This window comes from Telopea speciosissima, chromosome 5 (genome assembly GCF_018873765.1).
Source record: "Telopea speciosissima isolate NSW1024214 ecotype Mountain lineage chromosome 5, Tspe_v1, whole genome shotgun sequence".
NCBI lineage: Eukaryota > Viridiplantae > Streptophyta > Magnoliopsida > Proteales > Proteaceae > Telopea > Telopea speciosissima.
This window is the reverse complement of record NC_057920.1, coordinates 55,212,890-55,357,068: the sequence shown is the minus strand read 5'-3', so window position 1 is coordinate 55,357,068 and position 144,179 is coordinate 55,212,890. Positions and strand designations below refer to the sequence as shown.

The window sequence follows — 144,179 nt, the reverse complement described above, 5'->3', positions numbered from 1 at the left end:
TTTTTATAAGTTTTACTTAATTGTCATAGATAATTTGAAAATTTTAAATGATTGAATGAACATGTCCCAAATGTAACTTAATTACCAATCATTTGAGAATAGCATAAATGTAAGAGCCCCGGTTCCTCTGCACGCACGTGCACGTACATGTGTAGTTATATACAAAGATTACAAAAGATCATTAGAGAAAATCTCTCCAAGATAAAATATATCTTCCTATAATGGGGAAGGGATAAGAGGAAAGAACAAAAAATATGATTTACAGAATTACAGTTACATGAATCAAGGGAGAGGAGATTAAGGAGAGGATAAGGATAAGAAGGAAAGTGCATAAGCTGATAAACTGGATGAGCTGGACGTGCCTGCACTTATACGTTAATACTCCCCCTCAAGTTGGAGAATGGAGATTAGAGATGCCCAACTTGGACTGTAGATATTGAAATTGCTCACGGCCAAGAGACTTGGTGAATAAATCGGCCAACTGATCATGACTTGAGATCTTGGCCGGACGAAGAAAACCCTACTAGATTTTGTCACAAACCACATGACAGTCTATTTCTATATGCCTTGTGCACTCGTGAAAGACCGGATTGGCGACGATGTGAAGGGCCACCGTATTATCACAATAAAGAGGGATTGGTGCTTGGGTAGAATGCCCAAATCATGTAAACAGTAGGAGAGCCATGTAAGTTCACAAGTCGCCACAGCCATGGCTCGATATTCAGCTTCAGCCGAGGATCTAGAAACTGTGGTTTGTTTCTTGGTCTTCTATGAGATGGGGCTAGAACCAATGAAAATACAGTAGCCAGTAGTGGACCTGCGGGTCATCGGGCAACCTGCCCAATCAGAGTCACAACAAGCCCATAAAGAAAGGTCTGATTGGCGAGGGAATAAAATGCCTTGCCTTGGAGTTGCTTTGAGGTAGCAAAGTAACTGTATGCCAGCATCAAAGTGACATTGGCGAGGTTGATGCATAAACTGACTCAAAATGTTGACTGTGTGCACAATATCGGGTCGGATAACTGTGAGATAAATCAAACGACCGACCATCCGTCGATAAACAAATGGGTCTGAGAGAGCCTCACCCTCGGAATCAGATAACTTCAGATTCTGTTCCATAGGGAAATCTATAGGCCGAGCTCCAGTGAGGCCAGAGTCCGTAAGAATATCCAAAGCATATTTGCGTTGGAAAATATAGAGGCCTGATCTAGAATGAGCAACTTCAAGATCGAGAAAATACTTGAGTATTCCAAGGTCTTTGGTTTTGAATGTCTGACAAATGAAATTCTTGATAGTGGTGATAGAAGATACGGTTATGACGATGTCATCAACATACACAAGGACAAATACAGATGTTCCATGTTGATGAAGAAAAAATAGAGAATGGTCAGCCTGAGACTGTGTAAAACCGGATTGCAGTAAGACCTTGGAAAACTTGGAAAACCAATTGCGAGAGGCCTGTTTAAGATCGTACAAAGACTTTTACAAGTGACAAACGAGGTGCTCCCCCTTGCGCCGATAACCCAGGGGGGGAGTCATGTATACCTCCTCATCAAGATCCACGTGTAAAAAAGCATTATTTACATCTAATTGATGTAAAATCCAACCACGACCAGCAGCAATGGCAAGAAGGGCACGAACGATAACTAACTTTGCAACAGGGGCAAAAGTGTCGTGGTAATCAACCCCTTCAATTTGTGTATACCCTTTGGCCACGAGACGGGCCTTATAATGTTCACTGGAATCGTCAGAATGACGTTTCATTTTATAGACCCATTTTGAGTCGATGGCCCATTTGCCAGGGGGTAAAGAGACCATGGTCTAGGTATTGTTCTTCTCAAATGCCACAATTTCAGCATACATAGCATCCCGCCATTCTTGTAACCGCATAGCTTCTGTAAAATTTGCAGGTTCACTAGTGACAGATAGAGAACTGAGAAATGAAAAGTGACCGGTTGGGTGGGGTTCGGTGGAGGAACCAGTTGGGTGGGGTAGTTGGTGTCAGTAAGGATGGGTGCAGGTTACATGGCAAGTTCAGTGGGTGTATGAGGGTGTGGGGAATTGGCAATTATGGGTTCAGGGGGCAAGGGGTGTTCTGTGGGCGCAGTAGGGTGTGGGTGGGTGGGTGGTGAAAAATCAAGGTCATAGGTGGTGGGGGGTAAAGGTAGAACAGGAGATGGAGAGGTGGGTGTGAGCATGTTGTAAGGAAAAATTGATTCATGGAAGAGGACATCAAGCGAAACATAGATTTTGTTAGTAGATAAATCAAAAATGCGATAGCCCTTCTAACCATAGGGATACCAAACAAATATATCAGGGGATGCACGTTGATCAAACTTATGTTTAACAGTGGGGTTGTGGGCAAAACAAAGACAGCCAAACACACGAAGTGTAGATAAAATGGGTTTTTTTTATGAAAAAGAACCAGATAGGGTGTTTGATGTTTGAGCATCGGAGTGGGCAAGCGATTGATGAGGAAAGCAGCGGTGAGAACGCATTCTCCCCAAAAAGATAAGGGTAGATTAGCCTGAAATTGCAAAGCACGGGCAATGGAAAGTAAATGACGATGTTTAGTTGTCTTTGTTTAGGCCACAACCATTTTGCTGTGGAGTGTGAACACAACTGGATTGGTGTATCATCCCCAATGAGTGAAAAAAATCAAAATTTTGATGATTAAAAAATCCCAGGCATTGTCAGAACGTATTTTATGAACTTGGACATTGAATTGGGTATTAACCATAACCATAAAATAACGAAGAAGTGTAGAAACATCAGATTTGTAATTCACCAAATAGACCCAAGTACTTGTACAAAAGTCATCAACCACAATTAAGAAATAGCGTGCACTAGTATGAGATGGTATGTGAAAAGGTGCCCAAACATCGACATGAATCAATTCAAAACAAAATGTAGTATTAATAGTGCTGAAAGGAAATGGTAGGGCTGCAACAGGGTCGGGTTAGGCCGGGCTTTATAGAATCCTAGTCCAACCCTAAGTCCCCTTAGCTGGGCCTAGGCTCGACCCGATCCTGACTCAGGGCCAGAAAAATCCAATCCTAACTCGCCCTCAGGGTCGGGCTGGGCTGACCCTGATTGGCCCTGATCATGGGGAGGGGGAAAGAAATGCATGGGCTGAAATGGGCCGGGGAGTACATTATCAATTTTACATAAAATAACACTATTATAAAATGTATTCTATCACTTATGGTCTTCATATATAATATATTATATTAAAAAATGTGGGTGATGTTTAAAGTTAGTAATATATATATTATATCAATATATATTTTATAGTATAACTTAAAACAGGGTCGGGCCAGGCCGGGCTAGGCTTAGCCCGAGGCCTCAACCCTAGCCCGACCTGACCCGACCCTGACTCAGGGCCAGGAATTTCCAACCCTGACCCGCCCTCAAGGCCAAATATCTCAGCCCAGGCCTTGTTCAGGCTCTGGGCGGGCCAAGGCGGGTTCGGGCCGACAGGGCCAAACTTGCACCCCTAGGAAATGGTAGGCGAATGTGCTTCGCTAAGGGGTAAACGGTGTAGGGACACTTGTTGGAAAAAAAATATTATCATCTAAAGTTTTCAAAGTGGGAAATAAAGAAGAAGCGGGGTGGCCAATACGCCAATGCCAGAGGTCAAAATGAGATCCTGGTACAGTAGCAGCAGTGAAAGCAGGCGGTGTTTCCAAGAGGTAGACGCCACCATGTTTCCTACCCGTCGCAAAAATCTTCATCGTCTGTTGGTCCTGAAAAACACAGGAGGTGTTAGAAAAAATAACATGAAGATTAGAATCGGTAGTGACTTGGCTGAGAGACAACAAATTATATTTAAAATGGGGAACATGTAAAACATTATGAAGAATGAGATGGGGAAAAATTTGGACACTGCCAACATGGGCTATAAGAGTGTTAGCACCAATGGGCGGCAGGCCAATACAAAAATTAGGACGTGCTTTAGTATAGGTGGAAAAAATAGACAAATAAAAAATCATGTGATTGGTGGCACCACTATCAATTATCCAATAGTGTTGCGAATGGGTGGAGAAATAGTAGTAGTTACCTACAAAGTTAGCCAAGCCATGCGGATTACCAGAAGGGAGTAGAGCCAAGAGTTGTTGCACCTATTCGGGTGTGAAGGACGTGGAACCACTGGGTTGACCAACAGCAGCGTCACCCAAAGGAGAAGTGGCTAGGTTAGCACGATGGGATGACTGTGAAGATCGAGTGTGAGAACCAGAGCCTCGACCACCATTGGTAGATCCACCACAGTTTGATGAGGAGCCATTGTGGGAAAAGCGGGGGGATACCCGTGTAATTTAAAACAGTGGGAATCGGAATGACCATCAATGTTGCAATGAGAGCAATGATACTTTGGGCGTGTGGTGCTGCTGTTTGATTTGGAGGATTTTGAGTTGCTTGGGTTGTCATGGCGGCATGTTCTGGTTGAGGATGCCGAGAATCGGTTAAGGAGCGTTGATTCTCTTCTTGAAGAAGAAGAGAAAAAGCTTTGTTTATGGATGGAAGAGGATCCATCAACAACAATTGGATGCGGACAGCGGCATATGAGTCAAAAGGGTATTGAGAGGTGCAAGAGCAGTGCAAGTGCAAGTCAGCAATGTACGGTAAGAGGCGAGTTCATCATGTAAAGCCTTGAGATTGGTATAATAGATGGAGATGGAGCCAGTGTCTTAGCTAAGAGTAGCGATGGCACGACGGATCTCGAAGATGCATGGAGCATTCCTTTGAGAAAAATGATCAAGGAGGTCCTTCCAAATCTCAGCGACATTAGTGCTCCAGAGGAGGCTATTGGCAATGACTGGAATTGTAGAATGGATGAGCCAAGAGATCACCATACTGTTGCAGCGAAGCCAGGCAGAGAGGGTTGGTTCTATAGAAGGCTTGGTGATAGTGCCATTGATGAAACCGATTTTATTTTTAGCCTGGAGAGCCACTGTAACAGCACGGCTCCATGTAGGATAATTATCACCGGTGAGAAGCTAGGTAACCAGTGGACTGCCAGGTTGATCTGATGAATGGAGGTGTAAGTACCGCGGTCCTTTGGGACGAAGGTCATCCTCGGCCCTTTTGTTGGCGTATTGGTGACATAGGGTTTTGGGAGATACATGTGTGTGTGTATGGATGTGGATAACATTGTCAATGTATGATAAATAGGGGTTTGGGATCATGCATTGAAATATGTTAACATAATGAGAAGTCGCCACCTAGGGTTAGGGCCTAGGACCCATTAAGTGTAGCCCTACCCGTGGTGAGTGGAATCGGGCTACGTGACTCCATATGATCTAACCAAAGGTTCGGGTAAGGGGTCAGGTTACGAGTGTGGGAAGGTGTTAGGCACCCACCTCGCCCGGCCGAAGCCGGTCTCTCTATGTTAGATGCTACATAAGGACGAATGTTGTTTCTCTCTTATTACGGGGATGGGGGATATTATGAACTACATTCAGATGCTATGAATTGAACTAAAGTATAATAAACTACATTATATATGTGAAAAATGCGGACTAAAATGGTAAAATATGAAAGGACTACATTGGATCAACAAAAATGCAATAATTATACCTGTATGGTTGTATGCCCCTGGCTCAGGGGAGATGGACTTATGGATCGACGCTGCTTCTTTCTCAGCAGAGTAACGGCTCTTTCGAGTGATTTGGAAAAGAGTAACCAGACAGAATAACGTCTGTAGTAAAGGAGTTTCGATGGTTATCCGTGCATGGACGGGATACCAAAGCCAAGGAGCCAAAACGCTCTATACTCAGAGGGACAATCAAAGGATCTGTCTGCCACAAGAAAACTTCAAGCACTCACACACTCATGAGAGAAGGAAGGGAAATGAGGGTGAAAAAGGGGGAAAAGATGCTAGGAATCACTTGGGGAGGGTCTCTCCACCCAAAATTCCTTGGGAAATGTGGGAGGGGACCCTCCTATTTATAGGGAGGGACCTTTTCTCTCTCCTGGCCGAAAAAGTCCTCCACGGCGCCGTGGGTGACGTCAGCAGGCTGATGTCACACCCCCTCATGGCGCCGTGGAAATCCGGTACACATCCCCACAGTGCCGTGGGAAGGTGCCCACGGTGCCGTGGGAAGGCGTCCACGGCGCCGTGGGAAGAGTCCACGGCGCCGTGGGCGCGCAGTGCTATTTTTCCTTTTTTTTTTTTTTGCCTAAAACGGATCATTTTGTGCTCAGCATGGTTCTTGGTCCCATGGGTCAGGTATCTTTGGATCTGAAAAGAGGGAGGGTGCGTCATCCATCGTCCATGTCCTGTTGTCATCATCGCCAATTAGGGGGTGACAAAAAATCAGCGTCTATAGTTTGCACCTCTTTGGCCGAGGCCTGTGCCAACAGCCGAAGGGTAAAGACAAAAGACCAACTAATTTTGTCACCAAGAGCATGTACTGCTGACGCTTTGCTCAAAGGCGGCAGAGTTGCTAAAAACAGGTGGTTAATCACGATGAAATCTTTCGATAATCCTCAAAAGAAAAACTAGGAAGAACCAAATCTTTATCTTGTGAGCATTGCTCAAACAATTTTTGAGGGTGATAAGGCACCACTCGACCAAAAGTCAAACTTGGAGGGTTATAAGGTTCTACTCGACCGAAACCATCAAGTTTGGAGGGTGATAAGGCACCACTCGACCGAAGATCTAGATAAGGCACCACTCGGCCCGAAGATCCAATTTGAGGGTGATAAGGCACCACTCAACCAAAAGTCAGACTTGGATGGTTATAAGGTTCCACTTGACCGAAACCATCAAGTCTGGAGGGTGATAAGGCACCACTCGACCGAAGATCTAGATAAGGCACCACTCGGCCCGAAGATCCAATTTGAGGGTGATAAGGCACCACTCGATCGAAGATCTAGATAAGGCACCACTCGGCCCGAAGATCCAATCTGAGGGTGATAAGGCACCACTCAACCAAAAATCAAACTTGGGTGGTTATAAGGTGCCACTCGACCGAAACCATCAAGTTTGGAGGGTGATAAGGCACCACTCGATCGAAGATCTAGATAAGGCACCACTCGGCCCGAAGATCCAATCTGAGGGTGATAAGGCACCACTCAACCAAAAATCAAACTTGGGTGGTTATAAGGTGCCACTCGACCGAAACCATAAAGTTTGGAGGGTGATAAGGCACCACTTGACCGAAAGTTAGTATTGAGGGATTTCACTGGGGTTTTTTTTTTTTTTTTTGGTCCACGCCGTCGTGTGCGGGTCCGCACGGCCCTGTGTATGGGCGGCACCATGCTTGCACGGCCCCGTGTGCACGGCTCCGTGCCAGACCTCACGGCTCCGTGGGCAATCCTCCACGACGCCGTGAGCCGTTGTTCCACGGGACCGTGGAGAATTCCACGGCGCCGTGGGCGCGCCAGAGAATTTATAAATAGAGGGCTCCCTCCCTCATTCCTTCACTCTCATTTCTGCTGCGAAGCTCTGCTGTTTTTTATTTTTAACTTCAAACCCTTTTTATTTGCTCACGCCATGTCTTTTCGCCGATGAGGACGCCAATCTCATCGGGAGCCACTACTCGGTACCACTGCTCGCGATGCACGGGCTGCATGGTATCTTTCAGGGGTCACCCTGGTCGACACGGCCCGCCATGGTTGCCGCTCCATATGGGGCCAAGTCAGTATTCTTACTCTTTCCCTTTCAATTTATGCATTTATTTATATTAGCTTCATACCTCACCACATAGATTAGAGGTAATGCCCCTAGATTCTGTCCCAAGCTCCTAATGGCACGCAAATGTAGGTAATGCCCCCAGATATCATCCTAGGCACCTAGTAGCACACAAATTTAAGCGAGGCCATCAGACAATACCCTAAGTGTCTTTTGGCATGCAAATCTAGGTAATGCCTCTAGATACCCTCCTAGGCACCCAGTGGCACGCAAATCAAAGCGAGGCCATCAGACACCACCTTAAGTGTCCTTTGGCACGCAAGTCTAGGTAACGCCTCTAGATACCCTCCTAGGCACCTAGTGGCACACAAATCAAAGCGAGGCCATCAGACACTACCCTAAGTGTCTTTTGGCACGTGAATCTAGGTAACGCCTCTAGATAGCCTCCTAGGCACCTAGTGGCACGCAAATCAAAGCGAGGCCATCAGACACCACCTTAAGTGTCCTTTGGCATGCAAATCAAGGTAACGCCTCTAGATACCCTCCTAGGCACCTAGTGGCACGCAAATCAAAGCGAGGCCATCAGACACCACCTTAAGTGTCCTTTGGCACACAAATCAAGGTAACGCCTCTAGATACCCTCCTAGGCACCTAGTGGCATGCAAATCAAAGCGAGACCATCAGACACTACCCTAAGTGTCTTTTGGCACGCGAATCTAGATAACGCCTCTAGATACCCTCTTAGGCACTTAGTGGCACGCAAATCAAAGCGAGGCCATCAGACACCACCTTAAGTGTCCTTTGGCACACAAATCAAGGTAACACCTTTAGATACCCTCCTAGGCACCTAGTGGCACGCAAATCACAGTGAGGCCATCAGATACTTCCCTAAGTATCTTTTGTCATGCAAATCTAGGTAACGCCCCCTTTTACAGCCTCTCCCTCTTTCTCTCTTTTTTTTTTCCTCTTTTTTTTTTTTATTTTTTTATTATTTGTTTAATTGTTGTCCTCATTATCTCGGCTAACCATTTGCCTTATTTTTCTTTGCAGGGCAGCTCCCTTCCTTCGCCCAAGAAATATTGTGGGCTGGAGGCAGTTTCAAAGTGGTACCGCACACTTTGCCCAGCAGTACAGTCGCGGGTCGTTCGGACCGGGCTGGGGCACATCGCCTCGTCCCTGGCTCGTGAGTTGGACAGTCCGACTGCGAGGGCTCTGATAGAGAGGTGGTGGCCGAGCACCCATACATTTCACCTTCCCTTTGGTGAGGCGACGGTCACCCCCTTAGATTTCTATATGATCACGGGACTGCCCTTTGGTGGATTACCCGTGACACTGACTCCGGAGGAGAGTATTATAGCCTCGGCAGAGCCATCAGAGCGCCTGGAGTACTACATGCAGCAGTTGGGGATTGCCATTACTAGGAGAGAGATCCCCGCATCGGTCCGAGGGGTAGGCTGGGATGAGAGGGTCGTTCGCACTGGCCGATGTCCGTCCGTCCTTCAGATCGCAGGCTCGATGCTTCCTCCTATTCTTGCTGGCGGAGGTGATCTTCAGCGATATGATGGGTACGGTGACAGCCGACGCCTCATATGTTCGCTTCTTTGAGCATTTTGACGTGGCCGCAGGCTATGATTGGGGGGGGCTCGGTGTACGCCTACTTCCTGGGTATGTTAGATTATTTGGTTGTGGGGTCACCGAACCTGATCGGATGCTGCTATGTCTTATGGGTGAGTTCTCTCAACTTTGCCTTTTTCTCTTTCCTTTTTTTATTTTTATTTTATTCTTACTTTTTTGAGCTCATTTATGATTGCCAATTGCAAATGTGGAGCTATGAGATCCTTCGGTTTTGGGTCCCTACTTTCAGACCTGGGGATGACCCCGGAACCACCTTTCCTCGGACTACGCGATGGCGTAAGTCCCGCTTGCTCAGGAGCGGTCGCCATAAGGACCTTGGGTCCATTCGCGGCCTCCTGAACGAGCTGCAACCGACCGAGGTAAATTTAAAGTGGTTGTTTATCTTATTTTCTCTTTTCTTCTCTTCCTTTTTATTTTTGCATTGATCTTGACTCTTTCTTGACAGGCTTCTCTCCGTCCTTATTTGGGGGAGGTGATTTTAGAGCCGGACATGTTTGACAGGGCCTCAGCTCTCTCCACTCGCAGGGTCCTTTTTGAGGGCCCATGGGGGTTTGCTTTTTACTTGGGAGAGCGAGTGTCCCTGCAGTGGTCTGAGGCTCGCTTGGTGCCCTGCCCTCCTCCTGCTCGGGTCCATCAGCCAGCCTTAATGGATCGGGATGAAATCAGGCACTGGAGGGTTGGTGAGCCCGCGATTGGGCTGGTGCTAGCCGAGACGGACTATACCGACTTCCTTCTCCAGAGACAGTCGCGTCCCCCTCACCCGTGAGGGTCCTCGAAGATTTCCTCCATTTTCCCCTCTTCTCCTCGTTTGTTAATCTATCTTTTATTCGATGTGTTTCTCCTCTTGACAGTTTCGGTCGCCCCATGATTTCGGGGTCTATGGTGGTGGGAGTTCTTCTCGCGCCCCGAGTAGGGGAGGTGGAGTCGGTGTTGGGCCTTCTGGAGAGGTTCCAGCCCTGCGGATTGCTGGTCCAGACGACCACATCCCAGGGTATCATTCGTGGTTCATTCACCACCACGAGCCTGGGATGGTTGAGGTCATCTTACCACCCCCTCGGGCTGCAGATACGGACTTAGGCCTCCCTCTTCCTTATGACGGGGTAAGCACATCCGACTTTCCTAACTTCATCCATTATTTTTCAAAATCTTGACATCTTGGGTGGTTATCATGTTTAGGTGGATGCGAGCCGATACGCCGATATGAGGCGCATGATGGCGAGCATGGATGAGATGATCATCTTGCGTGTGGATGCGGGCCATAGTATGGTAATGCTTCTTCTCTTCCCCCCCCCCCTTTCTTCTTTCTTTTTTTTTTCTTTTTTTTTTTGATTTCAATTTTTATTATTGTTATTTCTTGCTTATCTTTTTATTTTCCTCTCTCTCTCTTTCTCTCTCCTTTTTTAGAGGGTTGAGCTCGACCATTGTCGGAGAGAGATTGAGAGACTCAAGCTTGCAAATGATCAGCTGCAGTTCAACCTTACGCGGGCTGAGGTCGAGAGGGATGCCTTGATAGCGTCCCAAAGCGGAGAGGGGGGAGGCTTGGATGTTGACGATTACCCCCCTGAGTCATGACCGCTCCTCTTTTTTTTTTTTCTTTTTTTTTATTTGGAAATATTGTTACACTTATGTATATTTATTTTCCTTCCCTTCTCTTTTTTGTTTATACACTTTGGTATGGATACTGGTGCAATTTTTATGTACACGTTTCTTCTTCTTCTTTTTTTTTTGTACACAAACGAATTGTCTATGAATTCATTGGATATTTCTTTCTTTGAAATGCACATGAGACTCCATCCCTTTCCTTAGAAGCACAAATTCCATTGGTAAATGGTTCCATTACATGAGCAAGGACAGAGAAATTGAGAAAAGAAAGACAAACAAGTAAAGATAGGAACATCCAATTGATATCACTTATTTGTAACATTTTTCGGATAATAGCATCACCACTTCTTGTGTCACATCTCTGAGGTTCTGAAATTTTCCATCTTAGGTTGTTCCTGCCTCGGAGATACTAAGGAAGTGATATAAAAACTGATGTGAGTTAAACCCATGAATCTCACATAATTGTTCCCTGATGTTTCTGATTTTTCTCTCTCGGCCTTCATCCAAGGGCAGTTCCACTGGATTTCTTGGACATCTCTCTCCTCCAAATATTTCTTCCAGTCTTGGACCTTGTGGAATTCTGACTTTTCCCTTTGTATTTGATAATGCATAGGCCGGAGGTGAGGACACGGAATTGGTGTGACCAGTTTTAGTTTTTCCATCAACCACATTTGGAATACCGCCGGAGATCCATGAAGGAAATCTGTACCGTATTTCTGAGACTGACTCATGGTATCAAACCCTTTGAATGTTTCTGCTAAAATGGTAGGAGCGATGTCGCATCCTTCTTCAATTTGCCTCACCACTTCTACAATTATTGGGGATATGCCTTTTCCTGGAGATGCTAACAAGTACCTCCCAATCATACAGAATAAGTATGCCCACCTTCTGCGTCGGATCTGTCTTTCTTCTTCAAATCCATTGTTGTTGAAGATCTTCACAACTTTCAACGCATCCACCTTGTCATAATTGAGAACTTTCTTTAACTCCTTCTTATTCATGGCAAAGAAATCTCCTAAATTTTTGAAGAGCTGTTCTTTCTTCATAGTTGGGAGGAACGACTTTCCTCGAGGGAGTGACATCATGCAAGCCCAGAATTCTTCAATGGTCGGAGCCAGCCAGACTTTTCCGAAGTGAAACGCGTGCAATTGGGGGTTCCATCACTTCGACACTTCCCTTAGTAAATCATGATGGAGCTTGAAACAACCGATCCTTCCCAATACTATCAGATGGTGATCCTCTAAGAGTGTAGGCTCGTCCACATTCATTCGGAGAGTCCACTGACGCAACTGTTCGTCGAGTCCTTCTTTCTTTAATCCTCTCATGCTACCTGTACCAAGAATTGGGTTAGCATTTTACGACACAGAATGAATAAATCCTTTGTTAATAACCAGCTCTAGATGACTTTCACTTATAAGCTAGGTTAAGGAATGGAAGGCCAAATGGCGAGATTTACCCATATGTGCAAGGGACGCCGGCTGGCGGAATTTATGGGAGGAAACCGATACAATGCCTTCTCTTTTTTTTTTTTGAGACCGTACCCGAATACATCGAGTTGCCTACGTATCCCTTCGGAGGAATCAGGTCGAACGTAGTTCAAATTGCTTCACATATCTCAGACAAAATACTTCTTTAGCTGGTCCATATTGACCGGACCCAAAGATCTTCTCCGTCAAGATCGAGAGAGTTGGACCGCTTGTCCCGCAATATGGTCTTGACTTTGTAGGGTCCACTCCAATTGGGTCGAATTTTCCTCTTGGGTCGTGAATTGGAGCTCGTTTGCTCTCTCTAAGGACCAAATCTCCTTCCTCAATGCTCCGAGTGCGGACACCTTTATTGAATGCCCTAGCCATTCTTTGCTGATATTTCTTGAGATTATCCATGGCCTTCATCCTTTTCTCATCCAGGAGATTGAGCTCTTCGTACCTGGCCCTTACCCATTCTCCTTCTGGCAATTGACTATCGAGTAAGACTCGAAGAGAAGGGATCTGAATTTCTACCGGTAATACGGCTTCCATCCCATATACCAGAGAATATGGGGTAGCTCCGGTAGAGGTTCGGATAGATGTCCTATATGCCCATAAAGCTAGTGGAAGTTTCTCTGCCCAGTCATTATGTGTATCTGCCATCTTTTGCAATATGACCTTCATATTCTTGTTGGTCGCTTCTCTTGCTCCATTAGTCGTGGCGGTAAGTAGTAGACTTATGCCTCTTAATGCCAAATTGGTTGCAGAGTTCTTTCACTTTTCCCCAGAAATGCAGGCCTTGATCTGAAATCAACTGTTGCGGCACATCGTATCTGCAGATGAGATTCTCTTTTATGAACTTTGCCACCTTGGCGAAAGTTAGGACTGCATAAGATTGAGCCTCTACCCATTTTATGAAATAGTCGATGGCGACTAACACGAATTGATGACCATTTGAAGCCTTTGGAGTTATTTTTCCAACTACATCAATTCCCCAGGTAGAAAATGGCCAAGGGGCATTTAATGAGTGCAACTCTGTCGGAGGAATATGAATGATGTTGGCAAATATCTGGCATTTATGACATCGCCTTACGAAGGTGGCACACTCAGCTTCCGTAGTGGCCCAATAGTATCCCATCCTAAGAATTTTCTTGGCCAGCATCCTTGCATTCATGTGTGGTCCACATATTCCTTGATGGATTTCTTTCATAATGATTTGAGCCTGATCCTCATCCACACATAATAGTTGGACACCATCATAAGACCTCTTATACAACAAGTTTCCTTGGAGGATGAATTGAGTGGCATATTTTCGTAAATGCCTCTTCTCTCTTTCTGAAAACTCTTCAGGATATCTCCTTTCCTTGATGTAGTCGACCACTGGAGCATACCAAGGTCTTCCATCCTCGGTGAGCATATTGACTGGTTCTCCATATGTTAGGCAAGTCCTTCTTTCTATTAGGAAGGGCTGGATCTTGTCTCGAGTATCACATTCTACCATGGACACCAAAGTGGCTAAAGCATCGGCGAACCGATTGCTATCTTTGGGCAGATACTCAAAAGAAACTTCCTTGAAGCATTGCGTAAGTTATTCCAGATAGACTTGGTAGGGCTTCAACTTCTCATCCTTAGTCTTCCACTTTCCCTGTGTTTGACAGATCACCACAAAGGAATCTCCATAAACTTTAATTTTGTCAACTCCTACAGACAGAGCCATTTCTAACCCAATAGCACAAGCTTCATACTCTACTATGTTATTGGTACAACTAAATTCCAATCTGAAGGCCATTGGCAAGTAAAAGTCCTCTGGGGTTATCAATTACACCCCTGCGCCAAATCCTTTTTGATTGGCGGCTCCATCAAAGTACAGTTGCCACCCCTTAGTTGGTCCGGCTTCTATGGAGTGCAAATCTTCATCTGGGAAGAGGTCCTCTGTCACTCGGGAATCATCCTCAGTGGGAAATGCTGCTAGATGGTCAGAGATTGCTCGCCCTTTCAGAGACTTTTGACTGACATAAGTTATGTCGAATTCTGATAATAGCAACAACCACCTAGCCATCCTCCCTGTCAATGCTGGTTTCTCAAAGAGGTACTTGATTGGATCCATACGAGAGATCAACTTGACGGGATGTGACACCATGTAGTGCCTCAGGCGCTTAGTTACCCAAATCAGAGATGTACATGTCTTTTCTACTGGGGCATATCGAGTTTCGTACTCGATGAATTTCCTGCTCACATAGTAGATTGCATGCTCTTCTCCATCCGCCTTGCCAACTTGGGCCATCATTGATCCGACCACTGTTTCTCCTACTAACAAATATAGGAGTAAATGTTCACTAGACACTGGAGGGACAAGTATGGGAGGAGAAAGTAGATACTTTTTTATCTTCATAAAGGCATCTTGACATTTCTCGTTCCATTCTTTCGGCTCTTTCTTCCTTAGGAGTTTGAAGATAGGTTCACAAGTGGATGTCAACCGAGATATGAATCTGCTGATGTATTGGATGCGTCCCAAAAACCCTCATACCTCTTTTTCTGTCCGAGGTGGTGGCATTTCCGTGATGGCTTTTATTTTGTCAGGGTCCACTTCTATCCCTCTTTCGCTGACAAGAAATCCCAGTAATTTTCCTGCTTTGGCCCCAAACACACACTTCTGAGGGTTCAGCCTTAGCTTGTATTCTTTGATTCTTTCAAAAAACTTTCTAAGAGCTGCAAAATGGCCTTGTCGGTCAATAGATTTGACTATCATATTATCAACATATACTTCTACTTCTTTGTGTATCATGTCGTGTAGGATAGCCGTGGCCGCTCTTTGATATGTTGCCCCAACATTTTTCAACCCAAAAGGCATTACTTTGTAACAAAAAGTGCCCCAGGGTGTGGTGAAGGCAGTTTTCTCCCTGTCCCCCGGGCACATACTAATTTGGTTATATCCTGAGAAACCGTCCATGAAGGACAGTAGAGCGTGGCCTACAGTGTTGTCTACCAAAATGTCAATGTGGGGTAACGAAAAATCATCCTTCGGGCTGACCCTGTTTAGGTCACGAAAATCCACACACATTCTGACCTTCCCATCTTTCTTAGGGACTAGGACAATATTGGACAACCATTGAGGGTACTGGGTTACTTGAAGAAATCATGCATTCCATTGCTTGATTACTTCTTCCCTGATCTTCTCACTCCATTCCGGCCGCATCCTTCTTAACTTCTGCTTGACTGGGCGAGCCTCTGGATATGTTGGTAATTCATGTTACACAATCTTTGGATCGATGCCGGGCATATCCTTGTAGGACCAGGCGAAGACTTCCTCAAATTCCTTGAGGAGAGAGATCATTTGGGATGTTTCGTTATTGTTGAGAGAAGCACCAATTTTGATTATTCGAGGGCATTGATCGGTCCCTATATTTATGGGGTAGGTATCCTGTCGGACGGGTTGAGCTCTTCTTTGCTCCAATTGTTCTAACAGATTACGATGTTCTAAGACATTATCATCATCAAAAGAATAGGAAGAAGAAGAAGAAACATACTCAGAATCAGTAATTTTATTCATGATAAGGGGAAGAGTACAGACAGACCCAATGGACTGGACATTTCCACCGGACTCAGATACAGACTCAGATACAGACTTAGACAGGACTATGCTAGAGCTGGTTACAACTTCAGATTCATCAATATGGAAATCCTCCATCATTCTTGCCCAATTCGCTACGGATCCTTGGAGAGGTTGTATGAGAAGATGTGGTGCCGGTCCTCCTTCTTCTTCTTCAATGATCACTGCCACTTCAAATAGTTTGCCGATCCCTTGATTCCCTATGACTTCCTTCTTGCTGGCTTGATCCAATTCCATGGCTATCCAGTCTACTTCGTTCTTAAAGAATATTTCAAGTCCTGGTAGACGTTCGCCCTGTTCTTGATCAAACCATGGTTCTGGATTTCCACAGTAAGGGAAGCCTTCTCCCTCTTTCACGAAGTACCCGTTCAGGGTCTTGAAATATGGCTCACCATTTGCCGTACTATTCGTCTGTCCTGTGACTTTCTTCCTTGGGTTCTTCAGGTTAAACCCTAATCCACAATGGTTGGCATTCGCTGGTATCCCCGGGAACGCCGGTACCCCCTGTTGGTTTTTACCCAATCCTAATCCAGGGAAATATTTCATCTTTCTCATAATCTTTACAGAGGCCTCGCTCCACATTGTCAGGAATTTCCCTAGACTCTGGTCTTCTTCACTTGCAGAGGTAGTACAAATGTGGCCGATTTCAAACCCACCCAGCTGCACTTCTTGCGAGGATGAACCGCCTACTTCAATGTTGGCCAAAGTGTGTACCATTTCTGGGTCTCCAAAAATGGTAATCACTTTCTGATCATATATGAACTTCAGCTTTTGATGAAGACTTGATGCTAGGGCTCCCATTGAATGTAACCATGGTCTTCCAAGCAACATATTAAAGGATGTTTGAATGTCGATGACTTGGAAGTCTATGGTAAAGCAGGCTGGTCCAATCTTGACACTGGTGGTAAGAATCCCAATCACCTCCCTTCTGGAATTGTCGTATGCCCTGATGGTTTGACTGGACGACTTCATTTTGTCTAGAGATAAACCCATGCATCTGGCTGCTTTGAGGGGCATCACATTGAGGGCGGACCCATTGTCTATCAGAACCTGGGGGACCTGATTCTTGTTACATTCCACCGTAATGTAAAGTGCCCAGTTGTGATTCTTTCCTCCTAGGAGTAAATTCTCTTCTGAGAAAAAGAGTGACTGAATGGCATAAGTGGCCCCCACTATGTGAGATAATTCCTCAGGCCCCATTTCTATGGGCACTTGAACCTTGGTAAGAGCTTTCAAAATAGCTTCTCGGTGGGTTAGTGATGCCATTAATAAACCCCAGATTGAGATGTTGGCTTGGGCTTTCTTCAATTGGTCTAGTACTCAGTTTTCTGGTTCAACAACTACCGTGGACTGGCTAGACCGATATTTTTCCACTGTCAACTCTTTATTCTTGAAGTTTCGGCCACTCCTGGTTTTCGCCACCTCTGACTCTCTTTCTTTAATGACCAACCGGACTGGGCAAAAGTCCCCATCTTCTTCGTCACTATCAGTGATGATAAGAGGACCCTTGGGACAAATTCGGGTTTTACCTCCTTCATTAGACAAGGCCACGATAGACTTCCGGGCTTGATTTAGGATTCCTGACAGGGTTTCTCGCTTTTTAGCAACCTGCTGGACTGTATGGGGTTCTTCTGGTATCAATTGGCCAATGGCATGAAAGGCTTCCGAAGCCGCTTGGTACATCTTCCTTGCTTCCGCCAATGACTTATAGAAGCTGCGATCCTTCTTTTCTCCTTGAGAAACTAAACTTTCAGACCTCTTTTCTGGGGTTGAAATAACTGGGTGGATATTCCCTGTTGGGTCATTTACTGCTTCTCCCTCATTGACATAACACATATAGAAATCATCATGTGCTCTTGCCCATGCACGGTATTCTCTGTCACCCTGATACGGAGACGAGGGAGGAGTCCCACATAGGTCTTGTGTCAAGGCCAAAGTTAGCTTTACAGAGTTTTCCAAATGGCGAATTGCTTGAGGGAGCGCCCACTGTTCTCTAACAGATTCCAGCTGTTGAAGCTCCTCCTGGTACTTATCATCCAAGACCACCATCCTCATGAGTGTTTCCTGGATTTTATCTACATCCCGGTGGATCTTGTTCACCCGGAATGATAATTCCCATGGTGCGGGTCCGTAAATGTTCTCGTACTTCTCCAGACGTGTCCTTGGTTGCCAAGGTTCCTCATCCTCCATTTCTTCTTCCCCTTCAGACACTTCAACATTGGATTCCTCTGATGCAGATTCTTGCTCACTTTCATCTTCTTCAGATGATTGTTCTTCTTCCAACGGCTCTTCCCCTTCATCATCGATGTCCATAGGAAAGATACCTCTGGTGGGGTCAATCTGAAATTCCCCGAGGCTGATATCATTGATCCATGCGTCCTATGTTTCACTTCTTTGGGGTGGATCTGGATAGGAGAATGAATCTGAATACAAGACCAGGTCTTCTGGAGGAGTTCCGAACAGATCACAAGCCAAAGCATTGACTAACCAAGTCATATTTTTCAGCTCATGGAGGGTTCGAGCGAGCTCATCGCTCTCATTTGGCATCACCAAGCTCTCACAACGTGCTGCGAAGTTACTACACACCAGATCTGGAAATAGAGAAGTAGCCTTGTACAGGATCTCTTGAGTATGGGTGGAAACATCGAGTATATCTACGACCTGATAGAAGGCGCTCATGTTCCAACGCTCGAAATCTTCTCTGGACACCGTCCAATCACCTCTGGGAACCTCTGGAGATGATATCTCCTCATCATCTCTGCTTTCATACTCATCTGATGATACGGGTTGAATAAGGCTGGTAGGGTCATTATCATCATCGCTTCCGATGTTATTTACCCAATCCATCGCTTCTACTCCTTCGTCCTCCATCATTGGACTTTGCTCGGCATACTCTATCCATCCCTCATGGATATCTTGGTCGTCTTCCTCATCTGAGCTGTTGTCAATATTTCCCCCTATATGGGCAAGAGAGACTTCTTTGGTCAGAGCTTGTCCAATAGCTAGTGCTGAGACTGCTTTAAGGAGCTGAGGTGTGACTCTGGTGATTTCAGTCCCTTCTTCTTCTTCAGGAACCAGGTGAGATATTTCAGATGATGAGAAACCATATTTGCACAATGGTGTCATTATCTCGAGACCCTCTAATCCATACTCCAAGAAATCCAACTTCCGAAGCCTGTTGATGGATGCTATACCTCTACCTTGGTCACATGGTTGCCCGCCTGTTCGGATATTCCCGTTACAGTTGGTTCAGGTGCAATAAATGCAAATCTGCATCCTTTCTGCCCGTGCCTGTCGTGACTGCTCATCTCTTCCTGAATACCACGGGAGGGGCTGGATCAATGTGGTAGGATCTTGGAATGGTGTCTCTTCCTGCAGCATGGTCACTTTTCCTGTAGACGACTCTGGGGAATAGGTCCCCTTCACCAGTGGTTGTGAGATTTTCCATGCAAGTATTTGGTATTCTACCCTTATGGCACCTTCTAACTTTGGATGATAGAAAGGGGAATCGGGCCGATCCACTTCCTGAGACACCTCTTGTCGAATCTATGGTTCTTTTTCCTCCTTAAGTTTCTTGGTCAACATTGCTATATAGACGTGTGCCTTCATTAGCTTCCTCTTCCCGATTGGATGAATCAAGGTGGTAGGATCTGCTTTCTCGGCATCCTCTTGAAGCATATTTACTCCATGGTTAGGCAGAGGATTTGTGGTGACATTTGGCGGCTGCTTCTTCTGAAGTTCAATTTTACCCTCATCAATCAAGTCCTGGATCGCATGCTTAAGAGCTAGGCATCTATCTGTATGATGGCCTTGTTGGTCGTGGTAATGACAGTACAGATTGGGCTTATACCAGGTAGTTGGATTGTTCAAATCCACAGGCTTAGGAGGAACGGAATTGATCATTCCCTGTTTCTTGAGCTTGGTGAATAACAACAAGGGCATCATTCCTTCAAAGTTGAAATTCCTCCTGGATGCTTCAGATTCAGTTTGGATCACAAGAGGGGTGGATCCTGTGGCTACCACCTGGACTTCTGCCGCCTGGCTGCTTGTTGATACAGCATTTCCTCCTTTGGCTCTTGGGCTTTTCCTTGCCGAATAGCTTCCTGATGCTTCACGGGTCATACCCTGATTCTGCCTTTCTTTAAAGATCTTATCTTCAATCTTCTTCCCGATTGTCATAAGAGCATTAAATGTTTTGATGTGCTGGTAGTATATCTTCTCACGGTACTCCCCATACAGATTTTCTAACAATATCTCAACCTGCTCCTCCTCAGTAGGGCGGTTCCACATTTTTGCGGCCTTCTCCCTGAACCGCATGATGTAGTTTGAGAACTCTTCACTTGGTTCTTGCCTCAAGGTTTCCAATTCTCTTCGAGTAATATCCATCTCAGTGTTGTATGAATATTGCTTAGTGAAGGCTTTAACCACAGAGGCCCATGACTGGGTTTGGGTGTGATCAAGCTGGGTTAACCACCTCAAAGCAGATCCAGCCAAAGAATATAAGAATGCCTGTCCCATTTGGTTTTCAGAAAGTCCCCATGATCTGGCAATGGTGGCAAAAATCTTGAGATGAGCCCTAGGATCTCCCGATCCGTCGAACTTATCCAATTTTCATTTGAAATCTTTGGGGATTTTCCCTTCAGGAAAGAACACCAGGTCTTCTTCATCTTTTTCTTTGACTTTGCCCTTGACAACCACTTCCAACTCGGCTACTTTTTCTCTCATTTTCTTCTCCCTTTCAGTCTCAGGAGGGTCCATAGGGTGGCTATCTTCCCCTTCTTCTACTGGTATGATGATTGGAGTCTTGAGGGTTGAGGGGTTAGTTTTCTGGACTTCTTGCTCTGTTGGTCCGGCTATGGATCCGCCCCTAGATAGTTCATTGACCGACTGAACTAGTTGTGCCATGAGTTGCCACATTTCGGCCATGTCTACTTGCAGCCTATCCACTCGATCTTCGACGTGACTTTCAGACAGGTGATCCTCCGGAGGATTCATGTTACTCACAAGTGATATCTCAGAAGATGAACTAGAAGAATGAGAAGGAATCAGGGATCTTGAGGAGAATGGTGGGCTGGCTCGAGTCAACCTTCCGTTGCGTCGGACCCAAATGGATAAGGACGGAATTGTGCTTCTACAAAAGAGAGAAGAATACCTAGTTTAGACCCTAAGAAGGCTAAAGAAGAATTTTATTTTATTTGTCTTTTTTTCTTTGTTTATGATTTTTTTTGTATTTTATAACATTTGTTTCATTTTATTATTTTATTTGACTCAAGTAATCGGAGTGGTCATCGAGTTTCAGAGACTCTTCGAGACCGGACTTGAATGCCGTCATTGCCTAAGCGTTTTGAACACAACAACAAAAAACAAACAAAAGAAAGATCCTAGTTACCGGGTCATTGATGATTATGTCTGGAGTCAAGATGAGATGCCTTCTTTTTTTTTCTCGAGGGACATGTAAGGTTCCATTATATGGAAGTGGACTCCCATTTTTCTTTGAGGGACCATCGTGGGACTATGGAATTCCTTATCTTTGGCGGTATCTCATATCAAAACCAGGTTAATCGTCAAATGACCCTAAACTCGGTCTTTCCTACAGCTAACAAAGGTTAGTTTGTGTCGTACCCTAATCATATGTGGTCTATTTTCCTACATGATGCATGTAATGGGTAGGCTTTCATAGGACAGAACAAGGCCACCCTTGACAGAACCGATATACCTATCGCTCGTGGTCGCAAATTGTAGGCACGTGGTTCTTTTGATATACCTGGAGAATAGGTCACACAAACTCAGAGTAATCGAGCTAGTGCCTTTTTTGAGTGGCAGAGCACTCCACAAAGACACTAGTGAATACCCTCGCCGGTGATTCTAAACTCGTCGATAAATATCAAGGGCTGTAGCTTACGCAATTACCCATGACTACTCATGGGGTCCAACGACTAACTACGGGGGTAAGAGGAGTTCCCATGCAGTGTATGTGTGCAAGAAAGTGGTATAGGAAGCGGCTATCATCCGATCTCAGAGTACTTAGCATGACGTGCCTCACCTCCCCGGGGGTAAAGGCACGACAGGGAGTACCCTCGTCGTTTGATTTCACTTCGAGCACTATGCATGATGCGGTTAGTACACACAAAGGTTAGCCAGACAAATATATTATGGTATTTATTTATTTATTTATTTATATTTTGTTTTGTATATTTTTTTTATTATATTCTTTTATTATTTTTTTTTCTTTTTTTTTTTTATAAAAGTTTAGAGAGAACATTCTGTCATTTATTGATAGCACCTATTTAGAGAGTTTGACCTCGGGTGGACGTTTGTCCACCTAGTCCCCAGTGAAGTCGCCACTGTAAGTACTGCGGTCCTTCGGGACGAAGGTCATCCTCGACCCTTTTGTTGGCGTATTGGTGACATAGGGTTTTGGGAGATACATGTGTGTGTGTATGGATGTGGATAACATTGTCAATGTATGATAAATAGGGGATTGGGATCATGCATTGAAATATGTTAACATAATGAGAAGTCACCACCTAGGGTTAGGGCCTAGGACCCATTAAGTGTAGCCCTACCCGTGGTGAGTGGAATCGGGCTACGTGACGCCATATGATCTAACCAAAGGTTCGGGTAAGGGGTCAGGTTACGAGTGTGGGAAGGTGTTAGGCACCCACCTCGCCCGGCCGAAGCCGGTCTCTCTGTGTTAGATGCTACATAAGGACGAATGTTGTTTCTCTCTTATTACGGGGATGGGGGATATTATGAACTACATTCAGATGCTATGAATTGAACTAAAGTATAATAAACTACATTATATATGTGAAAAATGCGGACTAAAATGGTAAAATATGAAAGGACTACATTGGATCAACAAAAATGCAATAATTATACCTGTATGGTTGTATGCCCCTGGCTTAGGGGAGATGGACTTATGGACCGACGCTGCTTCTTTCTTGGTAGAGTAACGGCTCTTTCGAGTGATTTGGAAAAGAGTAACCAGACAGAATAACGTCTGTAGCAAAGGAGTTTCGATGGTTATCCGTGCACGGACGGGATACCAAAGCCAAGGAGCCAAAACGCTCTATACTCAGAGGGACAATCGAAGGATGTGTCCGCCACAAGAAAACTTCAAGCACTCACACACTCATGAGAGAAGGAAGGGAAATGAGGGTGAAAAAGGGGGAAAAGATGCTAGGAATCACTTGGGGAGGGTCTCTCCACCCAAAATTCCTTGGGAAATGTGGGAGGGGACCTTTTCTCTCTCCTGGCCGAAAAAGTCCTCCACGGCACCGTGGGTGACGTCAGTAGGCTGATGTCACACCCCCTCATGGCGCCGTGAAAATCCGATACACATCCCCACAGTGCCGTGGGAAGGTGCCCACGGTGCCGTGGGAAGGCGTCCACGGCGCCATGGGCGCGCAGTGCTATTTTTCCTTTTTTTTGGCCTAAAATGGATCATTTTGTGCTCAGCATGGTTCTTGGTCCCATGGGTCAGGTATCTTTGGATCTGAAAAGAGGGAGGGTGCGTCGTCCATCGTCCATGTCCTGTTGTCATCATCGCCAATTAGGGGGTGACAAAAAATCAGCGTCTATAGGAGGAAATAGGGAGATGAAGGATCAACAGTGGGACTGACAGTGGCGGAAGCAACAACAGCTTGGTTATCGCCAGTCATGGTGGGAAAAATATAGAAAACAGAGATCGACTAGATTGATACCATGATAATGGAATAAAATTTAAGAAACGATTGAAGAAAATACTTCGTTATGTTATTCAAAGAACCGACGTGTGGGTATATACAAAGATCACAAAAGATCATTGGAGAAAAACTCTCCAAGATAAAATATATCTTCCTATAATGGGGAAAGGACAAGAGAAAAGAATAAAAGATATGATTTACATAATTACAGTTACATGAATCAAGGGAGAGGAGACTAAGGAGAGGATAAGGATAAAAGGAAAGTGGACAAGCTGATAAGCTGGATGTTTGCGCTTATACGTTAATATTTACCATTTGCAAGGAGAGGAGGGGTATTAATGGAAACAAAAAGGACAAGTGGTTACCTTTCACATGTACGTTCACAAATGATTCATTCTCTAAATGTAATATGATGGAGATTGGACACCATGGATCCCAAGATGGATCAACTGATGATCAATGGTTGATAATACACAAACTCTAACACACTTTTTTGAGATTTATTCTTACCTTGTATTCTTTTGCTCTCTTGATTTTACAATCATATCATTCACATAGACCTCCACTTTTTTGTACATTTGGTCATGGAGAATAATGGTAACAGCCCTTTGATAGGTTGTCCTTGCATTTTTTAACCCGAATGACATCACTTTATAAGAATATATATATATATTTATTTATTTAGCACTCATTGAGTGATGAAGGATGCCTATTGCATAGCTTTTAATGCCATTCTAATTTCATTATACCCTAAGAAATCGTTCATAAAGAATAAGAGGGCATGTCCGGTTCTATTAACTACGACCATGTCAATGTGAGGTACAGGGAAGTTGTCTTTAGGACTTGCCTTATTCAGATCTTTGAAGTCCACACATATCCATATTCAGCAATTTGTATTTGGTACAAGTATTATGTTGCCCAGTCATTCAGGGTATTTTGTTTCCTCTAAGAATTTGGCATTCAAATGCTTAGTAACTTTCTCTTTTATTTTTACAATGCATTCCAGCTTCATCCATCGTACTATGAGCTCACATACAACCACTAGTTAAGCCTATGAAGCTGCTGACGTATTGGATTCTTTCTCTCTGATTTCTTTTTCAGCCTTGGGGGATGGCATTTCTATGATTGTATTTATCTTGGAAGGTGTAGACACCCCCATTTTATTACCCCCAATAATGATGACAACTGGACGTAGACGGATCTTGATATCTCTCTCAGAAAGGACTCGACCCTTACGTAATTACCATAAAACCCTCACTTTCTTAATAATAATAATCTAATTTATCAGAGTCGATTTTGGCACGATAATTAAAGAATTGAGTATTAACTAATGGTGTGTAAATAACGTAAAACAGTCGTCGATCCTCCCCTCACTATCAAGAAGGCATCAACACTTATTACACCTTTTAAAGGAAACCTGGTCCAAAATAGTGCCCCACTCCCACATTATTGGATAGCATTCAGAATGAGCTTTGAAATAGAATATTGCATGGTAAAATCAAATAAACGGTTTAGAAATGGTGGGCCCAGGACCGGAGAAGCTCAGACTAGCCAGTGGAAGGCAGACAGGTCATCCATTTTCCCCTTTTTTTGGGCCTATATGTGGCTCCGCATAGAATGTCGGCCTACTCCATAGCACCATGGGATATTTTCTATGGATGTAGACCTACCATTTTGTCACTCCCGGAGTGGGCCTAGGCGATGATGAGTTCAAAATCTTTTTAAAATGTGAAGTGATCCCTTAGTTATATCTCAATGTCTCTTTGCCTTGAGCAGTATTCTTAATTCCCATGATGGTATAGGTGGTTAAAATTAAGCAAAATGACTTTTTCAAAAATATGTCTGTGGCTAATATATCGAGGGCATCCTTTCTTGTATTGTCATATGCCCTTACCCCTTGAATGGAGGACTTCAAGTCTGAGGGATCCAATCCCAAATGCTTAAGGGTTTTTAATGGGCAAACATTGAATGATGACTTGTTAACAATGATTACATGAGGGATTCTTTCCCATTACAATCTATGTGATGTGCAAGTTTTGGTGTGATTTACACCCTCGGTCGTGAAATCTTTCTCATTGAAAAAGAGTGCTTGAGGCGTAGATACCTCCTATGATCTCGAATAGTTTGTGTGGTTTGATTTCAAATGGCATATGGACTTTGTTGAGCGTTTTGAGTACTACATTATGATGGTTAGGGAAGCCATAAATAGCCCCCATATTGAGACGCTTGCTTGAGTTTTCTTTAGTTGTTTGAGTACTCATTTTTTTGCTCCAACGGATAATTGGAATTAGCGTGATTGTGTTTTTGTCTTATCAATTTGGCAAGGTTAGCCACGTTGAGTTCAGGTGGCTTGAAAACCTTCCCACTATGGGTTATAGTATTATTGCACTCCAAGCTTGAGCCAAAAACTATATTGGTGTCAAAAATAGCCGTAAGCTCTTCTATGTCAGCTTCGGTATCTGATCTTTCACTGATATATAAAATGTTGATCGAGACTTCTAAGTCAAGGAATATTCCTTGGTGGTAAAGGTCTCATGTTTCTTCTTGCAATTCCAAGGGAGATCTGATGTCCTCTAAGAACTCCAACTCCAAGAGGGTAATCCATATTTTGAAGAGCCCTTTAGTCCATTCTAACTTTTGTGGATACTCGTCAATGGGCCGGATGAGAGTGGCTGGATTGGGATAATATTGGTCTTATTCTATTGCATTAATCGTATAGTTGGATGCTCTGTGAGTCGGTAACATGTTACTCACTACATTGGGTTGTTGTTTGGTGCACACCGCAAATTGTCCCTGATTCAATAAATCTTAGATGACATGTCTAACTGTCTAAGTATGATGCAATATATGTGGCTTGTCCTTTTTGTGTGGTAGGTACAATAGAGATCCTCGCATTGCCACTTAGGGATTTGGTCGAGAATCGGCCTAGAAGGGACCGTAGAAAGTGGTTCTTCAGGCTTGAAGTTTCTTGAAGACTGTAGACACTGATTTTTGTCACCCCCTGATTGGCGATGATGACAACGGGACATGGACGATGGACGAAGCCCTCTCCCTCTTTCTAGACCCAAGATACCTGACCCATAAGACCAAGAACTATGCTGAGCACAAAATGACCCATTTTAGGCCCAAAAAAGGAAAAATGGCACTGCGCCCCCACGACACCGTGGGGATGTGTACCAGATTTCTACGGCGCCATGAGGGGGTGTGACATCAGCTTGCTGACGTCACCCACGACGCGGTGGAAAAGTCCCCCACGGCGCCGTGGACATCTCCACAGCGCCATGGAGGACTTATCTAGCCAGGAGAGAGAGGGGGTCCCTCCCTATAAATAGGAGGGTCCCCTCCCACATTTTCAAAGGAAATTTTGGGTAGAGACACCCTCCCCAAGTGATTTCCACCCTCTTTGTCTCATTTTTTTTCACCCTCTTTTCTCTCCTTTCTCTTATGAGAGTGTGAGTGAGTGAAATTTTCTTGGTTGTGGATAGATCCTTCGATTATCCCTTCGAGCATAGAGGCTCATGCTCCTAGGCGTTGTTATCCCGTCAGTGCCCGGATAACCATCAAAACCCCTTTAGTTCAGACGTTATTTTGTCTGTTTTTCTCCTCTCCAAATCATTTGAAAGAGCCGTTACTCTGCCCAGAAAGAATCGGCGTCCGTCCGTTCGTCTATCTCCCCTGAGCCAGGGGAATACAGCCATACAGGTATAATTACTGCATTCTTGTTGATTCAATGTAGTCCTTTCGTATTTCATCGTTTTAGTCCATTTTTTTTCAGATATGTAATGTAGTTTATTATGCTTTAGTTCAATTCATAGCATCTGAATGTAATTCATAATATCCCCCATCCCCGTAATAAAAGAGAGAGAACATTCGTCTTTATATAGCATCTAATACAGAGAGACCGGCTTCGGCCGGGCGAGGTGGGTGCCTAACACCTTTCCACACTCGTAACCTGACCCCTTACCCGAACCTTTGGTCAGACCATATGGAGTCATATAGCCCGATTCCGCTCACAACGGATAGGGCTACACTTAATGGGTCCTAGGCCTTAACCCTAGGTGGCGACTTCACATTATATTAGCATATTTTAATGCACGATCCCAACCCCCCATTTATCCATATTATACATTGACAATATTATCCATATACATATCCATACATCCAAACCCTTATCGCCATAAGGTGGGGAACCCACGTCTCGAGGACCACGGTACTTACAATGGCGACTTCATCGGGGATGAGTGGACAAACGTCCACTCGAGGTCAAACTTTCTAAATAGGTGCTATCAATAAATGACAGAATGTTCTCTCCAAACTTTTATGTAAATAAAATATATATATATATATATATATATAAAATAAAATAAAAAAGAGAAAAAAAAATGTACAAAACAAAAAACAAAAAATAAATACCATAATATGTTTGTCTGGCTAACCCCTGTGTGTACTAACCGCATCATGCATAGTGCTCGAAGTGAAATCAAACGGCGAGGGTACTCCCTGTCGTGCCTTTACCCCCAGGGAGGTGAGGCACGTTATACTAAGAACTCTGAGATCGGATGATAGCCGCTTCCTGTACCACTTTCTTGCACACATACACTACATGGGAACCCCTCTTACCCCCGTAGTTAGTCATTGGACCCCATGAGTAGTCATGGGTAATTCGCGGCGAAGCTACAACCCTCGATATTTACTGTACGAGTTTAGAATCACCAGCGAGGGTATTCACTAGTGTGTTGTGGAGTGCTTTGCCACTCAAAAAAGGCACTAGCTCGATTACTCTGAGTTTGTGTGACCTATTCTCTAGGTATATCAAAAGAACCACGTGCCTACAATTCGCGACCACGAGGGATAGGTATATCGGTTCTGTCAAGGGTGACTTTGTTTTGTCCTATGGAAGCCTACCCATTACATGCATCATGTAGGAAAATACGCCATATATGACTAGGGTACGACATAAACTAACCTCTGTTAGCTGTAAGAGAGAGACCGAGTTTTAGGGTCATTTGACGATTAACCTGGCTTTGATATAAAATGCCACCGAAGGTAAGGAATTCCATAGTCCTGCGATGGTCCCTCGAAGAAGAATGGAAGCTCACTTCCATATGATGGAACCTTACATGTCCCTCAAAATAAGGGCATCTCATTTTAACTCCAGACATAATTGTCAATAACCCGGTAACTAGGATCTTTCTTTTGTTTGTTTTCTTTATTGTGTTCAAACATGCTTGGGCAATGACGGCATTTGAAGCCCGCATTTAGAGAAGCCCAACCGGAACTCTGATGATGGTTTCAATTACTTGAGCTAAACAAAATAAAAAAAAAGTCATAAAAATAGAGAGAAAAAAAAATATGATGAAATACAAAAAAAATAACAAAAAAAAAAAAGAAGGGGGGAATTAAAATAAGAAAAGAAAAAAGGATTGTTGAATAAGATTTATTCCTTCTTAGGACCTGAACTAGACTATTCTTCTCTTTTTCGTAGAAGCACAATTCAGTCCTTGCCCATCTGGATCCGACGCGGTGGAAGGCTGACTCGAGCCAGCCCACCATTCTTCTCAAGATCCCTGATTCCTTCTCATTCCTCCAGTTCATCTTCTGAGATATCACTTGTGAGTAACATGAATCCTCCAGAGGATCACTTGTCTGAAAGTCACGTCGAAGATCGAGTGGATAGGCTACAAGTAGACATGGCCGAAATGAGGCAACTCATGGCACAACTAGTTCAGTCAGTCAATGAACTATCTAAGGGTGGATCCATAGCTGGTCTAGAAGAGCAGGAAGTCCAAAAAACTAACCCCGCAACCCTCAAGACTCCAATCATCATACCGGTAGAAGAAGGGGAAGATAGCCACTCTGTGGACCCTCCTGAGACTGAAAGGGAGAAGAAAATGAGAGAAAAAGTAGCCGAGTTGGAGGTGGTTGTCAAGGGCAAAGTCAAAGAAAAAGATGAAGAAGACCTGGTGTTCTTTCCCGAAGGGAAAATCCCCGAAGATTTCAAGTGGTTAAGTTCGACGGATCGGGAGATCCTAGGGCTCATCTCAAGATTTTTGCCACCATTGCCAGATCATGGGGACTTTCTGAAAACCAAATGGGACAGACATTCTTGTATTCTTTAGCCGGATCTACTTTGAGGTGGTTAACCCAACTTGATCACACTCAAACCCAGTCATGGGCCTCTGTGGTTAAAGCCTTCACTAAATAATATTCATACAACACCGAGATGGATTTTACTCGAAGAGAATTGGAAACCTTGAGGCAAGAACCAAGTGAAGAGTTCTCAAACTACATCATGAGGTTCAGGGAGAAGGCCGCAAAGATGGGGAACCGCCCTACTGAGGAGGAGCAGGTCGAGATATTGCTAGAAAATCTGTACGGGGAGTACCGTGAGAACATATACTACCAACATATCAAGACATTTGATGCTCTTATGATGATTGGGAAGAAGATTGAAGACAAGATCTTTAAAGAAAGGCAGAATCAGGGTATGACCCGTGAAGCATCAGGAAGCTATTCGGCGAGGAAAAGCCCAAGAGCCAAAGGAGGAAATACTGCAGGGACAAGCAGCCAGGCGGCAAAAGTCCAGGTGGTAGCCGCAGGATCCACCCCTCTTGTGATCCAAACTGAATCTGAAACATCCAGGAGGAATTTCAACTTTGAAGGAATGACACCCTCGTTGTTATTCACCAAGCTCAAGAAGCAGGGAATGATCAATTCAGTTCCTCCTAGGCCTCTGGATTTGAACAATCCACCTACCTGGTATAAGCGCAACCTGTATTGTCATTACCACGACCAACAAGGCCATCACACGGATAGATGCCTATCTCTTAAGCATGCGATCCAGGACTTGATTGAGGAGGGCAAAATTGAACTTCAGAAGAAGCAGCCTCCAAATGTCACCACAAATCCTCTGCCTAACCATGGAGTAAACATGCTTCAAGAGGATGCCAAGCAAGCAGATCCTACCACTTTGATTCATCCAGTCGGGAAGAGGAAGCTAATGAAGGCACACGTCTATATAGCAATGTTGACCAAGAGACTTAAGAAGGAAAAAGAACCACGATTCAACAAGAGATGTCTTAGGAAGTGGATCGCCCGATTCCCCTTTCTATTATCAAAGTCGAAGGTGCCACTGGGTAGAATACCGGATACTTGCATGGAAAATCTCGCAACCACGAAGGGGACCTATTCTCGAGTCATCTACGAGTCATAAACATGTTGCGAAGATACACCATTCCAAGATCCTACTACATTGATCCAGCCCATCCTGGTATTTAGGAAGAGATGAGCGGTCACGGCAAGCACGGGCAGAAAGGATGCAGGTTTGCATTTACTGCGCCAGAACCAACTGTGACGGGAATATCCGAACAGACGGACAACCATGTGATCAAAGCAGAGGTATAACATCTATCAACCAGCTTCGAAAGTTGGATTTCTTAGAGTATGGATTAGAAGGTCTCGAGTCAATGACGCCATTGCGCAAGTATGATTTCTCATCATCTGAAATATGTCACCTGGTCCCTGAAGAAGAAGAAGGGAATGAAATCACCAGAGTCACACCTCAGCTCCTTAAAGCAGTCTCAGCACTAGCTATTGGTCAAGCTCTGACAGAAGAAGTCTCTCTTATCCATATAGGGGGAGATACTGACGATAGCTCAGATGAGGTGGACGACCAAGAAATCCACGAGGGATGGATAGAGTATGCCGAGCAAAGTCCAACGATGGAGGACGAAGGAGTAGAAGCGATGGATTGGGTAAATAACATCGGAAGCGATGATAATAATGATCCTACCAGCCTTATTCAACCCATATCATCAGATGAGGATGAAAGCAGAGATGATGAGGAGATATCATCTCCAGAAGTCCCCAGAGGCAATTGGATGGTGTCTAGAGAAGATTTTAAGCATTGGAGCATGAGCGCCTTCTACCAGGTCGCAGATATACTCGATGTTTCCACCAATACTCAAGAGATCCTATACAAGGCTACTTCTCTATTTCCAGATCTGGTGTGTAGTAACTTCGCAGCACGTTGTGAGAGCTTGGTGATGCCAAATGAGAGCGATGTACTCGCTCGGACCCTCCATGAGTTGAAAAACATGACTTGGTTAGCCAATGCTTTGGCTCGGGACCTGTTTGGAACCCCTCCTGAAGATCTGGCCCTATATTCGGATTCATTCTCCTATCCGGACCCACCTCAAAGAAGTGAGACATGGGACGCATGGATCAATGATATCAGTCTCGGGGAATTTCAGAGTGGCCCCACCAGAGGCATCTTTCCTATGGACATCGATGATGAAAGGGAAGAGCAGTTAGAAGAAGAACAATCATCTGAAAAAGATGAAAGTGAGCAACAATCTGCATCAGAAGAATCCGATGATGAAGAATCCGAAGGGGAAGAAGAAATAGAGGATGAGGAGCCTTGGCAACCAAGGACGCGTCTGGAAAAGTATGAAAACATCTGCGGACCCGCACCATGGACTTTGTCATTCCAGGTGAACAAGATCCATCGGGATGTAGACAAGATCCAGGAAATGCTTATGAGAACGGTGGTCTTGGATGATAAGTACCAAGAAGAGCTTCAACAGCTAGAACCCATCAAAGAGCAGCGGTTACTCCCTCAAGCAATCCATCATTTAAAGAACTCTGTAAAGCTAACTTTAGCTCTGGCACAAGACCTATGTGGGACTCCTCCTTCGTCCCCAAATCAGGGCAACAGAGAATACAGTGCGTGGGCAAGAGCGCATGATGATTTCCATATGTGTCATGTCAATGAGGAAGAAACGGTTAATGACCCAACAGGAAACATCCACCTAGTTATTTCAAGCCCTGAAGAGAGTTCCAAAAGCTCAGGTTCTCAAGGGGAAAGGAAGGATCACAACTTCTACAAGTCATTGGCAGAAGCAAGAAAGATGTACCAAGCGGCTTCGGAAGCCTTTCATGCCATTAGCCAATTGATACTAGAAGATTCTCATACAATCCAGCAGGTTGTTGAAAAGCAAGAAACCCTATCAGGAATCCTAAATCAGGCCCGAAACTCTATTGTGGCCTTGTCTGATGAAGGAGGTAAAACCCGAACTTGTCCCAAGGGTCCTCTTATCATCACTGATAGTGACGAAGAAGATGGTGACTTTTGTCCAGTCTGGTTGGTCATCAAAGAAAGAGAGTCAGAGGCTGTGGAAACCAGGAGTGGCCGAAACTTCAAGAATAAGGATTTGACAGTGGAAAAATATCGGTCTAGCCAATCAACGGCGGTTGTTGAGCCAGAAAATCGAGTACTAGACCAATTGAAGAAGGCCCAAGCTAACATCTCAATCTGGGCTTTATTAATGGCGTCACCAACCCACCGAGAAGCTATTTTGAAAGCTCTTACCAAGGTTCAAGTGCCCATAGAAATGGGGCCTGAGGAATTATCTCACATAGTGGGGGCCACTTATGCCATTCAGTCACTCTTTTTCTCAGAAGAGGATTTACCCCCGGGAGGAAAGAATCACAACCGGGCACTCTACATTATGGTGGAATGTAACAAGAATCAGGTCCCCCAGGTTCTGATAGATAATGGGTCCGCCCTCAATGTAATGCCCCTCAAAGCAGCCAGATGCATGGGTTTATCTCTAGACAAGATGAAGTCATCCAGTCAAACCATCAGGGCATACGACAATTCCAGGAGGGAGGTAATTGGGATTCTTACCACCAGTGTCAAGATTGGACCAGCCTGCTTTACCATAGACTTCCAAGTCATCGACATTCAAGCATCCTTCAATATGTTGCTTGGAAGACCATGGTTGCATTCAATAGGAGCCCTAGCATCAAGTCTTCATCAAAAGTTGAAGTTCATATATGACAAGAAAGTGATTACCATCTTTGGAGACCCAGAAATGGTGCACACTTTGGCCAATATTGAAGTAGGTGGTTCATCCTCGCAGGAGGTACAGCTGGGTGGGTTTGAAATCGGCCACATTTGTACTACCTCTGCAAGTGAAGAAGATCAGAGTCTAGGGAAATTCCCGACAATGTGGAGCGAGGCCTCTGTAAAGATCATGAAAAAGATGAAATATTTCCCTGGATTGGGATTGGGAAAGAACCAACAGGGGGTACCAGCATTCCCGGAGATACCAGCCAATGCCAACCGTTGTGGATTAGGGTTTAACCTGATGGACCCAAGGAAGAAAGCCGCAGGACAGAGGGACAGTGCAGCGAATGGCACGCCATACTTCAAGACTCTGAACGGGTACTTCGTGAAAGAAGGAGAAGATTTCCCTTACTATGGAAATTAAGAACCATGGTTCAATCAAGAGCAGGGCGAACGTCTATCAGGACTTGAAATATTCTTTGAGAATGAACTGGACTGGATAGCCATGGAATTGGATCAAGCCAGCAAGAAGGAAGTCACAGGGGATCAAGGGATCGACGAGCTGTTCGAAGTGGCGATGATCATTGAAGAAGAGGAAGATGGACCGGCACCACATCTTCTCATACAACCTCTCCAAGGATCCATAGCAAATTGGGCAAGAATGATGGAAGATTTCTATATTAATGAATCTGAAGTTGTAACCAGCTCTAGCATAGTCCTGTCTAAGTCTATCTCTGAGTCTGTATCTAAGTCCTGTGGAAATGTCCAGTCCATTGGGTCTGTTTGTACTCTTCCCCTTATCATGAATGAAATTGTTGATTTTGAGTATGTTTCTACTTCTTCTTCCTATTCTTCTGATGATGATAATATCCTAGAACATCATAATTTGTTAGAATAATTGGAGCAAAGAAGAGCTCAACCCGTCCGAGAGGACACCCATCCCGAAAATATAGGGACCGATCAATGCCCTCGAATGATCAAAATTGGTTCTTCTCTCGACAATGACGAAACATCCCAAATGATCTCTCTCCTCAAGGAATTTGAGGAAGTCTTCACCTAGTCCTACAAGGATATGCCCGGCATCGATCCAAAGATTGTGCAACATGAACTACCAACATAACTGGAGGCTCACCCAGTCAAGCAGAAGTTAAGAAGGATGCGGCCAGAATGGAGTGAGAAGATCAGGGAAGAAGTCATCAAACAATGGAATGCAAGATTTCTCAAGGTAACCCAGTACCCTCAATGGTTATCCAATATTATCCCAGTCCCTAAGAAAGATGGGAAGGTCAGAATGTGTGTGGATTTTCGTGACCTAAACAGGGTCAGCCCAAAGGATGATTTTCTGTTACCCCACATTGACATTTTGGTAGACAACGCTGCAGGCCATGCTCTACTGTCCTTCATGGATGGTTTCTCAGGATATAACCAAATTAGTATGTGCCCGAAGGACAGGGAGGAGACTGCCTTCACCACACCCTGGGGCACATTTTGTTACAAAGTAATGCCTTTTGGGTTGAAAAATGCTGGGGCAACATACCAAAGAGCGGCCACGACTATCCTACACGACATGATACACAAAGAAGTAGAGGTATTTGTCGATGATATGATAGTCAAATCTATTGACCGACAAGACCATTTTACAGCCCTCAGAAAGTTTTTTGAAAGAATCAAAGAGTGCAAACTAAGACTGAACCCTCAGAAGTGTGTGTTTGGGGCCAAAGCAAGAAAATTACTGGGGTTTCTTGTCAGCGAAAGAGGGATAGAAGTGGACCCTAACAAGATAAAAGCCATCATGAAAATACCACCACCCTAGATAGAAAAAGAGGTATGAGGGTTTTTAGGTCGCATCCAGTACATCGACAGATTCATATCTCGGTTGACATCCACTTGTGAACCTATCTTCAAACTCCTAAGGAAGAAAGAGCCAAAAGAATGGAATGAGAAATGCCAAGATGCCTTTATGAAAATCAAAGAGTATCTACTTTCTCCTCCTATACTTGTCCCTCGAGTGTTCGGTGAACCTTTGCTCCTATATTTGTCAGTAGGAGAAACAGCGATCGGATCAATGATGGCCCAAGTTGGCAAGGCGGATGGAGAAGAGCACGCAATCTACTATGTATGCAGGAAATTCCTCGAGTATGAAACTCGATATGCTCCAGTAGAGAAGACATGCACATCTCTGGTTTGGGTAACTAAGCGTCTGAGGCACTACATGGTGTCACATCCCGTCAGGTTGATCTCTCGAATGGATCCAATTAAGTACCTCTTCGAGAAACCAGCATTGACAGGGAGGATGGCTAGGTGGTTATTGTTATTATCAGAATTTGACATAACTTATGTCAATCAAAAGTCTGTGAAAGGACGGGCAATCGCCGACCATCTAGTAGCATTTCCCTCAGAGGATGATTCCCGCTCAACAAAAGACCTCTTCCCAGATGAAGATTTGCACTCCATAGAAGCAGAACCAACTAAAGAGTGGCAATTGTACTTTGATGGAGCCGCCAATCAAAAAGGATTTGGCGCAGGGGTATTACTGATAACCCCAGAGGATTTTTACTTGTTGATGGCCTTCAGATTAGAATTTGGTTGCACCAATAACATAGCAGAGTATGAAGCTTGTGCTATTGGGTTAGAAATGGCTCTATCTGTAGGGGTTGACAAAATTAAAGTTTACGAAGATTCCTCCGTTGTGATCTGTCAAACATAAGGAAAGTGGAAGACTAAGGATGAGAAGCTGACGCCCTACCAAGTTTATCTGGAACAACAGACTCAATGCTTCAAGGAAGTTTCTTTTGAGTATCTACCCAGGGATAGCAATCGGTTTGCCGATGCTTTAGCCACTTTGGCGTCCATGGTAGAATGTGATACTCGGGACAAGATCCAGCCTTTCCTAATAGAAAGGAGGACCCGCCCAGCATATGGAGAGCCAGTCAATGCACTCACCGAGGATGGAAGGCCTTGGTATGCTCCAGTGATCGACTACATCAAGGAAAGGAGGTACCCTGAAGAGTTTTCAGAAAAAGAGAAGAGGCATTTGCGAAAATATGCTACTCAATTCATCCTCCAAGGAAACTTGTTGTATAAGAGGTCTTATGATGGTATCCAACTATTATGTGTAGATGAGGATCAGGCTCAAATCATTATGGAAGAAATCCATCAAGGAATATGTGGACCACACATGAATACAAGGATGTTGGCCAAGAAAATTCTCAGGATGGGATACTATTGGGTCACTATGGAAGCTGAGTGTGCTGCCTTCGTAAGGCGATGTCATAAATGCCAGATATTTGCCAACATCATTCATATTCCTCCGACAGAGTTGCACTCATTAAATGCCCCTTGGCCATTTTCTACCTGGGGAATTGATGTAGTTGGTAAAATAACTCCAAAAGCTTCAAATGGACACCAATTCGTGTTAGTCGCCATCGACTATTTCACAAAATGGGTGGAGGCTCAATCTTATGCAGTTTTAACTTCCGCCAAGGTGAAAAAATTCATAAAAGAGAATCTCATATGTAGATACGGTGTGCCGCAGCAGTTGCTTTCAGATCAAGGCTTGCATTTCAGGGGAAAAGTTGAAGAACTCTGTAACCAATTTGGCATTAAGAGGCATAAGTCTACTACTTACCGGCCACAGACTAATGGAGCGGTGGAAGCAGCCAACAAAAATATGAAGGTCATATTGCAAAAGATGGCAGATACACACAATGATTGGGCAGAGAAGCTTCCATTGGCCTTATGGGCATATCGAACGTCTATCCGAACCTCTACCGGAGCTACCCCGTATTCTCTGGTATACGGGACGGAAGCTGCATTGCTAGTAGAAATTCAAATCCCTTCTCTTCGAGTCTTACTCGATAGTCAATTGCTAGAAGGGGAATGGATAATGGCCAGATATGAAGAGCTCAATCTCCTGGATGAGAAAAGGATGAAGGCCATGGACAATCTTAAGAAATATCAGCAAAGAATGGCCAGGGCATTCAATAAGGGTGTCCGCACTCAAAGCATTGAAGAAGGAGATTTGGTCCTTAGAGAGCAGCGAGCTCCAATTCACGACCCAAGAGGAAAGTTCAGACCCAATTGGAGTGGACCCTACAAAGTTAAGACCATATTGCTAGGACAGGCGGTCTAACTCTCTGATCTTGACGGAGAAGATCTTCGGGGATTAGTCAACATGGATCAACTAAAGAAGTCTTTTGTCTGAGATATGTAAGGATTTGAACTACGTTAGACCTGATTCCTCTCAAAGGATACGTAGGCAACTCGATGTATTCGGGTACGGTCTTATAAAAAAAAAAAAGAGAGGGCATTGTGTTGGGTTCCTCCCAAAAATTTTGCTAGCTGGCGTCCCTTGCACATGGGTAAATCTCATCATTTGGCCTTCTATTCTTTGACCTAGCTTAGGAGTAGAGTCATCTAGAGCTGGTTATTAACGAAGGATTTATTCATTCTATGTCGCAAAATGCTAACCCGATCCTTGATGCAGGTAGTATGAGGGGACCAAAGAAAGAAGGACTCGACGAACAGTTGCGCCAGTGGACTCTTCGGATGAATGTGGATGAGCCTACACTTCTAGAGGATCACCATCTGACAGTATTGGGAATAATTGGTTGCTTCAAGCTCCATCATGACTTGCTAAGGGAAGTGTCGAAGTGCTGGAACCCCCAATTGCAAAAATTTTGCTTCAGAAAAGTCTGGCTGGCTCCGACCATTGAAGAATTCCGGGCTTGCATGATGTCACCCCCTCGAGGAAAGTTGTTCCTCCCAACTATGAAGAAAGAACAGCTTTTCAAAAATTTGGAAGATTTCTTTGCCATGAATAAGAAGGAGTTAAACCAAGTTCTCAATTATAACAAGGTGGATGCGTTGAAAGTTGTGAAGATCTTCAACAATAATAGATTTGAAGAAGAAAGACAGATCCGACGCAGAAAGTGGGTGTACTTATTCTGTATGATTGGGAGGTACTTGTTAGCATCTCCGGGAAAAGGCATGTCTCCAATGATTGCAGAAGTGGTTAAGCAGATTGAAGAAGGATGCAACATCGCTCCTACCATTTTGGTAGAAACATTCAAAGGGTTTGATACCATGAGTCAGTCTCAAAAATATGGAACAGACTTCCTTCATGGATCTCTGGCGGTGTTCCAAATGTGGTTGATGGAAAAACTAAAATTGGTAACACCAATTCCGTGTCCTCACCTCCGACCTATGCATTATCAAATAAAAAGGGAAAAGTCAGAATTCCACAAGGTCCAAGACTGGAAGAAATATTTGGAGGAGAGAGATGTCCAAGAAATCCAATGGAACTGCCCTTGGATGAAGGCCGAGATAGAAAAACCAGAAACACCAGGGTACAATTATGTGAGATTCATGGGTCTAACTCACACCAGTTTTTATATCCCTTCCTTAGTATCTCCGAGGCAGGAACAACCTAAGTTGGAGAATTTCAGAACTCTAGAGATGTTGACACAAGAAGTGGTGATTCTGTTATCCGAAAAATGTTGTAAATAGGTGATATCAATCGTATGTTCCTATCTTTACTTGTTTGTCTGTCCTTTCTCAAATTCTCTGTCCTTTCTCATGTAATGAAATCATTTATCAATGGAACTTGTGCTTCTAAAGAAAGGGATGGAGTCTTGTGTGCATTCCAAAGAAGAAAATATCCAATGAATTCATAAACAATTCGTTTATGTGTACAAAAAAAAAAAAAAGAGAAGAAAAGTGTACATAAAAATTGCACCAGTATCCATACAAAAAATATATAAACAAAAAAAAGGAAGGAGAGTAAATGTACATAGTTGTAACAATATTTCCAAAAAAAAAAGAGAAGAAGAGAAAGAACAAAACAAAAAAGAAGAGGAGGGGTCACGACTCAGGGGAGTAATCGTCAACATCCAAGCCTTCCCCCTCTCCGCTCTGGGACCCCATCAGGGCGTCTCCCTCGACCTCAACCCACGTGAGGTTGAGCTGCAGCTGCTCATTTGCAAGCCTCAGTCTCTCAATCTCTCTCCTGCAATGGTCAAGCTCAACCCTCTAAAAAAAAAAAGAGAGGAAAATCAAAAGATAAGCATGAATAAAAAAAAATGGAAATTAAATGAAATAAAAAAAGGGGGGGGGGGGAAAGAGACGAAGCATTACCATCCTCTGGCCCGCGTCCACACGCGAGATGATCGTCTTGTCCATGCTCACCATCATGCGCCTCATGTCGGCGTATCAGCTCGCATCCACCTAAACATGATATTCATCCAAGATGTCAAGAATTTGAAAAATAACGGATAAAGTTAGGAAAGTTGGATGTGCTTACCCCATCATAAGGAAGAGGGAGGCCTAGGTCCGTGTCTGCAGCCCGAGGAGGTGGTAAGATGACCTCAACCATCCCAGGCTCGTGGTGGCGAATAAACCACGAACGATACCCTAGAATGTGGTCATCTGGACCAGCAATCCGCAGGGCTGGAACCTCTCCAGAAGGCCCAACACCTGACTCCACCTCCCCTACTCGGGAGGCGCGAGAAGAGCTCCCACCACCATAGACCCCTGGAATCACGAGGCGACCTGAAAACTGTCAAGAAAAGAAACAAATCAAGATAAAGGCTAGTTTAACAATCTAAGGAAAAGAGGGAAAAATGGAGAAAATCTCACCTGAGGCCCCTCGCGGGTGAGGGGGACGCAGACTGTCTCTCGAAGAAGGAAGTCGGTATAGTCCATCTCGGCTAGCACCAGCCCAGTCGCGGGCTCACCAACCCTCCAGTGCTCGATCTCCTCCCGATCCATCAAGGCTGGCTGATGGACCCGAGCAGGAGGAGGGCAGGGCACCAAGCGAGCCTCAGACCACTGCAGGGACACTCGCTCTCCCAAGTAAAAGGTAAACCCCCAAGGGCCCTCAAAGAGGACCCTGTGAGTGGAGAGAGCTGAGGCCCTAGCAAACAGGTCCGGCTCTAAAATCATCTCCCCCAAGTAAGGGCGGAGAGAAGCCTGTCAAGTAAAAGTCAAGATCAATGCAAAAAAAAAAAAAAAAAAGAAGAAAAGAGAAAATAAGATAAACAATCAGTTTAGATTTACCCCGGTAGGCTGCAACTCGTTCAGGAGGCCGCGAATGGACCCAAGGTCCTTATCGCGACCGCTCCTGAGCAAATGGGACTTACGCCATCGCGTAGTCCGAGGAAAGGTGGTTCCGGGGTCATCCCCAAGTCTGAAGGTGGGGACCCAGAACCGAAGGATCTCATAGCTCCATGTCTGTAATAGATAGTCGTAAGTGAGCTCAAATAAACAAAAATAAAACAAAAAACAAAGGGAAAAGCAAAGTTGGGAAAGTTTACCCATAGGACATAACAGCATCCGATCAGGTTCGGCGACCCCACAACCAGATATTCCAACATATCTAGGAAATAGGCGTACACCGAATGCCCCCAATCATAGCCCATGGACACGTCAAAGTTCTCAAAAAAGCGAACATATGCGGCATCGGCTGTCATCGTACCCGTCATATCATTAAAAATCACCTCCGCCAACAAGAAGAGGAGGAAGCATCGAGCCTACTGATCCTGAATATCGGACGGCGACTGGTTTGTAACAACCCTCTTGTCCCAGGTACCCCTCAGGACTGACGCGGAGATCTCTCTCCCAGTAACAATGATCCCCTGCTGCTACCTGTAATACTCCAAGCGCTCTGACAACTCCGTCGAGGCTATAATCCTCTCCTCCGGAGTCAGTGTCACGGGTACCCCTCCAAAGGGAAATCCCGTGATCATGTAGAAATCTAGGGGGGTGACCATCGCCTCACCAAATGGAAGATGAAACGAATGGGTGCTCGGCCACCACCTCTCTATCAAAGCCCTCGCAGTCGGGCTGTCTAACTCACAGGCTAGGGATGAGGCGATGTGTCCCAGCCCGGTCTGAACCACCCACGATTGTACTGCCTGGCAGACTATCCGATACCACTCTGAAATAGCCTCCAACCCATAATACTTCTTGAACGAAGGAAGGGGGTTGCCCTGCAAAGAAAAATAAGGCAAATGGTTAGCCAAAATAGTTGGGACAACAGTTGAATAAATAAATAGTAATGAAAAAAAGGGGGGCATTACCTCGATTTGCATGCAAAAGATACTTAGGGTAGTGTCCGATGGCCTCGCTTTGATTTACGTGTCACTAGGTACCTGGGATGGTATCTAGAGGTGTTACCTAGATTTACGTGTCAAAAGATACTTAGGATAGTGTCTGATGTCATCGCTTTGATTTATGTGTCACTAGGTGCCTAGGATGGTATATAGAGGCGTTAGCTAAATTTACGTGCCAAAAGACAAATAGGGTAGTGTCTGATGGCATCGCTTTGATTTGCATGTCACTAGGTGCCTAGGATGGTATCTAGAGGTGTTACCTCGATTTACATGCCAAAAGACACTTAGGGTAGTGTCCAACAGCCTCGCTTTGATTTACGTGTCACTAGGTGCCTAGGATGGTATCTAGAGGCATTATCTTTATTTATGTGCCAAAAGACACTTAGGGTGGCCTGATGGCACCGCTTTAATTTGTGTGTCACTAGGTGCCTAGGATGGTATCTAGAGGCGTTACCTCGATTTGCATGCCAAAAGACACTTAGGGTAGTGTCTGATGGCACCGCTTTGATTTGTGTGTCACTAGGTGCCTAGGATGGTATCTAGAGGCGTTACCTAGATTTGCATGCCAAAAGACACTTAGGGTAGTGTCTGATGGCATCGCTTTGATTTGTGTGTCACTAGGTGCCTAGGATGGTATCTAGAGGCATTACCTAGATTTGTGTGCCAAAAGACACTTAGGGTAGTGTCTGATGGCACCGCTTTGATTTGTGTGTCACTAGGTGCCTAGGATGGTATCTAGAGGCGTTACCTAGATTTGCATGCCAAAAGACACTTAGGATAGTGTCCGATGGCCTCGCTTTGATTTACGTGTCACTAGGTGCCTAGGATGGTATCTAGAGACCTAGATCGTGTAAAGATTAGGTAGTGTCTAGATGCTGATTGTGTGTCACTATGCCTAGGATGGATCTGAGGTGTTACCTCGATTTGCATGCCAAAAGACACTTAGGTAGTGTCCGATGGCCTCGCTTTGATTTACGTGTCACTAGGTGCCTAGGATGGTATCTAGAGGCGTTACCTAGATTTACGTGCCAAAAGATACTTAAGGTAGTGTCTAATGGCATCGCTTTGATTTGTGTGTCACTAGGTGCCTAGGATGGTATCTAGAGGTGTTACCTCGATTTGCATGCTAAAAGACACTTAAGGTAGTGTCCGATGGCCTCGCTTTAATTTACGTGTCACTAGGTGCCTACGATGGTATCTAGAGGCGTTACCTAGATTTACATGCCAAAAGACACTTAGGGTAGTGTCTAATGGCATCGCTTTGATTTGTGTGTCACTAGGTGCCTAGGATGGTATCTAGAGGCGTTACCTCGATTTGCATGCCAAAAGACACTTGAGGTAGTGTCCGATGGCCTCGCTTTGATTTACGTGTCACTAGGTGTCTGGGATGGTATCTAGAGGTGTTACCTAGATTTGCGTGCCAAAAGACACTTAGGGTAGTGTCTGATGGCCTCGCTTTGATTTGTGTGTCACTAGGTGCCTAGGATGGTATCCAGAGGCGTTACCTCGATTTACGTGCCAAAAGATACTTAGGGTAATGTCTGATGACCTCGCTTTGATTTACGTGTCACTAGGTGCCTAGGATTGTATCTAGAGGCGTTACCTCGATTTACGTACCACAAGACACTTAGGATAGTGTCTGATGGCATCGCTTTGATTTGTGTGTCATTAAGTGCTTGGGGTAGAATCTAGGGGCGTTACCTCGAATCTATGCGGTGAGGTATGAAGCTAATAATATAATAAATAAAATGCATAAATTGAAAGGGAAAGAGTAAGACTACTGACCTGGCCCCATATGGAGCGGCAACCATGGCAGGCAATGTCGTCTAAGGTGACCCCTGAAGGGTACCATGCAGCTCATGCGTCACGAACAGTAGTGCTAAGCAATGGCTCCCTGTGGGACTAGCGTCCGCATCGATGGAAAGACATGATGAGAAAAGGAGGGTGAACAGAAAAAAACGGAAGTCAAAAAATCAAAAAGGCAGGGCTTCGCAGCAAAAAATGGCAATAGAGAGTAAGGTGAGGGCACTTCTATTTATAAAAAATGCTATCGCGCCCACGGCGCCATGGAAGTTCCTCCACGGAGCCGTGGGATTTGGCACGGAGCCGTGCAAGCACGGTGCCGCCCATACACAGTGTGGTGCAGACCCCCACACGGCGCCGTGGCCAAAACAATATATATATATATATATACAAAAAATAAATAAATAAAATAAGTCCGAGGATTACTCCTCGTGCAAATGGATTATCCGATTACGATGAAAGCCACTTGCAACCCGAATCATGGGGCCCCGTGTATGGTTTGGCTGAGGTTTTAATTATTTCCGCACTTATGAGCAGCTGATCCTTTCCAGAGTCATAGGTCTTCTTTACAGAGTCAATCCATTATTGAATTTTCCTGTTTGGGAGGATCGTGTCTCCAGAAAAGAACATCTGATCTACAGGTGTATGTGCAACATAATCCCCAATGAAGTTGCCAAAACCTTATTGAATGATGCCTCATCACCCACCAAGCTACACATCCCTAGTGGAGTTCTCAAAATCTGATCCTTGGTTTAGTGGTGCCCCATTACTCTTCAATCCCAATTTCTGTTCAAACAGGTGTCCCTTCACCTTCTGGAGCGGTGTTTCATCACCCTCAGAGTTATGCCTTCCTATTGGATTTGTCAAAACCTAGTTCTCGGAAGAGTAATGCCTCATCACCCTCAAAGTTATACATCCTCAGTGAAAATTTCAAACAATCCCCAGTGAAAACTTAATCTTCGGGCCGAGTGGTCCCTTATTTTGATCTTTGGGCCGAGTGATGCCTTATCTAGATCTTCGGTCGAGTGGTGCCTTATCACCCTCAAATTCGATCTTTAGGCCGAGTGGTGCCTTATCTAGATCTTCAGTCGAGCGGTGCCTTATCACCCTCGAATTTCACCTTTGGGCCAAGTGGTGCCTTATCTAGATCTTTGGTCAAGTGGTGCCTTATCACCCTCATGTTTTCAGTCGAGCGGTGCCTTATCACCCTCAAACTTGATCTTCGGGCCGAGTGGTGCCTTATCTTGATCTGTGGGCCAAGTGGTGCCTTATCTAGATCTTTGGTCGAGCGGTGCCTTATCACCTTCAAACTTGATCTTTGGGCCGAGTAGTGCCTTATCTAGATCTTTGGTTGAGTGGTGCCTTATCACCCTAAAATTCTATCCCTGAGTGGTGCCCTTATTTTCAAAATCTTTGGTCCCAGTGGTGCCTTATCTAGATCTTCGGGCCGAGTGGTGCCTTATGTAGATCTTTGGTCAAGCGGTGCCTCATCACCCTCATATTTCCGGTCGAGCGGTGCCTTATCACCCTTAAAATTTGATTGAGCAATGCTCACAAGATAGAGATTTGGTTTTTTCGAGTTTTTCTTTTGAGGATTATCGAAAGATTTCATCGTGATTAACCGTCTGTTTTTAGCAACTCTGTCGCCTTTGAGCAAAGCGTTAGCAATACATGCTCTTGGTGACAAAATTAGTCAGTCTTTTGTCTTTACCCTTCGGCTGTTGGCACAGGCCTCGGCCAAAGAGGGGCAAACTGTAGATACTGATTTTTGTCACCCCCTGATTGGCGATGATGACAACGGGACATGGACGATGGACGACGCCCTCTCCCTCTTTCTAGACCCAAGATACCTGACCCATAAGACCAAGAACCATGCTGAGCACAAAATGACCCATTTTAGGCCCAAAAAGGAAAAATGGCACTCGCGCTCCACGGCGCCGTGGGGATGTGTACCGAATTTCCACGGCCCATGAGGGTGATATCGTGTGACATCGCTGGAAAGTCCCACGTCACCCACGGCGCCATGGAGGACTTATCTAGCCAGGAGAGAGAGGGGTCCCTCCCACTTTTTCAAAGGAAATTTTGGGTAGAGAGACCCTCCCCAAGTGATTTCCACCCTCTTTGTCTCATTTTTTTTCACCCTCTTTTCTTTCCTTTCTCTTATGAGAGTGAGTGAAATTTTCTTGGTCGTAGATAGATCCTTCGATTATCCCTTCGAGCATAGAGCGCTCCTGCTCTTAGGCATTGTTATCCCATCAGTACGCGGATAACCATCAATACCCCTTTAGTTCAGAAGTTATTTTGTCTGTTTTTCTCCTCTCCAAATCATTTGAAAGAACCGTTACTCTGCCCAGAAAGAATCGGCGTCCGTCCGTTCGTCTATCTCCCCTGAGCCAGTGGAGTACAGCCATACAGGTATAATTACTGCATTCTTGTTGATTCAATGTAGTCCTTTCGTATTTCATCGTTTTAGTCCGGTTTTTTTTCAGATATGTAATGTAGTTTATTATGCTTTTGTTCAATTCATAGGATCTGAATGTAATTCATAATATCCCCCATCCCCGTAATAAAAGAGAGAGAACATTCGTCTTTATATAGCATGTAATACAGAGAGACCGGCTTCGGCCGGACAAGATGGGTGCCTAACACCTCCCCACACTCGTAACTTGACCCCTTACCCGAACCTTTGGTCAGACCATATGGAGTCATGTAGCCCGATTCTGCTCACAATGGATAGGGCTACACTTAATAGGTCCTAGGCCCTAACCCTAGGTGGCGACTTCACATTATATTAGCATATTTTAATGCACGATCCCAACCCCCCATTTATCCATATTATACATTGACAATATTATCCATATACATATCCATACATCCAAACCCTTGTCGCCATAAGGCTGGGGAACCTTTGTCTCGAGGACCACGGTACTTACAAAGACCAAACTCAAAGGCATACCCAACGGGAGGGACCAAGGGAACATGAGTTGGTAATATCTACTGTAAAGATTTTTAACCATCATTTGTACTTGTTCTTGTTCTGTAAGTTTATCCCTCATTAGGGCTGGTTTGCCCCTGAATCGTGTTAAATAGGCCAAAAACCCTTTATGAGTTACTACCTAGTAGTCTCAAGGTCTCTTGTAGTTAATTTCATCTCCGCATTGTACAAATACTGTTTCTTGAAAGCTTTGGTCAAGTCTTCCCATGTACGGGTTTGGGAACTATATAAAGACATAAACCATCTACTGGTAAAAGAGAATTGAAAGACTTGACCAAATTTTTCATGCAATATACTGTTAGAATCGTCTTTCCGAGAAACATCCAATGATGATCCATGTTTTGGTCCAAAAAAATATATTCAAAATCAAGACAAGTGTTAACATCATTTCAGTGTTGGGGGGATTTCAGTAGTCTGTTTTAAAACTGCTTCTGCACCCCTGGCTAATGTCAATTATTATACTCAAAGTCGTTTATCTGAACCATATTGGGGTCACGACAAGGAAGGCTTGGTGGTTATGGGGGTGATTCCTTGAGAGAGGTACAATGTCAATCCACGTCATGTTGTCGTCATCACCAGGGGGGTGACAAAATTTAGCGTCTACAGTAGTCAACCCAGGATTTTTCAAATGATGAAGGATTTATGGCACGACCATATCAGCCTCTTCTTGAAAGTAAGCAGTAATATAAGGTATCGACCTCCATGCCATGGGTGATCAACCCATGAGGGCATGGGTTTTGATACTTCTTATCAAACCCCTTGCTTTCCTCTTTAAGAAAAATCAGGAGATAATGTTGTCATACGATCAATAACTCGATTAAGGCAGGACTAGAATTAAACACATATTGTCACTCACACTAACTTTTTTTTACTTATTTCATTACCTCTTGTCTCCTAAAATAAGGTCCCTTTGCTTGTGTAAGGAATGATTCCACTTCAAAAATATTTCCCGCTACCCGCGTGGGCCCGTTTTGGTAATAGTTTGATCCACATTAGTCAACTAGTAAAATAAAATTCTTAAAAAATTGAAAACAAATGATAATTGAAAATACAAAAAAATGCTAATATATGATTGAATATGAGTTTAAAATTTGACATGTGAACAATCTAATAATATTTAGGATATCTAATTGTCATAATTCCTATGGCACAATTGAGTGAACTGTTAGATTTCTTTTTCATTATGCAAATATTCGATTGATAAAACACCAAGTTGAAAATGAAACCGTGGCATGCAACATGGATGTGGAAACACAAAAGTGATGATTTGGGAAACAAATTAATGAGTAGGGCCTTCCAATAATTATGAACAAAAATGAATAATTTGACTAAAGATGACTCAACTTAATTTGAAGCATCACCCTTTGCATACAATGTGAAATGACACTTATATACATGTGACAATCAATTACAATCCTGATTATTATATTTATAGAATTTTATTTAGCTTAAGTTAATTGCATCTTTTAAAATATTAGGGTGATATCTCATGCTATACGTAATGTATTAAACATAAGAGCATGATATATAATATTTTTGTTGATAAAATATGAAAATTAAATAAAATTATAATATTCTAAGATAATTTGAATTAAAACTTAAAAGAAGATAAAGTAATATTGAGTTTTAATATGATATGAGGCTGGCTTTGTTATATCTTAGTCTAGTTATCTATAAGTAAGGAGAAGTTATCTATAAGTAAGGAGAGGTCTAGGAAGGCAATTAATTTCCTCATTATTAAGATGCGGTGATGAAGTTGAGGTTCATCTATGCAGATATTAAATTTGAGAAAAAAGAAAATTTATTCAAGTTTAAAATAATAAAACTATAGGCAAGGAATAGGTATCAATTGGGTGGCGTGAGATGATTTATCAAATAAGTGAGGGAGAACTAGGAGAGAGTGTGTCATCAGAGGAAGGAGGGGGAGGAGAGGGATCGTGAGAAAGTCATTGAACAAGAAGTATATATATAATACTAGACATACTTTTATGAAGTATGGTAAGCATTAAAAAGGAATATACATATGGAAATAATTGTAATTAAAATTGATGAATGTCAAAACAAATTAAAAAACAAATATTTTTTGTAAGTATCGCGGTCCTGGATGTTGTACTAGGAAATGCTCAAGGGGCATCCTCGTCAAGGTTTCGTGGCCTTATGGCGACAAATGATCTTTGATGGATCATGGCGTATCATTTCGATACATCATCATGGGGGGATTGGTATCATGTTTCATAAAGAAAAATGGAGTCGCCATCTAGGATTAGGGCCTAGAACCCAATAGGTGTAGTCCTATCCGGGGTGAGCAGAAATAGGCTACGTAATTCCATATGGTCTGGTCAGAGAATGGGTAAGGGGTCAAGTTACAAGTACGGGAAGGTATTAGCACCCCACCTTGCCCGGTTGAACCGGTCTATCTATTGTAAATGCTAAATATCGAATATTCTCTCCTTATGACATATTCACAAAATAACTACATAGCATGCATTCTATTAGTATTTACACTATATACACTAACACAGTAAACTCCAAAAGACTACATTATGCCAACTTAAAATGTAATGATTATACCTCTATCTTGAGATTCTTGACTGTCGATAGTCCCTAGGCTCAGGTAGAGACGGATGGATGAATCGTCACTGACTCCTCGGGCAGAGTGACGGCTGTGAAGGAAACTTTTTGTTATCCATATACAGACGGCATAACAACTAGGAGCATAGGTTCAAATCAGGATTGGAGCGGCTATCCTTCAAGCGGGGTAATTGAAGGATCTACCCATGGATGACAATGATCTTTTCTCAAAATCACTCAAGAAAGGCTCAAAGAGGGAGAAAAATGCTGGAAACGAGGCAGGGGTCCTCTCATACTCTCTATTTTTTCATGTTTTGAAGGGTGGGGGACCCTCCTATTTATAGGTGTACCCCACAACCGCGGTGTCGTGGAGGCCTTCTGCGACGCCGCACTCCTAGTGCTCCTCAGCATCCAGGTTTTGGGATTTTTATGGGTCTTTTTAACAGCTTTCATGGGTTCTTAAGAGTATTTTAGGGCTTTTCAAGAGTCATGGATGTGATTCTTTCCATCCGTGTCTTGTTTGTCATCATTGCCAAGGGCAGTGGCAAAATTTCAGTGTCTACATTTTTATTAACGGAAAAGATAGGTCATAAGCAATTACAAACATAAACTTTTTTTTAACCTGAATATTATCTGGGACCTGGGGAAACCCTTAAAATTTATTGAGAAATCAATATAAAACAGAAATAAAAGGGTAGGGTGGGGGGTGGAGGGGGGCTTAACCCACCTTCCCCTATCCAAAGGAGCAAATCACTCTCTCACACAGAGTTAAAACATAAAGCCACCCAACAAGAAAAACGACTTATTAAATAACAATCTAAAAACGGATAAACCAGCTTTGTCTTCCCTCAATATCCGGAATAAATCGTGAGAAAGTTCCTGATTGGCATGAATAAGGAGTTAACTGAGGATTTACAAGCGAAGTTAACCAAAAAAGCTGCTACCCAAGTACTTTCTTTATACGTAAAATAAATGTTAACCCCCATGGAGTCAGCCACAGCAAACACTGCTTGAAACCAATATCAACAACTCCAAAGACAACAAACTCTTTGAAAAATAAATCGCACAATGGTTGTAAAGTCCGAGTTGATATGACATCCCGAAAACCCCAACGTGGCACCCAATCTCAGCCCATCAAGGAGGGCTCTCATCTCTGTAGAAACATAAAACTTCTGAATTAAATACTGAATAAGAAACATAAATTGCATTTTGAATTAAATACTGAATAAGAAAGGAAAATACTCATATCAAAACAAATATAATTGAGTGGAATGAGTGAGCACTAGAATGAAATAAAATCTAAAGCACAAGCATTACCAGATATATTCCATTTAGCGAATCCCATGTAGTTGAGTTAAGGTTTAATTAAATTTAATAGTGTTATTTAATTAGTGAAGTGAAAACAATGGTGGGAATTGACTCATAGCTCTAGGAATTTATTCTTCCAAATTAATTAACTCAACCAATTAAACCTGTTAATTATACATCCTAAGTTCTCAAGATTTTGACATGTAATTAGCCTTAAAGGATTAAACTATATATTAGGCAATAACCCGGATCAATCCAGTGTTTCTTTAATTTGTTGTGTGATCCTTATTTTAAAGGATATAGTTAAGTGATCCAAGTTAATTACTTATAGCTAATTAATACTCTCTTTTAATAAATGATATTTCTTTCAATTATAATAATTAATTATAAGATGGCGAAGGGCGAACTTTATTTACTTTCAAATTTCAAACTAGTAAAAAGATTCAATAATGGTTTGACTTACAACTTTCATCATTTTAGTGTGTGTTTCATCATTATCATATCTTAGAAACTAGAGATGAACTTGATATCTAAAATGGGTCCTAGTCAATGTAGTGAGATTTTTTGTTTTGTTTTTTTTTTTTTTCTTCCCTTTATGGGTTGCATGTCTCATCTTTCCATAGAGATTATTTTCTTTATAAAAGAAGTTAGTAGGCAACCCATTTTTTTTGTGTGTTTTTGTTGGCCAAAGACTAGGTCTAGGTTGCTTGGGTTTGGTTAAAACCAAGCCTTTAGGTTGGGAGTTCTCTTTAATATAAATATTTTCATCCTTTCATTTTTGGATTCGGCTCCACTCCAAGGATCACAGTAGCGCCAGTCAGTTGTTGGGATGTGCGCAATACAACCTAGCTATTGGATACCCCCTGAATATTCCTTGGGTGTTGGGCTCCCTGGAGAGGAGCTTGATCCTTCACTTTATTTTACATATAGATGTCGATTTAAAATTTTCTTCCTAATTTTTTCTTTTCTTCATTAGTATAATCAAACTCTAAATTAGGTTTAGATAGAGTTGTACGAATTTGAATTGTGAACCTTCTCGGTAAAACATATCAAATATTTCTGAATTGAATCTCTTTACAAAGAAGATCTTTTGTTTCTTGATAGCCCGCCTCAGAATTATATAGTTATACAATCACATCGACTAATAGGCTCATTAATTGAATCGTAATTACAATTGAAATGACCAAAAAAGAGATATGAGGTGATACATGTTCGAAAGTCAAAGATATCATTAAAAAATCCTAAACTAATATATAAATAATATGTTCCTTGGTTTTAAACCTCCCAGTTGTACCTTATACTTTTTCAAATTCAGGCTTAACTCTGCTAGTGATGCCTTCAAACCACCTTAGAGGAACAATAGCGTTTCTTATTAATTAAGTAAAGGGTAAGAGTTCTTGGTGCGGAAGCGTAACCCCTATGTGTGCACAAGGGCCAATGGGAGCATGGATGGTGGCATCAAGAAGGCGATCATTATCACCTTTTATGGAGGGCAGGCGGTCATTTTGCTCCCCCCATGTGTCTCGGCACAAGGGGCACTCCCCCACAAGAACATTTCTCCTTGAGTAAAACAGAAAACATGGAGATTTGATATTGATGAGTTGTAGTTCGACTCAACTAGTCCCCAGGCCACACGTGGAGAACCGAACAACTACCAAACTGACCAGGTCAAACAAAACTGTGCAGAAAGGCATAAATCGACGGCCCCGACACCTCCGATCGGGATAATCAACTCAGGTTGGCCTGGCGCTCCAAGAGCCTGGAACGGTTAACTAACTTAACCACAAACCCCGATCAGGTCAAAGTCACGCTTTCTACGTGACTACCAGCCTGACACATGTCAAACCTAGAGAATCCCACCTAGGACTACATGAAGCCAAGATTACCATCTATAAACATATAGTACACACACCGATCCAGTAAACCAAAACTATAAATAGACATGCCTAACTCAGGTAAAGGGGACTCTCTTAACGCGTTTTTTAGGTTCTTAACTTTGGAGAGTTATCTGTTGCAAATGTCTGACTTAGGCATCAGAGTGTATTAATTGGCTCAGGCCGGAACTCTCTTGTCTGGTGTTGTCTACCTCCGTAGATCAGCCCGACTAGGTGGACCGCAGCTCAAATTCTGCCGCAACAGATATTAAGTTGGTAAAGTCGTAAAAAGAAAAAAAAAATTCCCCAACCAAAGAAATAAAGCCATGCACTCTAGGGATTCAGATCCTCTACAGCCAAGGGGTGGCTGCCATCGCGCTGCCAAGGGCGGACGGCGCTCCATGTGTATATAAACTCATTGAACGGTTGGTTTTTAAAATATTCAAATGAGTTTGGAACAAACCGTTTTTTGGATTAAATCCAATCCAATCTAATTCTGACCCAACCCAAAACCGGTTTGCTTTTCTAATACTAAACCTCACCTGAGCATTTCATATCTTATCGCAAAATCCGCAGTCTTCTTCTCCGTCGAGCTCTTCTTCCTCCATCGCTCTCTGCCATCTCTTCCTACAAAGGGGCTTCTTCTCCGTCGGGCTCTGCAACCATCTTTTCCCATCTTGGTTGCTATTACGAAAACAAAGCTTACTGAAGTTGAAAGCACAATAATACTGGAAAATTTTTTCCGAGAAAACCCTAAGCAAGCAAACTTTGTGCTTATCTTCAGAGAAAAAGATATCATGAAGTTAATCTTCACTAGGATTCCAGGGGGATCCCTGATTTGGTGAAATCAGCTAGCACACTTGTGCTTCGGAAGATTATCTTGGTTTTTTTTTCTTTTAACTATCAATGAAATTTGTTGATTCTTATTAATTGGAGAGTCCATTAGCATACATATTCTATTGCTTTTAACTTTTGGATGAATTTATAAATTAGTATACACACTGAAAGATGTCTTAAATCACTGAATTTCACAGGCCTTGGAACTAAAGGTTGAAGTATTGGACAGAGCTTTCTCTTCTGCTACTGGACTAACTAACAAAATTCTTTAATGTTTCCATATTGAAACTATATTGCCTTGAGATTTGGAGATTTTGAACAACAAAATCAAAGCCACCAGAGAAGCATAGTTGCTTCAACTATACAATACTCACAGAAACTTATACTTGACTGAATAAGTCCAAGGTGTAGGCCAAATCCAATTTTTGGTTCCAACTTTAGTTCAGAACGATTTGAAATGGTGAGAGCTCGACGGTGAACAAGACTGGGGATTTTGGAGCGGTCGCGATGGTTGCGTGGGAGGAAGAAGACTGGGATTTGTTAGGGTTTCAATTCAAATCGATTTTGAATCTAACCATTTTAGGTTTTATGTCTGAAAACCAAACAGTTTTGGGTTGCAGAACGACGATGGAACGAGGTCTTTGAGTTACAGAGAAGGATTTGGGTTGCAAGTCGACGATGGATTTGAGTTGGAAAGAAGAGGAGAGGAAGAAAACGATGAGCTCGGTTTCAAAATGCATCTCACGACTTAGGGTTTTGTTTTGGGTTCAAGATCGGTTCGGTCCGGTCGATTTGGTTGAAAAGGAGATCCCAGGCTCCTAAAGGCACATTTGAATTTTTTATTTATGACCGTTAGATAATGGAATCTCCACGTGTCACTCCCAGGGGGCATTGCAGAGCGATGGCACCCACCCCTTAGCCGTAGAGGATCTGAATCCTGCACTGTAGGCAACTAAAAGTCACATTTTTTTCTCCATTCCCTCTTTCTTAAAACAGTTTGGCCTTATTTAACATAATACTCTTTAAATAGTAGCGGTAATGTAGTAACTGTCACGATATATGACATTAAGTGGCAGTTGTTATATACCGCTGCTAAATGTCCACCATTATTACTTATTTTATATTAAAATAATAGAAAAAAGAATGTTGATTGGTTGTGTGGCTCATGTGCCTCTACATAGGAGCGCGCAAAATTAATGCCCAATCCTTTCTTGAATAAAATATCACATCCATGTTGATGCCCATGCGCATGCTCTCATTGGTTTCCACGCTAATGTAGGGGCTATACAACCAAACAACTATTTCTTTCCTAAATAATATGTTATTTTACTTTTATGAATGGTTTCATGCATGATCATGTATGAATACGTTGAGCAATTCAGATTTAGGGTTACTAGTACTCAATATGTATCAGGCGTATCAATCACATACACCGAGTGGTATTAGCCCTACATTGGCTAAAAAAAATAAAAATTTTGATTAATAATAAAAATGAATATTTGGAAAAATATTTAAAAACATTTTTTTTTGTGTGAAATATTGCACAAAATGAAACCAAAATTATAATAAATTTATAAAAATAAAAAACGGTAGACTATAAAATTAGGATTGAGAAGAAAAAAAATAGAGATTTGTATGTTAAATATTGCATAAAATGTAATATTTCTTACACAATATATGTAAAAAATGGTGAATATCTAGAAATTCCATGAAATATAAACTAAATTTATAAAAAAAAATCCATAAATTTTTAAAAAAGTGATACGTGTCCAATCCAATCATTCGTAAGATATCTAAATATCGTTAATTGTCACATCACTTTTCCATATGCCACAACCTAATAGACCGTCAAATTTCTTTATAGAGGAAAAGAACGCTACTTGGTTACGTGGCCACTGCACCAGCGGCTGGGCCAATGGCAATGTGCATGGGCATCAATTAGCAGGAGTGGAATGATTTTTTCGTACGCCCATGTGAGAGGGCGTAGGGGCATGACCAAACAACATTCTTTCTCCCTACTATTTATTATGCAAATATTTTATCAATTAAACCCCAAATTGAAAAAGAAATCGTGGCATGCAACATTGATGTGGAAACAAATAAATGATGATCTGGGGAACAAATGACTGGGACCTTCCAATAATTGTGAACAAAAATAAATAATTTGACTCAAGATGAATAATGTGAAATGACTTATATACATGTGTCAATCAATTACAACCCTGATTTAGATTTTTATAATTTTACTTAGCTTAAATTAATTGCATATTTTTAATAGATTAGGATGGTATTCCACGCTATACGTAATGTATACAACATGAGACCTTGAATTTAAAGAAGATATGAAGTACTAAGTTTTTTAATAAGAGGAGGTTGCTTTTGTTATATCTTAGTCTAGTTATTCAAAGTAGGGAGAGGTCAAGGAAGACGATTTCCACATATAAATTTGAAAAAAATATAAATTTATTCAAAGTTAAAATAATAAAACTATGGGCAAGGAATCAGTATCAAATGGGGGAGGGGACGTGAGATTATTTGTCAAATAAGAGACGGGGAGAACGAGGAGAGAGTGTGTCAAAGAAATGAGACGGAGGAAAGAGACTGTGAGAAGGTTATACACACTGACAATATGTACATCATTTTCCCTAAAACTATAAGAAAAACTTTGAAAGTCCAAGTCATTGAACAACTATTATATATAATACAAGGTATACTTTTATGAAGCGTGTTGAGCATTCAAAAGATAATTAACATATAGAATACTATAATTGAAATTTATGATTTAATTACTTAATAAGAAAGAAATAATACATTTATCAAAGCATGGTCCGCTAGGAATCAGAACCGATCCACCCAATAGTTTATTGGTTCGGTTCTAGGTCTACTGATAAGTTCTTGGTCCGGTTTCAGATCTACCAATTTAGAATTGGTGGAATCGCAAAAATATTTTGGACTGCTTGGAACCATTTAGGAACCGAAACTGGCCCACTCATTAGTTAACGGTCCTAGATCTCAAGTTTGGAATCGATTAGTTTATTGGTTCGGTTCTGGTCTTGACTCCTTAGGGCTGAAACTGTTAAGAAACCAAATCAATTGACACCCCTAAGATTAAACAATTAGACAATAACCCATTCGAAAGATCAATCCAATTTTTCTTTAATTTGTTGTGTGATCCTTATTTATTTATTTATTTTGTCAAAATCTGTAATTTTATTATGGAACACTATCGCGGGGTAAATCTCGAACTAAAAAATTACAAGAGGTAATGAAAGGGGGGACAAGGAGAAAGCCAGAAAGAAACGAAAGGCGCCTTTAGCTTAAAGGTGGGTCTTATTAATTGACTAATCCTTAATTATTTATTGGATCTAAGTAAGTGATGCAGATTTTTAGTATGCATTGATCCTCTTATGACCAATATTTTAACAAAAAGTAATATGTTGTAGTTAATTATAGTTTGAGGAACCAAGTTAATTACTTATAGCAAATTAATACTCTCTTTTAATAAATGAAATTTCTTTTAATTATTATAATCAAATATAAGATAACCAACTTTATTATTTCCTCTCAAATTTCAAACTGGTAAAACGATTCTATAATGATTTGACTTATAACCTTCATCATTTTAGTGCGCGTTTCATCATTATCATATCTTAGAAACTAGAAATGAACTAGCTATCTAAAATGGGTCCTAGTCAATGTAATGAGAACTTCCTTCTCCCCCCCCCCCCCCTCTCCCCCACTCCCCCACTCCCCTCTTTGGGTTGTGTGGGATTAGTGTGATAATTAATATATATTTTTTCCATTGATACTAGATATGATGAGTTAAATCTCATCATTTCATAGAGATTATTTTCTTTATAAAAGAAGTTGGTAGGAAACCATTTTTTTATGTTTTTGTTGGTTAAAGGTTAGGTTTAGGTGGCGTTCGGGCAGGGGTAAGGCGGACATTGTGTGCCTCATTGTGTCTTGACAGCACTGTACGTTCTGTCGGGCAACTCGACAATAAAGGATCCAAATTAGGTTTAGGTTGCTTGGGTGTGATTAAAACCTAGCATGATCTCGGGCCCACTTAATGAAATACTTATGCCATATTTTTTTTTTTGGGTAAGGTAGATAGTTTTTTTTAATATAAATCCATTCACCCTTCCACTTGTACTTCTTCAAATTCAGGCTTAACTTGCTACTAATGCCTTCTAAGCCAGCTTAGAGGAGCAATAGCTTTTCTTATTCATTAAGTAAAACAGAAAACATGGAATATATTCGAGATGTCAAAGGAAAATTCTCAGAAGAAGTGGCTTACTTGAATCAGCTTCTCAAATGGGAGATGGTTAGGTTTGAATTATTTATTAATAAATTATTTTATTTTCAATGACCATGGGCATTCGTACCATCATTTGACTACCAGGAAGGATAGTTTTGATTTCGTCAATAAATGGGTGCAAGTGTAATAATGACCTCAAAGTTCAATCATATGGTCAGGTCACTAGTTTGGCCCATTGTACTACACAAACCCCTATATATAGAGATGTATAGTTGGAGAAATGTTAACACAAAAATTTGTGAGATTTGTTTTTGTTATTGCCTTACAGATTGATGCTCCCTTCGCCGTTAAAGGTTTAGATGGACATGTTAAGAAAACAACGCCCAGAATGGCAATTTGCAGAAAAAAACGAGAAACAGAGAAAGCATATAACCCACAATACCAGAGATTTACGTGGTTTACCCCTAAGATGGGAAGTTAGGTCCATGGCCAAGCAATAGAACAGATTTTACTATCTTTTGAAAATGTTATAAAACCTCTCATACGACCCTCTCAGAGATAAGAACATTATATAGAGAAGCCCTAACCCGAGAAAGTGCAAAAATACCCCTAGACCCGAAAATTACCAAACCGGATAGGGTTGGATCAAAACATAACATATATCCCAAAATATACCATTTCGAAGATCTCAATGATCCCAACACAACACCTTGCCTTTGGCAAAGATGTACGCCATTTTTCGATAATCCGAGATCGTTTTGAGGCCGAAATAGCCCTCCGAAGATCCCAACGACACATCTAGATTGAAAATCAGGCTTCACCAATAACAATATACCACTTGTTAGGGACTTGGGTCTCATCCTCAAAAGCTAACCGTTAAAGAGAGGGTTTCCAAGTACCCTATTAACCCACCCACATCTCCTTTCATATCCAATATGAGACTATTCTTTTTGCCTTATACGTGAATATCTCGATAGGACATGCGTGGAACCATATTATAGAGAATCTATCCCATTGATCAAGTTTCAACCTCAAACAAATATGAAAAGCGATTTAAAAAGTGAATTTAAAGAACAAAAATATTCCCCAAAAACAAACATAAGAGATTTCTCTCTTGCCATGAATTACAAGATAGCATCTCAAAAATACTAAAATTTTGAGTGATCAGACAAGATTGCATTTCATTGTAACATATCTTGTGGCACTTTAAAAATTATTGGTCATCTTCAATGTACTTTTAAGGCACTCCTCTAATTTGTTTTTGAACTAGAACTTGATGATGAGATGGGTAGGGGATGGGATGGGATGAGCTTCTAGTTCAATGGCAAGCGGCTTGACACTTATGTCTAGTGTAAGTTCCAAGCACCCCCACCCTTCTTGAAGTAGTAGGTGTGGTCAAGTGGGCCCTCTTGCTAGTTCCTTGTGGGTCCTTGTCTAGTCTCTTATAGGTTTCTTGGGTCCTTGTCTGACCTCGATATGCGGCTTAGCACAAAAAAAAGGCCAAATGTTCTCAGTGCCGGGGGTGCAGGTTGCGCCCAGACACAGGGGTGGGCAAAATTATCACCTTGCCCCCTGAATGGTAGACCCATGTGTCTGGGTGCAGATTGTGCTGCGGCACAGAGAACATCAGCCAAAAAAAAAATAGTGAAAAAGGTATCTTCAATGACAAATTTATCCACGAACCATAAGATTCATTTGGGGTGGTATCTCATGTGGGTAGAGAATCCAAACTCATTTTTTGAGTTGAAATCACTTTTTCACATGGATCTCACCATCTATGAGGTGTGGGTCATATACCATGAACATGAGATCAGATCCATGTGGGGTGATACCCCATATGAATAGAGAATCTAGACTCCTTGCAAAGGTCACCCGGGAGGAGGGGGTGGAGGCATCATTAGAAATATGGAGGGAGAAGTTGCTATTGTCTTTGCTAACTATTATGGTGAGTGTACCAACTCCATAGTTGAGCGTTGAACTTAGAGCATTGGGAGATGGGTTAAAGCTCTGTTCGAGTTTGGGGTTTAGGGAATTCCACGTCATGTGTGATTCAGCGGCTACAATTCTATACATTTCAAAAAAAAAAATGTGATTTTTGAAAGGGATGATACTGGTTTCAGGAAGTGTTGGAGCTGATTGACTTTCTTAGACCAATGATCTCTTTCACTGTTTCACATACCGTGAAGGCTGGCAATAGAGCAGCAGATTACCAGGCAAATCTAGCTTGTGAGTCAGCATCTAATTCTTTGTTTCATGGAGAATCTAGTTTACCTTAGAATCTCCGACGGATTTCTAGTGAGGATGCTAGTGATCTTCCAATATTAAGAATGTAACTGTATTTGTTTGGTTTTGAGAGTGGGTTCTTTCTTTGAGTGATCGAGTGCTTTGGTTTTTTTTATTTTTTTTATTTTTTTATTTTTTATTTTTTTTTGTCTTCGACTGGGTTTCAGATTAGTCGGGAATGTCCCTCCTTCTCTCTTGTATTCATCATTAATTTTGATTCAATTTAATAAAATCTTGGAGACTACCCCAGACTCCAGATAATATTCGATTTTAAAAAAAAAAAAATTAGTATCCAAGACTCTCATGAGCATGTGTATGAGTACAGAATCTGGACTGTTTTTCTCCTCAAATAATAAGTTGTGATAAGACCAAAGTTATGAACAAACCTGACATTTCATAGTACAAAAGTCAAAAGCTGATCCTTTTGTATAGAATTTTAGGGTTTTTGTGATCCCAAATAGTGGGCAGGGTAGTTGGGGACGGCAGGCCAGATGGTCTCCTTTAAAGCACCGCAGCCTTAACGCTACGTGGTCTAAACTGTTTAAGGTGGTGCTTCGATCGGTAATGGGGACCCTCTCTTCAAGTAATGACACCAACTGTTTTAGGTACGCTTCTCACGTTTGCAGTTTGGTTGCACGTTGTTCTTCCAAGGACGTCGTGCAAAACACACACACACACACACACACCATACCTACCTACCCACCCATGAATGGCTTTTTATTGAAAAGCTTTTTAGTTTTCACAACTTCCAAAGAGTTTTGTACATAGAAGAAGAATAACAAGACTCACACTTTTTCTTTTGAAGTGGAACAGTCAAAGAAAACGTCCTTTCCATTTCACCTTCATTTTATTTGGGTTTTCTACATGTCGGTTGAGTTTGAGAGGGAATTTAATTTCATGCCTCACACATGTTGGCAACTTTTTCCTCGAGGTTTTTTGGTTTTTGTTTCAAAGGATTCAAGAGGGACAAGAAAGGAAGGGGACCCACAGAGGGACCAGATTGAAGACCCAAGATGATCACATAGTTCTTGGAAGAATTTAGATTACATAATAGTTTTGTGACCTGTGGAAATAGTCTCTCCTATCCCTCTCAAATCCTACCATAGTGTGAGCCTCGTGCATTGAGACGTTTTTTTTTATAGTTCTGTTGAACCACTGACCAAATTCACAAGTACTCTCCTAAGTGAGCAATGCCCACCACTAGAGCAAGCTCTGATCAGCCTTTTACATAGAGTCAATGGACACATGAAAGTGTAAGAGTGTTTATGTCAAGCAGGATATGGTAAAAGAGGGCGAAACTACTTACAATGTGTAAATCATTTTTTTTTTTCTGGTTTTAGACGACTTTTAAGTTTAAGCTAAGGCCAAATAGTGAACTAAAGGCTATTAAGGGGTTGAACTTAGAGCATGTAAGCACTAAACCAGCAGAAAATTGAATTAGGAACCCTCCTCAACATGAGAGGGGGTGTATTTATAGATGTAGAGGGGTGTGTGCACTCCCAAATTTGTGTAGGGATGTTGGGTTTGATCTGGATCGTCGAAAGGAGCTATCTTTGTTTCAACGGTGGGTGTTTGGTCAAGGTAAGAACCAATCGGGTGTAGGCAAGTGGTTAGTTGCCTTAGGGGATATTTCTTGGTGCCTAAGGGAGCCAATATACACATCCAAGTTGCCAAAATTGGGCTTGATCGCGAAAGGAATCAAAATCGAAACTAAAAATGGTAAGTTTTGACTTCTCAGATTTGCACAGGTTCGACATTGAATTGGAATCAAATCGAGATCGAGGAGAGGTAAGATCGACATCGAGTGACTGTCGATGAGCAACACTCGACATCGAAGCAACTGGCTTCGCTGTTGGTGTTTAAATTCTGAATGTCGAGGTAAGTTAGACAGTAAGAATACTTTACTTGACAGTCAATTGAGATATGTCGAATGTTGATGGAAAATGTCGACTCGGGGCCTTTGAGTGTCGACCTGGGTTTCGATGTTGACAGGTTGGATTGGGGCAATGTGGGCCAGGTTTAATGCTAGGTCAGGCTTGTTCTAAGGGATCTGAGTCAGGACTAGCCTTTGTAGGGGATCTTGAAGGGTTTGGAGGCTCTGATTTGGACTCCAACAAGGGGAATTGACAATCGATAAACGGATTCAAGCAGTGCATACTGACGCTACATCCACAGATACAACGACTCTACGCCTTGGAAAGTGCTCATCATCATCATCATGAAAAACCTCCAGGGGAAGAGACAAAATGAGTTGTCTACACATTTGTCGTAGTATTGATTCAATCCGTTTAATTAGATTTTGGAATGGTGACAAAGAAGAAACTAGGAAGCTTCATCTTATTTCATGGTACAAAGTATGCTCACCCAAAAACCAAGTTGGTTTGGGGTTGAGATCCTCAACTACTCAAAATAAAGCTCTTCGTCTAAACCTAGGTTGGAGACTCATCAATGACAATCATTCTTTATGGGCAAGAACACTGTGTGCTAAATATTCCTGTAACGGATCTTTCTTTGATCAAGTCACATTAAAGAAAAGGGGGTCTTGAATTGGACTTGGATAGCATTGCATTTATATTAACTCATCTCAAACTTATGGTCACTCGAATAAATGGTTCAGGTGAAAACACATTTTTCTGGTTTGATCCTTGGGTTCCTCAAAATCTGCTATCTTCACTCCAAGAATCCTATTTTAATTTGTGCAGGACACATTAACACATGCAATTCTGAACAAATTTGGTTGGGCTTTTGGTGTTTTGGTTCAATGTAATTTTGTTTTAGTGACCTTAGACAATATTCTAACAAACAATCCTATAGAGGCAGAAGTGAGAAGTCTCTTTATTGGTTTAAGATTTGTAAATAGATTAGAACGGACTAACTTAATTTAAAGTTTGGAATGTCTCTGAATTTGCAGGATTTGCTTAAGGACTCAGGAAACAAGCGATGGTCGTGGAACTCCTTCTACATCTTTTCTTTTTTAGAATTACAATCTAAAACAATTCATTTTTGTAATGATGGGGATATTAGATTATGTAGGTTATTTAATAGTAGCCCAAAAAGCTTGTGGGATGGAATCGGTTTGTTCTATTGCAGTCTTTGTAAATACTTTATTATCATTTCTTAGTTAATGTTTATTTCTATTTTCTCATTAAAAAAAATTGTAGAATAGAAATAAGGGGCGATGTTCTGTGTGCCGCAGCGTAGGCTGCCCCTAGACACATGGGGGTGGGCGTAATGGCCATTCTGCCTTCCTGCTCAAGCTGTCCATGTGCTTGGATGCTGCTTGCGTTACAGCACAGAGAACATTCTCCCATAAAAATAATTACAACCTAAGAAACTAAAGCAGCACACTTTGGAGCAGAAGTCAACGATTTGATTCCAATTCTTCGAACCATATATTGACTTGAACTTCGTATTTTCAATGGTACTAAGGTAATGCCGATGCTTTACCACAACAAAAAAAAGCAATAGCAATGTCAATTCACTTGTAGAGAATAATGCTTTTGAAAGTGTTCTTTAAATAAATTCCATTGATTCATATTAACCTCTACCAATATATAAAAATAGGGATTACCCCAAAACATTATACACTTTAGTAGCATGTCCTCATAGTTTTAAAAGGCAATATTGGAGATCGAATAAGTGGCCACCAATGCCAATACACACATTTTTTTAGTACTTAATTACACCATTATTTTTTGTAGAAAAGTTATCTGTGTAGAAGTGTATCGTCCACGTCTAAACACAGAGAGAGGCGAAATGACAGTCCTGCCCTATGAAAGATGGAAATCCTACCCCCAAGATTCCAATGTGTCTACTCTCATTGACTACAAAATCTAAAGTCGCTTTGCCTTCTACTGTATGAAGTCGAGTCGAAGAAAATGAAAACTTATTCAAAATGGAAAAAAAATAAACTTATAATAATGAGATTTACGTAGATACAATGGAGTGAAATGGTAGAACAAGATTCATGTAACTGACCCCATTTATCTTAATTTTTTTTTTTTTACAAAAAATTTATTAAATCTCATATTATAAATCCGAATTGTTTCATCCACATACACTACCTTTTGGATTAAAAGAGAATAAAAGGATCAAATTTTCTAAAGAAAATCTCAATCTTGATTCTCAAGATTTAACTCTTTTTTTCTTTTTTAATCAAACTCTTAACTCTTAGTCAACCAATAAATATCTACATTTTTTTCATTATATGATGTTTGTGCAGTTAAGATTGGGTATCCATCATCACATCCTCTAGATAAACCCCACAAAATGGACAATCCTCTTGGGAATGAATACCTCTAGCTTGAGATCAATGCCCACTTCTTACCAAAAAAACAAAGAAATCAATGCCCACTACTTGTTTCAAAATTTCCCTCCCTTAAATAGAACAAACATTGTTCATAATATCATATAAAAATGGAAAGTGGTTTTGACATTGAATTGAGTGATGGGTTCACGTCAGGTGATCCCTTCTGAGGTGGTGGAAGATTAATATATTAATTTGGTGGTGATCAAATTTTACACACAAATAAAAGAATATTCAAAAAAAAAAAAAAAAAATACTTCAATTTCAAATTCAAATTCAAGGGCAAAGTATGTTTAGTACACACATCACAATTTTGATTTAAAAAACCTTTTGACTTAATTATTATTAGGGAGAGGGATAGGCAAATCACCCGCATGCGGCACTAATGGGGGTGCGAGATGGAATATTATACAGGAAGAGGAAGAGAAGGGGGTTATTTCAAAGAAGAAAATAGAGATAGACACTGTAAGCGCAAGTTTGTAGTATGCGGGTAGTGTGTCCAACCTTTTTAACTTATTATAATTATATTCAATAAAATAAACAAGGAAGGGGTTTCTCTGTTCGGTGTTTTATACAACCGTTAGCATGCGGTACCGATGGGGTGCGAGATGGGATATTATAATGGAAGAGAAGGGAGTCATTTCAAAGAGGGAAGAGAGAGGTAGAGAGAGTAAGTGTAAGCTTGCAGTATGCAGCCAGCCTAGTGTGTCTAGCCTTTTTCTATATTATAATCATATTTAATAAAAAGGGAGAATGTTTTCTATGCTGGGGGCACAAGCTATGCCCAGACACATGGGGATGCGCAAAATGATCACCCTGCCCCCCTGAATGGCCGGCCCATGTGTCTGGGTGCAGGCTGTGCTGCGGCACAGAGAACACCAGCCCAAAAAAATAACAACGAAAGGGGTTTTTTCAGTTAAATATTTTATACACCAAAACTAGACTGGTAAAGGATTTTGCCGTGTGTAACCATGGTAAATACATTTAGATATTGCCACTATGCTGAATAATGATCATGTGGAAGAGATAGCACCTATACCATTTTGGGGGGTCAATAAGAGTGCATGCAAGAACATTTGACTGAATGAGATTTTTTAGTTCACTAGGGGTTGAGCGGTAATTTTGCTTGATCCTGTGCTTAGACGGGAGAGACACACTACCGGTTAATGTTCTTGTTCTTTTATATATATATATATATATAGCATGGGAACATGTGACCTTCACTTATCCTTCTTATATGTGTGTAGCCTAACCTTTACGTTATCAAAAAAAAGTGTAGCCTAACCTTTATTCTCTTCATTAATTAGAGTAATTAATTATGTAAAACATATTTAATCGCATTGCTTTCTAGACCTAATCATTGGGTTTGATGAAATATATAGGGGCTCTGATTTGGGTGTCCCCAAATCTCTCCTAGGCAACCAAAGAATTTAATTAATCAAGTTTTTTGAATGCATTTGACTTAAATCCACCCAACCCCACCCCAACCCTAATTTGCCTTTTTTTTTGGGTAAACCTAATTTGGCTTTTCATTTCTATCTTATGGGAAAAAAGAAACATAGGCTGTATCCACCAGCAATGGTTTTCTTTCATCTGGATTAGTGATTTGACTGTTTTACCATTGGATAAATAATGTTGACTTTTCAACCTTTTATAAATCTTTATCGTAAACGATTTCGTATATGGTGTACGACTGTTCCTGCAACCGTTGAATGGAGATGAAGGATCGTGTATTGTATACAAAATCATGTCCATCCGACGGATTAAAGTATGACCGTACATCATGCACGGCCATATACAAAAACTCTCCAAGCTTTATTTTGATGCATGGTTATATGTTTCATATTAACATTTGGTGTCTTGGTATATAGCTACAGGTCAAAGTCAACAATATGTCAACAAAGTTTCAATTTAAATTATAGATAAGTTTCCCTCAACCCATAGAGGACGGTTCACCCACCGTCCTAGGGTTTTAGTATTAAAATTTTTTTTTTTTGGTAATAGCTAGGGTTTTAGTATGGACCACTCTACTTATGAGTCATTCTCATTAAGTGGATTCATAAAGTATGTATTTTTGGATTTGATATAGAAGAGGGTCTGCTCTGCTGGACCAAAATAACAAGCCCCATGTACTACACACCCTTCATGTCTCTAACTACCTTTTTAATGTTTGGCATTTTGCAGACATCTCTATCAAATTAATATGAACCCTAACTCATGAGATCACAAATAATTCAAATTTAATATGTAAAACATGTTCTCAACAACCAAATACATCTATATGTAAATAAGACAAACTTTGCTTGGTCCCATGACCCAACCTGTTTACCTTCTCAATTTGATTTTGAACCATGGTTGGTTTGGTTGAGAATCTCCAACCCAAATCCGTTTTCTTAAATGTCACATTTTCATATTGGTTATATCATATATGGGGGGACTGATACCCCATCAATTACAACAATGATTTGACGTGGGTTGATATAGTCTTGGTTTTTTTCACCTTATAAATTGATTTATGGGGTTAAATTCTCTCAAAGTTCGTATCAGTGGTATAAAAGCAGACAATCCTTCATCCCAACCATCGCATAGAAAAAACACATTTATGCCAAAGTGAAACCACTAGAAAAAGACAAATTGCCGTCCAACAGAAACGTAAAACATAGTGAAGCCGTTTAAAAATAGCAACACTTGTGCAAAAGTGTGACTTGATGCCAGAGTGAAGCCACTAGACACTCTGCTGCCACGCAAAAACTTAAAGCAGAGTGTAGTTGTTTAGAAATGATTATTTGATCGGGTAGTATGTCATTGTGAACTTCGATTCAAAAGCGTAATGGATCGTTATAATCTCGTATCAGTCATATGGGAGCTTATACCACATCAATTACGAAAGCGATCTGATGTGAATTGATATGATCTTATTAAGTTCCTTAAAAAAAATCCTTCACCTAATAAGCCCAACATTATATTATCTTACAAGGAAAGGGTGAGAGAGAGAGAGAGAGATTGGTGGAGAGGAGAGGAGATATTAGAAAGGATTGATTTGATGGAATCTTTAATAGGTCAAGAATTGTAAGCTGTTTAAGGGCTTGGAGGGAAGTGGGTGGGGGATGAAAAGGGCAAGTCAATGAAGGTGTGAAGGGAATAAGGAAGGACTGTACTACAGAGAGACTCACATGTGGCCCATTTGGTGGACTACTTGAGGTAAGAGAAACAATGGCCTTTCATGTTTTCTTCAATAAAGCTTTGCCATAATCACGTGGGCTCTTCCCTAATTTTGAAGGTCTTTCACTCTCTTGTAGAGGGGGGCAATGAGACCCACAATGCATGCTTGTCCCACGTGATTACACCAAGAAAGGGTTGATTTGAGAGTTGAAAATTGTCCTTTGATGGTGCGTAAGTTGAAATTGAACCTATGGACTCTGACACTTAAGGTTCAACTAATTATCTACCAAAAAAAAAAAAAGGTTCAACTAATTAAGCCATAGGCAAAAAAAAAAAAAAAAAAAACCCAAATGGGGTAGGGCCATTAAATATCTGTTAGACAAGGCAGGTGCACTCAGTGGTGCCCTATCTGAAACCCTATCTTCTAGATTCATGCATGATTATGATTAGAGTTACATTTGGTGGGGTAATCTAATGCTATGTTTGGTATGCATTCTTAGAATGTATTTTAGGTTGATTTTGTATTTTTGGGTGATAAAAATAAATTTTTTTTTATCATCTAAGAGCGTAAAATCGACTTAGAATATATTCCAAGAATGCATATCAATTACCAAACACTATCTAAGAATGTAAATGGTTAGTCAAAAATCCGTACTTAATTCATGTTTGTATTCAATTAGAAGAATTTGTATTCAAAATATTGGTTTTTGAAAAGTATTTGAATTTATTTGGAAGATAATCAGATGTGAATGCGAATAGTGTTATATCTGATTTGTATTCTATTCGTTTACATTTTTAGGCTAACCACAATTAGTTTAGAAGCTAACTGAATGTGAGGCAAAAATCCCACCTCTATTGATGTTTCGCTTACACTTCCATTGGCTCCACGCTCCATACTCTCCCCCCCCCCCCCCTCAAACACAAAAAATGGACTGCATTAGGGCTCGTGACGACAATGGGTTTGATTCAGGTTACATTGACCACCCAAGATTTAAAAGCTCAGACTTGGGTACAGGATCAGACTCCATTGATAATTGATTTCAATTCGATTAGGATCATAATTGGTTCGGAATCATATTGGAAATGGTCAAAACCCTAGAAAATGGAATAGGAAAAAAGCATATATTTTTCAAAGATCTTAAATTTTGCAGTTTTTTATTCAAAAGTCTTGTAAATGTAGTTACAAAAGGTAAGTTTCATCGATATTCAGCACTTTATCGTGTCTATAAGGAGAAATGGGGAGGGGGGGGGGGGAGGACATAAGTGTATATACATAGCCAATTCCCCCCCCCCCCGCCCCCCCAAAAAAAAAGGTTCTCAGAATTATCAGTCAATTCTAATACAAATCAGGTGATTCCACCGAATCTGATCTGCTAAAACCAAGAATGAACAGCAGATGGCAACAGCTAACACTTGAGAACCTACCTGTTTGTTGATCAGATTGAGAAATTTCAATCCTATGAGGTAAAATATGGTGGGATCCTCAATGAGAAAAGACAGGGAGTGTACTAGAGGCTGCAAGGAGCAAAAGAACAGGGATTGTTAAAGGTGGATGTGATGCTCAAGAGGTGGTGGAGTAACTCACTCATGCAAGGGAATAGTCACCGATGGCCCATGGGAGAATTTTAAGTTATCGCATGATATCTCTTGTTTAATTAAATTCTTTAGCTATCTATGTATTAAGAAAAGGACCGAATTTTCCTTCCATCATGGTGAATGGAATCCATTCACCGAGGCAACTTCAGATATGCATAGGAGTATTGAAGGATATTTTGAAAAACATACTAAAACCTAAGAGGAGTTTATAAACTATAAGATGGTGGGAATCCATCCAGTCACCGACTGGTGAAAGAAATCTTAGTCCTTAATTTTGAAATGACCAATTTAGTAATGCAAAGCTAAATCATGTAATATATTGGTAGGTTTGTCGGATTCTTTCATCACATAGGGCCCCATTTGGTTACACTATTCAAATAGGGAACAGCAAAAAGGTTTTCCAGGGTTAGAGATGTGTCTTGTCCAAAATTTTGGGGTTAACAAGGCCAAGAAAAAAAAAGGCTAAGGAACAAAAAGCTGGGAAGTGATGGTTGGTGGTGGTTAGTACGCATGGGGGGGTGTTTGACCCTAAACTTGGAATTATATGATTAAGAGATTCAAAAATGAAGAGTTGGATGTAACGTATAAAAGCATATTCTATGATTAAGTGGGAAGAGACATATGGGAGTTGGGTCCCATTGATGACAAAGAGAAGGTACTTTCTCAGCTGGAAAGTTTGATTGTTTAAGACCTCACACTCAACACTCACAACTCACAACTCACAACTCACAACTCACAACTCACCACTTACACTTACTCTTACTTCACCTTTTGCAGCCTTGAGAACATGATTCAATCTTCCAAAATTCCTCTTCTATGAAAAAGACTCTCTCTCAAGTGGTCACCACCAATTATTGGCTACTTGGACCTTCTGTTGAATAAGGAAACCAGAGCATGTGGGAAGTTTTCCTTCTGAAGCAACAGATATGAAGACAGAAGAAAATAAAAACTAATAAAAATAGCAAATCCTCCTCTAGTGAGGCAATGGCAAAACATTTAGGATGTGTTGGGTATGCATTCCATTCTAGGTCAATAATGAATTCTAAGAAACCATACCAAAAGTAGCCTTAATTTCAAAATGTCCACTATACAATTCTAAAGGGTTTCAAAGTATAGCTATATAGTTCATTCTCTTTAACCACGATTTAGAGTTGAGATCTTCAGGGAGGGGTGAGGTGCCTGAGATCCACAAAACGTTGAGGTTGAGATTTAAATAATAGTGGGCCCAAATGTTTAAGATAATGGGTGGAAAAAGACTCTGTTTGGTATGATTTCTTGAAATGCATCATAGTCCTTGATTCAATCTTCCCTGAAGATTTACGATCATGGGTGGAAACCAAGGCTGTATTTGGTATGGATTCTTGAAATGCGTCTCAATCACTCATCAATCCACTAACCTGGTTGTTGATACACATGGACCTCAGACAGCTAATAATTTCTGATCCAACACATTGAAAACTAACACTCTTGTTCTCTAGCAAGACCAAATTAATCATAAACCCTAATCATTCAAATCCTTTCAAGGTTGGCAAAGAAAGAGACCAGGACTCCTACCAATGAATTGAAAATTAGACAAGATAAGGCTAAACTTACTTTTATTAGGCAAAGGGATCAGAGATATTCCATCTCTTTTCTATTTGTATGTATGGAAAAACCTGTACAACCACTGGTAATTATGAAATCTCAGGTCTCTTATTATTGATTAAGAGGAGGATCCAAAGAAATAAGAAAAGTAATTAAAAGGTAAAAAAGGGAAAAAAGCATCATTGTTCATGCACATGGTGAGGAATTGGTTGGTTCATTTAAGGTGGAAGGTTCAAAACAGGAATATTCTTCAGTCCAGTTTCCTCCTGATCAGCCCTTTGAAAAAGTCAAAGCTGCATTCATATGAAAAGTAATATCAATGCTAATAAAGGTATTTATATTCATACTTTAACACTGTTATAGACTGCTAAAGTTGAAATAGAGAATATAAACTACAAGGAAATAAAATTGCAACACCTTAAGATCAATCTTGTAATTATAGGAGAGAAAAAAATCTTGAGTCATCTGAGAGGCTATTGACACAGAAATGACAATATAGCAGGATTCAAGACAGAACAAAACAAAGAAAATAGATAAATAAAGGGACTAGTGAACATTAGATAACATGCTAGATGAATCTGGAAGATTAAATCAAGTACACAAGTTTCCGAATCTTGATTTGCTGTGCAGACCCTTGAACAGCTTATTTTGCTATCAATCTCCTAACCCTGAATTATTAAGATAGCTAGAACCAATAACTCATCTGTTCCCCGTATATAGCTACTGACTACTGTCAGTAAATCAGTGGTACTTCCATGAATTTTTTTTTGGGTTGAGGGGGGGGGGGGGGTTGAAAAGCTGAAACAATAACATTCTGGAACTGATGTTGATTCTCTCATACATTGCCTGGTTTAGTGGCACGCTCTGCTCATGCTGAAGCAAGGATTTACAGATTGGTATTAGAATCAAAATTGTTTCTGGAACAAAAGATCAGCTGATCCGATAAAAATATCTATAAGAAAAACCTAAATACTGCAACTGATCCCAATTCCCAGCAAGGATCAGATGATCTGAACTATCTGACGCCAATCTTTAAGAACATGTGCTGAAATGCTTTTCATGAAACCTCTGTTTCATACCATGTGTAGTGTCACCATCACTACCTTATTAATGAGATAGGAAACTAAATATGCCTCAAAACCTATATGATGTTCTTTATTTATTTATTTTGGCCAAAAGGTTCTTGATCTACTTAGAAAAGCATGATTGCATCAATAATATTCACAATATCAATTACTGAAGGAAATCAAACATAGCATCAAGATATCTTTTTGCGGTGAACATTGCAACATTATAAAGATTCATATGTACTGCATAAATAATTTTCATGCCAGAATCCAGATGTTATAATTCGGGTGTGGCTTCTATACGTTCACAATTCATCCACGAGAAAAGAGGGAAAGAATAGCCGCAGGAACAAACATTACCTATTACCATCAGGATGAAGCTCATACATTTGATTGTCTTCTCCAAAGCCCAACAAATATCCCGAGGTTGTTAATCCCTGCATTTATGAAATCAAAAGTCACTCAAAACGTCACTAGTTTAACTAATTGCATTGCTTTCTCTCTGCCGCACCTGAATAGTAACCACAACATCTTCCACTTTTTGATCATCTCCCTTTTCCTGTATGACAACTCTTTGCCCACTGCATGAATGAAATAGAAGACAATCAAAAACTTATAGCCCAACACTAGAGTACAGAAGATAGTTTTTAAACTGAACCAAACAAGTTGTTGAACTAGAAAAAACTGGAACACCCCCACCCCTTTCTGTTTGCAGTTTTCCAGTTAGATTCCTGATTTTCTTTTGAAAACCACAATCAGAACAGGGAAAAATCGAAACCAGCCTCTTTCAGTTCAAGGTCTTGTTCAATTTTGAAAATAACAGATTCTATGTACATAGGTATAGCCAGAACTCAATATTAACATACTGCAAGCATTTCTTAAATACATAAAGCAACAAGGAAATTCTGAGTATTATGTATCTATGGAAAGTTGCTACTCTTTAAAAGTAAATTATTACAAGGGATTGATTATGAGTAATCCATCCTGCTTTTGCTTCAACCATCACTAACCAGTCAAGTTTGCCTGTATTTCATATGCCCACATACTGGAAAAAGAAGTAAACACCCCCATTGTGCTATTAGTCTTTAAAGTCATAAGGATTCATCACTATATACTGTGTTTCAAGTGCTTCTGTCATGCTTCCCTGCTATACAGTGAAGATCACTATCATTTGACTTGTCTTGGTTGCAGGTAGAACCAGTTCTCAGAACATATTTTCTTATAAACCTAATGCTCACTAGATAAAAGATTAACTCCTCAGAGCATAGCACAATTATTATGAACTAAGTATCTCAAGGTTCCCCCAAAAACTATAATAAGAATCATTGAAGTCTGCAGATTTTTTTTTAAAAAAAAAAAAAAGACAATAAAAAAAGTTGCTTCTTACCTATGTAACCATGACTTATAGTACAGTTCCTCGAGAGCTTGAAATCCTACAGGGGATAAAAATAAAAAGATTTACGTTCAATGACATGGGAAAAAGAAAATAGAATTACAAGAAAGAAAAAAATGTAGGTGAATATTATGAAGCTATATGAGCTTCCATGGTTAATCACCCCAGCATAAAACCTGGTTATCCAAGAAACTAATATTTCGGCTAAACAATTTGGCGTTATGCCAGAGAGATCAACCACAGAAGCTATTTATTTGCTTAGAAGACTTAATGGAGAGATTCAGAGCATATAAGAAATATCTTCATATGGTTTTAACTTTTTATTGATTTAGAAAAAGTCGTTTGAGGTGGCAATGGCCATGTTCAACGGAGGCATTTGGATGCTCTAGTAGAGTGATTTGATTCAGATTGAAAGAACTAAAAGAGCCAGGGGTAGACCTAAAAATGACCTTAGGAGAAGTGGTGAGGAAAGACATGCATAGCTTAGACCTTGTATCAAGTATGAACTCGAATAGAGCTGATTGGAAGACAAGGATCCATGTAGCCAACCCCATTTAGTTGGTATGAGGCTGAGTTGTTGTTGTATTGATTTAGAAAAAGCTTATGATAGAGTTCCTAGAGAGTTAATTTGGCATGTTTTAGAGAAGAAATGTTTCGAGTAAATACATGGACATAATTAAATATATGTATAATGACGTAGACTTGTAGTGACTAGCATAAGAACTGTGAGGGGAGAGGACAGGGTAATAAGTTCCCATAACAATTGGATTACACGAAGGTTCACCTCTAAGCCCGTATTTGTTTACACTAGTTGTGGATGAGTTGACTAGAGACATTCAAGATCAGATCCCTTGGTGTATGTTTTTTGTAGACGATATTGTTTAGTTGAATGAAACAAATGCTGGGTTAAATGCAAAGTTGGATTTATGGAAATCAAACTTAGAATCAAAAGGTTTTAAGATGAGTAGAAAGAAAACAGAGCATATGAAGTATAACTTTAGTAACAATAGAACTAAGAGTGGGATGGTGAAATTGATGATAAGGAGTTACCACAAAGTGATAACTTTAGATACCTAAGTTCGATCATGAATGAAGGAGAGAATAGAGGATGATATTATACAAAGAATTAGAATAGGAGATGAAATAGACGGGTGTATCCGGAGTGTTGTGTTCGAAGTATCCCTTTAAACTCAAAGGAAAATTTTATAGAACAGTTATACAACCAGCAATGACGTATGGGGCTGAATGTTGGGCACTAAAGAAAAAATATTTATACAAACTTCATGTGGCTGAAATGAGGATGTTGCGTTGGATGAGTGGTAAAACTAGAAAAGATAAAATAAAAAATTAACAAATTAGAGAAAACTGGGTGCTGCCCCTATTCAATGATAAGTTACGAGAAACTCGTCTGAGGTGGCATGGACATGTGCAACAGAGAACTTTGAATGTTCCAGTACAGAGAAGTGGTTTATTCCAAATTGAAGGTGCTAAAAGAGCTAGAGGTAGGCCTAAAATAACCATAGGAGATGTGAAGAAAGACATGTATAGCTTAGGACTGGAATCTTGTATGGCTTTGAATAAAGCTGATTGGAGAAATAGGATCATAGCTGACCCCATTTAGTTGGGACAAAGCTGTGTTGAGTTGAGCTGAGAGTATTATGAAGATATATGAGCACCCCACTTCCCCCCGAAGAAAAACTTTGAAGCTATATAGGAGCTCAAAAAATATTTGCCAAATATCTGAGGTCACAGACCACTGGATGGAAATTTACTGATACTGGACAGTATCAGCTATTCACTAAGATACTGAAGACACTCTATATGCTGAACATGACCATTAACCTCAGTTGTGGGGCTGTGGCAGCTCCCTCATCTCATTAGATTTGTCAGATCATAGTGCACCTCCAAGACTATCTCATTTCTGTGGAGACTTAGATCCAACAATTCCATGGGAAAGAGTAAGCAAGGAGCATAGGTGATAGAGATATCATGTTTTCTGGTTCATATGATGACTTGTACTTATTGACTCTTCGTTTGTTTGGTTTTCTCTTAGAGTTGTATTTTTCTGTTGTCCAACTGGGGGGGATCTCTTTCTAGTTATACTGGATCCTTCCTTTTACGTCTCTTCTCGGCTGGAACCATAAATGGGTTGTCTCCTCTAGGATGGGGGTTGAATTTTTATGAATTTCGTTTCGTTTTCAGCAATTGATGGAATAATGAATTGGGGAAAAAAGATATGACTGTACCAGCTACAAGAAAAGACCTTATGATAGTCAATATGGGTTCTCACCATCCATCAATGCATGGTGTTCTTCGACTCATCGTTACTTTAGATGGTGAAGATGTTAATGACTGTGAACCCGTATTGGGTTATTTACACAGAGGAATGGAAAAATTTGCAGAAAACCGAACAATTATACAATATCTGCCTTATGTAACACGTTGGGATTATTTAGCTACTATGTTCACAGAGGCAATAACAGTAAATGGACCAGAATAGTTGGATCCCATAAATCATCCAAAAAAGGAAAACAAAAAAATGACCCTCCATTTTATGGCATTCTTCTTATTTATTCACTAATAGTCCAATAGATGGGAGAGGTCCAATTCATGTTCCTCCTCTCCTCTAAAACCAGATTTTTCAACCATACAACACTTGATGTGAATCAACAAGTTGATGCATTCCCAAAAAAAGAATCAACAAGTTGATGCACTGTCCAAGAGGCAACATGGGGTTAATGTCCCTTCCAATAGAAGGGTTTCTGATTTTAACAATCCTTGGGCCAGCATAAAACTGAAAAGAGGTTTAACTATACTTAATTCTTTAAGATGGGTTAGTTTAAACTTTAAAGTAGTTTGGATTTTTATTTTATATGAGGTTGAGTGTTAATGTTACCTTCCCTCTGGTCATAAACAGATCTGCACTGTCCTGAATCTTAGCCCTCCATTTCACAACCTTGAAAATCATGTTCTTCCTCTTCTCCAGGCAAAATCGTATGAGTGTTGTGGGATCGACGTATTCCTTTAAAGCTTAAAGGAAAATTTTATACTGACAGTCGTACGACTGGCTATGATGTATGGTGCGGAATGTTGGGCAGTTAAGAAGTGTCATATTGTTAGAATGTTTGGAGTGTGTGCTTTATGGTGGTTGATTGGAGTTCTCTCTGTGCTCACTGGAGTCTACGACTACTATTCAAGACTGGTGTAGCATTTATTTTTTCTATTCTTATTGGTCCAAGCTGGAGCTTTCTTTTGATATATGTATACTCCAGCTTGAGGGGGAGTGTTGAGATATGAGTCAGTTGGGGTATGTCCAACGTGACATAGTTATTTAGTTTCCTACTTTAGTTCCTTTCCTAGTTAGACTAGAGTTCTATTTTAAGTATGTAATCTGTCCAAGGCTATTATAAAAAGGAACATTGACAGGAGCGGTAATCTATCGCACAGTCTTCTTCCATCTTCTCTTCTCTCTTTTCTCCTCTCTAAAGTTACTGGTTACAGGTCCTAGGTTCTCTACATGGTATCAGAGCTAGGCAACTAGTGACTAATTCTCTCCAAGATTGCCGATTTGAGAGTCGTTTCAAGGTTCTCCGATTTATAGAGAAACCCTAGTTCATAGAAAGAAAAGAAGAACTAGGGTTTCCTGCTCGTTTTATCCTTGTTTATTATTTATTTGGAAATTTTCGGCAGTTATGTTGCTGTTTTTTCCTTAAATGAAGGTTGGAGATCGACAGTTGATGCCTTCATGAAGACTACCGCTGCCCTGGTTTTGAGATTGAATCTGCCTGCTATTGGAGATCGAAGTTCTTCCATCTTGTTGAAGATTCGAATCTGCTACTCTGGAGATCAGTTTCTATTTGTTAATTAGGGATTGCAGCAGTTTGTTCTGCAGGTTTACACCCTGCTTATTCTAGGAAATTGATCCAAGTTTTATAGAAGGTTATTGCATCGATTTTGCCCAGATTTTTGAATCAGTTCTGATCAGCATCTGGGAGATTGTAGATCGAAGATTTTGCACACTGGTTCTTTTTTTGAAGATCGATCAAGTCTCTTCTTCTAGAAATCGCAGATTTATTCTGCCCAATTCTTGAAGATTGAAGCCTCTCTTTTATTCTAAAATGGAACGATGCTGTTGGAATATGGGTATATCGTGTGACATGGGTCGATCCATAATATAAGATCGACCCATAGGGTGTTACTTCTATTTTAGTTATTTCTATTTTAGTTATTTCCCATTCCTAGTTCCATTCTAACTCTATTTAATTAGTTGGAGTTAGAGTTATAGAGTTAGAGTCATATTTGTAATAGGAGCCCTATTTGTAATAGGTTCCAGCTTTACTATTATAAATACATATCGTGGAGGGCTATCATAGTTTCACTTATTTCTACATGGTATCAGAGCCTAAATTCTATATCTGAGAAATAATTCTGACCTCCTCCATCGTCTCCCTCCACAATTGATCTCTCCTAGATCAACTAATCCACAGTCCTAAAACCCTAAACCAACCAAGACCCTTCTTCTCTCTTCTCTTCTCTAGTTTCCTTTGTTTCATAGGGGCGGTACTTGGAAGTGATCAAACTATGATCTAGTGCCTGCCCTAGAGCCTACCTCCTTTCTTTTATCCTTTTTTTATGATCTCCATGCACAGTGAGATCCCTGTTTGAAGTTTAGAAGACCTGCAGATCTGTTTTTCGAAGCACTGCAGAATTCCTCTCGAGAACTGCAACTTCTTCTTGTTCGAAGATCTGCAGACTCCTTTTTTGTTTGAAGACCTGCAGTTTTTTTTTGTTGAAGAGATTTCTTATTGAAGACCTGCAGTTTTTTTGTTGAAAACCTGCAGCAGTTTTTTTGTGAAGACCTGCAGAAATTTTTTTTTGCAGAAGTGCAGTTGTTTTATACTTGAAGACCTGCAGATTTATTTCTGTAACTCTGCAGTTTATCCTTGTTTGAAACAAATCTGCAGTTGTTTATTTACACAACCTGCAGATTTTTATTTTTGAAGGCCTACTATTTTTTACCTACTGCAGAATTTTCTGTAACTTTCTGAATCTCTCGATTATTGAAGATCTCACAGTATGCCTGACTCAGATGCATCTACCACCACCACTGGCCAATCCTCTACACAGGGAAACCATCATGACTATCCCTCTTTTCCTGTCAGCCCGATAAAGCTCGATGGCACTAATTACTTACTTTGGTCTACACAAATGTTTCTTTCCATTGATTCAAGGGGCTATAAGGGATATATATATGGTACCACTGTCAAACCCAGTGAAGCTGGTCCATTACAAGACAAGTGGAGTTCCAGCAACTCTCTTGTTATGGCTTTTCTTCTTAGTGCAATGACTCCATCCATTGCCCGTGGCTATACACTACTTGATTCAGCCGCAAAAATTTGGAAAGCTGCTAAAGGTACCTATTCCCAGGTAGGGAATGATGCACAAGTTTATGATATTCAACGAAAGATCCATGCAACCAAACAAGGTGAACTTACTTTATCTAAATACTACTGTGAACTCCGTAGCCTGTGGCAAGAGCTTGACTATTATGATAACTTTCAGCTTTATTGTCCTTCTGATATTACCAAATTTCAGCTTAGGGAGGATAAATTCAGAGTATACACTTTTTTGACTGGCCTTAATGTGGAATATGATCAGCTTCGGTCTCAAGTTCTGAGTCGTTCACATTTTCCCACTTTGGAGCAAGCCTACTCTATGATACAATTGGAAGATACTCGTCGTTTCACCATGTTACCCCCTACACAGCCAGAGAGATCTGCTTTACTGTCTTCTAAGGGTAACTCATCTAGTACACATTCCTCATCTGAGAAGGAACCTCTTAAATGTACTCATTGTGGAAAGGAACGACATACTATGGATTTTTGCTGGAAGTTGCATGGTCGGCCATCTGACTCTTTTGGTGGTGGTGGTCGTGGTCGCAGTAGAGGCCGTGGTCGTGGTCGTGGTGGTCGTGATGGCACACAGGCCCATCTTTCTGAAGCTATTGAAACAGCCCCTACTACCACACTTTCTGCAGAGGAACTTGCGGTCTTTCGTCGTATGATGACTAACTTCACCACTTTATCTGCACCTGCCTCTGCCTCGACTGTGGTTCCTTCTTCTGAATCGAACCTTGTTCTCTCCAAATCAGGTATTTCTTTTGTTGGTCATTGTGCTTCGGCATTATCTCATCCTTGGATAATCGATTCCGGAGCCACTAACCACATAACTGGTCAGTCCAATTTATTTTTCCATTATTCTCCTTGTTCCGGCAAAGATAAAATTAAAATAGCCGATGGTTCTCTTTCCTCTGTCTCCGGGAAGCAAGCCATCCATTGTTCTCCTTCTTTATCTTTGTCCTCTGTTTTACATGTTCCTAAGTTAACTTCTAATTTGCTTTCTATCAGTAGTTTGACATCTGATCTTAATTGCAAAGCTATTTTTTATCCTTCACATTGTGTCTTTCAGGACTTGGGGACAGGGAGAACGATCGGAACTGGTAAAATGCGTGGTGGTCTTTACTTGCTTGACGATGATTTTATCTATAATACTGTCAATAAATCTGGACAGGCTCTTACTGCTACTTCCGTTGAACATCATTTATCTGAATTACACCGATGGCATCGTCGACTGGGAGTCTGGGACATCCACCTTTAGGGACCTTAGCTAAAAAATTTCCTGCTTTATTTCAGCATTGTAACCCTTACTCTTTATTATGTGAGGCTTGTGTTTTTGCAAAACAAACTCGTTTTATTTATTCTAGTTCAAATAAAAGATGTTCTAAGCCTTTTTCTATGATTCATTCTGATGTCTGGGGTCCCTCACATACCTCTTCTATTTCTGGTTTTAAGTGGTTTGTCACCTTTATTGATTGTCACACACGCACCACTTGGGTTTATTTGATGCGACATAAGAGTGAAGTTTTTTCATGTTTTAAAGTCTTCTATAGCATGGTTCAAACTCAGTTTCAAGCTACCATTCAAACTCTCAGGAGTGACAATGGTCGTGAATATTTAGATGGGGCCTTTCAATTATTTCTAGCTACTCAGGGTATTATTCATCAAACCAGTTGCGTTGATACTCCACCCCAAAATGGAGTGGCTGAACGCAAAAATAGACATCTTCTTGATGTAGCTCGCTCTATTATGTTTGAAATGCATGTTCCTTCTCATTTTTGGGGAGAGGCTGTTTTGACAGCTGCCTATCTTATCAATAGGATGCCCATGCCCTCTTGGGTACTTGACTATAAGTCCCCTCTTTATCTTTTGAAGGGGTCTTCCACCTATATTATTCCTCCAAAAAATTTTGGATATGTTTGTTTTGTTCGCAACCACTATGCCCATGGTAAACTTGATCCCCGCGGGCTCCGCTGTATTTTCATTGGCTATTCTCCCACCCAGAAAGGGTATAAATGTTACTATCCTACATCTCGTCGTGTTTTTGTTTCCATAGATGTGGTTTTTCATGAGGCGGTGGCTTTCTTTCCATCTTCGGCACCTGTTCAGGGGGAGTCCATTCCTACTTTAGAAGAAGTGTTGATTCCTATTCCTCTACATGAACCTATTGATGACTATCACGTACCTTTAGATGATGATGTTCAGGGGGAGCAGCAGGTACAGCCAGAAAAAGACTTTAGACAATAGTATTATCGAAAGAACAAAGAAGGGCAACAACAGCCCACCACTGTAGCATTACCATACCAAGAGTTATCCTCTGAACTAGGACCGAATGACACCTCCTCTGGTAATAATTCTAATCCCTTAGATGCTGCTCTTTCTCCTATTCCTTCTGATCCATCACTTGACCTACCCATTGCTCTTGGAAAGGGAAAAAGGTCTTGTACGCAACATCCAATTTCACAGGCTGTTTCGTATGAATCTTTATCCCCATCATTTCATGCTTTTGTTTCCTCTTTATCTTCTGTTTCCATACCACAGACTTGGCAGGAGGCATTTGCAGATACTAGGTGGAAGGAGGCCATGTTCGAAGAAATGCAAGCTCTAAAGAAGAGTGGTACATGGGACCTTGTCACACTTCCACCACAAAAGAAGACTGTTGGCTACAAATGGGTCTTTGTAATTAAACAAAAAGCTGATGGAACTGTTGATCGTTTTAAAGCAAGGCTGGTTGCTCGCGGATTTACTCAGACATATGGGATAGACTATTTGGAGACTTTTGCACATGTTGCCAAAATGAATACTATCAGGGTAATACTCTCTTATGCTGTGAACTTAGGATGGAGTCTACAACAACTTGATGTTAAAAATGCTTTTCTCCATGGTGAATTAGAGGAAGAGGTATATATGGATATTCCTTCTGGTTTTTCATCTGCTGCAACTCAAGGCAAGGTTTGTAAACTTAAGCGTGCTTTGTATGGTCTGAAACAATCACCACGTGCATGGTTTGGTCGCTTTCAGACGGCAATGTTGACATCTGGTTATAAACAGAGCAAAGCAGATCATACCTTATTTATCAAGACATCGGGCAGCATTATTACTCTCCTCATAGTATATGTTGATGATATCATTGTAACTGGAAATAACTCTATTGAAATTTCCAAGTTGAAGAATTATTTGGCCAAGGAATTTAAGATTAAAGATCTAGGCATACTTCGCTATTTTCTAGGGATTGAAGTGGCCCATTGTTCTCAAGGGCTGTTCTTATCTCAACGCAAGTATACTCTAGATCTTCTTTCTGAAACTGGCATGTTAGGTTGTTCTCCTGTGGATACTTCCATTGAGGCAAATGTTCGTTTTCGAGACACTGATGGTGAACCAGTGGGCAAAGGGAGATATCAGAGGCTGGTTAGGCAACTAATTTATTTATCTCACACTAGGCCTGACATTGCCTATGGTGTGAATCTTATCAGTCAATTCATGCATGATCCTCGGTCTAATCATTTGGAAGCGGTATTCAGGATTTTAAGATACTTGAAGTCAGCTCCTGGAAAAGGAGTGTTATTCTCTTGTCATGAGCATTTACAGATTGAGGCCTACACTGACTCAGATTGGGCTGGTTCCCATGATTGAAAATCCACCTCAGGTTACTATACATTTGTGGGTGAAAATTGTGTTACATAGCGCAGCAAGAAGCAAACAGTGGTGGCCCGTTCCAGTGCAGAGGCTGAATTTAGAGCTATGGCTCTTGGTATTTGTGAACTATTGTGGCTCAAAACCTTGTTACAAGATTTGAGCATTCCTATTACTCTGCCTATGCGACTCTCTCGACGATAAATCAGCAATAAGCATTGCCCATAATCCAGATCAGACATGATAGGACGAAACATATTGAAATTGATTGTCATTTTATCAAGGAGAATCTGGATAATGGGACGGTTTGTGTTCCTTATGTTCAATCTGGAGAACAGATGGCTGATGTGTTCACCAAAGGTTTAAGTGGAGAAGTTTTTCAACCTCTAGTGTGCAAGTTGGGCATGACTGATATGTACGCACCAACTTGAGGGGGAGTGTTGGAATATGGGTATATCGTGTGACATGGGTCGATCCATAATATAAGATCGACCCATGGGGTGTTACTTCTATTTTAGTTATTTCTATTTTAGTTATTTCCCATTCCTAGTTCCATTCTAACTCTATTTAATTAGTTGGAGTTAGAGTTATAGAGTTAGAGTCATATTTGTAATAGGAGTCCTATTATAAATACATATCGTGGAGGGCTATCATAGTAAGCCATTCACTTATTTCTACAGATGCGATGAATGAAGAGATGCTTGCCCTTAAGAAAAATCAGACCTAGGATTTGGTGAGTCCTCCACTAGGGAAGAAACCTGTTGGTTGTAAATGGGTCTTTGTTGTGAAGCACAAGGCTGATGGCTCAGTGGAAAGATACAAAGCAAGACTAGTAGCCAAAGGGTTTACTCAAACCCAAAGTATTGACTATCAAGAGACCTTTGCTCCTGTAGTAAAGATGAATACTGTGCGGGTTACCAGTTCTTGTGCTGTGAATCAAGGTTGGGAACTCCAATAACTTGATGTGAAGAATGCCTTCCTACATGGAGACTTGGAAGAAGATGTTTACATGTGGAGATCCTTCCTGGATTTACCTCTTAAGAGACTCAGGGAAAGGTATGTAAGTTGAAGAAGGCTCTATAAGTTGGATTCTAGGTTAAGAAAGTAAGTAGGAGAGGAGGAAGAAGTTGGAGGAGGAAGAATGAGACAAAAGAGAAGAGAAGAGAATAATTTTGGTCGAGTGACTTGTGTTGGAGAGAGACCTCTACACATCTATATTACTTCAATAATATTAAGGAAAGTATTACATCCACCTCCCTAGGGAGGTAAAAGGTAAAAAAGGATAAAGAAAGGGAAAATACATAATAAGGCAACAAGACATAAGACTAGTTCCTAAACTACCCTAATTACATAACTTCTAACACTCCCCCTCAAGCTGGAGAATAAAAATCATGCATTCCCAGAATCCCAACTTGCATAAGAGGGTACTAAACTGAAGGAAGATAAGCCCCTTGGTGAAGATGTCTGCTAGTTGATCACAAGTCTTCACGAAAGGGGTACAAATGCAGCCGGAGTCAATCTTCTCTTTGATAAAGTGTTGATCCACTTCAATATGTTTTGTTCTGTCATGTTGAACTGTATTGTGAGCAATACTAATGGCTGCTTTGTTATCACAGTAGAGTCTCATAGGCCCTTCAGTGTCCAACCCCAATTCTTGAACAAGCCTCTTCAGCCAAATAAGTTCACACACTCCATGGGCCATAGCTCTAAATTCCACTTATGCACTGGATTTGGCTACAACATGCTGTTTTTTGCTTCTCCATGTAACCAAATTGCCTCCCATAAAGGTACAATAGCTGGAGGTAGATCTCCCGTTTGTGATGGATCCAGCCCAATCAGCATTAGTGAAACCTTCCACTCTCAAGTAATCATGCTTGGCATACAACAACCCTTTTCCTGGGGAAGACTTCAGATATCTGAGAATACGATACACAGCATCTAAGTGGCCACTCTTGGGGGGCATGCATAAATTGGCTCACTACTCCCACTGTATAGGAAATATCTAGGCGTGTCATAGAAAGATAGATAAGCTTTCCCACTAACCTCTGGTACTTTCTTGCATCAACAAGAGAGGGACCACAAGCTTCCCCTAATTTGTAGTTCTGCTCAATAGGAGAGCTTGCTGGTTTGCAGCCTAACATCCCTGTCTCTGTCAAACTTCCGTTGACATATGTTGATTCCCTTCTTGGACCTTGATACTTCAATCCCCAAGAAGTACTGCAAGGGACTCAGATCTTTGATTGCAAATTGTTTAGCCAAGTAGATCTTCAGTTTATCTATCTCAGCTGTATCATCTCCAGTGACCACAATATCATCAACATAGACAATAAAAGCTGTAATGGTACCATTGCCCCGCTTGGTAAAGAGAGTATTATCAGCTTGACTCTGGGAATACCCATTCTTCAGAATGGCTTGCCGGAAGCACTCAAACCATGCCTTTGGTGACTGTTTGAGACCATATAATGTCTTCTTAAGAAGAAATACTTTCCCTTTAGCTGAAGGTATGTTGAAACCTGGTGGAGTTTGCATGTACACTTCCTCTTCCAAGTCACCATGAAGGAAGGCATTCTTGACATCTAACAAATATAATGGCCAATCTTTATTGGCAGCCACTGATAAAAGAACTCTTATAGAGTTGTGCTTAGCCACAGGAGCAAATGTCTCCTGATAGTCAATTCCATAGACTTGACTGTACCCCTTGGCCACCAACCTTGTTTTGTATCTCTCAACAGTGCCATCAGATTTATATTTGATGGTGTAGACCCATCTACATCCAACTGGGACACGTCCTCTGAGAAGATCCACCAATTGCCAAGTACCATTCTTCTCAAGGGCCATCATCTCCTCAGATATAGCTTGTCTCCATTTTGGGTCAGACATAACATCAGTAACATTCCTGGGAATAGAAGCTGTAGAGAGAGCAGCAATAAAGGCAAGACCTGTAGGAGAAAGAGCATCATAGGAAACAAACTGGGTTATAGGATTAGTACAAGTTCTTTTCCCCTTTCTAACAGCAATACGAAGGTCTAAATCAGATGGAGGAGAAGGGATATCACCTGATTGAGGAGAATGAATCTCAGGATGTGGATCTGGATCCAAAGAGGACTCTTGGCAGGTCTTCTTTACTTCATTATGCAAGCCTTCACCTCTCTTGTATTTAATGTGGTAATCCTTCTCCTTCTCATTACCAGAACCACTTTCAGCAACCAATTTTGTATTCACACCTGATTGATCAGCAGTATCAACCACATTCATAGTCCTGTGTTTTCCAATGTCAAGCATAAAAGGAGAGATAGGGAGAGGAGAATGAAAGAAATCAGTAGCCTGTTCACTTCCACAATTCTCCCCCTGAAGAGGATGCTGAGAAGGGGCAAAGAAAGGTGACATCTTTAGAGAGAAGACACCGACGAGAAGAAGGATGATAGCATTTGTAGCCTTTGGAAGTAGAAGAGTACCCAAGAAAGAGATGCTTGAGGGCTTTGGGATCAAGTTTAGTGCGATGGGGTTTATTAATATGCACATAACAAACACATCCAAAGACTTGGAGGAAGAGAAAAAGCAAAAACCTATGGAGATAAGGTTTCTAATGGAGATTTGGAACCAAGGAGTTCACTAGGCATGCGATTAATGAGAAAAGAAGCAGTGAAAAGGGCTTCAGACCAGAAGGTTTTAGGAACATGCATGCTAAAGAGAAGACTTCGAATAACCTCCAATAAATGGCGATTTTTCCTCTCAGCTACCCCATTTTGTTGGGGTGTGTCAACACACGCTAGCTGATGGATAATGCCATTATTAGTAAAGAAGATTTGGAGGCCACCAAACATGTACTTCCCCCCCCCCCCTTTATCAAACCGAACAATTTTGATTCGAGTATCAAATTGAGTAAGAATCATCTAATAAAAATTTTTAAATGCATCACAGACATCACTTTTATGCTTCATAAGAACAGTACAAGTAGCACGAGAAAAATCATCAACAAATGAAAGAAAGTAACGATAACTAAATAAAGAGGTAGTAGGGGAAGGACCCCAAACATCTGTATACACAATGTAAAAAGGAGAAACGGATCTATTACCATGATATGGATATGGTGAACGACAGTGTTTGGGAAACATACATGGTTCGCATTGAAATACATGAGAAGAGGCAATAGAAGAAAATAAGTGAGGTAATTGTTTCCTCATTACAACAAAAGATGGATGGCTAAAACGACGATGCCATAACATAACAGAATCCACAGAACTACTATCATTACGTCCACACACATAGGACTGAGCTGTGGGCAAAAAAGGTTCAAAAAGATAAAGGCCTTGCTCCTCACAACCACTGCCAATAATCCTCTTCGTCACCAAATCCTGAAACAGACAATGAGAAGGAAAAAAAGTGACACTAATTCAGAGATTGTCAAATGACTCATAGACAGAAGATTAAGGGTAAGGTTAGCGACATGAAGAACCAAAGTAAGAGAGATAGATGATGTAACAGGGATACTGCCCTTACCAGAGATGGAGGAAAGGGAGCCATCAGCCACCCGAACCTTATCCTTACCAGAACAAATGGTATAGGAATCATAATAATGGGACGTACCAGTCATGTGGTCAGTGGCACCAGAGTCCATGACCCAAAACTGGGCTGCAGTAGAAGTTGAGGTGGAGACCTGCAAAGCTAATGATGAAGAAGAACTAGTCACTGAGGGTGTAGAGGATGTGCTCAGCTATGACATGACCCTACGAAACACTGCATCTGCTAGAGTGGAGTCATCCTGGGTAGTATCAGCCTCAGTCATAACAGAGTGTGCTCCTCGAGCTCCCCCTCTGTGGCCACCACGAGCACCACCCCGTGTACCAGGAGGACGTCCATGAAGAGTCCAACACCTATCCTTGGTATGTCCAGATCTCCCACAATGATCTCATTTAAATCTGTCTCTGCCACCTCCACTAGTACCACTGATCTCAACTACTCTGTCTTCCCCAAGGTTAGGCCCCTGGCCTCCATTACCTCCACGGGTGTCCCGGAAAGAACTAGAATTGAGGGTTGACTTCTCAAAAGAAGATACTAGAGCTGATTCCATAGCAACACGTCGAGTCTCCTCACTCTGTAAATAACTACAAACCTCATAAGAGATGGAAGAGGGGACTGGCCTAAAATCTGGAGCCTAATTGGCTCATAGTCAGGGTTAAAACCACCAAGTAAAGTGAAGACACGCTCCTTTTCAAGAGTATGATACACCTTTGCTTCATCCTCTGGATTGCTCAATTGAAGATCTCTGTAGTGATCATACTCCTCTAAGAGACTAATATAAGCATTGTAGTACTCAGAAATGGTCTTGTCACCTTGCTTCATTGAATAAATTTTTTGGTAAAGCTAATAGACCTTGGCGGAGTCACCTACCCTGTCAAATGTCTGGGAGACACTGTCCCAAATTGCCTTGGCAGTTTCTTTTCTCATAAACCTTCTCCCAATTCATGGAGAAGATTAACCATGTCATGACTGTGGAATTTTTTGTCTCCCATTTCTCATAAGTAGGAGAACCAGCCTCTGGGGCTTTAATAGCGCCAGTAATATATCCAAGTTTCCCTTTACTCCTAAGAGATAACTTCACAGAATGTGACCAGTCCAAGAAATTGGTGTTATCAAGCTTCACAATGGAGATCTGAGGATGAGAGTTCTCATAAACAAATTGAGGGGCTGTTGGAGTGGGCTGTGAATCAGTCGAACCAAGCCTGAAGTCTCTGAATCAACCATCTTGTAGGGAAAATAGCACTTGACCATATACTAGGATACCAATCTAAGTGGGGAGTACACACTCAACCCAAAAAGGAACCAAATACAAGAAAAGAACAGAAACAGCCTTAGGAGTACTTTACTTTAATACTCTCCAAGAGGTAACATCAACCTTAAACAAGTCCAAAAGCTTCACAAAAGCTGTGCACAAGCATTACTCAACAAAGGAGGCAACATATTGTAGTCCAAATGCAATAGAAAAGGGAATCAGACATTCTCGGCTTTACCTGGGCAGAAAATAGGATTCCACGAAAAAGAGTTGTGTTCAGATTGAGCCTTCAAGCAGCAAGAGGAAGCACATGGCCCTTGAACAACACCCTTGGGCGATTCTAGTGACCCATTCCAATCTGCAAACCCATGCCGAGAGAGAGAGATAAAGGGACTGCACTGTAGAGCTTGCGGTAACTCTAGCAGTGGCTAGAAGACCTTCAAATCATCAATAGAGCTTCATCCAAGCTCAAACAACAGTAGCAAACACTAGAATAGGTTATTTCAAACCTATTTCATAGTTCTTTCAACAAATTCTTTACATAGGAAGCTTCTCCTTGAAATCCTTTGTGCCCTAGGATTTCAAAGAGAAGAAAAATGGGATAAGAAGTGATTCCATGTTGTCATGGTCGCCATGGCGTCCCATGCGGCATGGCAGGGCGAGGGCTGTGGCGACCGCAGCGACCTCTTTGATTTCTTCCTCGACTCTCTTTCCCTCGATTCTTCTTCTTCTTCTTGATTTCTTCTTCCCTCTTCGATTTCTTCTTTCCCTCTTCAATTTCTTTCGATTTCTTCTTCGATTTCTTCTTCCTGTCTTCTTTCCCTCTTCGATTTCTTCTTCCCTGTCTTCTTTCCCTCTTCGATTTCTTTCGATTTCTTCTTTCCCTCTTTGATTTCTTCTTGATTTCTGAATTTTCTTCTTAAAACTTGAGAAACAATAGAGAAAAATAAAACATGGCTTGAGTATACATCTATTAACACATTAAAAATAGAGAAAATAAAAAATAAAACATGGTCGACATGCTCGCCATGGCAACGCCATGGAGGGCGACATGTCGATATATCGACGTGACACCCCTCCACCGACTTGGATCGCCGTGACGCCGTGACAACTATTTTGGATTCGACTCTCAAACCCTAAAACTCGACACCAAGTTGGATTCTAGGTTAAGAAAGTAAGTAGGAGAGCAGGAAGAAGATGAGAAAGGATGAAGAATGAGACAAGAGAGAAGACAAGAGAATAATTTTGGTTAAGTGACTTGTGTTGGAGAGAGACCTCCATACATCTATATTACTTCAATAATATTAAAAAGTCCACCTCCCTAGGGAGGTAAAAGGTAAAAAAGGATAAAGAACGGAAAAATACATAATACGGCAGCTAGACATAAGACTAGTTCCTAGACTACCCTTATTACATAACTTCTAGCATTGTATGGCTTGAAACAATCACCAAGGGTTTGGTTTGGCCGATTCCATAAGGCCATGGTTGCTTATGGCTATAAGCAGAGCAATGTTGATCATACATTATTTGTCAAAAGGATGGGACATCAAATGACAATATTGACTATCTATGTTGATGACATAGTGAACACGGGCAGTGATGCACAGGAGATCCAGAAGCTAAAGACTTATTTGGGCACCGAATTTAAAGTCAAAGACTTGAGCAGATTAAGGTATTTCTTAGGGATTGAGGTTGTCTATTCAACTAAGGGCATGTCTCTCTCCCAAAGAAAATATAACCTGGATTTATTGAGTGAAACAGGGATGCTTAGGTGTAAACCAGCAGATACCCCTCTTGAGCCCAACACACATTTGAAGAGTAAGGAAGGTGATCCAGTGGATAAGGGTAGCTATCAGAGGTTGGTTGGCCGATTGATTTACCTCTCACATACCCGGCCAGATATCACATTTGCTGTGAGTGTTGTCAGTCAATACATGATGATCCACACTCTTCTCACTTGGAAGCAGCCTACAGAATACTTCGTTATCTCAAGTCCTGTTCTGGAAAGGGAGTAAGGTAGAATTGTCCTAAGGGTATATTTGTCGTTGTACTCATTCCAGAATGTTCTTTTCTTTATTATAAATAATGATGGTTGTAGTCACTATGACTCAAAGCCAGTATTCACGGAATTCAACACCTAAAAATCCCATATCAGGTCAATGGAATTCATAGATCCAAATCACCCAAATTAGAATTATAAGAATAATTGAATAAATGCTGAAAGAGATTTGGTTCACCTTCATTCAAGAAAATACCAAAAAGATTCTCAAATTTCTTGAAAAATTCCACAAGAATATCCTCCCTCCTTAGTTGGTAAGCATTAGAGCTTATTTCTCGAAGTGCTGCATTCAAACAGATGGTCGGCTCCTCGTTATCCACATTTAAACCTATTCCTGCAAACATGTCTTGTATGAGCATCAAACCAACAATAGAGTTACTTGCGAAATGAAATGCATGTAGGAAAGGGAATCCAATGAATGGCAGAGAAAAGTAAAGTTCAGCTATGAAATTAAACCTAAATATATGCAAAGTATGTCTGGTTACAAAAGAATTGCATGCTGTGCCCAGAAGGTTAGGCCCTTTTACCAGTACTGACATTGAACTTCTTTGATCTATATGTTGAAGTGCATAAGACGCCTCCAACTTTCATGCCATTTAAGTACAAATCATTGGGCCACTTTATTTTAACACCAAGATGTGGCAAACCCTGAAATTAGAATAAATTTGCAAACCATTGGTATCAACCATCTAAGTTTCAAAATGTTGGAACGTAAATAAAAAATTTCAAACATGATAGTAGAGCACAATGTTCAAAAAAACAAGGATGTGAAAAAATCCTGATCACTTAATACTGAAGAAGGATTTCATAATAACAAAGCGCATCAGCTGACAGATATGACTAGAGAACAACTGATCCTATCCAGCACACAGGCTTGAAACTCTTACTACTCAAAAGCCCATGAGGAATGCATCTTGAACTTAATTGGGCCAGCTGAGTCACACTAGGGCCAAATCCTTCTTTGAATTGATCGGAATCATGGGGGCCAATGGGCCATAAGCAAAGAATCCTTACAAGGAAGTGGACAAAAATACGGGCATCAGAAGAAGATATACATAGGCATATATAACCTCTTCAAATACAACTTCTTCAGCCAAAGAATCATCAAAGAGTTGGATGATTGAGGCCTCGAATGGAATGAGACATTCAAAGATTGGCTTAAAACCTTATTTGACAGATATGATGTGAAACCTCCATGATATAGTCTCTTAAGAATAGAGCCAGCTCATAAACATTCTTAAATAACCTTGAACAAGCAGCTGTGACCATTAAATAGAGGCTAAAATAAAGGCCGCAGATTTTAAATTAAATGAGGGATTTGAACTAAGCAATTTGGAATTTGTAACACCTACAGGGAAATAGTAATAGCAACTGTCAACTGCATTACCTTCACATTCCTGATGTAGATCGAAGCATGAAGAAGAAGCCGACAAAATTACAATTCAGGAAAAGTACTGTTCACGTGAACAGTACCACAAGTTACTGTTCATGAGGTACTGTTCACATGAGCAGTGCTGTGGGCCCATAGGGACAGCTGGAGTACAATATTAGATGCTGCCAATATCATAGTTTAGAAAGTAAATTTTATTTCATTGCAAATTGCAATAGAATCTCAGGTAGTTTCTAATTTCAGTTTGTTTTGTTCTCTAAAATAGGAGTTTCTATTAAATAAAGGAAAGAGGGCAGCCTAGCCCAATGATCTTTGAAGAAAAGAATGAAGCTTATTGCTTGCCTGAGAGATTCAGTTTGCTGAGCGGGTCAGCTGCACTGTGAGAGAGTTACAGTGAGAGGTCGTGGGTGAGAGACCATTCCCTTCCTATCCCTTCTATCTTCTTCTTCTTCCCCTTATTCTCCATTCTGTTATTTCCTTGTTTCTATTTTCATTAAACCTGCAACCTATGTTCTATTGTGAGGAATCGAGACCCTTTTGTCACTGTTGATTGCTGTTACAACCAATCAAGGCTGCTCTATTGATCCTCTAGGGAAGCTGGTGATAAAAGGCTATATATACCCAGTGGCTCCCTGGTTTTGGAGTTCTGTCAGAAATTTCAGACCTTGATATATCATCATCTGGCCAGCAATCTCAGGCCATATTTTGGTAAGATGCTACCCTTCATATTCCCTCCATTCGATACTGATTACAGCCCCATCCACTGACTGCATCTGGCTGTAACTGTAAGTTGCCATTTTCTTCCCTTAGTTTCTAGTTCTATGCGCAAGCCATTACTCTTCATCTGGCCACCCGAAGAGGCCGATAATTTTGTGGAGTTATTCCTACCAAGAAGTTTTACCCTCGACTAGAAGTTCATCCCCATCTAAGTGTCGAGTTACTAATTCTGGAAAACTTTCTAATTCTGAGATATAGCCCTCTTCAGTGTTGCTGGAATTACTGTTTAGACCTACACTAATTCCCCAAGCACACCACAAGTCCTGGCAATACATGGGCTACCAGTGGAACTACAATCAAGATGTAATTTTGTTTTTGTTTGGAGGAGACCAAGAGGGTAATCAGCAGAGCAAAAGGCTGAGATCTGATTACCTCCTCCCACGCACCCCACACCAAAAGAAGGAACCCACAGATTAATATAGTCCTAGATAGACAGGGGTCTACTAGGAGCCACTTAATTCAGGATCTCACAAATCTGCTGGCCGATTGGGGCAGAATTGGGGAATTTGATCAGAATTAGGGTTAGGTTTAGGGTAATGAGGTTGGGTTTTATTTAGTAAAGTTAGGCAGGCTTAGGGGAAGCTAACAGTGAAGGTTTGAAAGATGTTTAATTAAAAAATTAAATTCAGAAAATTAGGGTTAGGGTATTGGGTTTCGGGAAAGAGGGGAGTGAAGGATTTTAGGGTTTAGAATAAGAATTTTGGCTAGGGGTTTGGGTCGAATTTTCTTAATGGTGAGGAGAAGGTTTGAGCTAAATTTGGGCAGAAACTGATGGTTGGAATGAGCTGTGGGAAAATTTGGGGTTTTAGGGTTTGTTGGAGAGGAGGGGATAAGGGTTTTTAATGGTGGGATGGGGCTGTAACTTGGGTCGAGTGTAGAGTATGGTGAGATGAGGCTGTGATCCAATTTTGATTGGATTTTGATGGTGGGTTAAGGCCGAACAGGAAATTTAGGGTTTAATGGAGCTAGGGTAGGGCTTAGGTTGGAGGATGAGAAGAAGGTTGATTGCAGAATTTCTGTAAATTACTTACTTGTAATTGAAGATCTTCAAGGCAGCAGCTTGACGAAGAACTAGAGCAGGACCTCCCGATCTGCAAGATGCAAGGAGTCGATCGGAGTCCACCAATCCCTTCACCTTGATATTACTCACAAGGCACACTCACGTGGAGCTAAACAGCAGCAACAATGGCAGCGACAAACAAAAGAGTTTTTTATTTTTTAAATCTGAATTGTGGAGGAGCCTCCCACGGTCTATTATTTATAATAGACTAAAGGCCTCAATTCTATTCGTATTACAAAACACACCCTCTACATAAATCATGGAGGGGTGGAGTAACTTTAAATAACAGCTGAAATAAAAAAGATTCCTAAGTAACCAATGAAATTACAATAACAACAAACTCAGCCTTATCCCAACTTAATGGGGTCGGCTACATGGATCCAAACACAACAAGGAAAGCAAAATGTAAAATGATGCTAGATGTAAGATACTAAGATGGAAGAAGCCCAGCCCAACACGATAGGAGAATCTCAAATAAATGGGGTCTACAACATGGATCCTTGCCCTCCAATAGGCCCTATCCGAGGTCATACTTGGTACAAGACTTAGGCTATGCATGTCCTTCCACACCACTTCTCCTATGGTCATTTTAGGCCTGCCCCTAGCTCTTTTGGCTCCTTCAATTGGGATCATATCACTTCTCCTTACTGGGGCGTCCCTAGGCCTCCATAGAATATGACCATACCACCTTAATCGACTCTCTCGGAGCCTGTCACTGATCGGGGCAACTCCCACGTCCGCTCTAAGCAACCAATGAAATTAAATCACTTAAATTGAACCATGGTCTGAACTGGTTCAATTTATGTTTGTTGAAGTCGATAGTTATATGGGCAAATAGGTCTTTGTGTCCTTATGTTATTTCTGGGTTTTTAGTATTTCAACATACGTAAGGGCAGTTTGGTCCAATTCATATTATTTTATAAATAAACATTAAATAACCTGCGAGAGAACATTCTGTTCTCCCGTAGGTCTCCTCTTCCACGAGATTTACTCTCTTCTTCTCCTCCTCTTTCTTCTTCCCTCTTCTCTTCTACTTTCTCTAACCTGATTTTCTAACTTCTGGTGTTATAACATGGTATCAGAGCAGAATTAATCAGATTAGAGTAACCCCCCACGATCCCCTTCTGATTTCCCTTCATTGATCTGATTTGTGGTGTACAGCCACCTATAGCTGCCTCTTCTATGATGTAATTCCACTCCTTGAAGAATGAATGGAGTGATATATATTGTTAACGACTTGATCTGATGATCGATTGGAGTTCTCCCTCAACTATTCTTGAAGACTGCTGAGATCGATTCCAGGGTAAAACCCTGACAATTATCGATTTTTTTTTGGGGAAGTTTTTGCTTGATATCCTGTGGTTCCGGCCTACTTCTACATGTTACTTAGTGCTTATGGAGGTTATTGTACCATGGTTTGGATGATGATACTGCTGCTTTTAAGTTTTCTTCTCCTTCTAGGAAACCCTGAGATCGATTCTGCCTGGTTCATTGTTCTGGCTGCTTCTATCTGTGTGAGACTGCTGCTGTCTATTACCTCTGGTTTTGCTGAAGATTAGTCATCCTTTGTTATCTGCTGCTTCTGTTTATTACTTCTGTTTTTGGCTGATTCTATTGAGTGATATTGGTTGCTGCCTCTCCACCTTTATTATTTCTGAATCGATTCATCTGGGTGCTTGTTCCCATCAATTTTTGAAGTTTATACACTATGGCTGATTCGAAGACCTCCCACGATAATGTGAATGTTCAGATTACCTCCATAAAGCTGAAGGGGGGTTCCAACTACTTATTGTGGGCACAGGCTGTCCAAGTTTACATTATAGCTAAGGACAAGTTTGACTATATTACTTCTCCTCCTCCAAAACCTGACTCTAAAGAGTATAGTACTTGGAAAAGGGAGAATGCTATTATTTTGATTTGGTTGTGGAACTCCATGGGGCCAGATATTGCTGCGAATGTTATGTTCCACACCTCGGCAAAGGGAGTCTGGGATGATCTAAAGGAGACATACTCTCAAGAGAAGAGTATGACACGTATCTTCGACCTCTAAGAGAAATTATTTCAATTTCAGCAGTCGACAAGTCTCTCCAAGACTATTACAGCACCTTTAAGGGAATGGTCAAAGAACTAAATATGTTCCAGCCCCTTACCACTGACATTGAGAAGTTGAAGGCTCAAAGAAACGAATTTTTTGTGTCTAAATTTTTGGCTGGTTTAAATCCTAGCCTCAAGGCTGTTAAACGACATCTACTTGCTGGTGAATCTGTCCCTACCTTGAATGACACCTTTTCTAGATTGCAGCGTATTGCTTCTCCTAGCTCCAAGCCCGACACCAATCCAAAGGAAAATTCTGCTTTCACTACTACCAGAGGCCGTGGTTCAGGGGGAGGACGTGGATCTGGTGGTCGTAATTCTGGCAGACAGCATCTTGATAAAGCAGCCCAGTTATGTTGTTATTGTGGTAAGACAAATCACATTGTTGACACATGCTGGTCCAAGCATGGGAAACCCGAATGGGCTCAAAACTTGGCCAATCATGCAGCTGCTGAAGATGGTTCTGATTTTGCTACATCTAGCGATTCTAATGCTGGTTTGACCGTAGGAGATTCTTCTACCAACCTTCGTGATGAGATGCAACAACTCATGCATCGCATCAAGAGTCTGGAATCATCCACTTCCACTTCTGGGGCATCCACCACCGCTGCCACCTTAGCTCATGCAGGTACTCCTGCCGCTCTCCTTTTTGCTACTTCCAAACCCTGGATCATTGATTCGGGGGCTTCCGCTCATATGACTGGGAAGTCATCGGATTTTAGTTCTATCTTTTCTAACTCACACAGTCACACCCCTCCTGTTATTGTGGCCAATGGTTCCTCTACTCCTGTTACCGGACATGGTACTGTATCTCTTAATTCTACTATTTCTCTTTCTTCAGTCTTACATGTTCCTCAATTTCCTTTAAGTCTTCTTTCTGTTAGCCAACTTACTAAAAATCTAAATTGCTCGGTAACCTTCTTTCCCTCTTACTGTGTTTTTCAGGATCTTCACACAAGGAAGAAGATTAGTGGAGGGTGGTGTGAGAAAGATGGCTTATATTATTTGCATGGCGCTGCCCCGTCTGCTTCAGCTGTAGCTACTACTGTTGGTGGAGAGTCTCTGTTTTGATGGCATTGTAGGCTAGGACATTTATCTTTGTCTAGGTTAAAAGTTGTTTTTCCCCAGTTTAAGAGTTTGAATAAATTAGAGTGTAAGGGCTGCGAGTTGGGTAAGCATCATCGTGCTACCTTTCCATCTCGTCCTATGCCCCGTAGTAATTCTTTATTTTCCTTAGTGCTTTTAGATGTGTGGGGTCCTTGTCGTGCTAGCAATAGACATGGTTTTCGTTATTTTGTCATTTTCGTGGATGATTATTCCCGAACTACTTGGCTATACCTTTTAAAGGATAGATCAGAATTTTTAAATGTTTTTTAGAATTTTTGCAGTGAAATAAAAACCCAATTTAATGCTTCTATTAAAATATTTCGGTCTGATAATGCTTTGGAGTTTGTTCAAAATGAGATCTCCTCTTATTGTGCTTCTAATGGGATGATTCATCAGACTAGTTGTTCCTATACTCCTCAATAGAATGGGGTTGCGAAACGGAAAAATAGGCACTTACTTGAAGTTGCCAGGGCCCTCATGTTGCATATGCAGGTGCCCAAACCTTTTTGGTGTGATGCAGTTCTTACTTCATGTTTCTTGATTAATCGCATGCCCTCTTCTGTCCTTGGTGACAAATCACCTTTTTATATTTTATTTCCCAGTATTTCGAGCTTTAGCTTGCCTCCTCGAGTTTTTGGGTATGTTTGCTTTGTTCACAATCTCCATCTCCATGGTGATAAGTTGGACCCTCGGTCCACCAAGTGTATCTTCTTGGGTTACTCTAGGACCCAAAAGGGGTATAGATGCTATGACCCTCTCACTCGCAGACAATTTATGAGTCTGGATGTCACCTTCTTCGAGGGTATATCCTATTTTTCTGACAATCCCAATATGTCTAGTAATCTGTTAGCTATGTCTGATGCTCCTCCTATTCCTGCCATTGTTCCTATGACTACTCCACTACAGGTGTACCGGCGCAAGAGGCACTTTGGGCAGCTCCATACAGATCAGACTGGCCCATCTGCATCGCTTCTTGCACCTCCCTCAACCTCTGGTGGAGATCCCACCTTACTTGCTCTTCCTGTCTCACCAGCTGATCGAATCCTGATGACTTACCCATTGCCACTCGGAAAGGTAAAGGTTCATGTACTCAAAAGTCTTTCGTTACCTATCCTATTGAGCAATTTGTTTCTTTATCCCATCTTCCTTCTTGTCCACATAGTCTTGCTACCTCTCTATCTCTGTATACTATTCCCCGCACTCACACTGAGGCTCTTCATAACCGTGCCTAGAAACTGGCCATGGCTGTGGAAATGGATGCTTTACTGACTCGACACATATGGGAGTTGGTGGATTTACCTCCTGGTAAAGACCTAGTTAGGTGTCGGTTGGTGTACATTATTAAGTACCATTCTGATGGGTCTGTTGAGCGGCTTAAAGCCCGCCTGGTAGCTAAAGGGTATACCCAGACTTATGGTGTTGACTATTTTGAGACTGTTGAAATAGGTTGCTTACCCGATTGGGGTTAAGTAGTCCTAGTTAGATTAGGATTAGTCCTACTAGTCCTAGCTGATTAGGATTAGTCCTAGTCAAGTTAGGAGTAGTACTAGTCAGATTATGATTCTCTTCTTTTACTTTTCCCTTTGTTTTATTGTTTTTCCCTCAGTCGAGTCCTATTCTGGCATTCCTAGTTGTATTAGGAATTCCTAATAGGATTAGGACTGAGGCAACATTCCTATTTGTACTTTGATTAATTGTACTTCAATTCTATATAAATAAAGGGCCTTGGTGATCGGTTAAGATCATTCAAGCATTATTTTTCACTGCTGTTTACATGGGTATCAGAGCCACTTCTGATCTGAAGAAGCAGCCCTCTCGATTCTCTGGTTTTTTCTTCTCCAACTCTCTAAGCTACTGGTTCTCTCCTTCTCCAACAGTCTCGGTTACTAGTTCTCTTCTTCTCCACCACTCTCGGACTCTCTATCTCACTTAGGGCAGCAACTTTGAGGTGAATCCAATGAAGATATAGCTGCTGCCCTCAATGACACCTCACAGAAGATTGAAGACACTGGTGTGACCTAATTCTGCCGGCAGATTCCCTCCATCTTTAGAGATCAAGCTACTTCTTCAACTACAGTTGGACTTCTGGTTCTTTGGAGATTGGTTCCTGCCATTATTGGTCTACACCATTCCTTTATAGAAGACTGCAGCTTTGGATCAAATCTAATTCAGATTCCAAACCTGCGATATTTCTGTATTTTTCCTAAATTTTGATAAATTTAGGGTTTCTTATTAGCTCATCCGAAGGAGCTAATTTTTGGAGGACTTCTTCCCCACTACTAGAGGAGCACTCGATCAGTTTTTCAGCCTATTCTGACGGCTGAAATTGCTGCAACTTCAAAACCCATATTTCAGATTTGATTCAATTTTTTGAAGATCTGTTTTTTTCAAATTTGTGGATCGATTTCTGCCTTGCTGAACTATGGGTGATTCTGAAACAAGTACTGCTACTTCTGGAGGGGATGGTCAGCCTAGGAATGACTTCCTTCCCTATGCTGCTGCCATTAAGCTTGATGGTATGAATTATTTAATCTGGGCCAGATCACTATCCTTGACTGTGGCTGGTAGGGGATTCACTAGCCATCTTACTGGCACCACCAAACAACCTGCTGAAGAAGGTGTTGCCCGTACTAAATGGGCTGCCAATGATGCTATGGTGATGTCATTCGTCTTAAATTCTATGACCACTGATCTATCCAGTCAATATCTCCTCCTTGACACTGCTACTCAGATATGGACTGCTGTCAAGGGAACTTATGGTCGATCAGGAAGTGATGCTCAGGTTTATGAAATCAGGAAGACACTCCAAAACACTACTCAGAAGGAGATGTCTGTCACTAAATACTATGCTGCCCTCAAGTGTTTATGGCAGCAATTGGATCATTATGCTAGGTTTCAACCTACAACTACTACTGATATTACTGCCGATTATTCTTATGTTGATCAGTTTCGGGTCTATGATTTCCTAGCTGGACTCAATGATGATTATGACCCTATCCGGGTGCAAGTCCTTGGTCGGGTTCCTTTCCCCACTTTAGAGGAGACCTTTTCTTATGTTCACAGTGAAGAGACACGAAGGGCTGCCATGATGCTTACTCCCAAAGTTGAGAGATCAGCCTTACAAACTGCTGGCTTCACCCCTGTTACTTCTTCTGACAGTGTTGCTGCTACTACCACCAAAGAGCCTGTGAAGTGTGAGCATTGTCACAAACCATATCACACTAAGGCTCAATGTTGGAAATTACATGGGAAGCCAGCTGATTTTGAGGCCAAACGTGGTCGTGCTAAGTCTAAAAACAAAGCCAATCACACTGAAAGTGTAGCTCGAACTCCCACTGTTGATATCGGTTTCTCCCAAGAAGAACTCCAGGCTCTACGTCGTATGTTGAACACATCCGCTGCCTCTACTACATTTGCTGCCAATTCAGGTTCCTTCTCTGACCGTACAGGTATTTCCTTTGCTGGTCACTGTAGTTTCCACTCCATGGATCATAGACTCCGGTGCTACTGATCACATAACAGGTTCTTCCAGCCTTTTTTATGCATATTCTCCTGCTTCTGGTAAGGATAAAGTCAAAATTGCTGATGGGTCCCTCTCCTCCATATCAGGGAAAGGATCCATTGGTTGTTCTCCTTCTCTTACCCTGTCATCTGTGTTGCATATTCCCAAATTTACAACTAACCTTCTTTCCATTAGCAGTATCACTAAATCCCTGAATTGTAAAGTGACTTTTTTTCCCACTCACTGTGTCTTTCAGGAACTGGACTCGGGGAAGACGATTGGATCGGGTAAAGTGCATAGCGGATTGTACCTGTTTGATGGCGATCCTACACCTACCCAAGCTTTACCGTCGGCATCTTTCTCTTCTGAATTACATAAATGGCACTCTAGGCTAGGCCATCCCCCTTTAGGTACTTTATCAAATTTATTTCCAACATTAGTTAAAGACTGTAATAAGGAAGACTTTTTTTGTGAGCCTTGTGTCTTGGCTAAACAGACACGTTCAACTTATCCTATTTCTAATAACAGATCATCTTCCTTATTTCATGTTGTTCATACTGATGTATGGGGTCCTAGTAGGAAAGCTTCCCTGTCTGGACACCGGTGGTATGTCATTTTTATTGACTGCTATTCTAGGTTCACTTGGGTATACCTTATGCACACAAAAAATGAAGTTTTTTCGTGTTTTTAGCTTTTTCATCAGTTGGTTAAGACCCAATTTAATGCCACTCTTCAAATTTTGAGGAGTGACAATGGGAAAGAGTATATGGAAGGTCAGTTCCAAAAATACCTTGCTGCCCATGGAATCCTCCATCGAGCCACGGTTGTTGACACTCCACAAAATGGTGTGGGCGAGAGGAAAAACCGCCACCTCGAGGTGGCTAGAACTCTTATTTGCTCGCAATGTCCCTTCCCTTTATTGGGGGATGTTGTCCCTACTCGCAGCCTATTTAATTAATAGGCTGCCTAGTCGGGTTCTTCATTCCAAAACCCCTATTGAGCTATTACTTGGCTCTTCTTCCTTTATAGTCCCACCTAAGGTATTTAGCTGCATTTGTTATGCCAGGGATACAAGGTCCCTTGGTAAACTTGACCCCTGTAGTCTCCGCTGCATTTTCTTGGGTTACTCTGCTACACAGAAGGGGTACAAATGTTATTACCCTCCATCTCGCCGGACTTTTGTCAGCATGGATGTTGTCTTTCATGAAAGTGTTTCATATTATATGTCCCCACTTCTTCAGGGGGAGAGTGTTAGTGAAGATGTGCTGACTATTGACTCTCCACCTCCACTTCAGTCTGTTTACCACGAGTCTGAACCAGCTCGGCCTGCCCCTAGTACCCCCCCTGAGTCAGGGGGAGAGATTCCTATACAGGGGGAGACTATCTCTATTCCGGGGGAGCAACCTACCCCAGTCCAGACTCCTATCCAGAGGACTATTAGTGAATTTCAGAGGAGGATTGATGACAGTACTGTGAAGACCTATGCAAGGAAACATAAGCAGGTTCAATCAATTGTTGCTCCAGTTCCCATCCAATTGCCGAACCCGGATCCAGAACCTGCCTCTCCACCTGGTAATGTTCCTTATCCTGAATTACCTATTGCTTTTCGCAAAGGTGTCAAGACTTGCACTTAGCATTCCATATCTCATGTTGTTTCTTATGACTCCCTTTCCCCATCCTTTCGTGCTTTTGTTTCCTCTCTTTCTTTTGTTCGTATTCCTAGCAATTGGAAGGAAGCTCTATTAGATGGAAAGTGGAAGACAGCTATGATGGAAGAAATGGAGGCCTTGGAGAAAAATAACACATGGAGCTTGTGGTTCTTCCACTGGGAAGAAAACCGTTGGATGTAAATGGGTGTTTGTGGTGAAACGAGAAGGTGGATGACACTGTGGATAGGTATAAGGCACGACTCGTGGCCAAGGGGTTCACTCGGACATACGGCATTGATTACCAGGAAACTTTTGCACGTTGCGAAGTTAAATACTGTTCGTGTGTTATTATCTTGTGCAGTCAACCTTGGATGGGATTTGCAGCAGCTAAATGTAAAAAATGCCTTCCTAAACGGAGCACTGGATGAGGAGGTGTATATGAACATTCCACCAGGGTTCTCTTGTGACAGAAACCAAGGAAAAGTGTGTAGGCTGAAGCGTGCACTATATGGGCTGAAGCAGTCACCTCGAGCATGGTTTGGCCGGTTCCACAAGGCCATGATTTCTGTGGGCTATAAGCAGAGTAATGCTGATCACACACTCTTTATAAAGAGGGCTGGTGAAAAACTCACTGTTCTTATAGTCTACGTTGATGATATAGTGGTTACCGGCAATGATGGTGATGAGATCAAACGGTTGAAGACCTTCCTTGGACAAGAATTTGAGATTAAAGATCTAGGAAAGGTACGATACTTTCTTGGGATTGAAGTGGCCAGATCTTCTAGAGGCATTTTTCTCTCCCAGAGGAAGTATGTCCTAGACTTATTGGCTGAAACCGGGTTGTTAGGCTGCCATCCTTCAGATACTCCTATGGACCCTACTGTTCGAATCAAGGAAAAAAAGGGTGAGCCTGTTGATAAAGGCCAGTACCAAGACTTCTAGGGAAGCTGATTTATCTCTCACACACTTGTCCTGACATTACTGTCGCCGTGAGTACTGTGAGCCAGTTTATGCATGATCCCTACTCTTCTCATATGGAGGTTGTTCTTCGTATCTTGCACTATTTGAAGTCAGCTCCTGGAAAAAGAATTCTTCTATCTATGTCTGGTCATCTACGGATAGAAGCATACACTGATGCTGATTGGGCTGGTTCTGCAGATCGCAAGTCTATTTCTGGGTATTGCTCCTTTGTAGGTGGAAATCTTGTCACATGGCGTAGCAAGAAGCAAAATGTAGTTGCTCGTTCTAGTGTCGAAGCTGAGTTTCGAGCTATGGCACAAGGTATTTGTGAGTTACTCTGGCTTAAACGTTTGCTACAAGATCTTGGTGTTCTTATTCGTCTTCCTATGATGTTGTATTGCGACAACAAGGCTGCAATCAGCATAGCACACAATCCTGTACAGCATGATCGTACCAAGCTTGTTGAGGTGGATAGGCATTTCATCAAAGAGAAGTTAGAAGATGGGCTGATTTGTATTCCCTTTGTGACATCTGCGGATCAACTTGCTGATATCTTCACCAAGGGATTGTCTGAAAAATTGTTTCATCCCAATCTAGTCAAGTTGGGCATAATAGACATCTTTGCTCCAACTTGAGGGGGAGTGTTGAAATAGGTTGCTTACCCGATTAGGGTAAGTAGTCCTAGTTAGATTAGGATTAGTCCTACTAGTCCTAGCTGATTAGGATTAGTCCTAGTCAAGTTAGGAGTAGTACTAGTCAGATTATGATTCTCTTCTTTTATTTTTCCCTTTGTTTTATTGTTTTTCCCTCAGCTGAGTCCTATTCTGGCATTCCTAGTTGTATTAGGAATTCCTAATAGGATTAGGACTAAGGCAACATTCCTATTTGTACTTTGATTAATTGTACTTCAATTCTATATAAATAAAGGGCCTTGGTGATCAGTTAAGATCATTCAAGCATTATTTTTCACTGCTGTTTACAGAGACTTTTTCTCCTGTGGGTAGGCTGAATTCTGTTCGCATCATTATCTCTTTGGCTGTGAATTTTGCTTGGCTGTTGTATCAATTAGACATCAAGAATGCTTTCTTTATGGTGACCTACTTGAAGAGGTCTATATGGAGCAACCTCTGGGCTATGTTGCTAAGGGGGAGAATAGTGGTCGTATGTGTAGGCTGCACAAAGCCATTTATGGGCTGAAACAATCTCCACGTGCATGGTTTGAGAAGTTTAGTTCTGTTGTCACACAATTTGGTTTTACTCAATGCTTCTCTGACCATTCTGTGTTTGTTCGCCGCCAAGGAGAGAAATTAGTGATTCTTGTGATTTATGTTGATGACAACATTGTGTCAAGAAATGATGAAAATGGGATCCAGGAGGCAGGAGGTGAAAAGTTACTTACAGCAACATTTTCAGACCAAAGATTCGGGCCAACTTCACTACTTCCTTGGGATTGAGGTTATCCAAAGCAAGAAGGGAATCAGCCTGTCCCAAAGGAAATATGTACTAGATCTCTTGACCGAAACTGGTATGCTTGCTGCAAAACCAGTGGATACTCCTATGAACCCTAATCACAAGTTTGGTTCTGATGATGGTGAGAGTCTTAAAGATGTTCATCCCTACAGAAGCTTAATTGGGAAATTGTTCTATTTGATAGTCACTAGGCCAGATATTTCCTATGCTGTTGGGGTTCTCAGTCAGTTCATGCAGTCCCCTTGCAAGTATCATTGGGATGCAGCTATTTGTGTTCTTCGGTATTTGAAGGGAGCCCCTGGGAAGGGACTGATTTATCGTCCAAATAAACACATGGAGTTGGTTGCTTATTTTGATGCTGATTGGGCAGGTTCTGCTAGTGACCATCGATCTACTACAGGATATTGTACTTTTGTTGGGGGAAATCTGGTTACGTGGCGGAGCAAGAAACAGACCACGATTGCCAGATTCAGTGCTGAAGCTGAGTATAGAGCCATGGCCCATACCACTGCAGAGCTGATGTGGGTTAGGTCTCTCCTTCTTGAGATGGGGTTTTCTATTCCAACCCCAATGAAGATGTTTTGTGACAACCAGGCAGTCATCTATATTCCTAGTAATCCCGTCTTTCATGAGACAACTAAGCATATAGAAGTGGATTGCCACTTTGTTTGCAGTGTCGTTTTGAAGAAGCTGGTTGAGACACCTTTCGTCTCTTCATCTGACCAGATTGCTGATGTGTTCACAAAGTCCTTATCTGCTCCTACTTTTCGATCTTGTTGTAACAAGCTGAGCATGGGTGATATATATGCTCCAGCTTGAGGGGGAGTGTTGAAGTCGATAGTTATATGGGCAAATAGGTCTTTGTGTCCTTATGTTATTTCTGGGTTTTTAGTATTTCAGCATATGTAAGGGCAGTTTGGTCCAATTCATATTATTTTATAAATAAACATTAAGTAACCTGCGAGAGAACATTCTGTTCTCCCACAGGTCTCCTCTTCCACGAGATTTGCTGTCTTCTTCTCCTCCTCTTTCTTCTTCTTCCCTCTTCTCTTCTACTTTCTCTAACCTGACTTTCTAACTTCTGGTATTACAACAATGTTAACAAATAACTTAAAAAATAAACTAAATATGGAATGCAGAAATAAATTCTAAACTAAGGCTCCAAACACTAGGCCCTAATCTTAGGGATTCTTCTTCTTCTTGCGGGTGCTTGGATCTGCATCACAGATATACCATAAATGTATCAATAGTAACAGCCCAAGATGCTGCCCTTCGCTTCAGGATATTCACCACTTGAGCAGGAGATTTAAATATACTTGGGAATAATTTATTGTTTTTAATTTCTCAAATATAAAGGTTACCAAGAAGATAACTAATTTCAGAAATAGCTTCCCCCTTCTAATAAATGCAACAAAGTGTGAAAGCAGCTAAGCCTATAAAAAGTTGTAGATCTCACTAACAAAAAACCCAATTGTTTCAAAAAGCTAAAGCACACAGTCCAAAATCTTCTTTCCAAATGCACATTGGATCGGAAAATTTGGGAAAGACCTACAGCCTGCTTGATAACCTTCCCAGAAACTGTTTTTGGTGTTTTTCTGTTCTGAAACGGAAAAACACCCTAAAAACCACTGATAAACCTGTTTCCTTTTTAGTGTTTTTAGAAACATAAATTGAAATTTATGGGTCATGGAACAGATTTGACGGAACATGTCCGACATGTTTTTACGTTTCTTGGCACAAGTTGGACAAAACTGTGCCCGATATTTTCAATGTTAACATTGGCCTTCATTCTCTATCACTCTCTCGTCCTCACGAGCTCTCAAGTGAAAATGACTGCTGAATGAAAACCAGAGAAAACAGCTTCAAGCTTCTCATCGTCTTCAGCGACTATTGCAGAAACACTCAATGCTCTGAGATCCAAGTGTGTGATTCTTAAACCTTTGCAGCTGCATTTCAGCAAGACAAGCAAAGAAACTCACGCTCTAATCAGGTATACACCATATTCGATTTCAAATTTTAAACCTAATTTTCGATGCTTTGTTATGCTGATTCTTAAGTGACCTTAGATGTATTTCTAATTAGTCTTTCCTGATGGTGGTCAGATTCTGTCTCACTGACAACCATAGATTTTACAAAACAGGGCAGACCATCCAAAGCAACGCCTTGAAGAAATCTTTTGCAGATTTGATGTCGCTATTATACCCCCTGACAACCATAGATTGAACAAAGTTAGTGTAACACATATGGTTAGGTTTCATAATTTTCATCAAGGTAGATATCTCATTAGAGCCTTAGATGACAGAAGCAGCTAGAAAGAAGACTATTCCATGCTTTTTTACTGGATTCCCAAATACAGGAACAAAGCAATGCTCAACCACCCAAATGAGCAATCAGCACTCAAACCTGGCCCACTTGAACTTCCAAAATTCCAATAGAATTTTTCTATGAGCCAAGCCAAGTTTCTCAATTTGACTTCTCAACCATGGTGGAGATCAAATATCAATGAGTTGGGGCATTAGTTGTAATGGAACACCAGGAATGAATAAAAAATAACAAAGAAGCATCTTTCTGACTTACTTTGATACATGTAGTAAAATGTTTAAATAAGTAACCCACCACAATCGATTGTTTTAAAACTCAATCTGGACTGGAAAAACCAGTCAAATCATATGACCATGGAATAGGATGTTAATGGCATAATCTGTACCCAGGCTCCATGTTTGAAATTTCAAGCAACATCTGGATATCTAACATGATCTCTCCGATATGGATGTCGCTTGTAATTCATGTATACTGCATTCTAATTTCATTCTCTTTTTTTATAATCTGGTTCATGTCCTACACATGGATATTTTGTTCTGATTACTTGCTGTTAGTTTAGCTTCTTTTAATTGTTTATGCTTATGATTTTGTAGAAGCAACTCTCATTTGAGATGCCTGTTGTTCCTTATGGCACTTACCCACCCACCACACACACAATAAAAAAAAAGTTTTAACTAATTTAACTTCATCAAATTCTTGTTCATACTTATTTCTGTATTAGTAGGTTTCCCATCCCCTCTCCCCCCCCCCCCACCCCCACAAAAAAAAGGGAAAAAAAAATTAGACATTAGCTTCTTTTATTGTATGTTCCATTTGGAAAAGGGGGAAAAAAGGTTATTTTGGTAACTAGTTGATTCAGAGAGTTTTTCAACTTGAAAGTCTCCTTAATAATTGATTTATTTTTCCAGGAAAAACTTGAGCTGTACAATGATGATCCAAATACAGTAGTACCTTTTACCCCATTGGTGTTCCTTTTTTTTTTTTTTTTTTTTTTTTTTTTTTGTGGGGGTTGGGGGGGGTGTTTGAAGTGTTGATTTGTGTAAAGTTAATGTGAAATGTTTGGAAGTAATGGGTACTGCAAGGGTTGCCAAGGCTGCTACTGGATTTGTTGATGGCTTCCTTATTTTCTTCTTAATCCCATGAGTTCCACTAGTGCTTTATTTCATTGTCTGTTTTCCCAGGCAAGTGGCTTGCAATGTGGGCCCACCTACAAAACCCCAAATGCAGATCATAACTTCAAGATTGCACTCACACACACCTTGAAATGGTTGTGATCAAATTAAGTGTAATGGTCACCAAGCACTACAAGCAAGTTAAGGTGCCTTAAAACCTGTTTCCTACAACACCATGCAGCCTGATAATGAACCAACTTTTCATCTTCTTCAGGGGACCAGAGGCCCCTCTTAACCATTCTGCTGGTTGCAGCAAGAATTAAAGCCTAGTTAACATAAAAGTTAAAGCCTCCTGTCATTTTTTTTCCCTCTTCTATTTCCCTTTTTGGATGGAATTGACAAAAACCCTTTCCTAATGTGAGACCCAGAATCTTTCATATTTTTATCTGAAAGAGGAAGGTAGGGCATAGATCCTATATTAAAGAATTGAAAACTAATGTGAAACCCAAGCTACAGATTCTGGGTCTAATCTCATATTTATACCTAAAAGAGGAAGGTAGCTCCCAGACATATATCATTAAAAAATATTATTATTAATGTTGGTATATGTGTGCCAAGAACATCTGGTTACAAAAAGAAATTAGGCTCATTCAAGATCCAAGTTCCAAGTATCTACTTGCTGCATCTATCTGTGCAAGTAGATACTGACTTCCAAAGGTTGAAGTAGACTCTTTGGTGGAACAGAGGTTCCTCTCATTATTATTAGTAAATCTATGGCTAACTTCTGTAAATGAATCTCCCTGAAATGGTTGCAAAATGCACAAATAAATTCCTGGATGAGATGCATGGAAAATTGCTGCTTTCCAGTCCAAATTTGTGAGCCTTGACATGGTTTTACAGATGGGCCTGTGGTTGAGCCTCTAATGGGCTTACATCAGCCCAAACCCTGGCCCATTTAAATTCTCTAGTGCTTAGGTTTGTGTCAATGCTTCAGGGTTTCTTGTAAGTTCCAAACTCTACTTGATGGGTCTTTAGCTCAAGTTGGTAGAGCACTTGGAACATTAGCATGTTCCAAGGGATAGTGGTTCAAATCCACTAAGACCCTTTTTATCCAACCATTCAAAGCACAATCAGTTAAGGTAATTTTAGAATATGACAACTCTAGCCCTTTTTTTTGAGGTCTTAAAGCAAATTGATTGCTTTTGTAGTAGGTGCAGCCAAGGATCACCCCTGTGTCTGTATACATTATTAGAATTTAGAGATTATGTGTTATCCACTAGAAAAGGAGGAAATGGTATTAGTTCTTGTTATTGATATTCACTAGTTTCCTCTTGATTAACCATCTGTTCCAATTGCTTACAAATAGGTTTTCAAAATGCATCTAGCTCAAACCCTAATCCAACCACTTTTAATGTTGTTATTAATTTTTATTAGCTGAAGTACATTCTTAAAGACAAATGCATCATTAAATTTTAGAAATATTGATTGTAATATAAAAAACTCTGATTTTGATTTAAATAGTAGTAGGGCAATTCTGTAATTATTGGTAACACTATAAGAACCTGTTTCCGGAAACAAATTTTATCAAACACCATTGGTGTTCCAATTGTGTTCTGGAAACGTTTCCAGAACAGGTTTACCAAACGTTACAAAAGCTGTTTCTCAGCACAGAAATGGAAAAAACTGTTTTTTCTGTTTTTTAGCACAGAAACAGCAGAAAGGTTATCAAGCGGGCCCCTAGTTTGACCTTCTCCTTTGCACCATGTAAAACCAAATTCTCTCTCATGACTTTACCAAGCAAGTACCACATAATTTTCCTTTTTCTTTTTGGGAGATTGGGAGGAAAGATAATGTAGTCCTAGAATAGGAGATATTCCCACTAGGAGCCAAGTAGAATCAACCTCTGGTTAAGCCTGCTGTTTGGGGCTGATTAGGGACTGTTTTAGGGCAAAATTAGAGTTTAGGATGGGAATTTGGGAATGGGGTTTATATGGTTTGAATCTGCAGGTTTAGGGGGTCATTATGATATAAATATATCTGAAATTGGATTGGTTTCAAATTCCTGCAGAAATTAGGGTTAGGGTTTCGGGTTTTAATATTAAGGAAAATAGCCAAAACTAGGGTTTAAAGTAGGATTCAGGGGCTGGGGTTGAGGTCGAGTGTTAGTGGGATTAGGGGGAAGGTTCGGCTGCAATATGGGGAATTTCTGATGGCTGAATATGCCTAAACAGAAATTAGGGTTTCTTAGGTTTATGGTGATTAATGGGGAATTAGGGTTTAGAGTGATGGGAAGGGGCAGCAGCTGGGATCGAGTGTAGGCAGGGGTGTGAGGGGGCTGTGGCCTGAATCTGAATGAATTCAGATGAGGGATGAGTGTTCAAGATAACCTAGATGATCTAGGGTTTAAGGAAACCCGATAGGCTTCAAATAAAACAAAAGGGGAATGATGGGGAGGGAGGATGAATGAAAAACAGAAATTAAGGTTCAAACTTACAGCTTGATTGAAGAATGATGAAACCACCTTCGAATGAGAGACCCTCCCAGCCGTCACGGCATAAGGAGTAGCAGGATTCCACCCACCCTTCCACCTTGATGTACCCACAAGGATGCAAACACTCTTGAAGAGCAAGGAGCAGTAGCAACAATCGGCCAGCAGCAGAAAACAGTGTTTTAATTCAAATATCAATATGTAGGGGAGCCTCCCACGATCCAATATATTTATAATAAAGGCCTAAGCCAAATCCTAATACAAATTAAGGTCTCTTCCTTCTAAAATCGTGGAAGGAAGAGTTCTACCCTAATTTACTTACTTTAAAACAGTAAAATGTCCTAACTACCCTTATTAACTTAAATTAAGAGACTTTAACTTAAAACAACTAATTTAAAAGAAGATTCCATATTAGCCAATAGGATATAAGAACCTATTAACCAATAGGAGCTCTTCACTTAAATTAGACCCATTGAACCAATTGGATGCAACCAATTCTAAACCGGTTCAATCTAAAAAACAGAAAAATAACTAAGTATGGGAAAAATATAAATCCTAACCTACGGCTCCCTATTCAAGGGTTTCTTCTTCTTCTTCTTCCTTCTTGGAGCTGCATCAACTCTCCCCGTCTTGAAAGCATTCATCCCCGATGAATGACTGAAGATCACAGAATGGTCTTCCAAATCAAGATCGAGTTGCTTGAGTTCATCTTCAGCGGATGGTGCAATCTTGTATGCGGACAGCAGCTCTTTCGAGGATGAAGAAGGTTGCAGTTCTGGCTGGACAGCAGCCTTTTGACATACCACATGAACACCTCGTAACTCATCATCATCAAGATAATTAGCCACATCATACTCATCATCAGGAGGGAGTGGGTGAATGCAATTTACGCCTTGGTCGTCGTCTTCTCCTTGAACTTCTTCCTTTTCAGCCACATTGATGGGCTTCTTCTTATGTGGGCAGTCCCTAACAATGTGTCCTTTGTCTTGACAGTAGTAACAAGTGAAAGGGTCATTTCGGCCCATAGGACCCTTGCCCTTGTCATCCACAGGTGGGGGAACAGCAGGGCGAGCGGAGTTGCTTGTAGAGGAACCTTGTTTGGAGGTGCTATTGTTGATGTAGGCCGGCTTGGAAGTAGAACCCGGCTGTTTACATGAAGCTAATAACTCCTCTGCCTTCAAAGCCTTCTCAAAACAATCGCGAACATCTACCACGTCAACCACTCCAATTGTCCTGTTGATCTCACTTGATAGACCCAATCTGAACCTGGAAAGCATTTGGATGCCTTCCTCCCTAATGCCAGTGCGGGAAGAAAGGGCATTAAATTGCCTCATGTACTCAGTTACAGTCATGGTTCCTTGGCGGAGGGAGTTGAATTTATCCTGCATTTGAGACGTGAAGTGCCTTGGTAAGTATTGCCTGCTCAGGTCATATTTCATGTCTTCCCAAGTCCGGCAATACCATTGAAGTCCATCTCTCTTTCAGCAGTTCTCCACCACTCAAGTGCAGGTCCGACAAGCTTAGCACGAAATAACTTTATTTTTCCTTCTTCAGATAGATCATACCAGTCGAAATAGTCTTCTATTGCAGCAAGCCAATCATAAAACACCTGGGGATCAGAGTTACCATCGAATTCTTTCAACTCAAGCTTCACCTTTTGGTTGCCTGTATGTCGTCGATTAGTACCCTGGTCTCTAGTGAAGTAGGACCTCATATACTCTTCAAAAGTAGGCTGCCGACCTCTGTCTCTGTCCCGGTCTTCTCTATCTCTGTCTCTGTAGCCTCGGTGGTGATCTCTGTGTTCCCGAGAAGGTTCACGGGCATATCTAGGTCTGTCCCGACGATCTCTGTAATGATCTCTATCATCCCTGTCATCTCGGTCAGCTCTGAATCTATCCCTGTGACCTATGTGTCCATCTCTATAACCCTTGTAGTCATCTCTGGGGCTCCCATCTCTGTCATGCAGCCTCTGTACCACTGAATGGAGTTGGTACCTGTCTTCTTCTATGGGTACATTACTGTCCCCATTAAGTGTAGGCTGTCTATGTTCAATTACTTGCATCCTTTCAGCCATAGCTCTCTGTTCAGCTCTAAAGTCTTCAAACAAGGTCTTCTGGTCAGCAGTAAATTTCTGAAACATCTCTAACATTGCTGCCATAGGGTCGGGTGGTTGTGGCAACACCGGGTTGCCATGTTCATCCATGGCTCTGATACCAAGTTAATGTAGTCCTAGAATAGGAGATATTCCCACTAGGAGCCAAGTAGAATCAACCTCTGGTTAAGCCTGCTGTTTGGGGCTGATTAGGGGCTGTTTTAGGGCAAAATTAGAGTTTAGGATGGGAATTTGGGAATGGGGTTTATATGGTTTTAATCTGCAGGTTTAGGGGGTCATTATGATATAAAAATATCTGAAATTGGATAGGTTTCAAATTCCTGCAGAAATTAGGGTTAGGGTTTCAGGTTTTAATATTAAGGAAAATAGCCAAAACTAGGGTCTAAAGTAGGATTCAGGGGCTAGGGTTGAGGTCGAGTGTTAGAGGGATAAGGGGGAAGGTTCGGCTGCAATATGGGGAATTTCTGATGGCTGAATATGCCTAAACAGAAATTAGGGTTTCTTAGGTTTATGGTGATTAATGGGGAATTAGGGTTTAGAGTGATGGGAAGGGGCAGCAGCTGGGATCGAGTGTAGGCAGGGGTGTGAGGGGGCTGTGGCCTGAATCTGATTGAATTCAGATGAGGGATGAGTGTTCAAGATAACCTAGATGATCTAGGGTTTAAGGAAACCCGATAGGCTTCAAATAAAACAAAAGGGGCATGATGGGGAGGGAGGATGAATGAAAAACAGAAATTAAGGTTCAAACTTACAGCTTGATTGAAGAATGATGAAACCACCTTCGAATGAGAGACCCTCCCAGCCGTCATGGCGTAAGGAGTCGCAGGATTCCACCCACCCTTCCACCTTGATGTACCCACAAGGATGCAAACACTCTTGAAGAGCAAGGAGCAGCAGCAACAATCGGCCAGCAGCAGAAAACAGTGTTTTAATTCAAATATCAATATGTGGGGGAGCCTCCCACGATCCAATATATTTATAATAAAGGCCTAAGCCAAATCCTAATACAAATTAAGGTCTCTTCCTTCTAAAATCGTGGAAGGAAGAGTTCTACTCTAATTTACTTACTTTAAAACAGTAAAATGTTGTCACTACCCTTATTAACTTAAATTAAAAGACTTTAACTTAAAACAACTAATTTAAAAGAAGATTCCATATTAGCCAATAGGATATAAGAACCTATTAACCAATAGGAGCTCTTCACTTAAATTAAACCCATTAGACCCATTGAACCAATTGGATGCAATCAATTCTAAACCGGTTCAATCTAAAAAACAGAAAAATAACTAAGTATGGGAAAAATATAAATCCTAACCTACGGCCCCCTATTCAAACCCTAAGTTCAGGGTTTCTTCTTCTTCTTCTTCCTTCTTGGAGCTGCATCAAAAGAAGCTCTCATATCCCTTAACATTAGCAGGCTATTTTACGCATTGGATTATTCAGACATGCAGCAATGTAGGACAGAAACAAATTGTCCCACAAGTAGCATGTTCAAGTGCTAAATAGAAAGTAGAAGAGACAAAAGAGGAAGAGGAGAGAGAGATATCTAGATAAGCTACAACATCTTGGGGTCTAGTGCAAGCTGCTGCAATCACTGTAACTCAAGGGCACAAACCACAATAGCAGTAGAGCATCATTTCAGCTTTAATTCAACACCATAGCTTGGTCAGCCCTCTTCCCTACATAGGCTATAACACTTTGAAGAAATAAAAAAAAAGGAACTCCTTAAAATACTAATCCCCAAGCACATGTTGATTACCTCCTAAGAACAAAATAGAAAAGTTACTAGAAACCCAATTCCCAAGCACATGTTGATTACCTCCTAAGAACAAAATAGAAAAGTTACTGGAAACCCAAACTCTAGGAATGCATTATAATTCTGATGCCACAGCCAAGAGAAAAGGGCATAAAAGTCCTAATTGAGTGGGCCTTCCAGTAGCTTCCTGCAGCTCTTCTACAAGATTTTACTTTTCGTGTTCTGCAGCAGCTTAGTTTCTAGTTTTGATTTATTGTACAGGCTCTAGGATATACATATATATATATATAAGGAGCTTCTGTACATGTTTTGACAATTGGATACAATGGCTGCTGCTGGTTTTTATAAGAGTGGAATCACTGATCGATTTGGGTGGATTCCCTGGGGTTTAGCAGGTGGATTACTTGTTTTTGGGTTCTCCACTACCTTAGACATCTTCATCTAACTTCTACTGATAGTTAATATACCAGTTCTAATCCTTATTTTCTTCCTGTAGATGCTACTTTTCAGTACTATTTCTAGTTTGTTTGTTTTGTCCATAACCTTCAATTCCCTATTCTGCTTGTTCCCATACTCGATCTATTATTCCCTGGTATCATTCACTCCCAGATCTGTCCATAAAACCCCAGTTCCGGACCTATTTTTTCACTGTTCAGCTCATAGTTCAAGGTCTCGCCAAAATTTCGTGAAATTTTGCAAAATATTTTGGTTTTGACAGATATCATTTGTCGAAACGAAACATTATGAGATATGAAAAAAATGCTGTTTTTCGGTTGAAATTTTGCTGTTTCGGCAAAATGTATCATTTCAACTGAAATAATACATTTCTTTAGTATAAAATGTACAGTTTCAAACAAAATGGGTTGAAATTTCAACCCATTTCATTCACTTCACTGGTTTTGACTCTAAGGGTTGTGCAAACCTGGTTTTTTGTGATTTTTACCCAAATCACTCCCATACAAGTGTGGAACAGGTTGTATGGTTTATAATTTTGTCTATTCATTCCTAATGCATATTTTGGTTGTTGTAATCGAATAATGTCTATTCTAATACTAAATTTTGTGTCAAATACAGCAGCACACATTGTATACTACCAACCTAGGGTACAAAGTCAAACTACCATTTTGGTTTTTTTTTTTTTTTTTAATCTAAGGGTTCCACTATGTTTAAAGGGCCTAAAATAGGGTTTCCTAGAAGTTTCAGGCATAGTTGTCAAGTTATAGGCGTTCAGGCGGATTTTTCTGGATGGGCACCTTGATTGCCTAGGTGCCTTAATGGTGTCGTCTTAGTTTTTTACCCCGTTGAGTGCCTTGGTTTGCCTAGACACCATGACAACTATGGTTTCAGAACCTAGTTTGGCCATTTGGACCTCGAAATCCTTACTCAGACTGAAATTTCGCAGTTTCGCGAAATATTGCTGGGCTGGTTATTCAGAGCCAACAATTGGCTGCCGGATTTCGTCCCGTCCGTAGCACTTCGGGGGTCACTGTATTTTGGAACCCTGGTTCAGCTACTCTTGCCAGTTTTCATTAAGCACATAACATTATCCATTGCACCAACCCAGAGACCTTAGAAGCCTGCTCGACCCTACTCACAGCCCTTCTGATCAGCATAACCTGAGACATTAAAAATTTCCCTTTTCTGTCCTATTACTGCCGTAATCCCCGTTTTAATGTTTCTCTCTTGTTCCTGCCTATTTTATCTTAATAATACTCTGCTCTAGCACATATATTCCTGTAAATAATAAAAGGAGAAGAAGAAGAAGAGAGCAAAAGGAGAGCGATATTGAAGCAACTCTGGGGAGTCACAACCGTCAGGTCTAACTCCCCACTTCCATTCAAAATATAATAATAGGTTAAAGGGCAAAACAGGAAAACAGAAAATAAAAGAAATAACATAATAGCACCCAAGGCATATCGGGATTAGTGCTAAATAGCCTGGCGCTAATCCCTATATCCTCTATGTCCTAACACTCCTCCTAGAGATTTCGTAAACACATCTGCAAATTGTTCCCCTATGCAAACATGTTGTAGAGAAATAAGTCCTTGTTGCAGCTTCCCTCGAACAAAGTGGCAATCGACTTCAATGTGCTTCGTTCTTTCATGGAACACTGGGTTTGACACAATGTAGACAGCAGCTTGGTTATCACACTACAACTGCATAGGAGATACATCTGCAAAGTGCAAACCCAAGTTTAGTCAACAACTGCTTCACCCATATCAACTCACATGTGACATGTGTCATAGCCCGATAGTCTGCCTCTGCACTAGATCTAGCCACAACAGTCTGTTTCTTGCTCTTCCATTCTTCTATTAATGGGAGACCCAGCCCAATCGGCATCCGAAAAACCCTCAATACGTCCATGGCCATGATCAGAATACAATATATCACGGCCTGGAACCTTAGAGGCTTCAACTATTCAAATAATTATTACTCAGTTTTGTCTTCTATCAGTTGCATATTCTGATATCTGGTTGCTAACTCTTCTACTCTATTTCAGTTCCAGAATCAGGCAATTGATTATAGCAATTACTTGCTAACCTGTCTATGCATCTTGTCTTAACCTGCGGCTACTAGTTCTGCTGAGTTCTACTGCTGGTTACTATTTTTATCAGTTTCTAATTGTGTCCAGCACTGCTTTCTAAATCTGGTTACTTTCTATTTTGCCACTTGTTAGTAACCGCTAAATCTGAGTAGTTACTATATTGTGAAGTTCCTATTTTGATAGTTGCCAATTCTTGTTTCTACCTTGTTATTTTCGGTTCTGCTGCTAGTCTCTGTAGTTACTAATTCTGATTTAGCCTACTTTCTAATTCTGGGACTGATCATAAAATCAGATCTTACCATTGGATTGGGGAGATCTTTTGAGGCTGTAATCCCTACCATCTAAGTGTCCTTTAACCAGGAGTACACCCATCAGATTGTTGGTTTGTGAGATATCTCAGATCTCTAATTCAGGTACAATTATGCCCTGTGATTCTGGACATTGCTGGAATTCCTATTTCACCGTTGTGTGACCAAGGATTCCACACCAATCACAAATGGTAGGAAAACTCAGCAGGAGGGAAAGCATCCAAGTGCAACACATACTTGTCAACACCAGATTTAGCTAACTCATCTCCTAATGAATTAGCAGATCTCAATCTCCAACTAGAAGAAAAAGTGACAATTGGAGCACAGTGCTCCAGCCTTTCTGATTTTCTCCAAGGACTACCTAACTGAGATTGAAGTAATCCAATCATAAGCTTGGACTCACCTTACAGTATCAGGCCTTAATTTGGCCTAAAACCCACCAAAACTTCGCGCAAAAAAGGACAAGATTTCAGCGAAATCTCACCGAAATCTCAGTATCTCGCCAAAAACTCGGTATCTCGGTAATTTCAGTCAAGCCAAAATGGCCCTCCGAGACGAGATTTTAAACTATAAGTAAAAGTATAGATATTGATTTCCTATCTGAATTTAAGTTGGACTTATATTGTCATAGTCCTATACATCTATATGCATACAGTATTAGATGCAAAATGATAAATAACTTGATCCTAACCAACGGTTCTTACAATAGGTACTTGCCATGTCAAGTGAGGGGGGGGGGGTTAGAGAATTTCAAAAAAACATATCACAAAATCAACATAAATTCTTAAATTCACTTCCTTATTCATTAATCAAAACCCAATATAATCAAATAGAACCACGTACATTTGCATCACAAATGGCATTCAGTGCCTCCGTCATTGCAAGAGTCACCACATATTGTAAAAGAGGCACAACACGCCCATCTTCCATCTGTAAGGTAAACGAAAACATAAGACAACCCTTTGGAGACTCCCACACATTCTTCGAACGACCTGAAAAGCCATGCACATAATTGCAATTACAACTAATGCAAATTATAAAAATTCGGGAGAAACAATACGATATCATATCGAAACATCAGAGTTCAAACCTCTCCCTTTGAACTGAACATCAGCAACACAGACAGTACCGACAGGAAGCTCACTGAAATTGCTGCCCATCACTAAAATTAATTAAGAATCCAATCCCACAAAGTATTTGAAAAAATTAAACAAAGAGAAAGATAAATAAAACCAAAAAAAAAACTTACTGAGAAACGATATCGTGCGTCGAAGTCAACCGCGGAGACCAAATAAGAAATTTACCGAAACAATCAGTAGAAAGGGAACTCATGTAGTATTTTATCCGAAACGACTCTTCTTCAGTTTGTTCTTCCATCTCCGATTGCAGATGAAGCAGAAGGTCCGTGTTATCGGGAAGCTTCAAATTCTTATTGTTCTTCAAAGAATGAGCGACTTCAATCTCCACAGGTGATTTTCCGCATAAAATTAATAGAGAAGATGATGGATTCTCCATGGCTGAGGAAAGGAGATTACAAACAGATGAAGAAGAAAAAAAATATTACTACAGGAAAGACAATTTTAAACTAAACATGAATTGTAGTTGTTGGTGGACGGACCCAATACTGAGATAGAGCGTTTGTTAATCTGCGAGGGAAAAATGGGTTTTGATGAGATTGAAACCAGAAAACGGAACAAACTCGACATCAGAATTCGAAACCGCTTGTTTGAGCAAACGCGACAGCGACGCCACTGAGTTTACTGCACATTTTACGAACAGATTCGCCACAGATTGACGACGAATTCGATTGACAAATGCACCCTCTGTTTAGAAATGGTGAAGACGGCAAGCAAGGGCCTATTTGGCATGGGTTGTGAGAAACTCTTCTGCTCTTTCTCAGAAAGAGGTTGAACAACATTTTCGGGAACACACAGAGAAATGATTTGGTGGGATCGAATGTACTTGATTGAGCCTAGTAAGAGTGATTTTTTTTTTTTTTAAATTCTCTAATAAATGATCGGACAAAAAGGGAAAATTGCCTAGATCTATTAAATATAAAAAAGATTTGCAAAAACGGTAGATGTTAATTATGTTTTACAATCATAAATAGTAATGTTGAAAAGATTTTCCAAATCCCCATACGAGTAAAAGAAGCTTGAGGAATAACCTAAAATACCCCTAGCATGTTTCTTTCTTCCCTTCGAATTTTCATTTAATTTTTCTATTTTTTATTTTTTATTTTTTATTTCTTCTTCTCCTTCTTTCTCCTCCGCCACTAGTCCCACCCCCCCTTCTCCCTCCGCCGTCCCCTTCAACCCCCACCCCACCCTCCTCCCTGCAAATCGGCCCGCACTACCTCTACCACCGCCACGGCCACTTCCATCCACCCCTTCATCCCTCTCTCGCACTCAAAATCGTAATGTTCTTATGTTCTGCCTCGCCTGAGTGAACCCTTCGCCATCATCCATCAACGCATGCTTAGATTCATTGAAATTATTCTTCTAATCTAGACGTTTCCTGTCGATTTCGCATCCAATCCCCAATCTGTTCTGAATTTTCCCAATTTGCTTGGAAATATCCAAAACCCTCTCCTTATGAACTTTTAAGAAGGACTTTATTACTTCTCCAAAGTTTCTATTTATCTTTTTTTTTTTTTTTTTTTCCAGGTAGGGTAATTCAGCATTGATCAATTTATTCTATTGTTTTTCCATAGGGCATTGTGAGGGGCACATGTTGGGAAGAACTAAAGAAGGTTAGGTTAAAAATGTAGTTTTTTTTTCCGAAAAAACATGTAGGTCAATATGCAGTATTTACAGCCTATTATCTTAGACAGACTTGTACCCTCATCAGTAAGGAAGGAGAAGCATATCTCCACAAAAAGCAAGAAATGGTTTCATAGGACAGGGCGGGGTGGGGTTGCGAGGAAGAGAAGGGTCAAGAACAGGAGAGAGGGAGGAGGTGGATGGCAGTGGTGGTGCGGAGTTGTAGGGGAGGAAGGAGGGAGTGGTTACAGAAATGTTCACCGGAGGAAGGAGAAAAAGAACAAAGGGTAGGGTCAATAAAAAACTAAAAAGTATAAGATTAAATAAAGGAAAAAATTGAAAGAGAAGGATGCTAGGGGTAGTTTAAGATATTCATTTAGTTTTTCTCCTTATAAGGAAATTTGGTAAATCTTTTCAACGTTGTAACTTGTGACTGAAAAACATAATTTACATCTACCAATTTTGTAAATCTTTTTATTATCTAGTAGATCTAGGCAATTTTCCCTCGGAAAAAACTATTTGTGTTGTTCATATTAGGGCTGCAAAACTGATCGGATTCGCCTTGGATAGCGCTATATCCGCATCCGCATTCAATTAGTTAATCAACGGATTTGGATAGTGCTAAACGGATACGGATTGGATATTTTATCCGTTTACATGTAAATATAGCTTTTCGAATAGCTATAGCCTATCCGTATCCGCATCCGTTTAGTTTCCGGACGGATTCGGATAATGCTAAACGGATACAGACACGGATACGGAAACAGATTTTGGCTATTCATTTACACCCCTAGTTCATATGAAACTTGTCTCATGGTGGGTGGAGCAATTTGGATATTGGATTTGGGATCAGAATCGTTTCCAGGGAGTAGGGAACACACAGGGCGTTGCCAACGGTTGGGTTGTAGGCGGCATAGCTCAACCACTGGATGCCCCCTGGCAGCATCCTGGGCGCACGTCTCCCTGGAGATGAGCTAAATTCTTGGATTTGATCAGGGTTTTAAAAAAAATGGAATCGGTGTCTAAATCCATCAAAGCAGATTCTAATCCATATCCGCTTGGAATTGGTCAGATCCAGCTGATTCTAAGCTATTTGGATGTGAAAATTGGATTAGCTTTGAATTCGTGATTTGGCTTAAGAATCGGTCCGATTCAGGTTGAATATGAAGAAATGACTAAGAATAGGGCCAATCCGGTTCCAATTCAAGCATTAACAATTAGGATATGTCGAAATTGGGATCTATGTCAGTTGATTCCAATATGAATCGAGCTATTCACCGATCCAATTCCCGATTCTTGAAACCATGGGTTGGACCCAACCTTCTTGCCATCCTAGTTGGCTAGTTGGATGCATCTCATGGATTTCAGAATCATCTACTGATTTTTATCAGTATTTGGCGGCAATCAATACTACCACCAATACTGATTCGGATAGCGTGCCCTAAAACCCTAATGCCCTAAGGTTATGGGAGTGAGCACGAACTATTGTGTTGTTACTTGTACCTCTTATTAACATAGACATCTTAGGATTTGTTTCCATGATACTATTGTTAGTGTGTTTCCCAAAAATAGGAGAGTAGTTGTCTATCTGGGAGTGTGACCTACGCCAACACTCCCATATATTTATATCTCTCTCCTCCTCAAAACAAGAGGCTGAGGTATCTTTTCATACGAAGAGGAGAGACATAGACTCATGGGAGTGCTGGTGTAGACCACACTCCTGGAAAGAGATCTTAATTTTCTTCAAGATATTATTGACTTTTGTTAAACAATTTCCAAAGCATTGGATTTTCCCTCTTGTACTAGACTGCTAGCATTTAAGACTAGAACCCCGTGCATAAGTCCCGGCAATCCAAACCTTTTACCATTATTCTAAACAAAGGTCCCTAACTCTAACGGATTTTAAACATACCAGATAAACAAAGGGTGATTGATCCTAAAGATTAGTTATATGTCAAATTGGGTGTTCTTAAACCCAACTCAATGTAAAGCTAGCCATGTGTTGAGGAGCTTTCAACCTCCTCTTTAAAACATTATTGACTTTTAAACCACTTTCCAAACATTTATTTGGTCATGAATTTAGTTCTGAATGAACTCAAACTTACTATAAATAAAAAAAATAGAACCATGGATGACAATCCTCTAGATTAGTTACCTGTTGAATTTGGTAGTCTAACACGACAAGTCAATGTAAGGCTGGTCATATTTCATTTCTTGGTTTTTGATTCTTTAGTAGCGTTTGGTATACATTTTTGGAATGCTTTTTAGGTCGATTTTATATTCTCAAATGATAAAAATAATTGTTTTTATTATCCTAGAATGCAAAATCAACCTAGAATGCAAACCAAAGACAATCTTTCTATCCAAACCTTTTATAATTAATGTCGTTTATTGAATAGAAAGGCTGGCCATGTATGTATGATTAGTGGGAAAATAACATAAGCTTATTGTAAGGCTGACCATGGGGTAAGCTACAACATATCTCATACACTAAAAATTTCATAATATGGACTTCTCCTCGTGTCAGCTTTCTGAATTTTCAAGATATTATTGACTTGGTCATCCATGTTCAAAAGCTTTATTTCATGTCGCAACTTGAACTAACCAAATAAATGGAGGGTAATCTAGAACTGCATTCCTCAAAACTTGTACAAAATTGCTGACCTCGTAAATGATGTAGGCCTCATGAGCTTTACAAGTAAATCCTCAATAAATTAAAAAAATTAATTTTTATTTTTCTTTCCCTTATTTTCAGGTTCCCCAATGCCAAATGATCCGATTTGATATGTTGGCATTGACTTGTGAATGGCATCCTTCACATGTTATGTGAGTTTATCTATGAGATTTTCTTATTGATATTTTTAAGGTGTCAATTAATTTGTAATTTTAATATTTTGTTTTTTTTTAGTATAATACTTTTTTTTTCAATTAGGATAAATACTGTCATTTCAAATGAGTGCACCGAAAAATATACTTAACAATGATAATTTTGATAATGACATAATAATAAATTACTTTCAAATTATTTTTGAAAATTCTTTTATAACCCTAACTTAAAGAACTTTTGAGAATAAGAAAAAAGAAAATTAAAAAGTGTCAAATTCCAAATAAACCTATAGAAGTGTCATTTAGAAAGTCCATTACCTAAGCCCTATTTTTAATATCAAACCCAATTGCCACATTGTGGAAAAGCAATTAGGAAACTCTATGATTGCTTTTAATATATATCAAATTTGCGACAAAATTTGGCTTTTACGTACATGAATATCACGCGTATAATGATCTTGCTACCTCCCATGTACAATACCATTTTGTACGTCTTATCAATGAGCTCGTCTATGTCATTTGCTTAGAAAACCCTCTCCTAATAGTTATTATAAACTAAGGAAAATGTAACATACATCACCCTTATCTTATATGTAGATTCATTTATACCCTTCTCACATAATAAACAGTAGGACCCACAATGACACTTCCTCTCTTATTTTGACCACGAGAGGTTGCACGCTGGAATCTGCATTCCGGCATTGTATGCTTCTTTCACAAACTATTAATAGGTTGCATGATTAATGATAACTTGTAAAGTTTCAATACCCACGGCTTCCCACTCTTCGCAAAAGAAGGTTGGGATTTAGTTATTTGTAGATGGGGTATAGTGCTCCTGCTCTCTTTTATCCTTCAGTCCGAGTTTTCCTAACCCCGAATCCCTTCTCACTTCAGTAGTGGGATAGTTATCATTGCAAGATAGAGTTTCAAGTAGGGGGAATAAAAATATCAAAATTCATTTTCTTTTTAAATTAAATTCAATTAAATTTTCCTAACCCCGAATCCCTAGGCATGCTCCGAGATGTGTGTGGCACAGCTCAACCGCTGGATGGCCCCTGGCAGTACCCTGGGCACATGCCTCCCTTGAGCCGAGCTAAATTCCCCCCACACACACACACAAACAAATCTCACTGATAATGAACTTCTTTGAACAACATATAAAGATGAGATGGAAGATTACTGCACATCAATTAGTCAGTAGAATCTAACACAATCTAACAACACACACCTGGATGAAGCTGGACTAAAATGATCACTGGAGTGGGAGACATTCTTGATTTATGTTAGAAGATAATCCAATTTATACATGCTACTAATGCTTCCAAAAGTGACTTAAAATGACATGTCAAATGGCAACTTGATAGAAATCCTGTGCCAAACTTTCTAATTTTTTTGGGAGGAAGGATTAGATTGTATTTTATGACAAGAGTGAGACAGAAAGAAATTACAACCATATAGAACTCTGACTAGAGAAATCCCTATTTAAAAACAGTGCCAAACTATATTTTTAAGCTCCTAAATGGAGATGCCCAAACAATCATGGTAGGCCAACCCCCCCTCCCCTCTCCCCTTTTGTGGTCAATGTAGGTAACCAAAAAAATTAGGCAGGTAGATGCATTGCCCGGCATTCCAGAACCAGTAGAATCGTCCAATTGACAAACCAATTGAATCAGCTCCAATAGTCAAAATTTTCACGAAAATATAACTAATGCAAAGATCAAACCCCGAAATATAATTGATGCATAATCACATATCCAAGATTTTTAGGACATATAACAGATACGAGAAACAAACCCAAACGTTTCACCATGCGAGCCAGCTAAGCAAAACCTTAATAGTTAATAGGTACAGCCAGACTAGATTTTCGGCCCATAAGCATAAACTAGAAGAGACTAATCCAAAAGCAACTTCAGATCTGTAATTTAAAATTGGGAAAAAGAACGCTGCCCGGCAGCATCCCCTTGTGCCCTCTCACATGGGGCAGTGAACGATCACCCCACCCCTCCATTTGGATGCCCATGTACTCGATCCCATTGGCCCCCGCACAAGCACAGGGGCCACGCAACCTAGCAGCAAAGCCCGCCCTTTTATTATTTTGACAAATATATTAACTATTAGGATATGCACAACTCTGCACCCAACCCAAAAAAAAAAAAAGATAGTGGACATACTAATTTTTATAATAAAATAAAATATAAAAAAAGGGCAAAAATTAACCCATATTTGCACTTCATCTTGAACTGCTTCAAGTATGCCTTGGTTAGGGGTGTAAATGAATAGCCGAAATCCGTTTCCGTTTCCGTATCCGGGTCCGTATCTGTTTAGCACTATTCGAATCCGTTCGAAAGCTAAATGAATGCGGATACGGATAAGCTATAGCTATCCGACAAGCTATATTTACATGTAAACGGATAAAATATTCAATCCGTATCCGTGTCCGTATCTGTTTAGCACTATCCGAATCCGTCTGATAGCTAATCGGATGCAGATGCGGATATAGCATTATCCGAGCCGAATCCGATCCGTTTACAGCCCTAGCCTTGGTTGAGTTGGTTCCAACAATTAATCCGTCCCATACTTTTTCCTCTTCAACAGGATAGAATCCCTTGTAGACACCAAGAAAGCTTTCTAACGCCAATGACAAATTAAATTCTAAAACTTCTCCTTCACACTACATCTTGAATTGCTTATAATAGAATGCCGTAGTTCCAACAATTCATGCTTCTCAGGCTTTTTCCTCAGTTGGATAGAAATCAAAGACCAGAAAATCCACCATTAGACAACATAAAGTTGTCTTTCTAACACTGATTACACCTAAATTCTACAAATTTCTCACTTGCTAGTCAGCCATCTCTCGCCTTTCAGATCCTAGTGGCCTGCTCATTTATTTCCACTTTCAGGCTTCCTCTATTCCATCCCAGCGTCAGGAGGAAGATCCTTCTTTCTTCAACAATAGGAAACCCAAAAGCCCAAGATTTACCTACCTCTCTATTCACGTTCATGTTCATCTACCTTGAGGAAGCCTGAGAAAAAAAGATCTAAACAACCCCAAACCCATGTCAAAAAATTCAATTCAACTCTTTGATGGGATACCTGTTGTACTCGTCTCCACATTATTACTGAGTGACTTACATAGAGGCTTGCTGCGGGCCCAGCTCAACCTGAGGTCATATATACCCTGGACTGGCCATTCCCAGTGCAACCCAAGATTCAGTCAGTGACTTACTGGTACATTGTGTCCTTAGAGATTATAGCAGCTTTAGCTTGACTTGGTAACTGTCACAACTCACAAGGCCATTTCCCTCACTCTGCAGCAGTACAGTGCAAGGGTAGGGTGGTACCTCCGTCGTCACAAATCTTTCTCCTTTCTGCCCCTGTGCAATGCAAAGGAAAGGCTGCACCTTGGTTTTTGTCCATCTTTATTCTGTACCACTAAAAGGTTATGCACAAAACAAAAAGAAAAATATTGCTTTGGCCATTGCATCTTTGGGACTCTATCCCACTCTCAACCCAATGCATGTCTGCAGTGTGGCTGTCCATAAGTAGCTACAGGCAGCCTACAGCCCAACAACCAGTACAATAGTAGCAATAGAAAGAGAAGCCTTACCTAACCCACTGCTAAGGAGAATAGATTTCTTATGAGAATCTCAAACCATAATTTATTTCAGCCAAAATATGAATGAACACGGTACAAGTGGCTCATGCATAGACTATTTTACACTTCCTACTTCCCATAAGAGCAGAGAGGGATAAGCGAAAAGCAACTAAAACAGTTTATATTTGATTCTCAAACAAACCAATAATCCTAATTCAACTCTATCTAAAAAAATTTTGCAACTCCTGAAAGAAGTTGACACCTTTCCTAGACAAACAGACATAGCAGTTCAAAATGGACTCTTTATCAAAAGTCCCAGATATAGAAATCCTGGCACAGACTGACATCCTGTTGCTAAATTGGCCATAACTTCCCAATTAAGCTCAGAAATGGAAGATTATAGTCTTCTTATAAAGGTAACCGAATAAGCTCATTAATGGCACCAATATTATACAAAATAAACAAGTTTTGACCTTCCATAAATTGTCCGAAAGAAGACTTATGAAAATGCCCATAAAACAACATACCCTCCCCCCCCCCCCCCAAAAAAAAAAAATAAATAAATAAAACACACACCAGACAGTCTTTCTAGAGTTAATGTGGACTTTCAAAAGTAGAAATTCCCTTAACTGAAGCTAAATGTAATTCAGTGTCAACTTTGTCCAAGACTAAGGGCCACGCACAACTGCCTGCCATCTATGCGGTTCTACATCACCTATGTTAACTACAACTCTGGCACACCAAACCTTCACCAACCTCGCTGGCAGTTGGTTACCCTAAAAGCACAGTTTTTTTCAAGGACCACCCCACCAATGACCAAACTAAATTGCTGGCTCTGCAAGGTCAACATGCACAGCTGATGCTACACAAGAACCAATTGCAAGAGTTGACAGTAATCCACTTAGATTTTTTTCTTGGGTAACAGATGGCTTTTTCTTTTTCAGAACAATAACCCACTTTGTGTCTTACCATATTCTAAAAGACACAATTCTGTCCATGTATACCAACTCAGAGAATTCATTGAGGTAGAAGGGAACAAGTATCAACGAGGAACCATACACTTAACAAAAGAATCAGATGCACGCTTAGAATCACTGCATGCACAACGAGATGAAGAATTGATTTAGCAATGTTGAAGTTCTGCATCAATGACTAGAAACTAAATAGGAACATTCGTAGTGTTTTCACAGAAAAGTGCATGCCTAAAAGCTTTCAGGCAAAGGGCAAAACGGCATACAAGACCTTCACTGATGAGTGATGATTTTTGGTGGTTGGTGTGGTGTCAGGCTAGTATACTTATATTAGGGTCCCTTTGGTATCATTTTTATGTTTGTTTTTTTGGCAAGCTTTCATTTTTTCATGTGTTTGGTACTATTTGTGAAACTTGTTTTTATTTAAAATAAATGAAAAAACCACAAAAATCATAATAGACTCAAGACTCAAAGAGTGGATTATGGGCAAAAACATTTTTGCGCTCATCTTTAATTAGCACATGCCCTAACGGCTCTTTTCTGAGGCTAAAATGGTAAAACTACTTGCTTTTATCTCTCACACACAAGAACGCTCCTCGTTTCCTTCGTCTTGCAACGTTTCAGGAGGAAGACATGGTGCATTTCCCTTGACCTCCAAGGTTGATATTCCAAGGCCTCCATTCTTTTCACATTTCAGAATACAAGAGGAGTCCATAGGGACTTCAACAGTATGTAACCTCCCATTATCTTTAGAATCTTGATCATTTTTTGTCTTTTCAGTATTAAGAGTGGAGAAAATCACCTTCAGTTTCAAGTCATCTAGTTCTGGTTGTAATTTGGATGCCCTCCAAGCAGTAGTACCAATATAATCTTCAACATCCAAATCATACTCAAAATCTCCATATATATCCAATTCTGAATGAGAATCAATGTCAAACACATTATCAGGCCCTCTTTCCTGAGAGAGACCTCTTCTGTAAGGTCATTATCATCACGGTTCTTTGTCAGACAACTTGGACTGTTTGGCGGGGAATCTGATATAAGCCCTGCCATTCTCAATGCATCTTATACTGTGGGATCAGACAGAGTGACTTCAGTGTAGATTCTGTAGTTCTAGTAGTGTCTGCTGATGGAGGAGAAGATTTTGACTCTATAGCTCCACTAGCTTTCTTGTTATTTGCATGCTGTGATAGCACCTGAGAACAGAGATTTACATACACTAGTTTGCTGTTTGACCTATCAGTAACCTCCCTTTCAATGTTAACAGTTGAGTACTCTGAAACTGAATGTGTATTTTCAATGAAAAAATTGAATTCTTTTTGGGGATTCTATCCCCCTAAGATCAGAGTGGGTGGTTTGATTGTAGTTAAATGTCCATCCCTGCTTTAGTTTGGGGTTTTAGAGTACCTTACAAACTCATATCCCATAGTTGTATGTGGGAGACACTGCTGAGCCGGTTGAAAACAATTAACAATACCAATCCAATTGCAAGGGTGGGAATGGGAAGAAGAATCAGTGAGTGTCCAAGAAGGCAGAAGATCAGAATGAGTGGTTTGGTTGTGGAGGAGGCTGGCTTTCCACTTCAACAGAGCCTCTGCTTGATGTAAGTGTCCTTTAAACCCCAATCCAATCAGTCTTAAAATTGATAGGAACTGCCTTCATGCTCTTTGGAACTGTTATTAATGATGTGCTTTCAGTCTTAAAATTGATAGGACACACAATGACATTTCTCTCTCCTATTTTGACCATGTGGACCCCATGTAGACCCCATATGGATGATACCAGTTTCCAACCCCTCATTGGTTGTAGTGTGCAGATTCCTTCATACACTGCCTTTGTAGGAAACCCTCTCCCCTATTAGTAAGAATTTCAATAAAAAAATTATTCTGCACATAAGCATACCAAACCTATTTTTCATTCTACAATCTATTATGTATAATAATTACCAAATAGTTTCATTTTTTGATCAAAGATTTTTTTCAATGATGATTTTTTTTTTAAATAGGCCATAAACAAAAAAAAAAATAATGATACCAAAGAGACCCTTAATCTTCTTTCCTTACTATCACAGTAGGTAGGGCTTGTCCAATTGGACTGCATACTGCTGTAAAATATTTTTAAACAACAAACCAGTAATCAGAGCAAACTAAATGTATTTGCAGGATTGGGGCATTACTTACTTATCTATAAGCGTTCAGACAGATTAGGTAAAGAATACGATGAAAACGAAGGTTTTTGAGCAAATCCCCTTAACACCTAACAGAAATCAGTATTGTATAAATAGTTGATTCGGATGGTTTGTTAATCCAAAAAAAATAAGGAAATTAATTTAATGAAATCAAATCCCCACTTTGGTAGCACTAACTTGACTTCTCGTTTTAACATCTTCCCTTCGTCCTTTTAGCATGGTAGACATCAAGTGTAACTAGTATGCTGGGGGAATTTGGAAGTTCTTCATATATTTACTAATGGCAGAAAAAAAACAACAGAAAAGACTGCTAACAATGATATTAAAGCATTCAAATTTGAGCTAATGGGTGCCGTTCAATATTTTGTATCTTTTCATCGTCAAACCATATGATAAATACAAGAGACATTCAAATTATTGCAGCTGGTCACTTCAACAGTTAGAAACCGTATAATCTTTCTGTATCCATATCAGAAAAATTCAATACGACATGGAAAGAGTCACACTATTTGCTACCATTATGAAATACGTACTGTCAGATTCAGAGCTTATACTCTAACTTGGATGAAGAAACTGTGAATTAGAAGAAGACATCAAAACGAGCGAGTTGACATGGTGCAGCACGAGAAGGTTCTCCAGTTATTGCAATCAAGCAACCAATACATACAGCCAGGCCAAGTTAATAATGGCGCCAATCTAATCTAAAACGGAAAAATTAACCAGAAATTGTACAAAACCTTATTATTTGGCTACGGTTGAAGTCAGTAAACCCCAAGAATACGCCTTGTACTCGCCACGCTAACCTTACCACCCCCGCGATCGGAATTTGATTCATCATGAACCCAACCAACAGATCTCCTGGCCTCAAGAACGAACTGCGATATCCCTGATACAACTCGAAACAAACAGTCGATTTGAGTTCCCAGAACATTACAACTTACATTCTAGATTATTATGAAGGGAATAAAAATACAGAGAAAAGGAGAAAGAGGAGAGACCTTCTTTCACGGTTTGTCTCTTCTCTCGGATCTCGTGAATTGTTGCAGAGAGTTTCCAGTAAAGAGGACGGCCTACATAGAAGCCAACGACAAGTACAAGAATGACGAAAACTACTCTACATGAAACCTTAGCTACCGAAGACGCCATTGTTTTCTTCTCCCGTTGTTTCTCGTTCCTCTGGAGAGAGCTGACTGCGATTTCTTCAGAATGGAGAGAGAGAGAGGGAGAAGTGGAAAAGAAAAGGTCGAGCGATTTGTCCGTCGTTCATTAAGATCTGTCTGGTGGAGCTGTAAAGCAGAGTTCCAATAAGCACGCAACGTGTCGGGAGTAGCTCAGCCGTAGGATTCATAGATCTTTGATCTCCTTGTCAGATGCGATAAGAAGGAAAGGTTATGATGGTGTGTATCCCAGTATGTTACACTATGAGAGCTCATCTTCGACTGGATTGACAGTTAAATCTTAGGACATTTCACGGTGATAGCATTTCCCTTTGGATTTGGATCCTCTGTCGCCTGCGGTTGAGCGGCCATCATGCTGCGTTTAATTCACATGCGGTCATTTGGATTTCATGTCAATCCAATGGTTGATAGACGAGCTCAATTCAAAGTTCAAAATTATCGTTCAAAATTATAAAATACTAGGCTACCGTCTACCAACCATTGGATTGACATGAAATCCATGTGGCGGCCAGTGAGTTGAGCGCAGCATGATGGTCGCTCAACCCGAAGCTACAAAGGATCCAAATCCTTTCTCCATTTTATTTTGCAACCATACATTTGATCTCTAACTAATTTTGATTGTAATATTTTATTTTTCTATTATTTTATTTATATTTATTTATTTATTTTTATTTTTTTGATAAAGAGAGATTTTATTCAAAAGGGGACCGATTACACGCCAAGGTATTTAGATACACATAACTGATTTAGCCAAGGAGAGGATTGAGGCCATATTGTCCTACACCAGATGGATAGGCCTCTTCGAGCAAGGGAATCGGCAACATCGTTGATAACCCTTGGAATATGATTGAAGGAGCACTCAACCGGAGGCGCACAAATAAAGTTCATGTCCTCAATGATAGATGAGATCTCCACCGAAGTTCTGCTGTGGGGGTTTGGATTGATTGGGTCACCTCTAAGTTATCTGACTCCACCATAAAACGAAAAAGGGTAAATTACACGTCACCATCTGGTTTTCAAACGAAACTCAGATCACCCCCTCTACAGTAATGGTGTTACTCTGCTGTTAGTTATTGATGTGAAAGGGCTATTTAACCCTTGTACTAAAACATTAGAATTAAATTTACAATACATTGCTAAAGGGTAGTTTAGGGATTTAAATTTATCTAACGTTAGGGACTAATTTGTCATATTGGGGTCTAAACCAGGGGGTGATTTAAGTTTTTTCAAAAACTAGGGGGTGATCTGAGTTTCATTTAAAAATCAGGAGGTGATATGTAATTTACCCAATGAAAAAAGCGTTTTGAAATTGCATTGATAATCCCAGATCTAATTGCTTCAACTTCTCTTACTAAAATCGATGGCATAAGAACTGGTTCTGAAACTGCTTGATTCACTAAACCGTATTGGTCCCTAATGATGTACCAGACATTGACAATTGATCTCCACCTAGAGATGCTCTATACCTTCCGATCAACTTTGTAGCAAACCCTCCCTCCCTGGTTGCCAAGGCTTCCCTTTTAATAGGCGAAGAGAAGTTAGTTGGATCTGAAATGGCAACAATAGGATTGCCTGAAGCGTTTCGAATGATGAATCCCAGGCCACCTGTTGTTCCTTTAAGAGCAGCATCTGAGTTTATTTGAATGTATTAGTAGGTGGAGGGGACCAAGACTCGGATCTGGGAAGCCGCTTTGTTGTCGCCGAAAACTCAGATTTGGGATCCATGTTAAGTCTACTTCAGTGCTTTGTCAAACATATCAAATTGGTGAGCAAAGCGTTGAAGAACATCTTTAGGTGTCAAGATAAGCTCATTTCGGGTCTTCCATAAGCTCCAACAGATAACCAAAGCCAGACCAACCTTGCTTCTTCTCTTCACATATCTTGTTCCAGCTTTGAATGAACAAATGGAGTTGAGGATTTGAGATAGGGGGAAAATGATAGTGCTAATCCGAACCAAGTAGCTTTAGCAAAGCTACAATCTAGTAAGATATGATCGATTGTCTCTTCTGTGGCTCCACATCGAGGGCAAAGAGTATCAATATGAACTTGGCGACGACAAAGGTTGTCACTGGAGGCTAGAACCCCCCCCCCCCCCCCCGAACAAGCCCGCCACAAGAAATTGCGCACTTTTGAGAAAGTATAACATCCCCACACGTCTATCTTCTTGAGGGAATAGGCTCAATTTGATTTGCACTATGGCAGTAACATCCTTAGGATGAAAAGTAGCATTAAGGTCTTTCTTCCACACTCGATTGTCCTGATCTATCAAATCCGCAACTAAGAGAACCTAAGGATTTCAGTATTGTTGATGCTTGATCTTGAAATCAACATTGTGAGGGATCCAACCATCATCCTAAATACGAATCTTCTCCCCCGATCCAACCATCCATAATAGCCCTAACTAAAAAACCTTACGACCTCCAGACCCACGAGGGATTAGAAACACCTGGAGCCTCAAGAAATGTAGACCGAGGGAAATAAAGTTGCTTGCAGAATTTCGACCAATGTGACTCAGGTTCCTTCCATAATCTTCAAGCTAGCTTACCCAAGAGAGCTTTATTTGGAAGTGTAGAATTTCAGATTTATTTGTTTGCATGGGAATGGAGATTTCCTCTTTAAGTATGCTTCACTAGGCATAGTAATGGGAAGAAAACCCTAAAAAATGGAATGCATTTTGGAATTAAAGAGACTTTCACATGCTTAGAACCATTTAGGAACTAGAACTGCCCATTAATAATTGATTATGGATCATAGGTTTGGAACCAATTAGCTAAATGAGATGGTTCTAGGGATGGACCCTTTGGGACCAAAACCAATTAGGACCCATCTTGATTACCAAAATGCGAACCCTTACTTATATTACAATACCCAAAAGTCTCAATAAAATTGCATGGGATTGCTTTCACAATAAAAATAAAAATAAAAAAGGGAGAAAAAATGCCACCCTATCGTGTACACCTGTACCCAGACACAGTTGGACCCAAAATGACCGGTACACCCCTACCTTTTCATGGGGGTGGAGCAATCATTTTGTGCCCGGCTGTGTCTAGACACAAATACACCCCAAACACACGACTAGGTGGCTTTCCTTTTCCCATAAAAAAAATGCTAATTCCACAACTAGAAAGCCTAAGAGCTCTACAAGTGGTGCAATGGCTATGAAACCAGGCATCGATCTCTTGCCCTAAATAGAATTAGGGATAAAGAATGCTAACCGATCGTACGCAAAGCGTGGCGACCGCACCCAGACACAAAAAGCGCCTTGAGTGCCTGAAAATCACATCCTTACCCTTACATAAAAGTGGAATTTCCAAGCACCCAAAGTACTTTTTGTGTCTAGGCGTGATTACCACGCCTTACACACAACCGGGTAGCATTCTATTACCCATATAATTATAAGTTCGGAGACTTACCTCATACTAGTTGTGCTACATATGGGAGTTTAGTGGGCAATAATATATACATTCTAAAAATGCAAGAAAAGCTGCATATAGTAGAATCCCCTTTTTAGCACAAAAAAGAAAACCATAATTAGGGTATGGTAAGAACATTGTCTGGTGTCGAGACATAGGAGTGCATGAAATTACCACCCCATTTCCCGTGAATAAAAAATCTCATCCATATTGATGCCCTTGCATGCACTTTCATTCGCCCCACGCTGGTGCAAGGGCCACACAACAGAGCAACGATCTCTTGCCCTTAGGTTATATATGGAAAGCAATCTAACTTAATATGCATGAACCTACTTATTTTACAAATACCCCTTTATGCATGGAAAGTCATAACACATGGAATTAACAATGAAAAACAATAAAACACTAATAAATTAAACCTAAACATGCTTAAATCTCAGAATAATAAAGAAATAATTTCTATAGAATTTATAAATTTCGAAGATGGAGTTAAATTGTCAAATGACCATAATACCCCTCTTAATGCGATGGGATGCAACATGAATGAAAAATATAATGAGTGCAGAAAAATAAGATAAAATTGCAATAAATCCTATAATGTCAGAAGATGTTAGAAAACATGCTGTTATATTTTTTGGAAAACAAAACTAGGGGTAGAATGGCCAAAAGACAAAATACAGCAATTATGCAAGTAATACTATAATGCAAACAATAAATATGAAAAAGATGCATAAAAATATGGAAAATTCTAATTCCTTCTCAGAAGCAAAATTAAAATAAAAACTAAGGACACTACTTGAACCCCCTCTCAACCAGTGTTTGCAAAATCCGGAATCAAAACCCAGATTGATTACGGCCAATTCAGATCTGTATTGACCGGAGTAGATCCGGAATCAGCCAGAATTGACTTAAAAGGACCCTAACCCTAGTTTCAGTGCAGCAATTGGGCAAGCCGGATCTGCCAGAACCACAATCGACCTCAGCCGATTCTGATCCGAATTTTAAATCTATGCTCTCAATGTCACTGCGAGTTCCAACAAACTTGAGTCCATTATCAGTAGAGTTAATAAGCCCTGTTCTGACTTCTGAGAAGAATTTTTTTTCATATTCTTCTCTTGCTAAAAGTGATTACCTTTTTTTTTTTTTCCTTCGACGAGCATACAAATTCATTAACAATTAGTAAGTCACAGTTTCATGGTGCACATCCAAAGCAGGAACCCCAAAATAATAAAGGGAAGGAAATTTTCCTTTATACCTATAGTTGTGCTAGATAATGAGTTGACAGATTACCATCTCTTCAAACGTGCATTATAGACAGAAATAAAAGTACTAAATAGTTCTCTTACAGTCTTTTGATGGCCAATATACCACCTGCTTCAGTCCTTGGTGCAGTCCAACTCCACCAGAATCTGGGTCAGTCCTAGGCGATTGGAGTGTTGCAGTTCTTGTTGAACTGCTTTCCAGCCCCATTCTTTGGGCACCTCCTGCCCCTGTCTTGAAAGCCAATTGTTGCAGCCACACAAAAACCTCGATCACATATTCACATACAACCCATCCTATAGCTCCCTGCTTTGAAGAAGGAACAAAAGCACCCACCATCTGTGCTTAGCTTCCACCAACCATTCAGTGATAAGTACCATTCATAAACGTGAGTTAGATTTTGTTACACATACTAATCCAAAGCTTGGGTTCAAAAGGATTAGTTAAACATATTGAAAACCATGCAACATGTTTCAAAAATCATAGCAATGTCAAACATATGATATTTCTTTTTTAAGAACAATATTATTTCTACATTACCAAATGGTATAAATCCCAACTGCAATATATGCTAGAACTTAACCTCTCACAAAAGAACCTAATTCCTGCCCTGTTTTCTGTTTTTTCCTGCAATTGATCTACCATACCATTCCCGCCGCATTAAGATATATATATTTTGGGCTGGTTCTATCCATCAGGGCTGGGTGATTCCCTCCCTAAAGTTTCAGTCCAATAGGAAGTGTGTTGGCGAGTTCCCTCACCTGCAAAGAAGTTTTACTGCAAGTTTGAGAAACCATAAGAAGAAGACACACTTTTGGTATTTGCACATAAGGACAGCACTTTAAAATTATACAAAAGTCATCTTTATCTGAAATTGATTCTGTTTTACTCTTTCATTTTCCATAAATTCCAGTATAGCCCTTCCCTTTTAAATTTATTTTACGATTCAATCCTAGGTCCCGTTTGTTTCCCACTAGAGGTCGTAACTGTTCTAGATATTTACAAAACTGCCACTAGTCATTCAATTTGAGTTATTTGTCACTTGTGGGCCCATAGGATCAAATTTAATCCAGGGATTGCATCACTCCTACTAGACCTTTTCTACATGTTTGACTAGGTGAAGACATTACCTTTCATTGCGAGATTTAAAAAAAAAAGTACTAAAATGCATGAAATCAGAAAAAAAAAAATGTGTTTGCCGAGAAGAGAAAGGAGAACCACCTACTTCCTTTGATGCATGGAAAATAGAATTAGAATCATCTAAAAAACACCAAAGCAAATCCATACATTATGAAGTGTAGACAACTTGAGAAAAAGAAATCCCATCTTCCCTAGCTGGAGGAACATACAAGAATTTGATCCATAAAACCACATCCTTCAGTTGTCTTGCCGAATAATCTTACAATGGATAAATCATAAAACTGCTGTGAGAGAATTCAACAATAATTCACAACATCTATACACATGAGCAATAAAATTATAGGGTATATCAGGGAACTTACAGCAAAGCAATTGACTTTTCTGAAAACCTAATCTTGTATCACAAATGCACACGACATCTAGGGGCATGTTCTTTGACGTGGAGACTTAGAGCTTGCACTGCAGAGGATTGCCCCATCCCTCTTCCCAGTCCACACTATAAATTTCATGTAGTCTCCGCTGGATAAAATATGGTGGAATCAACACAGACATCAAATTAAGGATAATAAAAACACAAATTAGAATTAGCTAGGGGTTTAAGAGTGCTTAAGCAAGTCTCAGAAGTGACTCTACCCGTCTCCTTAACTAGATTCTTACTTGCTTGAACCACCTTAAATTTCTTCTTTTTGACAACATGTTTTGTTTTCAATTTATTGGTTGAAGATAGCTTTCTCAAGGTCCAGCTCCATGTGAAATCATATTGCCATCTTGGTCCTTCACCTCCTTGGTCATCTTTTTTCTCTGCTTCCCCTCACTCCTCTCCTCCTCCTCAGCCCCCACAATCTCTCTATTTGACAGCAAGAACTCCAACAGTGATCTTTTTCTGCCTTCTATGGAAAGGAAAATATTCAAGTCCCCACCCCATGGTCAACCAAAAGGATTGGATGAGGAAGTTCCTTCATTAGGCCTCATTGCAATGCGCACCACCACAGATGATGGTGAAGATAGCTACTAAAGGTTGATGGCTGAGAGGGGGAAAGGGGCTGAAAACATAGGCCAACCCAGTTAGAGTTTTTGTGGGTTCATAGATAAGATGTGAGGAGTGAAAAAAACCCAGCAAATCAGAGAGAGGATATAAGAATTTCCAACATGTGTTGAGTTACACTTGAGGATTCATATGATAGTCTGTTCACCTCAGAGGTGCAAACTCTGCAGCAGCAGCAGGAACTGCAGAGAACAAAAAACCTACTCAAACTATCTGAAGGAGCTTGCATCAAACAAGGGAACTCATGCTTCAACTGGTACTAATCAGATCTGTTGCTAATAAGATAATGGAATCTCTTCAAAACACACATTCAAGTTTTGGCAACTATTCATATTTTGTTTGTGTAGCAAGAGAAACAACTCTGAACCACATTTCAGGGAAGCTTGGGGCCAAGGCAACAAGCAGATGTATATGGATGAGGGAGTTAACCCCATCTCCCAGCAGCTTTCAGTAGAAAAGTCATGGTCTGGATGCTGTTCGTGCCGGTGATGAAGTCAGTACTAGTCAATCCATAGAAGAGTTTTAAACTTGTATCCCCTTTTCAATAAGCAATAAAAATTGAAATTCCCAAAAAAAGAAAGAAAAAGTTGGGGAAGTGTTCTTTGTCTGGGAGTGTGGCTCCTGCACGTGCACGGGGGCCAATGAAAGAGTGCATCGTGGCATCATTTGCACAATTCAAGGGGGGTGGGGCGGTCATTTCGCCCCCCCCCCCCTGTGTCTGGGCACAGGGCATACACTCCTGGACACAGTTCTTTTCCCCAAAAAGTTATTAACTCTATCCATTGCAGATCCTCCATTTGGCCAACTCGGTGGAAAAGAGCACATTCCCCAGTGAAGAAACTCAGGACCCTAGCGGAAAGAAAAATAAAAAAATAAAATGCATGTATCACGGACTAGGTCAATGATAAAAGAATAGGTTCAAGGTCAAGCATTACATTGAGGTTAGGACTTAGGATACCATCGCAAGCTTCATTGCATGATGGTTGGTAAATTCAATATGTTGTTTCAGAAGAACAATATGCAAAGACTTGGGGAGGCTTGCTGAAATGTTTGTAACTTGTCATCAAATTTTTCCTTGATACCACTTAAGGTAAATCTTTTAGAAGCAACAATAATCATTTCCTCCAAAACCATCGCATTTTTCATAACAAACTTCAGAAACATGAGTTCATTTTCACATCCTTGGAGATTCCGCATCTCTACAGTCTTGAGGTGATGCAATGGGCACTTAAGTGGCAATTCTGCTTCCCAATTGTCTCCATTGTTTGCCACATCCAACATAGCCTAAATAAGACCAAAGAAATGATAACTGAAATTTTAACAGCGTTACAGTCTTCTAAATGGAATGTTAATGAACCAGAAAGTGAAATGGTTGAAGCACTAAATGCTTGACAATTACCTCATTACAAACTGGGTGCTTTTCATACCATGATAAATTCTTCTAGTTAACCAAAAAACCAAAAGACAAAAATTACAATAAGAAATTCAATGGATTTAGGAAAATTAAGCAGTAAATAGCTGTAAAAGGTAATATACTCTGATTATTAAAGAGGTTTGGTGATTACCACTGTTGACTCCAAGATAAAAGTCTCTATGTTAGGTGAGCACTTGAGTAAATATACAATTGCACGAAGGCAGTCTTTTGAAAACCATGTCTTCAGCTTCATATACCTCAGATTACAAAATGGAGTTGGCAGACATTCTAATACATAATGTGGGGCTTCGGCAACCATCTTCTCACATAAAGCAAAGAACAAAAGCATCCAGAAACAGTTCAGATTATTAACACTTACAAGACAGTAGCGTAAGAGACAACACTAAATGTAAATTTTCATTTTAATGGTGTTAACAAGCTTCAATTGTACCTTCACAAATAGAAATCAAACATACCTCAAGCATAAAGGCCGATAATGTCAATGCTTTTACTCTACAAAGCCCTCGTAAACATTTTATCATACGCTGAGCATACAATTGCTTCCTCTCAATAGAAAGCTCCACCGTTTCTTCAAATGGACGACCTTCCCCTATTTTCATATCAAACTCGGCACTAACCAGAGCAGACAGGTTCCCTAGGAAATACTCTTTTGTCATGTAATCAACACACCTCAATGATGTAAGATTTGGGGCCCATATATTGACCTTACAATCATCTGAGCCACAATGATCCATAGAACAAGCTTCTACTACCAATTTCTTCAGCTCATGTGAACAAATAATGATATTCTTTGCGTACTTAAATTGGCACATTATTAAAATTAAAGTTTCCAAAGCCGGGCAGCCAGATAAGATCTTGGCAATCAGTTTCTCTTCCAGATTAACTAATTCAAGATGCAAAGTTTTCAGCAGAGGTAAATTCATTGAATCAGGAAGCTTTAGCTCCAATGGCACATAATCCATGTCCAACTTCAAGACCCTCAATGATTTACAAGTGAACAGGCAGAGCGGTAACTCAAGGGGTTCTTTTGGTCTGATTTTGAGATGGAACTGGTGAACATTACGCCTCACTGCAACGAAGATCCATGAATGAATGCGATTAATGTCACAATACCAGCCACAGGAGATACAGAAGTTCTGTATGTCAGAGCTGTTCCGGAGAAGCAGTACCCTGTCCACGAAATCCATAAATCCATTCTTGGACTCATCTCTTCCTCCTATCCTTGAGAGAAAGTATTGATGGTCAAAGTCTAAATTGGGCACAGAAGTCCAGATATATCTCCATCTTCGGGACAATAAGCTGGTCTGTACAACATATCTCATGTCAAGGAAAGAAAGTATGCGACAAAGAATGGTTTCTGGTAAATTACTGATTCTGTCCTCATTCTCCATCCTTTCAGTGGCAGGCCCCATGTGTGGAGGCTTCAGCTTTCTAGAAGAACTATCTCCACTCTCCACCATGTCTGTGACAGATCTTGCATCTGCAGGCTTCATCTTCTTACCAGTACTAAAAAGTGATGATTTTCTTGCTCTCATATTTTCCTTTGGGGCCGGGGGTCTCCTTTGGTTCATGATTTTGAAAACTGAAGTGTAAATGTGTAATTCTTACCCTACCTTAGTCCAAAGATGGGTTAACTACAGAAAGAACATGACAATGTACATAATGTGAGGAACCACTCTGAAAACCTAGATTGACCAGGATTTCTACCACCACACTAACTCAAATGGTCCATAATGTACATATGAACAAAAGGAAATGCCTTACAGGTCACATTTCACTGTACAGAAGAACCAAAGGGTAGTTGGAATGGTTTTGTCCACATGGGCTAACCACGTAGGAACTCTATATCTAGAAAACAGCCCAATTTGACAAACATCCAAAAGAAGAATTACGAAAATCCCATCAGTAAAGAAATGGTGATATAATCAAACAGACAAACAAAGTGAACTTGCCCAAATGCATTCACAATGTAACTATAGATGGGACAGCAGGATCCCAGATCTTCCCTTTGTAGATTTGATGATACCCAATCCGTAAGGAATTCAAGTGATACAATGTCCTTCCGAAGCCCAAATGGAGAATGCCCTGCCAGCTGATTATCATTCAGTTTCTTGCATATGTAATTTTAGGAGGACTGAATTGGAAGGTTTTCACCACTACTCTAAGATTTGATACACATTAAATTATGTAAGCTTAATTAAATATGTAATCTAGCACACAACTTCTAGCCTATTGTTAAAACAAATGCATACTGAAGTTACTTTTAAAAGACGAACCAAAAAACAAGAAGAGAACTCAATCTTCTTGACATTGAATAAAATTTAAAAGAAAAACAACCTTTAAATGGATTCTCAAAGAATCCCTTTACACACAATCTAGGTTTTTTCATTTTATTAAAACTGAACCTTTCATCTCAAGTTTTCAAAGATTGTACAATAAATTCTTTTGGTAACATGTGCACATTAAAAAAAAAAATTAAATGGGAAAAATTAGGCTGCCTCTTCAGGTAAATAATTTCAAGTGAACTTCTGACATTTTGATTATGTAGAGGTACGTCTCAACTACTACTTATAGACACATTGAGGTACAAATTTTGACATTATAGCTATCCACAAGTACAATAAGATACTCAAATGGCATTCACCAAGTACAGAGTTTCCCTGAAGCAGCAGCATTATAAATTTTAGAAGCAGAGTTCAGATGAAAGACAGAATGCAATTCAAGCAAGTTGGCCAACTGCCCAACAGTCTGGCTCACCCAAATGAAAGACAGACTGCACTTCAAGCAAACAACCAGCTAATGGCAGCCCAATCCACATGTTTAAGCAACAAACTAGTTCAGTTGGGGGAGAAGGTAAAGTAGATCGTAAGAGAAAGAAGAGAAGAAAGGCCAGCCCAGCCAGCCATCATAGGCCCAAATCTTCCTGGTCTTCATGGGCCAGGCAGAGGCCCAACACTACATATTATTTAGTCCGTGTGTGGGAGAGACTTTATAGCATAATATGAGCATCTTTTATAGATTTCTACCAGACACTCAGCTCAGATTTAGGAGTTGAAATACCAAGGTCTGAAACTGAGTCTAAAACAGAGTACTCGCAAGTCTATTAAATCAGACTTTACGGTTGAATCTGATCTTACCTGATGATGGGAGTATAAGAATAGATAAGAGATTGAACAGCCCAATTGAAATCAAAGAGCAATCACAACTCAGCAACCACAATCAATCACATTCTCTATCTTCTTGATCTCCATCTCCCTTCTTCTCTTCTCTTCTTGGTTCTCTCATATCTTAAAGGGCAGCACTAATGAGGTGATCTATTGATCTAGCTTCTGCCCTATATACCACCTCGATCAAGGAATAAAATTATTATTTTTTTGGATCGATAGTTGCTGCTCCCTACTGCGATTGTGGAATCTTCACCTTTGAAGATCGAGTTCTGCTCCTTTGTTGAGAATCGAATCTTTACCTTACTGAAGACCCAGACCTGCATCTCTTGAGCAACAGCTATCATCATCATCATCAAAAACCATCGAAGTTTTTTTATCCCTGCGATTTCAACCTTTCAGGTTTTTCTTCCAAAATCCTGATAAAATCGACTTTGCTGATTTGGGGTCACTTTTTTTCGGATATTGCTGATTTTTAGAGGACAGTTTGGCCTACATCAGAGGAGCACTCGACCCAAATTTCAGCCCCTTCTGACAAGTATTTTTGAAGATTGTGAAATTCCCCATCTTAGGATCGATTTTCCCAAAATTTCGACCTAATTTTTGGGGTTTGATTTGGTGATTTGATTGTGTCCTGATGTCTGACAATTCTACTGCTTCCTCTGGGACTGATGGGCAGCTGCAGAATGAGTACCTTCCCCTTGATGCTTCAATCAAACATGATGGTACGAACTACCTGTTGTGGTCCAGATCTACATACTTAACCATTGCAGGTCAAGGGCTTAAAGGACACATCACTGGAACTACGGAGAAGCCATCTACAGCAGGTCCTCTTCAGGATCGATGGATCTCCAATGACTCTTTAGTCATGTCCTTTTTACTTAACTCTATGCAACCAGATCTCGCCAGTGGATACTTCTTGTTGGAAACTGCTACTCAGATATGGATTGCTACGAAAGAGACCTACGGTCAGGTGGGAAATGATGCTCAGGTTTATGAACTCTGTAAGGAAATTCATGAAACCACCCAAAAAGAACTGTCCATCTCCCAGAATTATGCTGCCTTTCATAGCTTATGGCAACACTTGGACCACTACTCTAACTACCAGCCCACTAATGCAACAGACATCGCTGCCCATCGCAAGCATGTGGACAAAATCAGAGTTTATGATTTCTTGGCTTGTTTAAATGTCGAATACAATCAGATTCATGTTCAAGTTCTTAGCAAATCACCTTTTCCTACATTGGAACAATCTTATGCCTTGGTTCATACTGAAGAAAATAGGCAGGCTGCCATGCTACATCCTCCTACTATTGATCGATCTGCCCTGCAAACTGGTTCAGGTTCTACTCCCATATCTGATGGGTCTTCTTGCACTGGTGATACCTCTAAGGAGATTATTAAATATGGGCACTGCCATAAGCCATACACACCAAAGCCACCTGCTGATTTTGAAGCCAAACATGGTCGTGGAAAGTCCAAGCCCAAAGCTAATCACACTGAAACCGCAGCAACTTCTTCTACAGGCATTGGTCTCACTCTGGATGAACTTCAAGCTTTCTGTCGCATGTTAAAGGCATCTTCAGTTGCATCTGCCACACCATCTGCACCTGTTGCCCTTCTGGTTCTCACTTTGCTTCAGGTATTCCAGTTGGTAGTCACTATGCATCGACAGTCTCCAGTCCATGGATTATAGACTCCTGTGCTACTGACCACATGACTGGTTCCTCCCAACTCCTTCACCAGTATTCTCCCTCTTCCGGGAAAGACACTGTTCGAGTAGCTAATGGTTCCCTTTCTCCTAGCCTTACATTATCCTCTTTCTTGCATGTTCCTTCTTTCTCTACTAATCTTCTTTCAATTAGTAGTCTTACTGAGGATTTGAATTGCAAATTTTTTCCCTCTCATTGTGTCATACAGGATCTGGTAACGACGATTGGGGGTGGTAAGGTACATGGTGGTCTCTACTTGCTTGACACGGGTTTGACTTCTCTCACAACAGTTTCTTCTCCAGCCCATCAGTTACATTCAGGTTCCTCTCCTGACCTCTATCAATGGCACTGCCAACTAGGACATCCTCCTCTTCGGCTTTCAACTTCTTTATTTCCTCAATTAGTAAAAAATTGAGGCTTGTGCTTTCGCCAAACAAACTCGTTCTAGTTATTCACTTTGAATAAAAGAAGTGTTTCCCCTTTTGCTTTAGTTCATATTGATGTGTGGGGTCCTGCTCTTCAGGCATCCAATTCTGGCCATCGATAACCATCTTACATTTTTACTTCATGGACCCTTATTTTCTGTTAATCTTTTTCTTGAGTTTTTAGGGTCTTTGTTTCATGGATTATCATTCTTCTTTTAAAGCATTCCCTACCTGCAACACACCACTTCGCCGCCTGTTTACTGTGTCTCATAGACAAAGGCTTATGCACAATGACCATGGGTGGGATTCGAATCTAGCCCTTAAGTAAAGGATTAGATTTGCAACTTGGAACATTTGATCTTTGATGGGGAAGAGTATGGAATTGATTGATGTTATGACGAGAAGAAGGATCAACATTGCCTGTATTCAAGAGACAAGGTGGAAAGGTAATAAGCGAAGGTTTTGGATGACTTTAAGTTATGGTATTCAGGAGACCAAAGTAATAGAGGTGGAGTGGGTATAGTGGTTGACAAAGAGTTAAAGGATGATGTGGTGGAGGTTAAAAGAGTTGGAGATAGGATTATTGCCATCCAACTTGTGTTGAAGAAAGAAGTTATCAATGTTATTAGTGCCTACGCACCCCAAGTAGGATTGGATGAAAGTAGTAGTAGTTACTTTCCTGGGAACACTTGGATGGATTAGTGCAAGGCTTTAGTCAAGGAGAAAAGATTACTTTAGGAGGTGATCTAAATGGGCATGTTGGGGAAGATCGTAGAGGATATGAAGGTGTTCACGGAGGCTACGGGTTTAGGGAAAGGAATGAAGAGGGTGTTTCAATTCTAGACTTCGCAGTAGCTTATGATCTTTCCATCACGAACACTTTTTTCAAAAAGAGAGAAGATGTTACCAAAAC

General features: G+C 40.8%; 3 protein-coding genes across 8 annotated transcripts; all 3 read right to left on the bottom strand.

Annotated features, from left to right (window-relative positions):
• Positions 1-69,779: 69,779 nt before the first annotated feature.
• LOC122662409 (biotin--protein ligase 2-like) lies at positions 69,780-117,929 on the bottom strand. 3 transcript variants are annotated; one of them, XR_006333018.1, is made up of 11 exons: positions 117,771-117,929; positions 117,402-117,669; positions 117,243-117,304; positions 116,996-117,144; positions 90,027-90,147; positions 89,678-89,833; positions 72,633-72,678; positions 71,757-71,826; positions 71,606-71,682; positions 70,375-70,471; positions 69,780-69,825 (listed from the first exon to the last, which is right to left on the bottom strand). XR_006333018.1 is itself a non-coding variant. In XM_043858030.1 (10 exons), the coding sequence occupies exons 1-10, from the start codon at positions 117,856-117,858 to the stop codon at positions 70,429-70,431; spliced, it is 1,080 nt and encodes a 359-aa protein (XP_043713965.1). In that variant the 5' UTR covers positions 117,859-117,928; the 3' UTR covers positions 70,075-70,428. The 3 variants fall into 3 exon arrangements, 2 of the variants coding, with proteins under 2 accessions (XP_043713965.1, XP_043713966.1); XM_043858030.1 differs by lacking the exon at positions 69,780-69,825 and having other exon boundaries at positions 70,075-70,471; positions 117,771-117,928; XM_043858031.1 differs by lacking the exons at positions 69,780-69,825; positions 117,771-117,929 and having other exon boundaries at positions 70,075-70,471; positions 117,243-117,314; positions 117,402-117,539.
• Positions 117,930-129,050: 11,121 nt separating this feature from the next.
• Positions 129,051-129,684, bottom strand: LOC122661879. Of its 2 annotated transcripts, none has more exons than XM_043857390.1 (3): positions 129,493-129,684; positions 129,200-129,380; positions 129,051-129,156 (listed from the first exon to the last, which is right to left on the bottom strand). In XM_043857390.1, exons 1-2 carry the CDS (start codon positions 129,638-129,640, stop codon positions 129,256-129,258), a joined length of 273 nt encoding a protein of 90 aa, XP_043713325.1. In that variant the 5' UTR covers positions 129,641-129,684; the 3' UTR covers positions 129,051-129,156; positions 129,200-129,255. The 2 variants fall into 2 exon arrangements, with proteins under 2 accessions (XP_043713325.1, XP_043713324.1); XM_043857389.1 differs by having other exon boundaries at positions 129,051-129,163; positions 129,206-129,380.
• Positions 129,685-136,016: 6,332 nt separating this feature from the next.
• LOC122661878 (F-box/LRR-repeat protein At4g14103-like) lies at positions 136,017-140,265 on the bottom strand. Of its 3 annotated transcripts, XM_043857387.1 has the most exons (5): positions 138,421-140,265; positions 137,930-137,971; positions 137,676-137,814; positions 136,626-136,706; positions 136,017-136,539 (listed from the first exon to the last, which is right to left on the bottom strand). In XM_043857387.1, exons 1-4 carry the CDS (start codon positions 139,534-139,536, stop codon positions 136,675-136,677), a joined length of 1,329 nt encoding a protein of 442 aa, XP_043713322.1. In that variant the 5' UTR covers positions 139,537-140,265; the 3' UTR covers positions 136,017-136,539; positions 136,626-136,674. The 3 variants fall into 3 exon arrangements, with proteins under 3 accessions (XP_043713322.1, XP_043713323.1, XP_043713321.1); XM_043857388.1 differs by lacking the exons at positions 136,017-136,539; positions 136,626-136,706 and adding an exon at positions 138,096-138,263 and having other exon boundaries at positions 137,398-137,814; XM_043857386.1 differs by lacking the exons at positions 136,017-136,539; positions 136,626-136,706 and having other exon boundaries at positions 137,398-137,814.
• Between the last annotated feature and the right edge of the window lie 3,914 nt (positions 140,266-144,179).

Coding starts and splice junctions, on each gene's coding strand:
- LOC122662409 (XM_043858030.1), bottom strand. CDS start 117,858: ATGTCGAGTTTGTTCCGTTTTCTGGTTTCAATCTCATCAAAACCCATT. Junction 117,145..117,242: donor TGTTCAGTTCAAAGGGAGAG/GTTTGAACTCTG, acceptor ATGGCTTTTCAG/GTCGTTCGAAGAATGTGTGG. Junction 72,679..89,677: donor TGGTATTTTCTTGAATGAAG/GTGAACCAAATC, acceptor TATCCCCTGTAG/GATTTCAAGCTCTCGAGGAA.
- LOC122661879 (XM_043857390.1), bottom strand. CDS start 129,640: ATGGCGTCTTCGGTAGCTAAGGTTTCATGTAGAGTAGTTTTCGTCATT. Junction 129,381..129,492: donor GAGACAAACCGTGAAAGAAG/GTCTCTCCTCTT, acceptor GAGTTGTATCAG/GGATATCGCAGTTCGTTCTT.
- LOC122661878 (XM_043857388.1), bottom strand. CDS start 139,536: ATGAACCAAAGGAGACCCCCGGCCCCAAAGGAAAATATGAGAGCAAGA. Junction 138,264..138,420: donor TATCGGCCTTTATGCTTGAG/GTATGTTTGATT, acceptor TTATGTGAGAAG/ATGGTTGCCGAAGCCCCACA. Junction 137,972..138,095: donor TTATCTTGGAGTCAACAGTG/GTAATCACCAAA, acceptor TTGGTTAACTAG/AAGAATTTATCATGGTATGA.